The sequence below is a fragment of the Engraulis encrasicolus genome, chromosome 7 (genome assembly GCF_034702125.1).
Source record: "Engraulis encrasicolus isolate BLACKSEA-1 chromosome 7, IST_EnEncr_1.0, whole genome shotgun sequence".
In the NCBI taxonomy this organism is placed as follows: domain Eukaryota; kingdom Metazoa; phylum Chordata; class Actinopteri; order Clupeiformes; family Engraulidae; genus Engraulis; species Engraulis encrasicolus.
In genome coordinates, this window is record NC_085863.1 from 30,312,259 (window position 1) to 30,427,850 (window position 115,592).

Below are 115,592 nucleotides of genomic sequence, written 5' to 3' on the forward strand. Positions count from 1 at the left end.
TTTTCAGCTCAAAATACAATTTATGTCTTGCTGTAAAGTGCTACTACTTATTTTTTATAGTGTACCACCATTGCTACAGTGTTAGAGACCAGGTGTTTGTGTCCAGGTGACAGATGTCTTACTAATTGCTTCGTATAGGAAAACACACAAACACTTCCTCCTTCTCCTCCCCTTCCTCCTCCTCCTCCTCCTCCTCCTTTTCCTCCTCCTCCTCCTCCAGTATGAAGTCCTCTTGCGTTTCCTCCACTTAGTTTGCACCGTCAGGCTTCCCCCACTGATCACAGCGTCTCCTAATGACGAGTGAAGCAAGGGCCAAGATTAAAAGGCACAGCACACCACCCTGTGTCCGTGTCTTCCACCATGTCTTAGAAATTAAAACACATCAACACGGTTGGGGTTTCAATTTTTGTTATGTTTTTTTTCTCTCTCTCTCTTTGTTTCTTCTCTTGCTTTCATTCTTTCTTTCTTTCTTTCTTTCTTTCTTTCTTTCTTTCTTTCTTTCTTTCTTTCTCAGTCTCTCTTCCACTCTCGCTGCCTTACCTATTTCTCCCCGTACCCAGAGGCGATTCTTGGGTCAGGTGGGGACCCAAGCGAAAATGCAAAATAATGAACATTTGAACCAAAATCGCCACTACTGTGGTAAAGTGTGGGCTGTTATCCACTATCTGGGGGCTTGGGGGCCCTAAGTGGCTGCCTGCCTTGCCTGGTGGCAAGATGCGCCTCTGCCCGTACCCCCTATGCACCCCCACCTCTCTCTGCCTTACCTATTTCTCCCCCTACCCCATATACACCACATACACCTCTCTCTCTCTGTCCCTCGACCACTCTCCATCACTGCCTCTCTCTCTCTCTCTCTCTCTCTCTCTCTCTCTCTCTCTCCAGATTGCTGATATGACTTCATGGTTTCCTCAGGATCTTATTCTTCACTAACAACAACGGCACGGTCAAATGGCCCACAGCCAAAAACACTTTCCCCTTCGGGCGAAGAAAACTGGAGTCAAAACACTAAACAGGCTCGAAGTATGTAGTGTTTTGTGTACTCTGGATAAATGTTGAAAATATGTATTTCATATTTGTTGTTAAAGCGTTGTAAAAAATAGCAGTAATACTCTTATCTTATTTGGCTTTGGCCTATCTTGCTTTACACGACTCAAAAGCACCATAAAACTTGTGATTCTCCTGGAATCCTTGGGAATATCTGTTGTGTCAAAAATGGGAGAAGGGAACAGACCCTTCTCTGTATCTCACTCACCCCACCTCTGTCCATCTCTCCTCTCTCTCTCTCTCTCTCTCTCTCTCTCTCTCTCTCTCTCTCTCTCTCTCTCTCTCTCTCTCTCTCTCTCTCTCTCTCTCTCTCTCTCTCTCTCTCTCTCCACTCTACTCTCTCTACCTCTCTCTCTCTCTCTTTGCTTTGCTTGTTCTCTCTCTCTCTCTCTCTCTCTCTCTCTCTCTCTCTCTCTCTCTCTCTCTCTCTCTCTCTCTCTCTCTTAGCTGGCAGCCACCCCTGTTCTGTGCTGTTGGCAGGACTGACCCAAATAAGAGCAGCCACTCCAGCCATAGGGGGGCGTGGTGGACTGTATGGGGTGGGGTGGTGTTGTTGGTGATGGTGGTGGTGGGGAAAGAGAAATAACAGTGAAGTGGTCCATTGAACCAAGTGTGTCCGCTCTCCTAATTACGTAGTGTCCCATATCCTCTCCTTCATTTTTTCCTCTCATTTCCACCTCCTTTACCCCCTCCCCCTTACAATCCCCCCACCCCCAACAAACACACACACACACACACACACACACACACACACACACACACACACACACACACACACACACACACACACACACACACACACACACAAAAGCATGCACACACACACACACACACACACACACACACACACACACACACACACACACACACACACACACACACACACACACACACACACACACACACACACACAAAAGCATGCACAACCACACACACAAGCACACAGAGACACACAGAGACACACAGACACACACAGACACACACAGACACACACACACACACACACACACACACACACACACACACACACACACACACACACACACACACACACACACACACACACACACACACACACACACACACACACCACCTACACTACTACACACGTCTCAATCCCCTGCATCCCTCCCACCTCCTTACTTGAGGAGCCAGGGGCTTGGTGGGCTTGTGCTTGCAGGGGTTGGTTTTTTGGGGGATAAAACGGGCGCTTTGGGAGCCGGAGCCCCATACTGTGGACAGAGACGGAGATGGAGAAGGAGAAGGGGACGGGGAAGGTGGTGCTGCTCGTGCACGGACTTCTCCTCCTGCAGCTGACTAGACCCTCGCACCAAGGAGGTAAGGACCCCCATCAGCAGCATCAGCAGCATACAGGGCTCTAAATTAACTTTTTCATCACCAGCCAAAACGGCAAGTAGATGTTAATAGGCTAACATACACTAACTAATAGGTGAAAGTAGCTAGTAAGTTTTCTTTTCTACCGGCCAAACTGAATTTTCATCAGCATTTGGCCGGTTGGCAGGTGTTAATTTAGAGCCCCATCAGCATCAGGTTTACCTAACTGTACTGTATGTCCACCTCTCTCTCTCTTCCTCTGTCTCGTGCTTGTTGGAAACTATGGCAAATTGAGCATCATTGATTTTCTGGATGTCATCAATGTACCTGTCTCCAATTTTGGATGTGTATTTGGAGTTAAGGACCCATGTCCCATACAAACTCTTACATACAATCTCTCTATTTTTCCTTCTCTCTCTCTCTCTCTCCCTCTCTCTCTCTCTCTCTCTCTCTCTCTCTCTCTCTCTCTCTCTCTCTCTCTGTCTCTGGCATACTGGAAATACATGTTGGAAATATATTGGCATCATTGATTCTCTGTGTCATCAAGGTACCTGTCTTTAGTTTTGGATGTGTATTTGGAGTTAAGGACCCCCAGTGATGGGAATGGGTCTACCTGAATTGCATCAACTGCCACCTCAGCTTTGGTGTAAACTGTGGGTTTTTATTCACTACATGACACATTCTGTAGTGATTACATGGATTATCAGCACTGACATTGTTACTAATATGGATGGAGATAGTGAAGTTGTGTGTGCAGAGACTCAGCTTATCAGTGATGCATTCCAGACAGCAGAACGATCTAAATTTAAGGAGCCAAAGATAGTGCTGTGAGGAGAGTTGCTGTTTTTACTGCAGATACCATTGTTGGGGTGTTGTGTAATGGCTTTTTGGAAAGTCATTTTTGGAGAAATATTATGTTTTTGACAGTTGGGAAAACATTTTTTTTGCTTCTGAGCTGATCTGGTAATATGTCACAGCCTAGTTGCTTCAGGTAATTGGCATGATGTGGATACTTGATTCAAGCGGGAACACTGGAAGAAAATGAGGCACTTTGATGTTGTAGGCCTACCATTTGGATGTGGTAATGGTGTAACTCCTGACCAAACATAACTGTTCATAATTCTGACACTATGTGCCCATCCATAATTGGGGGTGGCTATATTTTATGTTTTTTTCTCTTTATATTTTCCATTAATTGTGTTAATTCATCACTCTTCCCATTTGGAGGCTACTGGGTCTTGATCTGGGAGTGTTTTACCTTGCAATACCCACTGTAAACCATGGTTTCTCATTGAGTGATGGCTATGTGGCAATTGAGTGGTTTCAAATTCGATTCTGATTTGTTCTTGGCTGAACCCTTGCTTAGCCTATAAGGCCAAATCAGGTGACATATGACTTAACCTGTTCAAATAAATGTGTAGTGTGACACAAAAGAAAGCCTCAACAGCTGTCCATGATTTCCATGTTCCATATTCACATTGTACCAAAGAGAAATTGGTGCAAAACGCCTCTTAACTTTTTGTAAATTCTGAATATTTTGAATATTTTTTCGCTGTAGTAATGTATTTGAAGGGTGTAGTTAAAAGAGATAACAGATTTAATTTATTTAATAGATACAATCACTTGACAATAGCCATTTGTTTCACACAAATATTATGTCACCGTCACGAACTTCACCTTCATCTTGAAAACGTGGCAATTGAACAAGTGTTTTTGTGGATGCGTTCCAGTGCAAAACAATCCATTAGCACGTACGTGATGTATCGCCTGATATGTCGCTTTATCACCTCTTTCATGTCGCGTCATGTTTGTAAACGTTGAGCTGCAAGGTCCTCTCTGCATCATCGGTTCTGGCACATGCAATCTAATTTTCCGAGAGTTCAAGCCAAGCGGAACCTCCCAAAACACCCCCCTGGGTGCACTCAAGGCCACTGACAGCTTTTTCCAGGTCCATAACGAAAATTATTTGGGAGGGCCCTCAATGTCATGCATGCGGTGTAATGAAAGCCCAAATTTGGGCCCAGTTTCTCCCTGGGCCTGAGATAACCAGCCCCTTTATCCATTCGCTTCTTGCTGGCTTCCCTGGGTCCACTGAGGAGATGAAGTGTTCACCAAATCCTTTCTGGGGCTTTTAACCAAAGGAGATAGTTTTGAGGCTTGAGTCATTGGTCGAGAGCAAAGGAGATAGTTTTGAGACTTGAATTATTAGTCGAGTGCAAAGAAGACAGTTTTGAGGCCTGAGCTATTAGTCAAGGGCACCAGAGACTGCTCACTGTTGTCAGAGAGACAAACAGCTCATTTTAGGGGGTCATCAGGGCTGCTCTTCAGTGGTTGCTTGGCGACTGTCCGATCAAAAATTGAATTGCTTGTACTGTACGTGTGACTCAGCCGCCTGCGAAGGCTGTGAAAACAGAGACGTAAACTTCAGAAGATTGTATTGCACGTGTCCCTGCCAAGGGAATCAGTAAATACTCTTGCTGAATTACGGTATCTCTCTCTCTCTCTTGGTTCATTCCAGCTACATCCATGACAACAGCCTTGTGTGTGTGTGTGTGTGTGTGTGTGTGTGTGTGTGTGTGTGTGTGTGTGTGTGTGTGTGTGTGTGTGTGTGTGTGTGTGTGTGTGTGTGTGTGTGTGTGTGTGTGTGTGTGTGTGTGTGTGTGTGTGTGTGTGTGTGTCGTTATGTCTGTTTTACCATTTATGACCTTTTTCCTGATTTCTTTATTTCTTCATTATCTTCAGGGGTCTACATTCCACCCGGAGCAGGAGGTGGACTAGGAGCTGGACTTGGGGCTGGGGGTCTCGGGGCTGGAGTTGGCCCTGGAGGGGGGACCGGTTTTGGCCCTGGAGGAGGAGTAGGAACTGGACTAGGTCCGGGAGGTGGAGTAGGGGGAGGGCTAAGGCCTGGTGTTGGGCCAGGAACTGGACCTGGTGAGTATTCATCCTTTTTTATTGTTCTTTCTTTCTTTCTTTCTTTCTTTCTTTCTTTCTTTCTTTCTTTCTTTCTTTCTTTCTTTCTTTCTTTCTTTCTTTCTGTCTTGCTATTGGATTATAAGACAAACTGAGAGGAGACAGGGGCTGCAATTTTTGACGTCTTGGGTACACCTTCCACGTCACATGTTGACTACGTATGTGGCCTTAACCTAAACCTATCCCTAAACCTTACCTCAATGACGTTATGCTGCCACAAGTGAGCGCCTTTGAGGAGGAAGTCACATGCTGACTCCAAAGGCATACCTCAAACGTCAAAAATTGCCATCTGGTTAAAGGTAGTCAGATATTGACTACTTGGGCTGAGACACTGTAGCGAAAGCAATAGGAAAGAGAGAGAGAGAGACAGGGGAGTATCAGGAAACGATGTCGGGTCAGAATCAAACCCAAGTCTCTGATGTAACAGTCAGTGGCCTAGCCATTTGGGCCACAGCCAGGGCAGAGTATTTCTCATTCAAATCGCTCTCTCTCGCTCCTCTGTCTCCCAGATAAAAGAGAAACTGCCATTCTGGCTGCCTTTATTTAAATGAAAAATGCATGTGAGCAATGTTCTGGCATCACATTGCCTCATTGCCTGCTTCCTTCTGATGTCCTTCTGCTGTAAATGTTCAACATCAACATTAAAATAACGTAATGGAATTGATACGTTTATGATGTTAACATCATACCCATTTATTTGCAGCCAAAGGATAATTTTAAATAAACGTAGCCTACAAAGGAGTGTATGACAACTGTGCACAACGAAGCACTAAATCATACAGTTGATCTTAATCTTCAGTAATATTTTTGAAGGTTTATCTCTTTTTTAAAGTATTATTGGAGCCGTCAGGCCTTTATTATTACAAGACAGTGGAGAACAGACAGGAAATGAATGGGAGAGAGCCCCCTTGAAGGTTTATCTCATTTCCATTTCAAGCCAGAGCTGCAACTGGCTATCAACCAGGCAAGGCAGGAGGCAAGTATCACACAGCTCTTGGTCCCATTAATCCTCAAGTTTTCCTTGTTTTGTTTCCAGGAGGTGTTGGCCCTGGTGGGGCTGGTCTCGGCCCAGGTGGAGTTGGCCCGGGAGGCTATGGCACTGGAGTCGGGCCTGGAGGGGTCGGACCTGGAGGAGTTGGAACCGGGTTTGGACCAGGAGGGGTCGGACCAGGGGGCGTTGGGCCTGGAGGAGTGGGCCCGGGAGGTGTCGGAACCGGGTTTGGACCAGGAGGGGTCGGACCAGGGGGAGTAGGTCCAGGGGGAGTTGGACCTGGAGGGGTCGGAACCGGGTTTGGACCAGGAGGGGTCGGACCAGGGGGCACTGGGCCTGGTGGAGTAGGCCCGGGAGGTGTCGGAACCGGACTTGGACCAGGAGGAGTCGGTCCAGGAGGCTATGGAACTGGAGTAGGCCCTGGTGGTGTGGGTCCAGGGGGTGCTGGAACAGGTAGGATTTCATATACAAATGGGGATCCAGTGAGGAGTCTGACACTTTGCCATGCATGTCAATAAAATTAGATGTTTTTTGGAGGAAAAACATTGTACAAATCACATGTTGTAAAATAGGATAGTCTTTACCAACAGTTTACTGTGCTATTTTACTTTCATTGCACATACACTAAACTTATAAAAGAATTAAGTACACAGCTGTAGGCAGTGATCTATCTATCGGAGCATACATTCAAATGGAAACAATACTTACCTAGCTACTCTGAATGCCAATTGCCTGTTTTGTTGTGTTTTAGGAACTGGCCGTAAGCCACCAAAAACAGGTAGGAGGTCTATTATAATCATCACAATGAATAATTTACCAGTACTCTGTCTTCATATTCTTGTTCCTCCTCATCCTTCTTCACTGTCTTCTTTTCTGATGAACAGTATAGTCTAATTTGCAATAAATCATTCTGACGGATGCTGTTGTTACTGATGTTGTTCTTATTGATGATGTTGTTATTGATGTTGCTGATATTGATGTTGTTGTGATTGTTGTTGATATTTATGTTGTTGTTATTGATGATGTTATTATCAGGTGGTGCATATGGTGGCTTTGGACCAGGCGGTGTAGGCACTGGTCTTGGAGCAGGTGGAGTCCGACCCGGAGGCGTTGGTCCAGGAGGAGTTGGTCCTGGTGGGGTGGGACCAGGCGGTGTCGGACCTGGAGGTTATGGACCCGGAGGCGCTGGTCCCGGTGGTTTTGGACCCAGTGGTGTTGGACCAGGAGGAGTTGGTCCAGGCGGTTTTGGACCAGCAGGAGTTGGTCCTGGAGGCGTTGGACCGGGTGGAGTAGGGCCCGGTGGTGTCGGACCAGGAGGTTATGGTCCCGGTGGAACTGGACCAGGTGGCTTCGGACCTGGAGGAGTGGGACCTGGTGGCGTCGGCCCAGGTGGTGTGGGGCCAGGTAAGAGATAACACTGACGTGTTTTAGAATCTTCCATTGTTATAGAACACATTATTTTTATAGAATATTCAAAAACCCACACTCTTAAAGGTTTTAAATGATACTCTACTCTACTCTTTATTTGATTGTAGGTGGTGTTGGACCAGGAGGAGTTGGACCGGGTGGTTATGGAACTGGAGTTGGGCCCGGTGGTGTTGGACCTGGCGGCATTGGACCTGGCGGAGTTAGACCAGGTAGGTCTAATAGTGTGAGGGAGTTGGTGGCCTAGTGGGTAGAGAGTTGGTCTTTCAATCTGGGTATTTCAGGTTTGAATCCCACCTGAAATCCACCTGACCTCTCCCTACACCTCCATCCATGGCTGAAGTTCCCATGAGCAATGCACCTAACACCACAATGCTGCAGGGACTGTAACCAATACCCTGGGAAAAAAACAACTATAAGTTACTTTGGAGAAAAGTGTCAGCTAAGTGTAATGTTATGTAATAAAAGTGAAAACAGATTCTGAAACAAGTGAGCGCGCCTCACCACAAGACATGATTCTTATGCACAGGTAAAATATAGAATAGAATAAAGAGGCGCTTCTCACTTCGAGAGTACAAAAGGCTCTCAAATGTTGAATATTCATAATCGTCTGTTGTTTTAAGTCTCCAATTTGTATGTCATTCACAGGTACAAAAGCCGGGAAGCCTTGGAAGACTGGTTTGTATTGCTTCTTAACTCTAGTCTTCTCACAGCATACAGTACATCAGCACACTTCTACAATATTTTTCATACAGTGTGTTTCCCACTCATACATAGATAATACTTAGGACTAGGAGATACAAAGACATGAATTTTCATATTCTAAAGTACTCATTCTGCTGCATGTCTTACAGGTGGATACGGAGGCCGTGGAGTAGGTCCAGGTGGAGCAGGTGCCGGACTGGGGGCGGGAGGACTTGGCCCTGGTGGTGTTGGACCCGGTGGAGTTGGCCCTGGTGGACCAGGAGGCTTCGGACCCGGTGGTGTTGGCCCTGGTGGACCAGGAGGCTTCGGACCTGGTGGTGTCGGACCTGGAGGATATGGACCTGGAGGAGGATACGGACCAGGAGGAGTTGGACCCGGTGGTGTCGGTCCTGGCGGTGTTGGACCAGGTGGAGCAGGCGGTTACGGACCTGGCGGCACTGGACCTGGTGGTGTCGGACCTGGAGGAGTCGGCCCCGGTGGTTTCGGACCTGGAGGCGTTAGACCAGGTGGGTGAGAAACATAAAGAAGAAAAATCCCTGAGAACATGGTGGTCATTTATAAATAAATAATGAGACGTAGCTTGTGAATGCAGACTTTTCTTCTTTAAGTTGATACCTTTTATCGCGCAAGTCTTTAATTTTTTCCCAGAAGTTGAGCGCTCCCTCTGACAAGGGTGAGAAACATGCTCATTACAGATGATTTGTTCATATAGTGAAGCTGGCAATACGATCGAGGTTTTGGATATTTGTGATTATTGCACAGAGGTAGAATATACGTGTGTGTTGAATATTTGCCAGTATTTATGCCATTTTTTATTTACTTTCACTTACAGGCGCAGGTGGAAAGCCCGGAAAGACAGGTGGGTTATCATTTGATACAATGATTATTCTAACAAAGTGAAACAGGTGTACAGTACACGTATATAGTAGAGTAAAATGTGTATTTGAAAAACTGCAAAAAGATACTGCCAGGAGTCTAATAATAAAAGCTACAAGCACAAATTCTTACACAGTTTCCATCAATCAACAATTAGTCCAACCATTTACTGTATTTTGCTTCAGCTGTTACTGTAAATGAACAAGGCTCTCCATTCCAGGAATGAATAGCCTCCTGTCTCTAGCAGTATCAATCCCATGCCATGCATACAGTGCTTAAATCACAAATAATCACAAGAGAATCGTGTTATGTATTGAGGAAGAAAGCCACACATGGTATTTTTTATGTAATTATCCATCAAGGGAAAAGCCCAGAAGAGCAATTGGGCTAAGACGACAGGGGTGAGATGACCTCTGGCGATAAGCATAAGTGCGGGCCGGGCCGGGCCGGGCCCCTCATTCGAGGCCTACAGTACGTACTGTATCTGGACAACACTGAATAATAGATTTCTCCGTCGTGGTGTGGTGCGTTGTGGCGTGGTGGTGTGTTTCCATCACCTCAGCGCAATAACAATGAGGTGACCTGTAGAGACAGAGCTGCGTAGGAAACCGCTGCCGTGTCTGTAGGGAACTGTAAATATTATCCCCCCTGCCAATCAGACACACACGCACACACGCACGCAACCACGCACACACACACACACACACACACACACACACACACACACACACACACACACACACCACACCACAACACCAGAGTCAATTTGCAAACTCAATGCCCCCCACCCCCAACACACACACACACACACAGAGCTACGTCATATCCCAGTTTCTTTTTCGTTATCGGCACACCATTATGTGTTCGCTGAGATAAGGCCCAAGGCATTAGGAGGAGGCCAGATAACACCACACACACACACACACACACACACACACACACACACACACACACACACACACACACACACACACACACACACACAGACAGACACACACACACAGACACACACACACACACACACACCCCGTAATGGTACCGGGGGGCCCGGGTCAGGACTCATTTCCCTCGGGGGCCTATTGGAAGAGGAAGTGTTTCACATGTGCCTCTCAATTGATGAATTAGCAGCAACGCTGGTGCGCTGACCGTTCTGGCCAGGCCTGGAACAAAGTCATCTGAAAGGCCGCCCCACCCAATACATAGTACAATGCGATGAGGACCCAATTCTGTGCCTCTGCCTCTGTCTGGGCCCAGGACAAGTGATCCCTTTGCCCATCCTCTGTCTGCTATCCTGCCAGGCAGGCAGGCATCCTCTTTTGTTGTGGATTAGCAGATAAAAACAATTTAGCAAAAGTAGGTCATCTGGCGAACAGGATTTGGCTGCGTGACAGAGTGATTGGTTTTATTACCGGTACATGGTTTTATTTATTATTATTTCTATTGCGGGAAAGCAGTGTAAGCTCACAGATACAGCAATAGATTACAGTTGGTGGTCAAATTAGTTAGTGAAATTTATCATAATCAATACTTATAAACATGTGTACAGCTATCGTTTGGTCCACTTTTTCCAACACATTTTGGCTAGAATGTGACAACCCATCTTATGCCAAAAAGTACACATTTGTTTTAATCATTTTATATCACACACCTTTTTTCAGCTGTGATTTTCCCCACAGTCTTCCTCTGAACTTAGTACAAGTCTCCATACCAACTGCCTGTCGTAAAAGGTCTTGGCACACTTTCAGAGGATGTAATTTGCGTACCTCTTTATGTGTCACCAAGGGATTACTAAAAACCAGTGACACGGAAAAGCTGGGAACGAACACGTCTATGCGGCTGTAAAAGCGCTGTGAAAAACTGCATTTCTTCACTACATGTTCATGGTTGACTGGCACTCACGGCTATAAAGCTAACAATGATTGCCTGCCTAGTCGCTGCATCAAAAATCAAAGAAATGGTTAATTACAACATGTGATACCATGCAACTGGGGAAAACACATCAGCAAATGCAGCTTGAACTTTTCCCCTTTAAGATACGAAATACACTCTATACTGTATGGAAAGGATATTAGTCAATAATATGTATTACCTAATGCTATGGTTTTTGTTTATTTACATGTCCCAAAGACCACATTATTTAGGCCTATGTGGTTTTGTTTACATGTCCAAAAGGCTTCTAGAGGAAATGGAAATCTTGTCTAACGTTACCATGGTGATACAGGCTATGGAGGCCGTGGAGGAGCACTGGGGACTGGAGGCCTGGGCACTGGACTAGGACCAGGTGGTGCTGGAGTTGGTCCTGGTGGAACTGGATTCGGACCTGGAGGTGCTGGAGTTGGTCCTGGTGGAACTGGCTTTGGACCAGGTGGTGCTGGAGTTGGTCCTGGTGGGTTTGGACCTGGAGGCGCTGGTACTGGACCTGGCGGAACTGGATATGGTCCAGGTGGTGCTGGAGTTGGACCAGGCGGAACTGGGTTCGGACCAGGAGGAGCAGGCACTGGACCAGGAGGTGCAGGTGTTGGTCCGGGTGGTGCAGGAGTTGGTCCAGGTGGAACAGGTTTTGGTCCTGGAGGCGTTTATCCTGGATATCCTGGAGGACGGAAACCACCAAAAACAGGTAATTAGCCTTTTTCGCAATGACATCAAACAAGCTCCATTTTGAAGCGAAGCAGGATAAAGGATTACCAGTCTCAATAGAAAAGTGGAAAAGTGGATCCATAGTGATGGTTATTGGGGTGTAAGTTTATGTCTATGCCACCAGATGCTACTTACTTAATACATTGAATTGAGGGTGTCTGGCGTTACATGAAAACGACCCATCTGCACCGTGTCTATCTAAAGACAAAGACACAAAATCTTCACTGAATCTTACAGAATCTCATTTTGCCAATGATGTATACACACACACCTAATGTTTACACACAATCCAAGTTAAGGCCCACATAACCCTTTTGTTTCATTCCACTTAGGCCGTGGAACAGCGCTTGGTGGAACAGGTTATGGACCAGGTGGCACCGGATATGGCCCGGGAGGAACTGGTTTCGGACCTGGTGGAACTGGATTCGGACCTGGAGGTGCTGGAGTTGGTCCTGGTGGAACTGGCTTTGGACCAGGTGGTGCTGGAGTTGGTCCTGGTGGGTTTGGACCTGGAGGCGCTGGTACTGGACCTGGCGGAACTGGATATGGTCCAGGTGGTGCTGGAGTTGGACCAGGCGGAACTGGGTTCGGACCAGGAGGAGCAGGCACAGGACCGGGAGGTGCAGGTGTTGGTCCGGGTGGTGCAGGAGTTGGTCCAGGTGGAACAGGCTTTGGCCCAGGAGGTGCTGGCACTGGACCTGGTGGAGCTGGAGTTGGGCCTGGAGGGGCAGGAGTTGGACCAGGTGGTGCAGGAGTTGGACCAGGTGGTGCAGGAGTTGGACCTGGTGGAACTGGGTTCGGGCCAGGAGGTGCTGGTACCGGACCTGGAGGTGCAGGCACTGGTCCAGGAGGAGCCGGTGTTGGACCAGGAGGAGGTACGTCAATTAACCAATTGTCTGACTTTAGAGTATGATACTACAATAGAATAAACGACACAATACTAGTGTGCGTGTAATTCAGTGGCTTACCAAATCATCAGCATTTGATGTGTCTGTAAATGTAGATGTTAATTCCTGGTTCTTTTTTTAGCACCCCTTCTTCCTCAGACTGGACAACCTGGTGGAACTGGTCCAGGTGGAAAGGCAGGCAAGGCAGGAAAAGCCAACAAGATTCCAGGTATAGGGCACTCAGATGTCATACTAAACATTGCAGCTGTTTGAGCAATACTGTAATACATAATTCACCCAATACACAAACTGGCGTTTTCAATAATTGAGAGGAAAGAATCATTGTATCAGTTAAAACCAATACATGGAAAAATCAGCTACATTATACACTATATTGGAGTTTATGCTGAATTATAAAAGTTTTCTTCATTTGATAATCTTTATTTTAAAAATGCTTAGCTTTGACTTCATCTTGCTTTGTCAGGCATTGGTCTTCCTGGACTGTATCAAGGTGGGCTAGTACCTGGACAAGGTAGGTGGAAAATGTTCAATACACCATTTGCTCATTGCATGCAATTTTCATTGGCTTGAAAATCCAAATCCGCAGCACTGAACCAAAGAATCGTATAGGATAGAAAGACACTTCAGGCTCGTTCTTTTGTGATGTCAGGTGATCCCCTCTTTAGGAGACCTTCGGTTAGGAGACCTTCGGAGTCTTGAGGTTGAGAAAAAAAGAGTTTCCTTAGCGCTGTAGATGGCGGTAGCACACTTCTTGTGCAAACACCACAAAAAGAGAAGAAGAAGAAGGAACAACGCCCCCTTAGGAGACCGAATTTCAGCACACTCCTTTGCATTGGATGGGCGGAGTTTGGGATATCTTTCTCTCCTATGCCATTTTTTGACTGAACTATGAAGTTGATCAAGTGTCACAGGTAATACATGTGGTGTATTTGTTTGTTTTTCTCAATGTAGGCTATGGTGGAAGAGGTGTGCTACCTGGCGTGGCCACTGGCTCTGGGGTTGGATCTCAGTCAGGTGAGTTTTACTTTCTCTTGGTTTCAGAATCAGATGTTCTCCTGAGTCTGTGGCCTCATAATGGGCGCCGTTCCACCAATGGAACGCTGTAATAGACACTAAAAAGTTAACTACCATAGCACTACTACACTACTATGACCTAACACAGGGCCTTTAGTAATGCACAACGACTTCCTCAGGCAAAACACAGAAACACGTCTATGTAATTTCCGTTTTATATCATTTTGGTCAGCACCCAAAAAATGTTTGGGTGAAGCCTGCTCCAACCTTTATGAACACATATTCCAAAAGACCTGGTTTTACCTGTCCAATTTGAACAAGTAAAACAAGGCCATTTGCAATATGTAAGTAAGTTTTATTTATATAGCACATTTTAAAGCAACGAGAACTGCCCAAAGTGCTGTACTGTGTCACACTAGAAGACCAGAATAAAAATAAAAGTAGGTATAAAAAATGTAGCACTGAATTGTAGCTTCTGAAACCAAGTTTCCCATCACTGTATCCATGTGATGCAGGTGGTTTTGTTTTCCTCTGCTTGGTTGTAAAACAAACACATGTGCCATGCCTCAGTGGAAGTGACAAATATCGATATACTCTTTCCCTCCAACAGGAGTTCTGGGCCAAGGCGGGGTTGGTCCCAATGGTGAGTTTGTTCACTTGATAGTGCAAAGGTACACTGTGCACGATTTTTAGTTGTTTATTTCCAGAATTCATGCTACTCATGTTACCTTTTTCATGAATACTTACCACCACCATCAAATTCTAAGTATTCATTATGACTGTAAAAATTGCACTTTTCATACATGAAAAGAGGGATCTTCTCCATGGTCCTCCATTTTGAATTTTCAGAGATAGCCCTTTTTAGCTGCAAAAATGACTGTACTTGGGCCATACTAGAAAATATTAGTTAGTTCCTTTGTAAACTTTCATGAAAAGACCAAATTTGGCAAAAGGCAGCCCAGTTTCAATGAGCAGCATAGTTGCAGTACCTTTTTTGACCATTTCCTGCACTGTGTACCTTTAAGGATAGACTGAATGGTCTGAACAAATTGGCATCACAACATGACACTTTTTCATGATTCTGACTTCCATTCCACAGCTGGCCGTGGAGGTTCTCAATATAATGGCGTGTTTCGTGGATTCCCTCTTATCTCACCCAAAACTGGAGGTAGGTAAACTCTTTAAATACGGCTAATGTTTATACTTGAAGAATGAAGTCATATACAAAATAATATATATGCTGTGTATTTTATATTTTACAGCGGGAGGGAAAAAATCTAAAGCTGGCAAAGCTGGCAAATATGGTGAGTTAGAATTACTATATTTCTTTTTGTGGTCAACATTTGCTTGTGCAAATTACTATATCCTTTGTTTGGACAAATCCACACAGCCTAAGAACAAGCCTTGCTATTGGTATAGGTGCAGGTGCTGGGACTGGGACTGGACCAGGTGGAGCTGGCGGGGCAGGCACTGGCACTAGTGCTGGCGCCGGTACAGGACTTGGGCCAGGCGGCATACCTCTCGCTAGCGGAGTTCCTGGACAAGGCGTCGTAGCAGGGGCCGGTGGACCAGGCGGAGTGGGACCAGGCGGAGTGGGACCAGGCGGAGTGGGACCAGGCGGAGTTGGCACCGGACCAGGTGGTGTCGGACCCGGTGGTGTTGGCCCTGGCGGTTATGGACCTGGCGGCACTGGACCAGGAGGTGTCGGCCCTGGTGGTGTTGGACCAGGAGGAGCAGGAGGAGGCCCAGGTGGAGTTGGTCCAGGAGGTTATGGACCTGGCGGCACTGGACCTGGAGGTGTCGGGCCTGGTGGCACTGGACCAGGAGGTGTCGGGCCTGGTGGCACTGGACCAGGAGGTGTCGGGCCTGGTGGTGTTGGCCCTGGAGGAGTTGGTCCTGGAGGTTATGGACCTGGCGGAACTGGACCTGGTGGCTACGGACCTGGTAGCTACGGACCTGGCGGAGTTGGACCAGGTGGTTATGGACCTGGTGGAGTAGGCCCTGGTGGAGTTGGACCAGGTGGTTATGGACCTGGTGGAACTGGGCCTGGTGGGGCTTACCCAGGAGGTAAGGGAGGAGAATGGTTTTAAGCCGCATAAAACTGTTTGCTAAATGCACAGAGAGGTTTGGGTACTGACATATTTACTGTTGTTGATGTGTTTTCCAGGATATTCGCCATCAGCAAAAGCTCGTAAATACGGTAAGATATTGCATGTAGTACCCTAATTTTGTCTATTTGAGCATCTCTGCAAGTTTGTCTACCAACTAGCTTCCAAACCACTACTCACATACTTGTGGGTGAACAGTTCAGTCAACTGACAATAATTGTTCAGTCCAAGCCATGAAACTAGTGTGCACAAATTTTTTTCATTTAATGATTTCAGTACATCCCTAGGCTCTCTTGTGGTGTATAATCCCAATATGTAAAGTACTACAACACACTGATTTCTTCTTACTGGCTACACTCGTGTCAGTGTTTAACTGCTTAGGTCATTTTGGGTAGCCTTCCAGGAAAAACAAAAGAAAAGGCCAAACCATATTTAGTATTTAGTTGAACAGTTTTGGGGGGGGGGGGGGAGAGAAAAAAAGATTGTATTTTGGATGATGCCAGCAGCAGTCTTAAATTAAATAAAAAGTCTGACTCAATGCTTTTGCTTGCAGCTGGGCTATTTTTTGTCCCAGTATATGGCTCATTATTTAAGATATTGTAGCTCTACTCTACATCAGTATAATCAGACAAGCTTGTCAAGTCCTCTCTTGTTCCTACTGTGTATTTGAAGGTTTACCAGGAGGTGCTGGAGCTGGACTAGGAGCAGGTGGCCTTGGACCTGGTGGGGCAGGAGTTGGTCCTGGTGGAACTGGCTTTGGACCAGGAGGTGCTGGTACCGGACCAGGCGGTAGAGGAGTCGGTCCAGGTGGGGCAGGAGTTGGGCCAGGTGGAACGGGATACGGACCAGGTGGAGCAGGCACTGGACCAGGAGGAACTGGCTTTGGACCAGGTGGTGCAGGAGTTGGTCCAGGTGGAACAGGCTTTGGACCAGGAGGTGCTGGAACCGGACCAGGTGGAACTGGCTATGGACCTGGTGGGGCAGGAGTTGGTCCTGGCGGAACTGGATTCGGACCAGGAGGTGCAGGCACTGGACCAGGAGGTGCCGGGGTTGGGCCAGGCGGAAGAGGAGTTGGGACGGGTGGGGCAGGTGTTGGACCTGGAGGCACTGGATTCGGCCCAGGAGGTGCTGGCACCGGACCAGGAGGAACTGGCTTTGGACCTGGTGGAGCAGGAGTTGGTCCTGGAGGTGGTTATGCCGGAGCCAAAGCTCGTAAATATGGTTAGTAAATAATAGTAATACTAATACAAATACTGATTAGTGTTAGAGTTAGAACTGTTTTGAGTTAGAACTGTTTCACATTATTGAAATGTTTTCCATAGGTCTGCCTGGAGGTGCCGGTGGTGCCCTGGGTGGTGGTGGCCTAAGGCCTGGAGGAGGATATGGGCCTGGTGGTGGAGTGGGACCGGGTGGCGTTGGTCCAGGTGGAGTCGGCACTGGCCCAGGAGGAGTCGGTCCCGGAGGATACGGACCTGGCAGAACTGGACCTGGTGGTTACGGGCCTGGTGGCGTCGGCCCTGGTGGCGTCGGCCCTGGTGGTGGTGTTGGACCCGGTGGTGTTGGACCCGGTGGTTACGGACCTGGTGGAGTCGGACCTGGTGGAACTGGCCCTGGAGGAGTTGGACCAGGTGGTTATGGACCTGGCGGAACCGGCCCTGGAGGAGTTGGACCAGGTGGATACGGACCAGGAGGTGTTGGACCAGGCGGTTATGGACCTGGTGGTGTCGGACCCGGTGGTGTCGGACCCGGTGGCCCTGGAGGTATGGTTTACATCTAATTCCCCTCACATGTTTAATGTATAATACCATACAACTGTGCTTGACCATGGATCACCACAGATCCTACCTATATATAGCTATATATTTTTTTATCGTTGAGAGGTAAAATTGCTTCTTTATCTTGCAGGCTACGCTGGTTCCAAGGCCCGTAAATATGGTAATTTGTCATAAAAAATATATTTCAATATAGTGTCCCTTTATCACCACTAGATACATGGACTATTTGTCTAATTCTGTCCCATTTATTATAGGTTTAGGAGGGCCTGGTTCTGGAGTTGCTGGAGGGCTAGGAGGATATGGACCTGGTGGCGTTGGACCTGGTGGAGCAGGAGTTGGGCCAGGCGGAGTTGGTCCGGGTGGAGTTGGCACAGGACCAGGTGGTTATGGACCAGGTGGTTATGGACCTGGCGGAACCGGTCCAGGAGGTGCTGGACCTGGTGGTGTCGGGCCCGGAGGAGCAGGACGAGGTCCAGGTGGAGTTGGTCCAGGAGGAGTCGGCACGGGACCAGGAGGTGTTGGACCTGGAGGATACGGACCTGGTGGTGGAGTAGGTCCGGGTGGCGTCGGACCTGGGGGTGTCGGGCCCGGAGGAGCGGGACGAGGTCCAGGAGGAGTTGGACCCGGAGGTTATGGACCTGGTGGAACTGGGCCTGGAGGGTACGGACCTGGTGGTGGAGTAGGTCCGGGTGGTGTCGGACCTGGAGGATATGGACCTGGAGGAGTTGGACCTGGTGGTGTTGGCCCTGGTGGTGTGGGACCTGGAGGTAAGAGTAAAATCTCTTTCACACACAGACATGTCTGTCTAAATCCCCTAAGGAGCTAAATTCTCTCCCAATGTTGTTAGGAGCAGCAAAACATATTACACAAAAAAAGATTTCAGTGTTTATTGAATGGAACGGATTTTGCAATGATCTTTTCATCACATTAGAGATATGTCAACTGGATTGAATGCGAAACAGATGTTTGATTTGGCAGTCAACATAATCTGTGACTTCAGTAGAGACTCAAGCAAACCATTACAGTAAAGCAGAATTCTCTGGTCACTTAGCTATAATTACTTCTGGGAGGTAGTGTTTCAAAAAATATTCAGCTTTGAAGGGAAAAAAGAACATTTGGTTGCCTTGAACTGTCCACTTTGCTTTCCCCACAGCATATCCTGGAGGAGCAAAAGCAATGAAATATGGTAGGTCTTTCCATTTTATGCTGTCACTGTTAGCATGTCTTATCATCTCCGTAAAAACAGAGAAACTCTAGAATTCAGAGGGAATGGTTGTTTTGATCATGAACATTACTGGAGAAAAACTCTACCATGCTATAGTAGTATATTAGAAATCACTACATTCTTGTCAAAAGAACTCAGCTGCAGGCAGCTGGACTTCTGTTTCCTAGTTGTTTGAAAGATGTTCTGTCTCTTCCACTGAGATACAGTACTTCATCACAGTTTATCAATATACTGTACATAAGTACAAGATTTTTTCCCCTTAGTCCCTGTTATGATAACCAAATGAGCTACTAAGCATTCACACAACTACACAATGTTGTGGAGATGTAAAGACGTTCTGCTTTTTATCCAAAATGCCTGTTAAGTTCCAGTCTGATGATTGGAGTCAGGATCTACAGTAGAGTTTCTCAACAGGGGCGGTACAGCCCCCCAGGGGACGTTGGGGGCACTAGGGGGCGTTCAGAAGGATACAGCTGAGAGCAGTGCTTAGTTGCCAATAGGTGGCATTAGTCCATTTAATTTTTAATACTAAGGTGCCATTGTCAGTCTTATGATGAGGTCAAGGGGGCATTTGGAGGCTTGTTATAAGACCATGGGGGTGTTTGTTCAAAAAAGGTTGAGAACCACTGACCTACACTATATGAAGGTGGATGTGGTCTGTATTTCACAACTCCTCTTCCTAGTCAGCAACATCAGGCCAGAACCATCAAAAGACCTGATGTGACCAAAGAACAATCCTTTTGAATGAAAAGTGAAACGTACTGTTCCCAACCTTCAAAAGAAGTCCAGCCACTAACAACTTAGCATGTTGACTTGACTTGACTTGTGTTGTGTGTACCATGCTACTGTAGGTCGCCCTGGCGGCGGTGGCGCTCCCGGATCAGGTGTGGGCGGTGCTCTCGGAGGGCTAGGATATGGAACTGGACCAGGAGGTGCTGGTACAGGACCTGGCGGAGCAGGCTACGGAACCGGAACTGGTGTCGGACCTGGTGGGGCAGGCTACGGAACCGGAACTGGTGTCGGACCTGGTGGGGCAGGCTACGGAACCGGGGTCAGACCAGGAGGATATGGAACTGGGCCTGGAGGCGTCGGTACCGGGCCAGGGGGAGCCGGGTACGGCACCGGAGTTGGACCTGGGGGAGTTGGTGCTGGACCCGGTGGAGCCGGGTATGGACCCGGAGGAGTTGGCACTGGACCGGGTGGAGCCGGGTATGGACCTGGTGTTGGCTACGGTCCTGGAAGATATGGAACAGGTGCTAATTTTACACTGTGTCTCAAACATATGAAATAGATTTTGCTGTCCAGAAATGTCACATGAATTCATGGCAAAAAAAATATTTTTTTTTCTTTTCTTTTTTTTTAACTTCATCTTGGTTTGTAGGCTACTCACCTGGATCAAAAGCTGCTAAATATGGTAAGACATGTTTACACTCTAGAGAACAATGCTGAACTAATTATTGTACAAATATACATACATACATTGCACATTGTTTTTGTATCATTAGCATTTGAATATAATTGAATTACCTATTTTATGTGCTTAAAGGTCTCGGGGCGGGTGCTGGGGGTGTCCTTGGCACAGGAGCTGGTGAGTTATGGTGGCTGAGGTCCCTATGGCAATGGATGTGTTTGAATGTGGTAAAGTGATTGATTGATTGATTGATTGATTGATTGATTGATTGATTGATTGATTGATTGATTGATTGATTGATTGATTGATTGATAGGAGCAGGCCCTGGCTATGGTCGTGGTATGGGCACAGTGTCTGGAGGCCCTGGAGCGGGAGTAGGTGGAGTGCCTGGTGGATACGGAGGAGGTTACGGTAAGTCCGCACAGGAATGATAGTGGGTAGAGTGAGTAGAGTGGGCTTCGGTTTCAATGTAGAGTATATAATTGTATTTCTATTTCATTTACTTATTTATTTATTTTATTTACTGTCATTTCATTTATTTTTCAAATGTACAGTATGCTGTCCATTCAAAATGTTATCTATTTATGAATATTTACTAAGTAATAAGCTAATATTCTATAAAAAAAGACAGGGCAGCATAAATTCCGGAAATAAATACTCTACTAAAATATGACATACTGTACATGTAACAGTATATAATTTGTTGATTAATGTGTGCCTGTGGTAGTATAGCTGTGTTTTGATTCCTATAGCCCCTTTGTCATGTGTCACGTGTGTCTTGCAGGATATGGCCCTGGTGGTAAAGCTGCTAAATACGGTAAGTCCTGAACTTCCTGAAGTTTGATATTTCCCATATATTTTAAGGGAAATGTTAGTGTATTGTTTTGTATAAGCTTTCTTACAAACCCATAGCTATGAATGTACAGTAAATGCAATGGCTGTGCATCTATACAATAAGTGATACGTGCAATGCATACACATAGTATCATTGCATGGATGATTGCATTGCATTGCATTGCATGGATCATTAAGTTGTGATTGCATCACTGATGAACATCCGTTTAGTCTTTTAAAAAAATCTCTGTCTTCAGGTCAACCAGGCGGGGGAACCGGTGTGGGTCCAGGTGGAGTAGGAGCTGGACCAGGAGGCGTTGCAGGAAATGGAACTGGGCCTGGGACAGGAGTAGGAGGTACGTTAGATACTGAACCTCAGTTTGGACTCGGACTTGTCTCAGACTTGACTAGTCCTGGTATTGGACTTGTCTTGAACTCTACTAAGGTGGACTTGACTACAGCGATGCCAATAAGGCAACAAATATAAACGTTACATGCTTCTACAGACCTTTCCCTGACAGGCTTTCCTCCACTGGATTCAGCATTCAACACATTCTGCCCTTCCACAAGCACAAATGTACTGTTTCTATGAAAAGGGTGTCTATGAAAGATTGAGAAAAAAAATATTCCGGGAAGCATACGGGTGATTCACGTCATGCCCTGAAAGGCCTACGCACTAGCGTGCCTGCTGTATTCCCTGATTTATGGAGAGTATTAGACCCAAGGTCTTCTGTGCACATAATTTTCAGGACGAACAACCTCCATTGCATTTGGATATGCATTTATTCTAGCTGCCTCTGCTTTTCAAGACAATATTTCCTCTGTAACTAAGAGTCGGATACGATATACGTAGCTTATACCTAGTGTTGCCTTACAAAGACACAAGTGCAGTACTTACACACTGGATGTGGCAAAAATTGTTTTAATGTCATACCAACATGTTGCTGGTACAGCAGCATTGAAGCTGTTACTTTCACAATGGTAAGAAACAAGAAATTCATAGGAGAAATTCAGAGGAGTTGAAGAGTAGTCTAAACAAACCAATAATTAGCATGTTGAGCTAAGGCAAAGTGATTATTAATGTTTTGAGCACAGTGAAAGCCAGCCAGACGCTGACTTGCTACTTACAGTTGTGAATGTTTCACTGCCAGGTGGACCAGGTGGAACTGGGGGACCCACTGGCATCGGGGGCACAGGTGAGTAACAGGAAGTGACCAGGAAGTCACAAACCAGGAGGTCACGAACCAGGAAGTCATGATCTAGGAAATGTCAGGCCCATTTCAATATGTAACCTCCTGTCCTAGTGCTTTTAGGCTTTTAGGCAAGGTGAGACGTCATTGATAATACAGTTCCATTCACAATATAAAATATCATCTGGGATGATGAATGGAGAAAAGTTTGCCAAACGTTGTTGTGCTTAAGCTGGCAGTGGAGAAACTTTGTTTTCTCCACGGAGGTGGGGCGTCAGCAAAGCGTGAGGATGGGAGGTGAGATAATGAGATGGACCCGTGATGTGGCTCTGAGACAGCAGCATACCTATGATATCAGAAGGGAAACGATTGCTCTTGTCATTTATTATGCAGTGAACGTAGATTGTTCATCTTTCTCACTAGTAAGTTATGGCTATGCAGTATTATAAAAAATAATTATAAAAAAACTTTCAAATTGTTTGTGAACTTTGAAAAAAAGACCTAAAAAAAGCCATAATTCATAAACACTCATGATTAGATAGCAAAAAAAAAAGGAATTAACCAACAAATTGAATTAGCGTACCTGTGCGCAGAGGCATCAATCCTGGGTTCAGAAAGTAAAAACCCATAAATTTGATATGATTTGAGTTACTCACTGAAGTCACCTGAGTTGGAAGGAAACTGGCAGCGTTTTTCACTTTCTGGATTGACTCCTGTGCTGTTTTGTGTGTCATCCCCATCAGCTGTACCAGGGGGCGCTGCAGGGACGCTTGGAGGATCTGGGGTTGCTGGCGGCAACGGGAGCACTGCTGTCACAGGCTCAACACCTGGAAACGGGACAGTGACTGTACTCCTCGGAGGTAACATATGGAAAAAAGGGAAATGCGTCCTGATAATAATTCGCCTTTTGCCCAGCTGAGTAGAGTAACTTTTGATTCCCAGGCGGAAAATAAGGAAATTATATTATTTTAAGTTTGCAAAAAATACATAGTGTTTCTTTAAAGATATTTAGCCCCTGGCCGCACATGCAAATAAGCTTCTGCTTTCCCCTGTAGGCCCTACCGGAACAGGTGGACCTGGTGACATCAGTAAGTCAATCCTCCACTCTGCAACATTTACATTCAGTTTTGGAGAAAGTTCAAAGGGTTTTCAAAATTCATGAAAAGATCTGTATTTGTGTTCAGGATTTAAGTATGTTGCATGAACCTATGCTGATGTGTTCTTTTCTGACTAAAGTTCTGCTTTTGTTTTTGAAATGCAGATGGAACCAGAACAGCCAAGGATGGTATGAATCATGTTTATACGTTTATCCCATTCCAAATTGCATTGGAAGGGCATTCCCCTTATTATCATATGGTACTGTATTTAATGTAGCGTTGCTCTGTGCTGATATTGCAGGGGACGGAGCTGGAGGCATAGAGGGCTCTGGTGGCTCACTGGGAGGAGGCCCAGGAGACGGTACAGCACATAATCACCTCTAATAATATGTTACTTAAGTTAAATAATGCTCTACTTAAATAGAATAACACCTTAATTAAGTGGAATAGTCCTTTACTCGTATTTTTATATTTGTCACAATCGTGTCATACTTTAAATATAGACAACAAATCACATTGGAGCCAATCACAATTTGTGTGTGTGTGTGCGTGTGTGCGTGCGTGTGTGTGTGTGTGTGTGTGTGTGTGTGTGTGTGTGTGTGTGTGTGTGTGTGTGTGTGTGTGTGTGTGTGTGTGTGTGTGTGTGTGTCTGTCTGTCTGTCCTTTGGGGGACCACTAAAAGTGTCCCCATAAATCTTAAAGTGTGGGTGTGCGTGCTTGTGCGTGTGTGTTCGAACACGCTCATGTCATGCTTGTGTCCATGTTTTACTGTAAGGTGTAACTGATGGAGATGGCGATGGCCTGGTGAAGGTCGGGGGGACTGGCATACCCATCATCGGCAGTGGCAGACCAGGTACGTACTTGGTCTCTCACTGAAATGTCTGGTACAATGAGACAGGACTACGACACATCCATAATGTCCTAATTATGCCGCTTTCACACCACAGGTTTGCACCGAGCAGCAAAATTATTGTAAAATAAAATGAAAGAGCTTTTAAACCATCTCTGGTAAATGGCTATATAGCAAACTGCAGTGTAAGCCAAAATATCTTCAATTGAAATTTTCTTTCATTATTAATATCATCTGTGCTTGGTCCAGAATCAAGCAGGCAAAGAGAGCACGTCTCTTTGGTCTTTTTAATGGCCTGCTAGGTTTACTGCACAGGCAAGTTTGACTGATGCTGTTGTCACAGCTATGACAGTTAACCATGTTAAGACTGGACTGAATGGACAGCTTGGTGCACACAGACAGCTTTTGGTGTGAAAGCGGCTTTATTTTTCACACACACAGAGACACAGACACAGACACAGACACACACACACACACACACACACACACACACACACACACACACACACACACACACACACACACACACACACACACACACACACACACACACACACACACACACACACACACACACACACACAGTGTACATCCCGCAGCATGGCACTCCATCACCTGCTGCACCCTGTAAGCATCCCTCTATAAGCATCACCCTATAAGCACCCCTCTATAAGCATCACCCTATAAGCACCCCTCTATAAGCATCACCCTATAAGCACCCCTCTATACAGTAAGGATCACTCTGTAAGCTCTCGTCTGTAAGCATCACCGTGTAAGCACCCCTCTATAAGCATCATCTTGTAAGCAGTAGTAGTAGGGCCAATTATGGGCCAATTATGTTTGCAATACAAACACTGGCACCAGACATAAGACACAGCCAGGTATACATGTAACAGACAGCAACAAACGAGAAAAAAATCACAGAACATTTCTACTCACACTAGCACATACTACACACCAAGGCTGGGTGACTTGGTCACTTGTGGGTGGCTGGGTCACTTCACCTCGTTCAATGCTTTAATGGCTTGAGGGATTATTCACCACTCTTCTCTGTTGCTCTACAGACCAGGAAGCACCCTCCCTCACAGGAACTCAGACTCCAGGTGCGGATCATTAAGTGTGGCTTAGAAAAGAGTAGGAAAAAATACAGAGCTCTGAAAATGACGTGTGACTTAAAAACCAGAGGAGTATCACAAGAACATGGTTAAATGATAATCCTGGTTTGGTTAAAATTACAGGAAGTGGTAAACGCCATAATAGATAGCCCACAGGTGTCACTTAGTTAAGAAAATGAGGACTCCAGGCTCTTCTATTAGGTGATTTAGCACTTACTACTGAGCAAGTTTCTTGGAATACTCCCCTGAAGGGTTTCTGGTGTGCATCTGAAACATCCTATTTTGCATGCCAATGAGAAAGTTTGAGGTGTGCACAAGGAACTTTCAGGTGGACACGGGAAACCCTTCAGGTCTGGGGATTTTTAGTCACATGTCATTTTAAAGACTCTGTAGGAAAAATATTTAAAATTAATTATTATTATTATTATTACTACTACTAGTAGTAGTAGTAGTAGGAGTAGTACAGTAGTATTAGTATTACAATGGTGAGAGTAGTAATGCTTTGCCAGTGGCTACAGTATATTACATATATTCAAGTTACATCTTTGAAGATGGCGAATCTATTGCTTTTGAGTGACTATACATCTCTGAGGATTATAATGTATCTATACATATGAATTTTGCATTGTGTCTCACCATCCTATCCTCTTGTTTTCACATAGATACACATTGTATTTCACATTATAGATTGATGTTATAGATATCAATGTGTTGTGTCTCTCAGCAGGAGATTTTGCTATCATTGTGACTGACTTTACACCCGCCACCACCAGTAAGACCCACTGCAGTGTCCTGCTCTCACTTAGGTGGAGCTGCCGTTGTAATCAGAGTGCGATTTGCAGAGGGGGATGGAGAGACTTCTTTTATGATAGAATAAGATTATGATAGTGTTTTAATGTAATTCCATTGATCAAAATCTTTAAAAAATAATATTATCCCCCCTTCTGGTTTTGATGTCTCTTCTTCCTACGTATACACAATTATTATATCGGTTTAATGTAATGTAGTCCAGTGGTTCCCAACCTTTTTCTTCAGGGACCCATGTTTTTACTATTGTAAGGTTTGGAGACCCAACCGTGCGAGTGCCCGCACTAGAGGGAGTCACAAGATCCCCTCTGTTTCCTGTGAAAACTCATTTTGGTTAGTTTATTCCTCAATTCGTCTTTGGTCAAATATAGAACAAATGTTTAGGCCTAATGTAGCACTTATATTTTGTTGCTTCTATGTATATATTAGATAAATGCTTTGTCATTTATTCAATATGGGCTATACATATTTAATATGAAATCCCTTAAAATCAAGACCCTCTGTGGATCTTTGAAGACCCATAAGTTGGGTCCCGGCCCATAGGTTGAGAACCACTGATGTAGTCCATTCATGGTATTTAAAAGCCTAAAGATATTCCCCCTCTGGTTTCTGGACAAATCGCACCCTGGTTATAATTCATGTCTGTGCCCTGCATGTCCACCATCACATACTAACATGCTTAACACATGAATATATATTGTACATAACACTTCATTGTACTGTTATTATAGTCAATGCCTTGTATCATTTTGGAGAAATGCTCTTGTTTTGTTTGTATGTGATGCAAGTGTTAAATATCTGTTGTAGAAATGTTTCTTTGTCTGCCATTGTGTAACCCTGATGTGTTTACCTTGAAAACCCACTCAACCATAAAGGAGGAACAATTAAATAACACACTAAATGTGTTATAAACTAACATATAAAACTATGTAACAGATATGCTGAACTGACTGTATATTCTTTATAGCAAGTAATGTGAGTATACATGTACAGTATGCATCTGTTTGACGTAGATATTCTTCAGAAATTCTATGAAGTAAAAGTGGAAGTGCTGTACTATTACAGTTTATACCACGGCAGTTTGGAATCTCCCATTGTGACGCGCTAAATTGGGTGTTGATAAACCGTCTATAGATGCACACCTATGAAGTAGTCCCACTATTAGGTCACTTTTCTGACCGCATAACTCTAGTGTATCAATGCGTCAAGGCGCGCACGTTCATAAATTACCGGTATTCCTACAAACAAAAAAGTTTCAAGCATTACGCGCTGAATTGACACATGTCGCATCGAAATTCTATGACGTAAAAGTGGAAGTGCTTTACTATTACAGTGTATTTACCTTGTTAATTACAGTGGAATGACTGTGATCATAAAGTACTTGTGTTGCAATTACATCAGTGAGAGTCTTCTACTTTGACTTTATAAACCTATGATATTCTGTACATCGTTGTTGCTTTTGTGATCCACTGACTTTGTGTTATTGCATCTCCCTCTGTACCAGGCTCAGGACTACTAGTGCCAGGTGTGTATGGCTCAGCACATTGCCTTTACATTGTATTACATTACATTGCATTACATTTAGCAGACGCTTTTATAGTGACTTACAAAGAAGACATTCGTGCTAGTGCAGAGGTTATGATGTGCAGTAGTTTTCACCAAAGTAGCTGCAGACACACCCCTGCTTGCTAAGGTTAGGTCAAAGGTCAGGACAAAATGTCATACAGTAAATGACAGTAACGGTACTAGATGTCTGCACACTAATCTCTAGACACATCAGGTTTATTAAAACAAGCAATGCCTTCTTATGACCATTTGTGTGTATATATAATGCCCATGTTTGTTAGCTTTAGAACTGGTCGTCTTAAGTTTGAAATACAGTAAAAAAAGAAACACTTCTATTTCTGTCATGAGGACACGTTTTTTTTCTGATAATGGTCTAAAGACAAATGTTTGCAATTTCAGGTGGAACAGGAGTGCCGAGTCCAGGCGGTGAGTGTTTTCTTCCTTGTTCATCTGTTTGTGTCAGGTGTTAGATGAGTTAATTTATTTCCCTCATAACCTCCAGGCTCCTTCTCAGTGTTGGTGCTTGTTGTTGTTTGTTTGTTTGTTTGTTTGTTTGTTTGTTTGTTTGTTTGTTTGTTTGTTCAACTTTGTCATGGCATGCAGATGAAATGTCATTCGTTTTAGTTTAGAAAAATGAAGATAGTATGATTAGGATATGAGGTAGTGTGATTAGGATATGAGGTGGTATGATTGGGATATGAGGTAGTATGATTAGGATATGAGGTGGGATGATTGGGATATGAGGTAGTATGATTAGGATATGGGGTGGTATGATTAGGATATGAGTGTTTTTACATCCCTGTTGTTGTGATGATGAAGCTGAGTTCCTTCTCTCCTGTGTGCTCAATAGCTGACGGTGGTCCTGGAGCGCCCTCTGGAGGTAAGCACACTCACCTCCATGAATGTCTTGGTTTACTAATCTGTACCGTACATCGTTCATCCATGCACTCCAATACCAACTGGTTGTTCTGCTGTTCCCCCTACAGGTGGCGGTGGTGAGTAGAGTTGAATGTTATTTACAGCATACAATTCAGTGAGAGTACTGTAAGAACAGCTCACAGCTAAAGACAAGACCATAACAATTTGTGTAGAATGAGCAAAGTTGTAGCCAACTGCACTTTTTGCTGGAATTTGAAGGCTTTACATTTTTAATCCAGCAAGCCCCCAAAATAGTCCAGTGCTCTTCCTTTGACTGACATGATCTGGATAAATGAGACACAGACAGAGGTCACAGACAGAGGTCACAGACAGATGTCATATGTCACTCCAATATGTCACAAAATCAGATGGCCATTACATTATGCCCAGGGCCAGCTTAGGGCCCCTTGGCAACATGTTGCTATAGGCCCCCACGGAAGGCAAATTTCGTCACAAAATTACATAGACTGCATCATAATTCCAACCCGAGAGATTCAAAACTTTACCTGACACGGCTGACTAAGTTATCAGTACCACGTATTGTTTATTACATTGATGTTTTTCCCCTTTGGTCATCCGGGGGCCCCCTGGCAAGTGGGGGCCCCGAGGCTGCAGCCATATATAGCCTGTGCGTTAATCCGGAGTATATCCACTATGTGGCGTAAACTGCTATAACCATTCAAATCTGTGGTTTCTCCACCAGGCACTGGTTTGGGGATTGGGCTGGGTTTCGGTGCCGGCACTGGCCTCGGTGTCGGCACTGGTTTTGGAATTGGGATTGGCATTGGTTCTGGCAGCGGCTCTGGGAAAGGAGTGGGCATTGGGATTGGTGTTGGGGTCGGGTCTGGCAAGTCCACCAATCCCAACGCAGCGGCGGGAGCAGGTACAGGAATGTGGCTCCTCCTCCTCTGGAGACAACCCTGCACGAACGTGGTCATGAGCCTAATGCAAAAACAAGCCAAAGACGACAACAACAACAACAACAAAACAAAACAAAAATAGACTACAATATGCTTGCTGGCAGTACGGTTGCAGACTAATGGAAGACACTAATGAACTTGGACAGTGCAAAGATCTCACCACTCACCATTTCCCTTTCGTTTCATAAAAAAACTATTTTCAAGTGTGTTCAAGTGCAAAAACTAAAGCATTAACACTATATAAGCACAAAAACTACTTTGAACTGGTCCATACAACTAAATACGGAAATACTGAAAGTCTATTAAGTATACAATGCAACTTAAATCAATTCCAAGACCAATTCCAAGAGCTTTGGAGCATAAACACTAAAAGCAGACATGAGAAGTGCCGGTGTCCATTTAAGCACTTTTACTGGTACAGTTGTGGTTTAACTTAAACCACATGTGTATTAGCTGTGGTCTCGCTTAAATGCTTGCGCAGAAAACCAGGGACGGCACCCTTGAGACTGTGGGAAGGCTGCACACTTAAAAATAACATCGTCAGTCACTACACAGTTTAAAAAACAGTGCTAATTCAACAGATACAGTAGAGAGTCAATTTAACATCTTCTAGAGTGTATTTGGTCCCAGAGTAATATCTAAGAGTTGCTCTCCCCAACGACCCTGGGAGGCTGTACAGCCCCATAGAATAACTTTCCCAGTGCTCTAACAAAATTTCAAGGAACAAGTTATTTACAGAACCATTTTATGCTGATATGCATACACGTACCATATCCCGTATCCCTACAGAATAAATTCTAATGTGAGGAACCTTTGCATGACTCACAGACATCTCCCTTTCAGTGGGAACCATCCAGAGATTAAAAACAACTATGTGCACACTTTCATGTTTAATGCATTCAGAATGGCTCTCGCCAAGGGAGCTTTTGAGACCATGTCAATGTTAACATTGTAACTGTGAGGAGGCCTACAATTGTATGCATTCATGCGGTCTAAAATTCCCTTCTGCATGCCAGCACAAAATATTCCAGTTCGGTTTCAATATGATGCAATAGAATAATACAGCCCAAAGGCACATGTTCATACTTGCCTCTTCTTTTTATTAAGCTATAATATACCTTCAAATAAGACCTAGAAAGACTCAAATCAACATGTGTAGGTAAAGGTGACTAATGAGTGTTATATTCAACACCTGCAAGACCTCATTTAACCTCTCAGAGTTGAAATGGAATGAAGTGGAATGGAATGCACCATTTATGAGTGCTTTGAATGCAATTAACCAACAACAACTAGCTTTGGACTAACAGTGCCCATGAGGAGTGGAGAACAGCGAGCTGGCAGTGGGTCTGGAATGAAGCCCACAACATGCCTGATGCAGGACTTGGCTAACTGACCTTACCCCCTCAAAACCAGCCTCAGCTTGCAGGTCCAAGGGATGAATAACTGCTTCTACTGGGTCCCTACAACTAACCTACAACAACAACAACAACAACAAAAACATTATTACACAAAACCTTGCATCTTTTTTACTAGGTACAGGTATAGGCATCGGTGTTGGTATTGGGGTTGGTGTTGGTGGTGGTGGAGGTGGAGGTGATGGTGGAAAAGGCCATGAACCAGAAACATCAGGTGAAGCCATCAATAACTTGTGGACAGACCAATCTAATCCAAACAAAAAAAGGCTTTATGTGCTGGATTTAATTGTAGAAAATGACTGTTGTTTTTCTGTTTGTTCTGACTCACAGTGAATGGAACTCTGCCAGGAGCGAGACCACTGGGGCCCCCAGGTATGGTACAGTTCAAGTGCTGATGACTTGGAAATTAGTCTTGCTCATTATTACTGGAACATAATACAGCTGGTTGGCTGGCATAGGCACACACAGTGCAAGAGAGTAAAGTTGTACAAAAGCCAATAATTGAATTCCACAATCTAATTCAACTCAGGTTATTGCTGATGTGTTTCGCAATGCCACAGAGACATTATAATTAGTTACAGTCTGTTTTTTTTGCCATTGTCAGCAGGCTGTAAAAAATATAGATAATTGTTTTGGAAACTGCTTCGGAAAACACTGACTCACAAGTATACGCTGAAAAATTAAAATACTAATTCAATAGAAACTCTGTGACAAAGTTATACCAAATTTTAAAAGTGTTTTTTGGCTTTATTGAGCCCGGCAGTGGCGATGGTGGCAAATAGTAGTGGGAGAGAGAAAGGAGGTAGGCTAGGGAAATGCCGCACTCTCAAATTCAATTCTTATGGGTATTGAATGGTGTAGCATGACAATCACATTTCAGCGTCTTACCAGTCTTGGGAAATGACCACAGGCCTGATTAAAATTCATACCTGTGTCGTCCATGGGCCACCTGTTCATGACCTGTGCCCCATTTATACCAATAATGTCTAGACCAATAAGGTCTTCCTGTGCCTGTTGTGGTCTAGATATTATTACATTACATTACATAACACTTATCTGATGCCTTTTATACAAGGCGACAAACAGATATTACGCCGTATTGGTTATAGTCCCTGGAGCAATGTGGGGTTAGGTGCCTTGCTTACGGGCACTTCAGTCATGGATGGAGGTGTAGGGAGGGGTAACGGTGAGGTCCGAACCTGAAATCTGATCTTAAGACCAACTTCCTAACCATTAGGCCACGACTGCCTATACCAATAATGTTATAGTCTTCCCAGTGGGGGAATATTTGTATAAAAGGTCCGAGAGCAAAATAGTGATAAGGCCCCCCCATATGGCCTACTAAAGTCACAACAAGACCCCCACCACCAATATGGGTGGGCCCTGGGCTCTGGGGTAAATGCCCTGCTCACCTTTCTCTATAGCTCAGCCCCTGACTCTTCCTGTGCTTGTTGTGGTGTAGGAACTGGTGGAGGTATGGTGGCTGGAAGAGGGGACACCCCAGGCACCCTGGACGAGGTACCCGGTGGCACTGGAGGAGGTCCCGGAGGAGTAGGCACTGGGCCAGGAGGTGTTGGACCAGGTGGTGTTGGACCAGGTGGTATCGGCTCCAGCACTGGTGCTACCACCACAGGAACAGGAAATGGAACAGCACCCGGAACTGTACCAGGAACCGGTGCTGGTGGAACCGGAACTGGAACTGGCACTGGCACTGGAGGTCCGGGCGGAACCACAGGAGTGACTGCTGGAACTGGCCTTGTACCCGGAGGACCAAGAGGAGTCGGCACTGGGAAACCTAGCAAATGTACAGCACCAACAACTTGTGACTTCTGCTATCTACTAATATCCTCTACTTGCCCTTGCTCATTTTTGTCCATGTAGTCAAGTCAAGTCAAGTCAAGTAGGTTTTATTGTCAATTTCTTTACATGCACTGGTCATACAAAGAATTTGAAATTACATTTCTTGCTTTCCCATACAGACATAGACTAATCTAGGTAAGGACATAGACAGTATAGACATAGACAGTACTTATACATGGACTTAAGACAGTATGGACATAGACAGTGCTCATACAGACATTTGTTGACATGTAGTTCCATTACTAATGTAATACTGCCAATATAGACATTTGTAATAAATAATCACAATTGTACATAATTTTACTACTTTCATATACATTTTAAGCACACTGAGTGACGATTGCTTATGATTATGCTCTATTCTATATTAGCACTTTTGACTGATTGGTTGATTGATTGATTGATTGTTTTATTAGTTGGTTGGTTGGTTGATTGATTGATTGATTGATTGATTGATTGATTGATTGATTGATTGATTGATTGATTGATTGATTGATTGATCCTGTGTCTAGCCTATGGAGCCGGTGGTGCCCTGGGAGTTGGAGGAGTACCTGGAGGCGGTATGTAGTTTTATTCTGTTCTAATTGGGCACTGCAAGTCACTGAACATTTTTTGATTGAACACTGTTAATCAATTACAAGGTTCACATTGGGTCAAGATATAATCCTGCTAAAATGAAACTGAGCTGCCAATGTCTTTTCCCTGTGTTCCTAATTAAAGAAAATAACAAATAGTTTGAAATGGTATGGACAAGAGAAGGCAAAGTAGTTACAAGAATTCCTTTAACTTGACTGAACTGTAATTAAATAGTAAATGGACTGCACACTGCACAGTCTAGTAATGCTGACCACTCTGTATATATGCATCACTTTTGTACTGTACAATACAATATATCTGACCTATATCTGAATATTGGCGATTAGGTTGAACTCTGCTCATCCAAATGTCTGACTTGGGAGCAGGACAGCCAAATAACCAGATTTCCAAAGGGAAAAAAGGCAGTTTCAACCAGGATTTTTATGATCCCACTTTTTACTGTAAATCTTAATCCTGGTTTAATCCTGGTTGAAGCAGACTCTTTTCTTTTTATCTCTTAGTACTGCCAGCAGTGACTCATTTAAATTTGCTCAACGTCAATTTATCTGCTTAGTAGAAATAAAATTTTATAAGGGATGAATAATAATGTTCACCTTTCTATCCTCTAGGTGTGCGTTATCCGACTGGCACAGGCTATGGGAAACCAGGCAAAAGTAAGCTGCATCCCTACTATGACCACATACATACAGTACAAGTTTTACCACACATAGCACATAGTAGTTAGCATGTGCAGGGACTAAAAATGTATACCCACAACGTTGAACCCTCTTGATAAACAAGGTCGGTCATCACCATTTTGGTAACAGCAGACTTTTGACTGTTGGAGGTGTAGGTGATGTGTGCTGAGGTTTTAAATGCGGCGCTTTTTTCCAAAAACGCTATATATTATTTTCTCTCTCTTAATATTGTTGAAATCATTGTTTCAATGTATTTAAATGTTTTTGTAGCGTTTTAGCAAAGACCTCCTTAAATGTTGTTGATGCAGGCTATGGAGCTGCAGCTGGAGGTCTAGGTGGCCCAGGTGGCTACGGACCAGGTGGCGGTTACGGTGTTGGACCGGGAGGATACGGAACTGGGCCTGGAGGCTATGGTACCGGACCTGGTGGTGTTGGACCTGGCGGTGTTGGACCAGGAGGTTACGGACCCGGCGGCACTGGACCCGGTGGTTATGGTACCGGACCTGGGGGAGCTGGACCCGGTGGTTATGGTACCGGACCCGGTGGTGCTGGACCTGGTGGCTATGGAACTGGTGCAGGTGGCATAGGTCCTGGTGGGGTTGGACCAGGTCAGTGTTTAAACACGATATTTACACTCATGTCAGCCATCTGAACAATACATCCCTTCCACATTAACTCTTGCATTTTTGCGTTTTTGCATTCCACATTGCAACTTGCATTCATTGCTTTTAATTCATGCAATGAAGTTTAGAAGTTTGGACTACTGTACTATGAATATCTTTAGATTACCAGTACTGGTCATTTTCAACCATAACAAAGCACCTTCCAAACTACTAGCACTAGGGGTGTAAATCACAGCCTCCATGACGATACGAGTCGATATCGATTTCCTAAGGCAGCGATTCGATTAATTAAGAATACCCCATGATACGATTAAGAATACCCCATGATACGATACGATTCGATTCGATCGGCAGCTGTAGGATTATTTACACCCCTAACTAGCAGCCTAAAAAACAATATCCCTGCCGGACGCACTGCAGGTGGTGTTGGACCAGGTGGAGTCAGGCCTGGAGGTGTCGGGCCTGGTGGCGTGGGACCTGGTGGCGTAGGACCAGGTGGTGCGGGAGTTGGTCCAGGTGGAGTTGGCACTGGCCCAGGTGGTGCTGGGTATGGAACCGGCCCGGGCGGCTATGGAACTGGACCTGGTGGATATGGAGCTGGAACTGGGGGTAAGAATTGTCGTGCTACTTCAGAGATAATTAATAGTTTTGCTAATTGTGTTAGTGTTTCCTGTTGCTACTGGATTGATTCTTGATTCAAGAAGAATTGACTAAGACTCTGTAATCTTTCTCTGTATTCCTCTCCAGGTCTAGGATATGGTCCAGGATTCAGGAAGCCACCTAAAAGTATGCCACTAATTATTTCCTTTTTTCAGTTTCCCAGAAAAATAAATGTTTAGACCACCAATGTGTACAATTGAAACCCACCTCACAGATTGCTCTTACCTGCAGGTTATGGTGGTCCCGGTGGCTATGGCGGTGCTCTGGGTGGAGTGGGCGGTGGACCTGGAGGAGCCGGAGGAACAGGCCGTGGGCCCGGTGGGGCTGGGACTGGACCTGGTGGTTACGGAACCGGACCGGGAGGTGCAGGTACCGGACCTGGAGGCTACGGAACTGGCCCAGGAGGTGCAGGAACTGGACCTGGCGGCTATGGCACTGGACCTGGTGGTGCTGGTACTGGACCTGGGGGCTATGGAACTGGACCCGGTGGTTACGGCACTGGCCCTGGTGGTGCCGGTACTGGACCTGGCGGCTATGGAACTGGCCCAGGAGGTGCAGGAACCGGACCTGGCGGCTATGGCACTGGCCCAGGAGGTGCAGGAACCGGACCTGGCGGCTATGGCACTGGACCTGGTGGTGCTGGTACTGGACCTGGAGGTTATGGTACCGGACCTGGCGGCTATGGAACTGGTCCCGGAGGTGCTGGAACCGGACCTGCCGGCTATGGGACTGGACCTGGCGGCTACGGAACTGGTCCAGGAGGTGTCGGACCTGGAGGTACATCTCATCTTGAATTGATGTTTTGAACGTCTAATTGTTCTTTGTTGTTTATCTTCTAAAATAACTTGTCAAATTTCCATTTTAGGATATAGACCTGGTGGAAAATCTAAAAGTAAAAGTAAGTAGAAGTGTCATCAGAACACCCCATAGTAAATAAATAACTCGTACAATTATCGGCTGGAAATATGCAACAATGAGATTCCATACGTAATGCTGCCTGTCTGGTCCATTGCAGAGTACGGTGGTCTTGCAGTAGTTCCAGGCGGAGTTATAACAGGCCCAGATGGAGTTGGAGCTGGACTTGGACTGGGTGCAGGCCAAGGAGGTATTGGAGGAGGTCTTGGAACAGGCCCAGGGGGCGTCGGAACAGGCCAAGGGGGCATCGGAACAGGCCAAGGGGGCGTCGGAACAGGCCGAGGGGGCATTGGAGGAGGCCCAGGCGGACTGGGTGGTGGCCTGGGTGGTGTTGGTCCAGGTGGAGTAGGAACGGGTCCAGGAGGAGTTGGAGCAGGTCCAGGAGGAGTTGGGGGAGGCCTCGGGGGAGTAGGAGGAGGACCAGGAGGAATTGGAGGAGGTGGGCCGGGTGGAGGTGGACCTGGTGGGGTCGGAGGAGTCGGGCCGGGTGGTGTCGGACCAGGAGGTGTAGGAGGTGGTGGTGGAGGTGCGTACATTTTTGTTTTAGTGTCCTAAATTCATGGCCAAGCCTCTTGTTCTTTGTGCTCTTATTTGGGGCTGAAAGTCTCTATTTGGACATGTTAACATGGTTTTCACCGGTAGATTCAACATATTCGGAAATCAGTTTAGTATGTGTCAAATTTCCTAGAACTGTGTTACTATGTCATGTTTTATTAATTCTCAGTGTTCGTTGTAATGCAGTGGACATCCTTCATAAAATCTGTATTCCCCTTATAGGACTCAGGTATCCAGGAGTGGGAGCGGGTGCTAGCAAGCCTGGCAAATCAGGTGCTGATTTTAATTCACCCTCGGATATGTTGCAAGCAGATGTGGATGTAGAACAGGATCAGAAAGTAAATACTACCATTAATACTACTATCCTCCTTCCAACTCTCGCACCTCGCCGCATTCCTGATTCCTGATTCCGAGTTCACCCCTTCTAAAGTGCATTCTGCTTTGAAGGCTTAAATCTGATTCTTGATTCTTGATTCTGATTCTAATTCCAATGGCTGACTCCGTCCACTGAGAGGGACCTCTGCTATACTTTCTGAGCCTGTGATATCCACCACACTTTTTTGCTTTTGGCTTTTGTCTAAAAAGAAAAGGATAGTCGTGCACTTTGTGTTTGTAGGTCAGAGGAGGGATGAGTCTTTGTCTACTTTTCTTTTTTTGTACGTCTTTTGCCTACCGACGACAATGTTGAGTTGGACAGTTTTGACATGTCTTCTTATTTTTGTACTTGTATGTGATTTGCAATTTGCAGGATATGGAGCTGGTGCCCTTGGAGGTCAAGGTTATCAACCAGGTGACAACAATACTTGACTTTTTACTTTCTTACCATACCATTTGCATTTCATAACTTGTTGGGGCAGATGGGATCATCAAGTAACAGATTATGACATAGTCATTACAATTTCTTGGTTAAAAAAACAAAACAAAAAAAACAAGCTTATAATGGAGGCCCTTCATGTCATACTGTGTTCTTGTCAACAGTCTTTGTGTGTCTGCTAATATGCAGCTGGCATAGCTGCTACGTATGTCCACCATTAGCTTAAAATATTTTGAGTTTGTGTGCGTCAAATATTTTATACTCTTTTTTCAGTGTTCTGTTTCTACTGCAGTAACTTCTGTATTGTTGTGGATCATATGTACAGAAGTTTGTCCGTGCCGACAATGTCTTTATTAACTGCAATGCCAACTGTATCCACAGGAGGAGGAGGAGGAGGTCCTGGATATGGAGGATATCAGCCCTTCCCAGGTAATGGAAACCTAACTGAGATTTGATTTGATTTGGATTTTTTCAGATGTAATAGGAGAGAAATCAACAGCCTTTAGGACAAAATACACATTAAAGACCTGGGGCCTCATATACTAAGACTTCTGTACTGAAACTGCGGATGTGAAAATCTCCAAAAATACAAATGCACCAAAAAAAATCAGATGTATCTATCTATGCATACATTGGTTTTCACACACATTCTTATGGTAACTTTGATTTAATTTGATTTCAAATGCAATGTGCACTTTTTAACATTCAGTCTTTAACAAGTCAATCTGATCAAGTACATCTGCAGTTTACGTGAGTTTTTTTTTTTTTCGTAAGAAAGCTTTGTTCATGAGGCCCCTGCCCTTGAATTCCACACATATGAAGTACTTCATTTATTACAGAGGAAATATTTCAGATTCATAATGTTTGAATATGTGTTTAGGTTATCCTGGAGCTGGAGGAGGAACCGGAGCCTCTGGCGGAGCAGGGACGGGCCCGGGGGGACAAGCCCCTCTCACTCCTCAGCAATGTAAGATACACACACACACACACACACACACACACACACACACACACACACACACACACACACACACACACACACACACACACACACACACGTGTGCATGCACATGTGCATTGTTGCCTAACTATCCTTGAGTCACCTTTAGATTTGGTTAAGCTTTGGTTAAAAAACATCTGCCAAATGTAATGTAATGTAATTTATGAGGACATTTCAGTGGTCCCCACAAGGACAGTTAAACAACACACACACACACACACACACACACACACACACACACACACACACACACACACACACACACACACACACACACACACACACACACACACACACACATTATTATGTGTGTCATGTGTATCATGTATTAATTTGAGTCTTGTGATATGTTCCTAGCTAAAGCAGCCAAATATGCCGCCAAATCCGCCAAGTATGCAAGAATCCAAGGCCTTCTTGCAAGTGGTGGATATAGAGGTATGTTTCCCTTGACGCCCTCTGTCTCAATGATAATGAATGTATACATTTGGCTATACATAGAGTGAATAGTAGAATGTAAAAGGGTAAATTGTTTGATGCTATTTCAGTCCAAAGCCGAATTTTCTGTAGATGGTGTGCTTGCTCAGCAGTATACAGTACCGTATATTCCAAAGGCGGAAATGAAGATGTAAATCTTCTTAAACTACATCAACCTCATCGACCTTTGCCCACCCACACATGTATAATTCATAGGTGGTCAACAGAGATTTGAAATTACTGACAGTAAACAACTCGCAAACCATGTGGTGTGAAGCTGGCAACAACAACAACAACAACAACAAACAGCAAGAAATATGTCTGTCCTCTTTCTCCCTTCAGGAGGTAGTCTGCGGAGGAGGAGGAGGAAGTGAGGGCTTCGCGGAGGGAAATGACCTCATAAACAAGCTGGTGCTACTGCGCGATCGAGAATGTACTTCCTACAGCTCAGCCCCCGAGATCCCAGTCATGTGCAAAACGTCTGTTCTGTTGTTGAACTTTTTATTATTCTTTGTGTTTATGTTGTGAAGCTTCCTCTTCTTCTTTTTTTTTACTAGAACCAGCCTAATGATATAATATTTAACAATTGCAAAGTACACACTGACCCTTTCAGCCACTCAAATACTGTCGACGTGGCCCTTTTAAAATGCTGGTTGGTTGGTTAACACAATGTTTGTTTGTGCTTTTTGTGTAAAGATTTATGCTGTTGACGTCTGCTTACAAAGTAATGTACTTTCAAAACTCCTTAATTGCTGCCCACTTGACTGTTTTTGGTGTGTATTGGGTGGATTCTGCTCAAAGTACTGCAGAGTTGTGAATAACGTGTTTTTTTAAAAGCGAAATCTATATTGACAAACACTGAGATCAACTGCCTGTCATCGTCTAATGCAAGTCTGCCAGTTATTGTTTTTATATGAAACCTGAGCACGAAACAGTCCTGTGTTAGTGCCTTGTGTTGATTTTAATTTTCTCTCTGATTATAGCTTTCTTTCTAGCTTGATTTGTTAAACATTTCATTTCCAAACTCACATGTCAGGACGTATGTATGTCGTCACGGGACTTGTGGCTGCTATTCAGGGAACCTCTGCTTTTTTTACGACCAGAGGTCAATATAACAGCAACAGCATCTGCCGGGCTGAGTGACAAAGTGACAAATCTTTTGGGATACCTCAGAGATTCGAACGCTCCTGAGCTACATTTTTTACAGTGGCACTGTGTCAGCGTCAGGGAGCGTATAAGTGCTTATTATCTCCTCGATCTTTAACTTTTTAAAGCTAAATCTAAATCTAAGCTAAAGATAATCCTCTGTGTGCGTTTGTAATGCAACTAAACAAGAAAACTTCATGACATTCCTATATTCATACAAATGACATGCCTACTAGTTTTTCACCTTTTTTTAAAAAAAAGAAAAAAAAGACATCCACATTTTCTAATTGTTTATTTTAAATTATGAGATCCGATAATCATGTGTTTTTTTGTTCAATGTGTGTTTTCTGTGTATCTTCATTGAACACTTCATGAGGTTTTTTTTACATGATGACTGAGAATAGAAATGATGTGATCTTTTGTGATCTTTTACGCCAAAATACTAATGACAATACGAGTGTAGATGTGACCCAAATTTAGAGGGTATTGAGTATTGCTCGTCGTTATAAACAGGTTTTTGCCTGTTTAATGTTTACTCTTGCCGTATTCACTGGCTAGTTAATGATATTCTAGACAAATATCAATGCTTGTCTCTCAGAAGTGTGTTTGTTTGGTTTCTATGGGGATTGATGCGCTGTTTTGTGATGCATAACTGTGTGCCTGTGTGCAGACACCCCTGCCATGTTAACTAACATCATTACACAACAATACAAGTTGACAGAAACCTTGTGGATGTGTCGTGCTTTATTTTCACTCATGAGGTCGCTTCACTTCTGCATTCACTTCTACATTCAAATAAACTGTTACACTGACAAGATAAGACCCCACCCTGTACCCTGTCATGTCACTCCAACATGCATGCTCTCTCTCTCTCTCTCTCTCTCTCTCTCTCTCTCTCTCTCTCTCTCTCTCTCTCTCTCTCTCTCTCTCTCTCTCTCTCTCTGTAATTCCACACTGACTGACAGATGGTATTTCCCTGGATATGAAAGTGACAACAGCAGACAAGGGAAAGTAAATGTGCCAGATAAAAACATTTCCACAAAAAAAACAGAAGTTATTTCAGATTACACGAGCAAGTACCAAATCCTGAACCCTCTGCACAACTTGATCACATGAGCACCCCCTCAACTTTGTAGACCCCTACTTTATACTAGCAGCCATTAGTAACTGATTCCCTCTCCCCACGCAGAGAATACGTGTGCGCATGCACACACACACACACACACACACACACACACACACACACACACTTTACGACGCCCCATAGACACAAGTAGCACACTCAGCATGGCTGCAGAGTTGTCCCTTTTTAGGGACGATGGTGAAACTGATACCCCGTGTCACCCACTAGCCTGGCTGGGAGAGCCTACCAGACACACTGGGGAGACGCTTGCAGGGCCGGCGCTAGGCATAGGCAGACAAGTCGGTCGCCTAGGGCGCCAGCTTTGCCGCATTTTTGTGAGGCACCCGACAGTCCCAAAGAATTAGAATGAAAAGGAAATGAAACAAACGGAACTTTGACAATGATTATTCATTTGCATCCAGTAGGTCTACAGTCTGTATGTATCAGCTGTGCTCAAACAGATGTACAAGTACAACACTGTGGTTATAAATGCCAACTTCTGAATGCACAAAAAGGAAAGGAGGTGTTTGCCAAGGGCACTAGATTGACTAGAGCCGGCCCTTGACGCATGTACTCTAGACACCAAGATCCAGCCATATACTTTACCTGTAGCTTTCACACTTCAACTCAGCACATTTCTGCAAGCTTGCATCACTTCCTCATCAAGAACCTATAGCTCAAACTGCACTGACCACAGAACAACAAGTTTCAGTAGTGTTGCAAGGGTCCATGCCAGAGACTGCACATTGCAATACCATTATGAAATGCACGTACTGTATTTGCTAGCATACAAAGCTGTACATTTTAAATGTGTATAGCATATAGTGTATTACATGAAGAGTTCAGATGCAAAACCCCCTAAGTGCCTTTTCAGAAAATAATCTTAATTAATTTTTATTAAATACAAAGCTATCAAAATTGCATATTTTTTTATTTTATTTATATAATATAGCTATTTATATGTATTATCAAGTACATGAACCTAAACCAAACCAACAACTGGATTCTCTAAAAATATAGAGCTCTTCAGAAATGGAGTTAAGGGGTTTTGCATCTGAACTCTTCACATACAGCGATGCAAACAACACAGTGTTATTCTGAGTCAGCCCAGTACACCAGAGGAGTTTCAGACTACAGGAAAATGTTAAGACACAAAAAAGATTTTTGTAAACAAAATGAAATGGACCATTGTTTATACAATTAAACTGATGTGCCTGCCTGTGGATTTCAGTTATAGGCAAGTGACGTTCAGAGCAGGAAAAGGGAGTTCACACGTTTTGGGTGTGACCCCATGGGTGGCGGTGTGGTTTTACCAAAACCCTGGCTTCTCACCGAAGTCTTTCCTTTTTGTTTTGCATACCTTTTGCAAACTGCCTCTACAGAAATAAGAATATATGACGCGTATGTTCCAAACAAATACATACATTATAACTTTCAGTGCACCTTGCAGATAGGCTATAGCCAAACTGTTAAACAAAATAAATTTAAAAAAAATCCTCCTATTTATACTTTCAGCATTTGAAGATAGGGCTATTTAGGATTTGGCCATAAAATCTCAAGGTCGAAGGGGAAGCAGCCTTGGCTGTCATGGGCATGGGAATAAATAACACACACAGAGAGAGAGAGAGAGAGATAGAGAGAGAGAGAGAGAGAGAGAGAGAGAGAGAGAGAGAGAGAGAAGCAATACAGTGCGTGCGTGCGTGCGTGTGCGTGTGCGTCTGCGTGTCACTCACAGACACCCCCACACTCCACTCCACACCATATATCCTGTCCACGGGCCAAGGCAATAATAACCTGTACAGCGCTACAGTTTATGATTTAAGCTGTGCTGGTGGGTGTGCGTGTGCAGTGCAGGCTCTGAGAGGTACCAGCAGCAGGTGGGAGGGGTAGGGAGGTAACCTAATCCCTTGGTGGCACATGCTGTGAGCCAACCCAGGCGGCATTCTGGGCATTAGTAAGGTCAGTGCGTTTGCGTTTACAGGACAGGAGGGGAATTGAAGTTACTGGGTCATCAAACACCCGCGCTTGTTGTGTTGCCGGCTCCTTCGCCCACCTACTCTCTCTCTCTCTCTCTCTCTCTCTCTCTCTCTCTCTCTCTCTCTCTCTCTCTCTCTCTCTCTCTCTCTCTCTCTCTCTCTCTCTCTCTCTCTCTCTCTCTCTCTCTCTCTCTCGTTCTGACGTGCGGTTGAGTGAACACTAAGCACAGGAAGCACCGACAGAGAAAGGGGGCCAAGGACTAGCTGAAACTTAGTTGCTTTTTTATCTGAACGTGCATGTGCGCATGGCTGTGCGCGCCTCAGTGTAGTGTCACCGCGAGAGGAGGACTGTTATTAACGGCGGGCGCACTAAACGGCGTGTTTTGCGGGAAACCGACTGTGGCACATGTGGGACATTTAAAGTCACCGGGAGCTGCGCTACTCACTACCAGCTGATCTTTTCCCCTGTGATCTGACTAGACTCCTCGCATCGGATGAAGACCGCTGACGTTATCCAGTCCTCTTCGGCCGAGAGCTCCCCAATGTCCCGACGGGATCAGCGCTACAGGCGAGGTTTAAAGGGACGGTAAGTTTCGCAGCTCTAAGCAGTTTTCCATATGGGAATGACACAGACCAGCCTACTGTTCAGCTTTGAACGGAGAGATTAAGAAAGTGCTGTATTCCCTTTAAGTCGACTCTGTAAGCCGAAATTGTAAAGAATTGAAAGTTGGTGATGAACATGAACCTGCTCATTGTCGTGTGTGTGTGTGTGTGTGTGTGTGCGTGCGTGCGTGCCTGCGTGTGTGTGTGTGTGTGTGTGTGTGTGTGTGTGTGTGTGTGTGTGTGTGTGTGTTTACAAATGTATTCCAGGTGTCAGGAATTGTGAAACACCATTCACACACACAAACACAGACACGCACGCACGCACGAACGCGCACACACACACACAAACACACACACACACACACACACACACACACACACACACACACACACACACACTGATGCAAGTCCGTGTTTTATTATAAAAATGTGTTGTGAAATCAGTCCTCAGTCTGTATAACATCTGTTGTGGGTATACACACTCATCTAGCCTGCCCCTCCTCTACTTTCCTCCCAACATAGTTTGTGCGAGTGAAAACAGATTGCATAACTTCTCACAAAGGACGTCTCCCTAAAAACAGAACCCAACAAAGGATGTCTCCCCAAAAACAAAACAGCGCTGTACTTCGGCGTGGATGAAAAGCGAGGATGAAAAGCTTCTCTCTGTGAGCTATTGTGGATGAGATGCTGGTCAGTGTGTGGACTCTGAATGTTTTTGAAAGGAAATCCCTTTGACTGCTGGGAAACAGGCTGGGTTGGGGAAAGGGGTGGGGGTTTGGGTTGGGGTGTGCAGCAGGCTAGTTGGGCTTTTTGGGTGTGTTCACAATTTAACATAAATGGCTGAAACTCCCTGGCTCGCTTGATCACTCTTTTGTTCTAGCACAGAGCTCAGCTCACCCCACTTCCTTTCAGTTTCGTTGTTACCCGGGGAGAAGTTGAGAGAAAAAAAATAGGCTGCGGTCATTCGGAGAAATTAACGTAATGTAATGTAGTAATAGAACATTGAAAATGGCAGACGTTGGCGTGTGATGATGGGGCTGTCCAGGGAAGCAGACGAGGGGGGGGAACAAAGGGGTCAGTGTTGTCCCTGTCCCAGGGAGAGAGAGGGCCCAGAATTTAGTTCTTATTACATTATATGTATTGGGTGGGGTCGGTGGGGGTCTTTCAGATGACGTTGCCCCTGGCCCAGCCAGAGATGTCAACAGTCCCGGGGTTGTCTAATGCAAAGCACAGTGAAGACTCTATGAAGACTAAATGAACGGGGAAGAGAGAAGAAATCTCTAAGCTTTTGTTTGGGGCTTGCTGTGCTAAGTCTTATAAGGGGCAGATAAGCAGTAAGGGAATGTTTGCTGATGCTATTTAAGAAACACAGATGGAGAACACATGGGCTTACATCCTGTCCAGATGCAGACCGAGACTGTCTCGTGTAAACAAAGAGAGAGAAGACACCTGAAATAGTTGTTATTGTTCTACGCGGAAGCGTGATGGTGTAATACTGTTTTTACTCGGATGGGAATATTGTGAGGTGTGTCTTCTTCTCATGGTAGGGTATAGCCTCTTTGTGCAGACGAGAGGTCCATTCACTGCTTGCAGAAAAAAACTCAACTACATCTTAACAACATTGCTGTGACAGAACTGAGAGCCCTAAGTGACAGAGCCTTAAATGAATGACATTACAAGTTTGTTCACAACTAGGTCATAACTGTGGCTCTGTGAAAAGAGGTTAATGGGCGTAGAAACAAAATTGACTCAGACAACTTGAATTTAGGCCTACTTTTCGAGTGGTGGTGAAACATCAAGACAATTGAGTAATGGGGAACGGAGGCAACTTCATGCATATGTAAAGGCACAACATAGCCAATAAAATGTTGTACATTCATAGCATGGCCTGTTTCCTCATTCTTCATTTATTCTCTCATCTTGACAGCAATCACAATACTGTGTTTGACTAGCTTATCCACAATAACCAGTAACCTCGAACAAAACATCAAAGTTTTAGGGAAGGACAAAAAGTGAAAACTGAGAACACAATCATTGTCAATGGGAACATGCAGGCAGAACTGACTAATCCAAACCAAAAAACCACAGCGTCGTCACTGTGGCCTGAGATCTGATATCAGGATAATTGATTGGAATACCGTAGGGAAGGAGTTGTGCAACAGCCAGGTGTAGTCTCACAGGTATGCATGTACGCACGTGGTGACCAGGTGTTGTATGTCGTAGCATCAGGTACGAGCGCACTTCTGTGGGCGTGTGTCACAGTTGGTCGTCAGTGTTTGATGACGTGCTTGCACTGCGCTGTGCCATAGTGAAGGCAGGGTTGATGTTGTTACTTCTGCATGGGAAAGACATCTGGAATGCGGTTCTAGAAGCCTGCGCCCCAGGGGTTCATTCCATTCTATTCCATTCTATTCTACTCCGTTGGTTTCGTTCCGTTCCCGCGGTCACGTGCCCACAGAGCTCCATGACAACACTTGATCTTGATCAGAGCAGGCATGTGGGCCAGTCTGAACAGAACTCCCTCAGTTTAATTCGTTGACACAAGTGTGTCAGCCCAACTGTTGTGCTTGTGCTGAGTATTATGCTTGTGTACCAAATGTGCCAGTGGTCCAGCGTTAATGAGGCGGTGGACACAGGGAATTGGGTTGAAAATACTGTAAGCCGATTGGTCTGGCACTGGTACATGTACCGCTGTGTTGTTAGGGTAGCACAGGACAGGCAGTTGAATGTCACCTGATGTCTCCAAGAAACGGGAACCAAAAGTGAGCTAGAGGGCTGACTTACAAGCCATTGTGGGTTTGATCAAAAAGATCTGCAACCGATGGTTGCATGACAGTTACAAATTCTATCTAGGCCTATCTTATCTGAGAGGCGAGAGAGAGAGTCATGCCGCATCCCTGCATCACTCTGAGTCCGCAGGGATGCAATTTTGCCCTGGTTGTTTACAAGTCAAGGCATTTGTACAACTGAAACTGACCCGACTACAACCCATGACCTGCTCCCTGTCCCCTACACTCAACACAACACGTGACATCTGGATATACTGTATATCGTCCTGTTCCCTGTGCCCTACACACAATACATCTAGATGTAGGCCTATTCGTTCTGCTATGAGCTCAGCACAAGTTCGAGCTCAGTTATTTGCAATTCATTTTTGACAGTATTTTTGGGGCTTTTCAGCCTTTATTATCAGACAGGATAGTGAAGGACAGACAGGAAGTGAGTTAGGGGAAGGGGAAGGGCTGGCAAAGGACCCGGACCGGGAATCGAACCTGGGTCGGCCGCATGGTAAACGAGTGCCCTACCGATAGGCCACGGTAGGGCCAGTTAGGCTATTTGCAATTCAGATGATTTATGTTCGTCCTCACTTTCAATGCCCTTGCACCCCTGTTGTACCCAGCAGGTCTCATTCACCTAAACATGCTGACAGATACAGGCAGACATAGCAACCATGCACACCGATAGGAGCTGACTCCCATGGTCTCTACCATAACTAACAGAAGAGGTGGCCAAAGTAAAAGTACATGTAAATTAATGGCATGCAATATTACATAGCTGTTACACCATTTACTCTATTGTAATGAGGTAGATAGACTGTGTTGTCACTGAAAAACACTAAAACACCTAACTAGATCCCACCACAAACTTGATCCAACCAGCGCAGAGTCAGCTGATCGCAAGACAAGTAGACAGGACTACTTCCTCAGATAAGTTACCTGTTTTCCTTTTTTAACTTTTACTTTTGACATCTCTGCTCAACACTAGTGCTGTAATCACAGGAAGTGTCAGAAGATAAAAGTCACAAAGTTGATCTAAATAGTTGTTGCCTCTTAGTGCAGATGGGGTCGCCGGCGGGCCTATTCACTATTTCCTGAAAATACTTAACTCAACTCATAACAACATTGCTATGACAGTACGGAGAGCCTTAAGTAACAGATTAAGACATAGCCATTACAATTTTGGTGATAGCAAGATTATAACATAGGCTCTGCACTAAGGGGTTAAATCAGCTGGTCATAATCAAAATTCAAACCATATATTGATCATGTGAAGTGTCCTGCGTTCGAAATAACATTGGGAGGGAAGGCTGTGTTTTTCACTTTCTGAACCTGAGGTTGACACTCTGGTCAACGGCAGTGCTGTAATCAGAGGAGCTGTCAGAAGGTTAAACAATCCTGTCACAAAGTTGATCCAAATAGCTTTGTGTTAGAGTAATTATTTATAGTAGATCATAGGCCTAGTTTTCACTTTCTGAACCTGGGATTGACACCTCTCCTAATAACAGTATGTTATAAAGTCGTAATGTTTTACTACAGGGGCTGTGTATAATGTCGTGGTAGTGTAATGTAGTATTTCTCAACGACTATTGCAGGAGAATGTAAGCATTATGGGACTACGGGCTAAGTAGAAACCCAGTGGGCCTATGGAATGTCACTCATTACACCCCACAGCTGAGACAGGAAGGTCTGACTGTGGCCGCGGTCATGTGGTAATAGTGGTACCAGCGTTAAGCGATGATGGATGTATGTACAAGTGAATACCAATGTTAAACAACATCGTTCTCACCATCAGAAATTAGTTTAAATGGTGGTTTCTGATATAGTTACTGACAAAAGCTGTCTGACATGGTATTTACCACACACTTCAGAAGTGCTTATAGGCCTACTCCAACACTTTACGTAGACTAGGGCTTAGCAATTAATATAAAAACTATTTTTAATTGGCAAACTCGTAATCAGTAGTGATGACTTTTTAATTGACCATGACTAGTCATTGTTACTACTACTGTTATAACTATTTGTTTTGAAAACTTGTCCTTTGTCCTTCAAATTCAGTGCATTCCATTCTTCATGTGCTACAAAAAGTACACTATAATATATTACAATGTGATTCTGCCCATTCCACTTCATGAAAGGAATTTTTGATTTAAACATACTGTAGGCCTATTGCGCAGTGCTAATTGCAATGTAAATTGACGTCGATATTTTAAAAAGATGTTGTGTTCAAAGTTTTCTGCCATATCTTTAAGCTGTGCATGTGGGGCTCCAGGAAGTCTATTTGTACTAATGGCATGTCATTAGTTTCCACCACAGAGACAAACAGGAAGGCCTGTGTGTGACTGTGGAAATGTGGTAATCTTGGTGCCATTGACTGTGTTGGTTTGCTGGTGCAATGATAAACTAATAGAGAAAGACCACACTCTCGTGGCTATTCTCTTTGAACTGAAAAGTTTTAAACTGAAAAGTTTAAAGCACGACGTACAGGTTCTGCCTGAAGCCGTCCTAACACTGATGACTTTTATCGGATGGCGCAACCAGCTACAGAGTTTGAGCACCAATGTAATCATTCTCACCATCATCTGATATAGTTGCTGAGAAAAGCTGTCTGGTATTGCACTGCACTGCACTGCACTGATAAACTTAGCCATAAGTAGCTACTTAGATAAACATCTTTTTCATTCTCAGCCATGACTTCAAATAGCTAAGTTGTATGAGAACGATATGAATCATAATCTCACCAGACGTCGGGCTCCGATAGTGTTTTCAGTCATTGGACGATCTCCTCAGTGTGCAGGTGTCTGTTACATCAGTTACATCAGGAAGCCAGGTGGCATGGCACAGCGCTCTTTGATGTGGTGACATACAGCAGTTGCATGCGATTTCACCAGCCCAGGGCTTGCAATATAACCTGCATAAGGACTCTAGAAAGAAATATTATTAAAATATAGATTTATAATATATTTGTTAGAGATTAAAAGTTCAGAATAGATGGTACTATAGGGTCATACACTGACAATAGCAAAGGCCTGGCAGAAGAAGGTTTTTTTTGAGAGAGCAGAGCAAAGCAGATGCTATGGTGTGCAGCCTTCATCAGTTTTCTCTGTGCTCAGTGATGAAAATTGAAGGCATTTAAATGCAGATAATATGCCAGTGGAGTTTAGCGTGTCCTTGCGCAGTATCTGCTGCACTGTGAAAATGTTATCCTTGGTAGTTGTTTTTTGTTGCCAGTACACCAAGAGTAACATGTGGGATTTGTAGAGTTTTGGATTTTGCCTGTAGCCAGAAACTGCCAAGAGAAACTTTGGTGTATTTGTGTGTTATCAGTGGCACACTTTCATAATTGGAGAAACTCTGTAGAGATATTTTGCCAAATCTTTCCAGGCTGTAAAAACTCAATTGTTTTTAATGCTTACAGACTACTACATCAACATGATGTCTGGGGACACTATTATTTTTTGGACTACTGGGTGGACAATTTAATTTCAGTAACATACTTGCGAACTGTATCTTCACTTGTTATTTTGCCAACATTTAGCAGGTTACAGATCAAATGCTTATATTGGGATCTTTCAGTTGTTTCCACATAGTCTGCAAAGGTCTGACCACATCACTTCAGGCCTTTGTACAGACTGTATAGACAGACTGTAAGACTGTACTGTGGACTTTATTATGGAGTCAGACCTTGATTGTTATTCCCATTATTATTCAGTTTTGTCTCTGTAGTCGCCTCTTTGTGTAGATAGGCCTGCAGGCCGGCCCTTTCACTCATTGCTGAAAAGGCTCAACTATATCATAACAACATTGATATGACATTACAGAGAGCCAATTGAGTAACAGATTGGGACTTGGTCATTAACATTTTGCTGACAATAAGGTTATAACATAGGCTCTGTGCAAAGGGGTTCATTAATTACCACGACTGCCAATACATTTTGTCTGATGCACTGGAATGATCTGTGTCAGGCAAATCATAGGAGTTTTACAACCTATACAAAACTCCCCTATCCAACAACACCTTCTAAATCACCAACATGAGTCATCTCTACTTTTATTTTAAAAATCAGGTCACAGATCAAATTCCTATAGTGCAATCCTTCAGCTGTTTCCACACTGTCTGTACAGCTTCAAAAGTTCATGTCTGATCATATCTCTTCAGGTCTCCTCACAGTCTTCACGGGAAGACTGCAATGTGAGCTTTATTATGGGGAGGTCTTAATTGTTATTACCCATTACTAACCAGTTATATATCTTTCATTACCATTAATGTCAATCAGTTCTGTCAGAAGCACTGAGATATCAGTGTGAATAGGGGTGTAAATCACAGCCTCCATAACGATACGATTCGATATGATTCGATTTGATTTTTCCCAATTTCTTTTCCACTTCTATTATGCTATGGAGCTAGGGCATTGGACAGGCCAGGGGCCAACGATTCGATGGTATTCGATCCTCAAGAATGCCCCACGATACAGTACAATTCAATCGTCGGCCGTAGGATCAATGCATCGATACATATCAATTATTATTTACATCCCCAAGTGTGAGTAAAGCAAATCGTTCGAGTTCTACAACCTGCAAGACTCCACTATCCAAAAAACCTGTCAAAATCACACAAGTCACTGAGGTAATTTGCTTACTTGCTTTCGTATGTAATTTCATTGCCACTAACCTTCAGGCTATATAAACACAGTTTTGCACTGCAATGACACATCCAGCTGTTTCACCAAAAGTTGATATTTGAGACACTGAGAGCGGAGTGGGGGCGGATGCATTTGCGGAAGATTTTGGAGAGTGTATTTTACAGTGTGTAATTTTCATTGGCCACATCCTCAAAGCACTCGTCAACATGGTGAAGATTTCCTTTCATAAACATTAAAGATGTGACTCCACTCTCGTCGGTCTCTGGTGGCATGGCCGTTTATGCTTTCTATGGGAAATATTGTATTGCAAACCAATAACACAGTGCCTGAAGGCAGAAACAAAACCCTTTTTCTCAAAACAGCTGAGGTCCTCAAGGGTATGATGTGGCCGGCCCACCACGTCTGTGTGATGTTGTTAGTTAAAGATTGGAAAACACGAGATCCACCCCAATCGCCCGGCCAATTAAATCATGTGATCTGTGCTTTGCTTCATGACCTTTTCGCTGGTGGCGTCTTCTTGCCTTAAGTGAACTCATGGTCTCTATGGAGGGAGCCTACAGTGGGCGTTAAATAATGAAGTCAGTCAGGATGACACACAATCACTTCTTCCTGAGTGTAATTCCATGTGTGATGGAAGTACAACATTGTATATTTTGTCGATTGTCTAGTGTGTATATGTTGTCTCTAACTTGGAGATTTTGTTTTGTCTTCGCCATGGTGACCTTCTCCATACAGAGTAACCATATTAAAACTTTTGTGGAGACTATTGTGTTTTTTCAACGAGTTTCACAAATAAAATGGTATTGTTACGGTATTCAATTGAATTACGCTGAAGGTCTCTGGGGCTTAATGGTACCCAGATTTATCAATCCCAATTAATTCCACCCAGCTGCAGCATGTAATGAGCACTCGGGACAGGTAAGATAATCCTCCCCAATGAAATCAACTGTGTTGGAAGAGTTAGCCGAAGTTTTACATCAGGTTTTATACATCTGATTGACTATGCATTAACAGATTGAGGTTTTACGTATTTTTGGTGCGAGCCCATGTCACCATGATAATTCTACTATCTAATAATGATCTTCTGTGACCCCTTGACTCTCTTCACCTCTTGCTGCAGATGCTGTGAATGTGGCTCCATCCTGACGCACTGGTACTATGAGAAGGAAGGGCGTCTCTACTGCAAGAGGGACTACTGGACCTGCTTCGGGGACACTTGTCACGGCTGCTCGGAAACCATCATTGGCCTCATCATGGTGAGTTTCTAGACAGGTTGCATCACCACAGTTGCCTCACCACAGCTTTGCATCATGTGTTACTGACTAGGTCAACAAATGGTTCCCAAAATGAGGATCGGGACCTCTAGTCTAGAGTCTAGAGGGGTTTTGCGGAGGTAGGCCTAGTGCAAAGGGGTTGCAAGGGACTTTGCATAAAAACAGGATGTTAACGTTTTCACATAATTCCATTAATTGGTTAATAGTAACAGTTTTCAATTGTACGGATAATACATGTATTTACTTCTATTGTGAATTTCAATTTCAACGGTCAAAATGGACAAACAAGTAATGTTTGAATATGCTTATTGAATATGGGGGATGGGGTCTCGAAAAGGGCTATAAGCGGCTCTCATCAGAAGAGGTTTGGTAACCACTGCCATAGGTTTACATGGTAACCACTGCCATAGTTTGACCCCATGCTGACCTTGTCTATGTAAGTCACTAGCAGTCCCTCCTCTTACTGTAAGTCTGGTGCCTGAAAGCAACGTAAGAAGGTTTGAAGTTTATTCTACGGATTTCCTTTCAGGGAGAGGAACATGTGGTTAAGATGATTATTTAATAAGACCGTGTTTTAAGAATGTGTTAATTGTCGTCTTGAGTTGAAAGAGGATTAAAGAAACATGTATAGGTTAGCACGTCTCACGATTCATGTTTCATATTGACAAAGGAGGTCACTTAGGGCTACTTACTGTAAGCTTAAAGCCAATCTTCTTACCTTTTTTTTCACTGTGCCAAAGGCTCACTAAAAGATTGAGATGGTTTATGTAATATGAGGCATAGAAAGTAGAAATCTATCATTGCCTGTGGTTCAGTTTCTTAACACTGAAGAGGTGGGAAATCCTATGTGCGCACTTTTGGAAACAAGAACATGGAGACCTATATACTTTTACTACTGTTGAATTTGTCTCCCAATGGACAGTAATTAATAGTCCTATATGCGTAGTAGTGTGTGGCTTTTATTCATTCAGGGCATAGCCTACAGAGTGAGGACATGCCAACAACACAACCCACTTCAAGGCTAAAAAAGACAGACTGTTGTTTTGGTGCTCATCAAGGTTGTGGAGAGGTCTGTGCATGTGTGGTCAGTCTGCTGGCATTGAAGGAGATTTCTTACCACAGAGCAGGAGGGGGGAATGGCCTTGTTTTCAACCAAGCTCTTACATTTTGAAACAGACACAAAAGGCAGAAACAAAGGCTAACTATGTGAATAATTAATCTTCTGTTGGCGCTCAACAGCATTCTCACCACATGTTCTATTTTACCCAGCATGCCTATATGTGTGACAATAAAATATCCTTGAATCCTTGCTCTTCACAGGGCATCTTCATGTGAATGAGGGGAGGTTTTCTTTCTTAAATAACAGGCAACTAATGACAGACAACTAATCGTAAACTACCCTAAATTGAAAAGCACTGTGCATGACATAGTTTATTTCATATTCCTACACTGCCAAACATGCCCCCATATTCTACTTCCCTTCATACAGGAAATTCCTCACTCTTTCAAACACTCCGTTTCCTTCCACTCCCATCACTGTAGTCAAAACAGCATAGTTTCATTGTGTGACGTCATTGTACACCCTTATTGTTTCGTGGCTGACCTCTTCCCTGCACCCCTCCGTGCTCTCTGTACAGGTGGCGGGAGAACAGAAATACCACCCAGAGTGCTTTTCCTGCCAGCGCTGTGGAAACTTCATCGGAGATGGAGATTCGTTCACCCTCGTGTCACGCTCCAAGCTGTATTGGTTAGTCAAATATTTTCCACAGTATATGCATCACAGGAACATTCACATGGTATGCATAGGTGTGGTTTCAGGGGTTGTAGGAATGTGTGTTTTTACAAATGTAGGAAGATGTTGCTCACAATAACCCCAAAGAGGACTGTTGCATAAACTACATGTGGGCATAACTTTTTTCCAAATGTATGGAAAATGTTATCTAATTTGCTCAATAATTCACCACAGGCATTATTTATTTATCTCATCTATATTCTTTATCCTCTAACCATGTCACTTTGACTGCTGTAGAACAAACAGTAGGCCACAAGGCTACACACTGATACACAACACCTGCAGTGTGTCACTAAAATGCAAACACTAGTTTTACACAGGTTTTTACGGCAATCTACCTGTGATTTACAGGCTCTTTCGCACAGCTGTGGTCAATTCATGACTAAATCGTGGCACACTGGCTGTGTGTTCTCACATCCCTGAGCCTCCATGATGTTTCCTTTTTTCTCACGCACCCATGCACATGTGAGAGCTGGCTGCAGCCGGCTTAGGCAATTGGGTAATGAGGGTGGCAGCAATCAGTGAGTCAGCTTTATTGAGGTCTGCAGTTGCCTGTAAGCTCTTGCCAAGTACTACGCATACTGGGGAGATGGTGAGCATCTGTGGCTCTGATGTAAATGGTGTCAAGATGAAAAAGGCCTTGATGCACAGTAAATGTGGTGGTGTTAATTCAACACTCAGAGAGTTCATTTACGTCCAAATGATGTCAAATTAACTCTCTGAGTGTTAAATGAGCACTGCAGAATTTACTGTGTGAAGTCGAATGAAGCTGAAACGTTGGTTGAACGAACTAATGCATTTAAGTTCTGTGTGTGCGACGACGACAACCTGTTTTTATATGTGGTATCCAGCACATTGGTTGTGGCTTCCAGCACATTGGTAGAAGACAGTTGACACTCTATCTGAATAGGCACATTAAAGGGACATTGGTGGCCACAGCTGAGATCTTATATTACATTACAGTTGGCAGATGCTCTCATCCAAAGCGACTTATATATCTGAGTGTGTATGAAAGCGAAATGTCCTCTGTGCCCTTGTTCTTCATAGTTTGGGTCACAGGAGAGGACTTACTGCAGCTCAATGCACAAAGGAAAATCACCAAAGTAACTCATATGTGGGAAGACATGTTAAGGTGCTGGTATGCTTGCTGCGAGCTGTAAATTACGCGCGTCACCGCGAGCAACCGACAGCACATGCTTGCTTCAAAGGCAGTTGACCAAGACGCAAAATACTGGCGGTATCATCCGGGGGCAGAGAGCACGCAGCATTGGGATGCGTAAATTGGGAACACAGATGGAAAGGAAAGAATATTGCTACTACCCCTGTATGTGCATGCTCATTTTTCAAAGTGCAACAAGGAAGTATGATCACAAATGTTTGAAATTTCGGACAAACTCAATGAGACGCTCTTAAAAGTTGCTGCCATTGTCGTTTTCATAGAGAAGTGCTAATGGACTAACGATCAGTGTCAAAAATGATGGAAATGAGGATGAAAAATGATGAAAGATGGCATTGGAGTTGCTGATTGGCTCCTTCTCCTTCTCGCTCTAATCTGACTTTGAGTCTTTCATCCAGCCCATGGTAGTCTGGAGCTGTGTGCAGTAACCAGCCGGAGTTTGACTTCAGTCATTCCAGCTGGAATCAGCAAAAATTGGGAAAAGTTCCCACTCAACCCCCTCAGATTTGTCTAAAAAAATCTATAGGGGTCGAGTGGGAACCACTTGTGCTGATTTCAGCAGGAAAGACTCTCAGTGGACTTTGACCCTTTTGACTCTGACCTGATTCTGAACATTTGACAGGTTTAAGATACTATTGTCCTCAATGAAAAGGGGAACAATTCCTGGCAAAATTCAGCGGTTGTGCAAAATCCTCAGCTGATCAATATTACACAAAAAGTTGGGCAAACATTCCAGTACATTCCGGCACATTAGCACTTTGCTGCAAGCTCTTGTAGTTTGCACAGCTGTAGAGTAGTGTGTGTTCCCGCTGGCTTTATTTCCACTTTTCAGTAATAGCTCTCTTGTCTCTCTACTGATGGGATTTGCTATTAAAGTGGGTCATGTTCTCTTTGGGGGTATCATTGGAACAAATCAGCAACTTCATTTTTGTAATCGTATCATAATTCCCTCTGCGTCTGAGCCCTGAGCTGTTTGAAATGCACTAAATTGTTTGTTCCCGATGAGTCGGAGGGGGGTGAAAACTCACGGTTGAGGCTGAACGGAAATGATGATGATGATGAGGAGGAGGAGGATGATGAGGATGGTGGTGCAGCTGCTTCATTCTTTTGTGGAAATGGGTCAGATGATATCACGTAAAAATAAATTAAGCATCAACATAATGTAATTTTTCTTCATCATTTTTCTCAAATCATATCACATGTGTCTATAATAATTATGACTTAATTAAGTAGCTATCTGTTGTTCACTGCTCACCACATGAACATCTATAGCAAAACACCAGGAAAAACTAACCTTCAATAGGAAATAAATACATTTTGTTTCCTTCATGTTCTCAGATATATGATCAGGGAAGCTGATCATATGGGTCAGTTATCCCAGGCCCAGGGAGAGAGGGGGCCCCATAATTTGGTTCTCATTACATTGTATGTATTAGGCGAAGGGGCCCTATCAGATGACGTTCTCCTAGGCCCAGCCAAAGCAGTCAACGGCCATGTTCAGGGTCATATTATTATTTACATGTGTCATATCTACAAATATACTGTATATGCTGTAGCCTATATAAGGGGTAGCTGTGGTCTAGTGGTTAGGAAGGTGCCTTTAGATTAGATGGTTCCAGGTTTGAATCCCACCCTTACCTCTCCCTACACCTCCACCCAAGGCCAAAGTTTCCTTGAGCAAGGCACCTAAGCCCACATAGCTCCAGGGACTGTAAACCAATACCCTGTAAAGGAATAACTGTGAGTGACGTGATTTGATGTCATAATGTAAAATATTTGTTGTTTTCAGTGGGCACTGCTATGCCACCACTACTGAGCAGCGTGCCAACATGGAGAGCCCGATGGAGGCCCATACGGTGACCCTGGTCTCCTTCCCTCCCTCCGCTAACGGCTGCAGAAGCCTCTCTCTCCACATGGACCAGGATGGAGACTGTGAAAGAAACCACATCTTTAGAATATCAGAGTAAGTGTGCGAAGTGCGTTCCGCCATACAAAGGCAAAGTGCAGTAACTACTCCAACATTGAAACTGGGAAAGATGCATTAAAAGGCTTGGTGGTACAAAGTAGGTTGGATATTGCAGTTACTGATGTGATATGCCAATATCTCTAAAACGGGACACATTTGGACAATAAGGCTTTGTCAGAAAATAAAGGAGGTGTAAAGAAGACCATTTTCAGTCTTAACTCAAGTCTGACAAAATATGTAGTTACTGCACTTTGCCTATGTAGGGCAGCATAATCCACAACTGGCTTGTTATGTCTTCCTTGACATGTAGCCTACCACACAAACAAAACGCCTCTTTCTATTGCGTGATCTCCCTCTAGAGGCGCAGTGGAGAACATCACATTTTCAGGCTGAAGGCTTTTAAATACAAATACTGTATCTTGTTAACACACACAGGACAATTCAACCAGCCTGACGGGTCTACTCGAGTTTGTGATGTAGGCATATAATAAAGTACGAAAGTGTATGAAAGTACACTGTTGGCTATGAAAACACTTAGTGATAATGATGCGCAATCGCTTCATCAATTATTTAGCGATCAAACTTAGTATGGTAATCATTGTTGTTCCTGTAGGATGGACGTGACCCATGCCAGTGTGGATGTAAGGTCTCTGGTCCATGTAGGGGATAAGGTTCTGGAGATCAATGGAACTCCCATTCAGAACATCTCACTGGAAAAGGTATGATATGCCATGTTGTCTTCACTGTGCGTACGTGTATGTGTGCGTGTTAACTATTTCTTATGAAAGCGTTTCATTGTATTAGATTAACAAATAACAGTGATTCATGCTACTGAATCATCAGCTTTTACTGAAATGCAAATAAACTTGCATTCATCAATAATGTGACTGCAGGTCTTTCTCTTTCTCATAAAATAATAATAAAAGACAATACACTAACACTTAATTGGTACAGCGTGTCTTAGTGTATCTACATGTATCAGCATGTAGTATTATGTATTTACGTAAGCCTTACTCTAACCCAGGGGTGTCAAACTCATTTTGGTCCGGGGGCCGCATACAACCCATGTGGACCTCAAGCGGGCCGCATTAGTAACATCATCGCAAAAAAAAAAGACGTAAAGCAGAGGATTAGTGTTCAGTACTATCACGTTTTAAGTGTGTTGAATATGTAGAAAGCAATGCAATACTGATAATCCTATGCAAAATTTCATTGACTTCATTCATTCATTGCCAACCGTCAATGAATTAAATACGGGACAGTTCATTTAGGCGGGGGGTCTGGGGGTTTTCCCCCATAAAATGTTGTATTTCTTAGATGTAATTTCCTGCATTTTCACGCATTTTAACATCCCGTTTCCAGTTTCAGCTTAATAGGAACCAATACAAATACAATTATATGTATTATTTAATTATAACCAATACCAAAACAATACGAATAAGAAGTATTAACATTTGATCTCTATATATGAGGTCTATATATGAGCTTTATCAAATGCCTGTCAGAGTACAAATTCACCATTTATAGTGTGATGTGCACTTTACTACATACAGTAGGCCTATATACAGTATAGGGACCATTGGTTTAATGCCATGCAGGTCTCGATTTTGCCCCAAGTGGCGTAGGCTAGTTGCGCATTTCGGTTATTTCATTTGAAAAAAAAAGTTTTTAAAAAAATTAACAAAGTCTCTAATATGATGCCATTTTCTATGCCTACTCAACACTCCTACCCATCCACCCATCCTCCCCATTCAATTAGATTGACCTGGTGATCCACGACACTGAGCGTCTGCTGCAGCTGACGGTGGAGCACGACCCCCACTACAGCAGCCCCCCCAGCCCCCAGAGCAGCCCCCTCAGCAGCCCCCTCAGCAGCGCCCCCTCCACCCCCATCTCAGCTGAGGAGTTCGACATCCCCACCTGCCTCTCAGAGCCGCCCCAGAAGAAGAGCCCACGCACACGCAGCATCCTGTAAGTCACAGTAATCCTGGAGATATGCTTGCTGCAGGAAACGCGTGCATGCGTGAGTGCGCTCACTGCCATGTGAATGTTATGTCTTTTCTTTGTTTTGTGAAGTCTATCAACTGTTCTTTGTATCTGTGTTAATCTCTTGTGCTTTTCTATGTTTCCTCTGTGCCCAGGCGGAGCTGTAGCACAGACAAGATGCCGTGTTCAAACTACTCCATGGCACTGATCTCCCAGAGGAGGGAGATAAACCGCTCTCAGTCCGTACGGGAGGACGCGGCAAACGGTGGGCACCGCATCTTCCGGCCCTCAGACCTCATCCCTGGAGAGGTGCTGGGTAAAGGCTGCTTCGGCCAAGCTATTAAGGTAGGTTAGATTTGGTTACACCTGTAGCTGATCTGAGTTTCAGTCATCAGATGCTCAAGATGCCTTAGATGCTGTTCACATGTATAGGGATATTTTTGAAAATGAAAAAATATTTTTGAAAATCGGTTTCGGACTCTCATTTAGATATCTCCTTTTACTGTTTTTTTCTGGTTTTAAAAATATATCTGAGCTGCCCCTGATATGTTTAATTACCCTTGTGGCTGGGATGATGTTAAGTGACATCTTCATCTCCCAATTTTTAGTTCAACCAAATAATTTTCATCAGTATTTTGTGGATTTGTTATTGATGTTCTTGGTTTGTCTGTTCCAGGTTACCCACCAACAGACGGGGGAAGTCATGGTACTGAAAGAACTGATACGTTTTGATGAGGAAACACACAAAATGTTCTTAAAAGAGGTCAGTCCCTTCTTACAAGGAAGAATATAAGATAGTACAGAGGTTGATTTTAAGCGGAATGGATGCAATCGATCCATAGCCCTGTTATTCGAGTTAATCAAGCACTGATGACAGGAAAGAAATAAAGAAAAAATTAGAAAATCTAATGCAAAGTAGACAGAATAGCGAGTAGCCTCACATTAACTAAAAATGGCACAGAAACCAACTTTCAGTTTCATTTCCCTTTGCCCAATTTAGTGTGTGTTAACCACTGGGCCATTTTCTGGTGAAACTATTTTTTGCTCTCGTCCCAACAGAATTATTTTACCTCAAGCAACAGGGCTATGGGTGGATTTACACTAACATTCTTCTTAAAAGGGTGAATCTGTGTTTATGTGTGTTGCATTAGTCTGTGAAAACGTAATTGTGGTATCTTTTGCATTCACAGGTAAAAGTGATGCGCTGTCTAGATCACCCCAACGTCCTTAAATTCATCGGCATTTTGTACAAGGACAAACATCTCAATCTAATATCTGAATTCGTCACCGGGGGCACGTTAAGAGAGACAATTGAGAAAATGGTAAGACACTTTTCCTGTGCTATCCTGAGTTAATGTTCTGGTCCCAGGTCGTTGTCAAGTGAGCCATTTTGAATTGTGATTGACATTGCCATGTCTTCTCCCTTCCTTGCTGTTATCCTTTACCCAGTTCGTCATTGTTATGTCTTAATCCTTTTCTTAGTTCTTATGCTTTTATTTTTGTGAAACATTTTGAACTGCAAATGTACTGTATATGAAATGTACTATAGAAATGTGCCTTTCCTTGTTGACATGTTTAAAATGAAAACCTCATAATTCACCTCCTCTTGCAGGACAGCGATCATCCTTGGAGGCTAAGAGTGAGCTATGCCAAGGACATCGCATCAGGAATGGTAAGCCCTCCATCCCTTCTCTCAGACTGGTGCATGTAGAATAGTATTGGATTTGTACAGTGGTTCTCAACCTTTTTCGAGGTACCGCCCGCTTGACCTCATCATAAGCCTGCCAATGACCCCTTGGTCTCATTATAAGCCTGACAACACCCCCTTAGTATTAGAAAACAAAATAGACTAATGCCTGGCAAATAAGCCCCCCCCCCACACACGCACAGCTTTATTCATCTCAACGTCCCCCCTAGGGCCCCCCAACGCCCCTCGGGGGCTGTCCAGCACAGTTGAGAAACACTATTTTAGTAGAACTCAGTGTTCTAATATACACTCAATAGTAGAACTGCATCCTTTACTATGCTCTATCAGTTCAAATATCAGAGTTTTACATTTGTGACAAAAGTGACATTTTAATGTCCTCATCTCATTGTCTCCTCTCCTTCTTCCCAAAGGCATACCTCCATTCAATGAATATCATCCACCGTGATCTCAACTCCTACAATTGTCTAGTGAGAGAGGTCAGTGAGATTACACACACACACACATTCACTCACTCACTCACTCACTCACTCACTCACTCACTCACTCACTCACTCACTCACTCACTCACTCACACAAACACACACACACACACACACACACACACACACACACACACACACACACACACACACACACACACACACACACACACACACACACCCACACACACACACACACAATCTCTCTCTCTCTCTCTCTCTCTCTCTCTCTCTCTCTCTCTCTCTCTCTCTCTCTCAGACACACACACACACACACACACACACACACACACACACACACACACACACACACACACACACACACACACACACACACACACACACACACACACACACACACACACACACTTTAACTGTTTCAAACAGATCTACACTATGTACACTATGCCCTTGTAAATAAAATAAGAAACTTTATGTGTGCTGCTCCACAACAGAACCAGAGTGTGGTGGTGGCTGATTTCGGCCTCTCCCGGTGGATCAACCGGACGGAGGCCCAGCTTCGGCACACCCCCAATGGGAAGATCGGACAGCGGACGCCCCCCGACCGCCGCAGGAAGTACACTGTGGTGGGGAACCCATACTGGATGGCACCAGAGATGATCCACGGTACGTTCAAAGCAGAGAGGAAGAACAAGGAAATGGCCGTTTGAATTCAAAGATTGAAGAATAGCAATCAAGAGTAGGCATTCTAAGCTTTGCCAATGCAAATACTTTTGTCCAGGGGGACTGAAATCATTTTTGCACCCTTCTGAGTAAGGCTCCTTTTAGTAAAGAATCATGTTTGTTTGAGTTTGCCACTGTATGCAAGTCCCTCCTGTCAACAGACTATGTTGCTAATAATTCAACCATCAAAGCCTCTCGCAGCTGTGGCCTAGTGGTGATTGTGGTGGTCTTAAGATCAGAGGGTCGCAGGTTCGAATCCCACCCTTACTTCTCCCTGCACCACGATTCATGGCTGAAGTGCTCTTGAGCAATGCACCTAAGCCCATACTGCTCCGAAGACTGTAACCAATTCCTGCAAATAACTGTAAATCGCTTTGGATAAAAGTGTCAGCTACACATCATGTAATGTAATGCAATGTAATGTAATCTTGAACAGATTTGTCACCATTCTCCTGTCTCTGCTTTTTGTGTAGGCGAGAGATACGACGAGCGAGTGGACATCTTCTCCTTTGGGATCATGCTGTGTGAGGTGAGCTAATTCAATGTAACGGAAGTGGGTCAGTTGCTTTATGGGAGTTCTGTGTTCATTAAGATGCTCAAATCCATTTAATCCGTTGTAAAAGCATAACCATAAATGTCGATTCTTCTGAAGGACTTCATACTTGAAAATATGTTTTACTTATTGTAAATGCTTCTCACAAATGTACATAGTGGGTCATACACGATTACATACTGTGTGCACTGTCTCCTGCCTAGTGCCTAATTCATGGTCCAGAAAATGAAAGGATGTCCTGCATTAGACTGCAAATCTAGCTTATTCACCCTATTATCCATGGTTACAAGGGCGGCGCCATTCAGGGATGAGCATTTTTTGCACAGCCCCCTTGAAATCATGGTCCTCTAATGCCTCTTTCCCACTGCCGGTTTTCTGGTAGGCCTACAGCTCCACAGAGCGTGGCTCGGCCGCCACTTGTTGCTTTTCGAATAGACACGAGCTGTAGGCCTACCAGAAAACCGGCAGTGGAAAAGAGGCATAACAAAATGCTGAAATTACGACAGGATTGTCGGCCCACCGGGGAAATGCCCTCTATGCCACCTTACCACTCTAGGCCTTGCGCCATTACTATTTGGGTAGCAGTTGCTAGTGCTTCATGTACATCAGGCTATTGGCAGCCTCACAGGAAATAGTAGAGTGGAAATCCTGTGAGAACAAGGTCAGTAGGCATGCCAATAAGGTGGATAGGAGGTAGCCCCTTAATGCCACCAGTGAAATGCTGTAATAGTCACTGAAAAACCATTACTACCATTGTACCACACCATTATGATAGTACACAGGGCCTTTAGTAATACATTACTACTTGGTCATTGCCATTTAGGTAACAGCCAATTTATAACTAGGGCTATGTCTATGCCTTAATTTCCCCCCGGGGATCAATAAAGTTACTCTATTATGTCTTACTGGATAAAGTTAAGCTATACCTGATTGCCATTCCTTCTTCGATGACAGATAATAGGCCGGGTGGATGCGGACCCGGATTTCCTTCCTCGTACTATGGAGTATGGACTGGACGTTGCTGGCTTTCTGAAACAATTCTGCCCGGAGGACTGCCCGCCTCCATTCTTCCCCATGGCTACTCTATGTTGTGACCTGGATGCAGAGAAAAGGTTAGACTTCTCAATAATGTGATCAGAAAGATGTTTTTGTTTTGCTTGTCATAGCCTTCCTTGTTAATAAATTCACAAATATACAGTGCCCTCCATAATTATTGGCACCCCTGGTTGAGATGTGTTTTTTAGCTTCCAATTATTTTATTTTTTTTCTAAATAATATGGGACCTTAATGGAAAAAAGAGAAAAATCCAACCTTCAATACAAGTGCATTTATTCAGTGGGGAAAAAATCCCACATAAAGAAATAATTATTTGACATCAAATAATGTGTGTCACAATTATTAGCACCCCTGGTGTTAATATTTTGTACAACCCTCTTTTGCCAACAAAACAGCACCTAATCTTCTCCTATAATGTTTCACAAGATGGGAAAAGACAGAAAGAGGGATCTTCAGCCATTCCTCTTTGCAGAATCTCTCTAAATCATCCAGAGACCTGGGTCCTCTCCTCTGTACTCTCCTCTTCAGCTCACCCCACAGGTTCTCAATGGGGTTGAGGTCAGGGGACTGAGATGGCCATGGGAGGAGCTTGATTTTGTGTCTGGTGAACCATTTCTGTGTAGATTTGGCCATATGTTTAGGGTCATTGTCTTGCTGAAAGACCCAGTGACGACCCAGCTTCAGCTTTCGGGCAGAGGGCAACAGATTTTGATTTAAAATGTCCTGGTATTTCAAAGCATTCATGATGCCATGCACCCTAACAAGGTTCCCAGGGCCTTTGGAAGCGAAACAGCCCCACAGCATCACTGACCCACCCCCATACTTCACAGTGGGTATGAGGTGCTTTTCAGCATGCTCATCTTTCGTGGTACGCCAGACCCACTTAGAGTGTTTGTTGCCAAAAAGCTCAATCTTGGTCTCATCTGACCAAAGCACACGGTCCCAGTTGAAGCCCCAATACCGCTTGGCGAACTCCAGACGCTTGCGTTTATGATTGTGAGTGAGGAAAGGTTTTCTCCGTGCATGCCTCCCAAACAGCTTGTTGGCGTGTAGACAGCGCCTGATGGTTGATTTGGAGACTTTGTGACCCCAGGATGCTACCATTTGTTGTAATTCTGTAACAGTGAGCTTTGGAGATCTTTTGATTTCTCTTACCATCCTCCTCACTGTGCGTGGTGGCAAAATAAACTTGGGTCCTCGTCCAGGCTTGTTTACCACTGTTCCAGTTGTTTTGAACTTCTTAATTATTCCTCTCACAGTGGATATGGGCAGCTGCAGTTGAGTGGCAATCTTCTTGTAGCCTCTGCCTGACCTGTGAAGGTCGACGCACATCTGCCTCACTTGTATGCTGTGTTCCTTTGTCTTTCCCATGTTTAAGAGTGGATAAGAGAAATGGCCTCGGTGTCACGTCATATTTATACCCCAGGGAAACAGGAAGTGATGAATTACTAATTAAATGTTCCTACATACTCTGGTAAACTTGGTAAACTACTGTAGAAATGACAGAAATGCTTCAATTATATTTATTTCCTGGGAATTGTTAAGGGTGCCAATAATTGTGGAACAGGTGATTTAATGAAAAATAATTATTTTTTAGTCAGGGATTTTTTTATTTTCTTACAATTCATTTGAGTTGAAGGCTACATTTTCCTACAATTTTCAGTGTGACAGTATTCTTCTGCAATAAACACTGAATTTATTTTAAGGCTTTTAACACATCTCAACCAGGGGTGCCAATAATTATGGAGGGCACTGTAGGTAAAATATCTTGTAAGTAAGTATTTGGATGATGCTCAGCATTATTATGACTTACATTTAGTGTGTGGGTCATTGGTGTTTTTATTAGTAGAAGTCAGGTGGTGCAACCATATCTAATGCCACCATTAGATAAAAGATTAAAATTCAAATGTATTCATTCCATGTAAATTAAGCGTGTTGTACAAATAATTAATGTACCTCCTTCATACAGTGGCGGCATTAGCTGTGGTTGCACCACCCTGACCACTGACTTCTATAGAAGTCTGTGACCCTGACTTCTGCTCCTAAAAACATTGATGTCCCATATACAAAATGTAAGAGTTGCAGATGTTGAGATAATCATCCAAATAGTCCCTCTATCAATGACCCCGTGTCTCTCTTGTTATGTGTCCCCAAAGGCCTGTTTTTACCACCCTGGAGGGCTGGCTGGAGAACCTGATGTTGACCATGGACATGGGCATCCCTCTCATGTCAGAGGTGGACACCATGCAGAAGGAATTCTGGAACACTCAGAAGCTGTGAATGTGAAAATCTTTGGTTTTGTTTTCATGCGTTCTGCACTTTATGTAAATTATGTTGATAGAAAATAAACGTTTTGTATCAAAATACTTTGCACATGGTTGATTTGCATGGGGAACTGAGCAGTGTACTATATTTCGCTTACCATGTCTTAAAACACCAAGAATACCAAAAACCTTCAACTGATGTGGCTCACAAATGGTGTTTAGGATGTCAACAGGCTGCAACTTCTACACCAATTACCAATGAGGGTAGCCTACAATGTGTCACAGATTCTCACTGCATATGTGAAGGGGAATCCAGTTAACTGCTGAATGGGCAGTGTTCACATCCCAGGTTAAGGTGCAGGACAAAGACTGATTCAAGTTTTAGAGAGGAGTCTGCACAGTTGAAATCCATTTTTTGAGTTTTAGTGTATGGCAGAACCAAGTTTCAACCACTGAGACCTAAGACTAAGGCTTTTGCTAGTTCTGCCATGGAATAGATCACAAAAACGGATTTCAAGTGTGCAGACTCCTCACTCTCAAACCAAACTATGCGTTAGTAATGGCCTACGTCAGTGGTTCTTAACCTTTTTTCTTAGCGCACCCCCTTACCTGTACCGAAGACAAGTCGCACACCCCCAACACAAACTTCTACATGTGTATATGCACTAAGAAATGATAAATGAGTGATTAATTATAATGATTCTTCCTTCAGACATGAATCAATACCCGAATGACTTTAAATGGGAACCAAAGCTTGTTTAATTTGGACATAATTTAGCCTAATTATAATGTTTGCAAGTATAATTTTGGTCACAACTTCTACACTAACAAAATTCTGTGCACTCCCTGGAATCTCTGGCGCACCCCCAGGGGGTGCCCGCACCCCAGGTTAAGAACCACTGGCCTACGTCACCCTAGTTTAGTTCTATGAACTTGACTGCCCTCTAGTGGCCATTCATGCTGCCAACACATGAATGCCAGCTCAGTGTGCGGTCCTTACAAAATGTTAACCACATTAAGTACTTTGTAGACATTTGAATAGCTTCAAAACCCAGTTCAAGTCATTAAAATAGACTGTCTTTATATATTTGTTTCAGTAATTAATCTATTTGTGAATGGAAATCCTGAGCTGGCTTTTCTGTCCTTGGTACTACTTCTGTCTTCAGTAGGCTCCACTATGAAGGAGCTCAGTGTCTATGGAGTTCTTGGAGACAACTTTGCTTTGAACTAGCAGGACAACCGAAGGAGAAAACTACTTAATGTTGATGTGATATTTAAAATGACTTTTGATCCACAGTTGAAAAAAAATGATTCACACAAAAAACTGCATTTGACTGAATGTTGTTTGAGTTTAATTGGAGTATGCAGAGTCAGGCGAGATGGAGAATGCTCTTTTGGGAAAGAGAATGCAGAGACAGACACGAGAGAGAGAGAGAGAGAGAGAGAGAGAGAGAGAGAGAGAGAGAGAGAGAGAGAGAGAGAGAGAGAGAGAGAGAGAGAGAGAGAGAGAGCGAGCAGTAACATTGGTCCAGGGCAGAGTAAAAAGGACGTTCATATCACTGACTCAGACCAGCTGAGTTCGACAAACCAATACACTGACGAGCAAAAAAAACAGGAAAACAGATCCATCCCAACACCTCAAAAGTGCATCATTGAATAAGATAGGGTACAAAAAGACAGGAGGGGAGAAGGGGAGGAAAAAAAACAGGAGTATAAGCCAGACAGCAGTAAATTGAAAAGGGGGAGGGGAATGGGGAAGGGAGAAAAGAGAAAAATGTGCACCAGGATGTTTTGTGTTCTTTTAATACCAGGTTGGAATGTGACAAGTGAGCGTATTCATGGAACACTGCAATACAGTGTTCCAAAGGTTTGTATGTCACCAAATGACAGAACACCCAGTTGTCATGCTGAAGCCCTAAGCAGCAGATGCAGCAGGTTTCTTAGTAAACTACAACCCACCTCCACACGCCATGGGGGATACTTCAAGTGCAGTTTTGGCAGAGAAACGAACACAAATCATACTCCTCTTAATGCTCAAGTACAAATAAAAAGATCAAAAGGCGTTAAAAAGGGTGAAAAAAGAGGTACATTTCTGTCTCCGCTCTAGTCAAACTGTGGTCCAGGTAAGAGGTTTGTCGCCATTTTACTTAGGGCAGATCTACTGATCCTAGTGACCACATTAGGGGTCCAGGGCGTATTTTTTCAGCAGTTTATTTCCAAAATGAATGCTGCCCGTTCAGAAATGCGAATTTTCTGGTGTTTTGCAGCAATCAATGCAGGTTTGGTAATTCAAAATGGCGAAAAATGTAGATTTCCATAAAGAACACTTGATGGAAATTGATGGTGGTAGTGAATATCCATGAAACACACTGCATTTGTGAATCGGCAACATAAATTCTGGAAATAAACTGCAAAATAAATTACACACTGAAGCTTCAAAACACATGCATGTCAGGGGGTGTTCAACCAGCATTCCTCAACATTGCCTGTACTTTTTCAACAAAAATACAGATAAAAACAAAACAAAAACAGTAGAGGTGCTATAGGAAAGCACCATACAAAACAAATTAATTATGTCTCAGATTGTCAGTTATATGGAGTGACATCGACCTACCAGCAACAACGCAAACGGTTGCTGGAGAGACATCCCCTTTTTTGCATCAAATAAAGATACAGATACGAGAACTTCTTATATCCTGTTGCAACTCCTATTAGTGAACATATTTGAGCTCCTTACGGTAGGTATTTGGTCTTCTGCAGGCCTGGGCAAGTGTGAACGTATTGGTAGCTCTCAAACCAAAAAGGCAGTTTCTCTTTAGGGTCATCACGAATGAAACTAGTGCCAACAACACTTCCAATAAAAAAACAAAAACAAAATAAAAAACACAAGTTGTGTTTCAAATGTGCTTCAAGACAAGGCGATATAACAGGCTCTTGCTACACCACAAGGTATTATTCGATATACTACATGTGACCAGCTACAGTACACTGATGTCCCCGTGCGTCCTGTATGGCAACTTGACGTCAGCATGGTGAAGGTGGTACAGCATGATGGTCAGGGGCCTATACTACAAAGCTGGTTCAGGTTAAGGCTAAGTTAAGAGTAAATCATCTAATAGAAGGGCCTGGAGTCATCCCTTTCCTAAGAAAAGCCCTTGTATTAGATGATTTACCTCTTAACTTAACCTTAACTTATCCCGAACCAGCTTTGTAGTATAGGCCCCTGGTGGCCTGTGTTAACACTGGGATGACGTGCGTGCCTTTAGTCCAAGCATTTGCCTGCTCATAACTCCTCGTATGTTATCAAAATAAAGTTTCCACTTTTGAATAACCTGTTGGAGATTTTTTTTCATCTTGTAACGGATACTTATACAGTCACAGGTTTTTTTTTTAATAAAAATAATAAAAATAGACAAAAAATATTAATAATAACAAAAACAAGGGAAGTGCATAACAGTAGCATAGTCGTACTAGGTTAAGGTCAGTAGAATCGTATACATATATATTTATATCCCAAGTCCAACTATCGACAGGGTGTGTGTGCGTGCGTGTGTGTATGTGTGTTGTTGTTGTGCAGCTGAAGCCAAAGGATGCTGATTGTGTTCTCTCCAAGAGCCTGTTAGTCAGTTACAGCCACTAGTCCGCCTACACGGCCGATGCTCCCATACTGTATTCCACAACAGCTGCTGTTGCTGTTGCTGCACTCTCTCCAAACAAAAATATAAAAGAAGATTTGGGTAGGAGGGAGGGGGGGGGAGAAAAAAAGCAGTCTCCTATTCTGTCTTTGACAGGGTGTGGGTGGTATTATTTGTCACAGACGCACACAGTTCTCTCATCCCTCAGTGTCCGTCTGTCTCTCAAGTCTCTCTCCGTTCAAGTGAGTGACTGTCTTGTTTCTCTGGAGAGTTTGCAGACTTCATAACTTCCCATGCACAAAGTTCACTGGAAAGCTCACCACCCCCACTCACTCACTCAAGAGTACGTTGGGGTGTCATTAACCCACCCCGAGTGCCCAGGGAGGGAGCAAGGTGAGCAAAGGGAGGGAGGGAGGGAAGGAGGACCAGTCTGTGTCTTTGTGCTGCGTGTCCACATATCCCACGTTTCTCTAGTCCGGCATGTCGATGCAGAGCTTGGGCGGCGGCACAAAGTACTTGCCGGGACTCTGGGTGATGACCACGCCGGTCTTCTTGCGGAACATGGGCGCGATCTTGGGCGGCTCGTGCGAGGGCATCTCCTCCGACACCTCCGAGTCCTCGTGGTGCAGGTCGTACGAGATGTTGCCGTACTCGCGCAGGAACGGGAACAGCTCCAGCAGGAACTGGCAGAAGTCTTTACGGATGCCGAACCACCCTGAATAGAGAATGGACATCAAATAGACACATGGAATAATCATTATAGCGCAAATAGCCAGGTATGCAAAACACAATCACCATTTCCCAATGTCAAGTGTTCTAGCCTTGGTAGTGCGTGAAATGCCCAGTGATTGGATACTCTTTGGTGAACTCACAGGCGTTTCACTAGGCATTTCACACACTACCACCAAAGCTAGAACAATTGATATTAGGAAATGGTGACTGCAGTGCAAAACACAGCAACTCCAGCAGGAACTGACAGAGGTCCTTACAGATCCCAAACCACCCTACATTACAAAACAAAAAGGAATTAGACATGGAAGTATTTGCAGATGCCAAACCACCCACCCTGAATAAAGCATGGACATCAAATAGACACATGGAATAATCATTATAGCGCAAATAGCCAGGTATGCAAAACACAATCATCATTTCCCAATGTCAAGTGTTCTAGCCTTGGTAGTGCGTGAAATGCCCAGTGATTGGATACTCTTTGGTGAACGATTATGAATTTGTATAAAATAATTCTGAAGTGAACAGTGAGTTAAATAATCCAACCATTGACATGGTACCTATGGCTCTACTGTGGACCATGTCAGTCATAAACTGGTTCTGGTTTTACAGGGTTTGCATGCGATGTAGGCAGTTGATGACCTCATTTTACTTGTTCACACATATCTCTTTTCACATATTTGTGGCCGGTTTAAAAACATTTGAAGTAGTAAAAAATCATGCTGCGTGTAAATGAAAATGAAAAGGCATTCATAATAACATCCAAATACGTGGACACAGGGCCAAAATGAATCCACTAAATACGACAGTGGCAGAGACTCAATCAATACATAAATGCATACCTGCATAAAAACAAAAACTAAGCTCAAAAAGTCTTTATTTTATGTAGCCGAAAGCATGTCAAATGACAAAACAACTCCCAAAGACAGACACACTCAGCAGAGCCAGCCGAATCCAGCGCTCAATAGAGTGGGGTAGGAGAGCTGAGCTCACAGACACAGGGTTCAACTCATTATCCAACCTTGTGTCCTCTCCTTGTGCTGGTGACCTCATGATGCAAGGCAGGAGGTCATTGATGATAGACATTTTATTCAACATCTCGCAAAAGCACAATTCAAAGGTCTTTTTCTCATTTGCTATCGGGATGTTGAATGGAGATAAGTCCCGCAAAAGTTGTTGCGCTAGGCTGACAATGTGGAAAATTGATTTACCCAAGCACAAGGCGAGGACGGGAGGTTGGAGGTTGAAAGGGAGACACATTGAGCTGAGCCAGCCCAGTGCAGCGCTCAATAGACTGTAGTGTCAGAGCTGAGCTCATTACTTACAGTGGTTGCCTCCTTTCTGGCCAAAGGTGGTGGCCATTAACGTAACCAGGGACACCCAGAGAGGCACGAACACCGGCACATAGTTGGAGTTGTAGTGGCCGTCCAGCTTGTGCACCAACAGAATCTGATGGAACAAAACAAGTGATCAACACGCAGATCATTGCATCACACCCGCACAAATTTTGTCTGTAAGTAACATCGAAAATACTACGCAGACATATCAGTCTTTGGAAACAAAACAAAAAAACTCTCTGCAACAAATCAAGAAACTAGCAAACTTTGTACAAAAAAGTGTACACTTACAATTTGTGATTTAACATAAAATGCAGCAGAGGCTTTACTTTCTAAAGCAGAGGTTCCCAAACTGGGGATCGGGATCACTAGGCGGGTTACGAAGGTGCTGAATGGGGGTCGCGGACAAAAGGGACACTACATAAAAACGGGAAATCCACAGGTGAACAGCTAACAGCTAACATAATTCCATAATTTGGTTAGTAACAGTATTCACTTAGGAGGATAATAGATGCATTTGCCGATTTCTAGCAATGCTAGCGAACAAACTATTGATGTAAAATATAGCGATATTAATGACAAATAAATGTCCAAAAGGAGGTCCCCACTGAGAAAGTTTAGGATTAGGAACCACTATTCTAAAGCAAGGATTCAAAGGCCTAGGAAGAACTGTTATTACAGCCTTATAATCAAAATGTTTCCGGATTTTTCCCAATATGTTTCTCAGTATTAGATGAGCTTAGGATAGGTATGAGAATGCTATCTGTAATAACACTTTTGTTTAGTCAAGCCAATCCTGGCTTCAGATGGTAGAAACTCTGCACCACTTGATCGAGCCATACTCTGGACAAGCTCATACTATTGCAGTTTGTTACTAGTGCTACTAGTGTACAGTCGGCACATTCAGCCTGACAGAGAACCATGCCAGTGCCCAGTCCAGCACATAATCTCGAACCGACTGACGTGTTGACACCGAAAATCAGAGCGTTTGGGAACAGGAAAGTTGAATTGCGTTGCGAAACGAAAAATCCTTTTTTCTTCCTCTTTGCAAACCGTGACGACAATGTAGACATCAGCAGGTTCATTCAGATACACAGAGTCATATAAAGATAAAGAACGGAAACTGCTATGGACGTGTGTGGTTCACAAGTAAGCACTTCGATTCGGGACACAAATGGTGCGGGAATGGGCACCAGCACCATTCTAGTCCGCCTGACAACAGCACGTGAGCATGATGATGCTCGGCCTGTTAGAGCAGCAATGTACCTCGAAGGTGAGGAGGGGCACCACGATGGTCATCCAGCTGATCGCCATGGTGATGTGCGTGCGGCGTTGCTCGGCGATGACGTCCATGGAGCGCAGGAACAGCACCGACCACACGATGTAGTAGAGCACCACCAGGCACAGGAAGGACATCAGGATCCACAGCGGCACACACACCACCTGCGGAGGGGAGGGGAGGGGAGGGGAGAGGAGGGTAGTAGAGTAGTAGAGTTTAGGTTAGGTGAAGACTGTGCACATCCCAGGAAATGGTGCAGGACTAAAGGCTGACAAAAGTATTTGGAGTGAGGAGTGTGCACTTAAAATCCTTTTTTCTTTGATTTTTCATTCATGAGGTTGGTCATCAACAGCACCACAGCACCTCCAAATGAGCAAGACTAATCATTATTCCACGAAAAGGATTTGATTCTAACTCACTTCTGTCACTGTACATACTGTAGGACATTGACCCCCATATCCACCCAACCCACCAGCCCACACACACACACACACACACACACACACACACCTCTGAGTGCTGGTTTCCAAAACAATACAGCAAGCGAGACACCTGACTTGCGTGTCACTGTACATCGATTTCTTCTTCTACACAATCAAAAAAAAAACCTCTGGGAGGGTGTTGGTTTCCATAGCAATAACACTAATAAGTTACCAGCCAGGGCCAGCTGATGATCTTTCTTGTCTAGTCTGAGACACTGGACTATACCATTCACCACAATGCAACTGACAGGAACTCTCTCTTGTGTCACTGTATGTAGGACATTGATTTCTTTTTTTAATCACAACTAAAAAAAAAAAACTCTGGGTGTTGGTTTCCATAGCAATAGAACTAATATTGATTTACCAGTCAGGGTCATCCGATGACCTCATCCAGTCTGAGACGTGAACTATACCATTCACCACAATTCAACTGACAGGAACTCTCTCACTTGTGTCAATGTATGTAGGATTTTTTGTTTTACAACTAAAAAAGAACTCTGGGTGTTGGGTTTCCATAGCAATAGAACTAATAATGGCTTACCAGCCAAGGCCAGCTGATGATCTTGTCCAGCCGGAGGGCGATGAAGATGAACTGCAGGATGTTGACGGAGCACAGGATCTCCAGCTGGGGACAAGCAATAAAAACAGAAGACACCAGTGACTCCAGCGCAGGGATGAGTCAGATAGAAGGCTGTGCACACACTACACTAGCGCAGATATTCAAAGAGAGACAGACAGAGAGACAGAGACAGAGACAGAGAGAGAGAGAGAGAGAGAGAGAGAGAGAGAGAGAGAGAGAGAGAGAGAGAGAGAAAGAAAGAGGGAGAGAGAGAAAGAGAGAAAGAGAGAGAGAGAAAGAAAGAGAGAGAGAGAGAGCAGCAGAGAAAGAAAGAGCGAGAGAGAGAAAGAAAGAAAGAAAGAAAGAAAGAAAATAAGAAAGAAAGAAAGAAAGAAAGAAAGAAAGAAAGAAAGAAAGAAAGAAAGAAAGAAAGAGAGAGAGAGAGAGAGAGAGAGATGTTGTGTGATGTTATGTGATCTCTAGCTGGACAAACCAACTGCTTGTACTTCTGATCAGCATTTCCAGCTGCTGACAACCAATAACAATAATTTAAAATAAATACATAAAACAGCAACTCCAGTGCATAGATGAGTCACCTATTGCCATAAACTGATTAGTCATTCCAAGAGTTTGTAAATAGACAGTAAACAAACAGCTTCGCATGTTACACCAACCCCCTAAGCTGTTCGAAATCCTGCACAAAGCCACAGCCTCTCATGGCTTACTGCACACAGAAGACTAGCACAGAAATTGAAAGAGACAAAGAGGCCCCTGCCGTGGCCATCCGGTGGGGCACTCGCCCGTCATGCGGCTGACCTGGGTTCGATTCTCGGCCCGGGTCCTTTGCCGACCCCTCCCCGTCTCTCTACCCATTCGCTTCCTGTCTGCCTCTCACACTGTCCTATCAAAATGAGGTCGAAAAAGACCGATACACCTGCCCCTCGTACTTCCATTGTGTGTGTGTGTGTGTGTGTGTATGTGTGTGTAGATGGTCTGGATTTGCATCAACACAGACCTTTGACATGCATTTCACACACAGAATCTAATGCAACTGATCAGCTAACAGACGGAGTGTTTGCATTTTGATGTCGACTCTGGACTACAATTGCAGTGTGCCAGCCGGGCAGGCATACAGCCAACCTATCTGCATGTAATGACAAGATATTGGAGATTGGGGAAGAACAGATCCAATCCTTTTACGTCAGGAGAAAACATTCTTGGCAAAACCAGAGGGCAAAACCAAGTCCTCTGTACGAAATAAAGAATAGCACAAGTGGCAGGTTTGCCCAACTACCTCAATAGTAGCACAGAGTGACTGTGAATTGGGTCACTCTGGGTGCCCTAAAATTGGTCCCTACTCAACTTCCCACACAACCTGCATTACATAACTGTTCAATACTTGATCAATACGCAACACAACAGGACCCAGGGTTATAGATTGTCCAGGCCATCCCAGCAGTGACTCAAATCCCCTTTATCAGCACATCCACTGGAGATGACTGCTGCTAACTAACTGGTCATACACACACTGAAACAAGATTACAGTGGGTTGCACTGAAACAATGAAACGTTTATTCTTCCATTGCGTGCATAGAAATACTGTGATGTAAGACATGCAGCAAAATAGCTTAGTTGGTCTGACTCTGGACTGCTGTGCAGTCAGTCTAACTGTACTTCGTCTAGATGGAGAGAGGGTGTAAAATGCCTACTGGTGACTGATTCTGAAGTGGGGGGGTCAGTTGCAGAGTTGCATTGATCACAATCACATAATGCAGATATACAGTGAAATATAACACAAATGTAGTCTGCCTGTACTGTACAGTTGGTCTTCATGTATTTTGCATTTTGTGTGTGTGTACATATGAACTTAATTACAGGCTCTGGGCCCAATAGGCAGACACACAACATAGTATACATAAAATATACTTTAATTTAATGTAAAATATAGTGTGTGTGTGTGTGTGTGTGTGTGTGTGTGTGTGTGTGTGTGTGTGTGTGTGTGTGTGTGTGTGTGTGTGTGTGTGTGTGTGTGTGTGTGTGTGTGTGTGTGCGCGCGCGTGTGTGTGTGTGTGTGTGAGGTGCAGAGCTTGCTGTACACTTTCTTTTTGGGGGGTGGGGTAGGGTGAGGTGTTGCATGCATCGTCACTCACCTCGAGGGAGCGGTCGTGCCTGAAGCCCCAGACGCAGGCGGCCACGGAGACGGGCGACACGAAGAACAGCGGCATGAAGACCAGCAGCCAGAAGTGGCTGCCGCGCTCCAGACGCGCGCACACCAGCACCTCAAACGTCAGCAGAAGCAGGTGGATGCCCACAGCAATCAGCATCGCCTTGAACTCCACACACGTCTCGCCCTCAGCTCTGCGGAGTGTAAAGCAATGGGACATTGGGGACGATCATCAACTTTACCATGTGGTGTTGCATTCAATGGGGGGTATTCCAAGATGGGAGGTGGTTCAGTAGGAGCAAATCGGGTTATGTCAACCTGGGGGGTATATTACAAAGCTAGGTCAGTAGTAAACAATGTTAATTTAACCTTGAGGTAGAGGCACTGACCTGCATATCATTGGGTAGAGGTAAGTTAAATCATCTAATAGAAGAGCCTAATGTCCACATTTTCTTAACTAAATTATTTGTTGTAAATAAATTTTGTAAATTAAATTTGTAAATTATTAATGATGCCTGCCAGTATAATTAGCAGGTTTACCACTTCCTATAGGTTAACTAAGCCTGATTTATCACATAACCATGTTCTTAGTATACTCCCCTGGATGTAGAGGTAAATCAGATAAGTCGTTCTCTCAGCCAAATCACACCTGCATCATGTAATGTTTCTGCAAGTTTACTACCTTTATTTTGAGTAGGTTAAATTAGCCAGACTCATCACTTAACCATGTTCTTGGAATACCCCCTTAAACACATCATGCAATCAATGTAGGTAGTATTTCTACAGGGTAGATCAAACTGGCTTGGTTTACCTGTCAAAACATAATGGAGTATGTTGCTCAAAATACCACACACATTTAAGGATTATGGCATGGTGTCAGCTGCTTACGAACATTACATTATCTAACCCAAGTGCCCCTCTATTAGCCATCATGGTAGATTATGTAAACAGCGTGCATTCATACAATAGATGTGAGTGAGTGTGCTTGTTTGGACAAACCTGTACTGTGGATTGTGGGCCCAGACCCCGGTGCCAACCGAGGCTCCGATGATGACCATGAGTTTCCACAGCCATATCGGCGCAAACACTGCCCAGTAGCTCCATTCAATAATGCCATCGAGGCGCAGTGACAACAGCACCGAAAACAGCAACAGGCATGCATAGATGAGGAATTTACTGGGGAGATGAGAGAAAAGACAGGATTAACCTACAGACAGGCATGTCACTGACAATGATAGAATCAGACACATTATTGACAATTCCTTTTGACAGTTTGAGAAGTCTAAACTTAATGATCCATGCATGCAGTAGCTACGTCGTTTGACAACCAGCAATATGACTAGTCGAAAAGCTAAGATAGCTTACATCTGACATCATTATCCATTCACCATAGTGCTAGGTCCTACAAGGCAGGGCCAGTTTATAACTTCGTCTATTGACAAAACTGCCCAATGGTGTAGTGAGATACTTACAGTTGTGTAGTATACTCAGGAATGACAACAAAACAGTAATGGCTAAACAAAAATATGCAGGAATGTGCTGCCTATTTGATTCAGCCAACATTAACTGATAGGTAGGGTTGGGAATGTAGTCTATCGACAGACTCTTTCCTAGTTAACGAACAAAACAAACGCAACGAGGATACATGCCATGTCATGAATGTCACTGTTTGGTTCCAAAAGGTGTAAGATGTACACTATTTACAGTGGCTTCACCCAAAAGAAAAGCTGTTTTCGACTACTTAATGCCAGCTCGACTGAAAAACTATGCTAGTAGCTATCCAGCTAATACCCCCTGATCAACGGAGAAAGAATGTGTGGTTGCTAATGAGCTAACCCTAGCTGTCGGTTACTTTTCACCGTTGATGAAGCTCAACGCAAAAGATGCCATCAAGACAGGTAACAAAACACACAGTGTACTATTATGTATTTGTTTTCAGCTAACTTCAATATAGGTTGCTTAAAACTAGCCGACAACAGTAATGTTGACAATGTAGCTACTTAGCATTGTTGACATGAGCTAGTGCTACAGAACTGAAATAATATTACCTGGGGTTGAAATCTTGGAAGAACCCCCTGAGATTCATGATTGAGCGTTTTATCAAACCATTTCAAATGTTGTTTCTTTGCTTCTCTCGGTTGAATGTCCTCTTAACCTATCGGTAAGCTAGACAGCTAAGGTTAGCGAGAATGCAACTGTCCCATAAACACTCGCGTTCTCAGTTGGTTATTTTTACTGCCTGTACGGCCTCCGTTCAACTGCACTCCAGAACTAGACTAGTTGGGCAGGCAGCCTTGCCTTCTTTCGCAGACAGTGACGTAGGTAAACAGCAGAGATTAGTGATATGTTCAAATACTTTATTGAGAAATATTGATATTACAATGGACAATACAAATATGACTTCATTATGAAATAAGCAAGGAAAACATACATATCAATTGACAGCACAAAGATGACTGGTCAGTCTACTCTATAGAAACATTTAATCAGTCTTGCATGAAATGTAAAAAAGGTCTCTGTTCAGTTTGCTGTAGGCCTACTTGTTTTATTAATTTTATACAAAGCTGAGTGTGCACTTTGCAGTCTTTGTACAAGTGAGCCACAGCTTTGGATGAAATGTAAATCGGTGTATCATGAAAGAATGATCATCATTACATCATCATCAGTCATTATCATTCTCAATCTCAATCTCAATTTTAAAAAAAATAGTTATTTGGTAATTATAACACCCACGCATAATGATAATAAACCATTATTGCACATCAGCATTTAAATACATGTGTTCATTACATGCAAGCATTGTCAGTGGGCCCAAGTTTGTAAATCAATAGTGTTATTTTATATTTTAAGCCTTTTGTTACATGTATTGCAAACCTATACCAAAAATTAATGGCGAGGTGGACACATAATTGACAAATTGACATTTTGATGAATAAATTCCATACACAATGTATTACTACTGACACAACAATTGTGAATTACTTGGGTTGATCCTCTTACATTGACTGTACACTTCAGCTGGCATTAATCTCTAGCTAATTCAGCTGCCGTGCTGTGTCTGCCAAAAGACTCACATCGAGACACAATGAAAAAAAGGAATATACTAAACAATTTGAACAGGATGCAACATAAACACATGAGAAAAGAATACTGAATAGGTTCTGAATGCACTGAATGCAAGTACATGGTTCCAAACAGTAAGGAAGGTAAATGGATGCAGTAGAGATAATGGCAGAAATCATTCTAGTTCCTCCTCCCATCCTTTCCTCCAGCCTCTGACCTTCTGAATTATATTTTTGCAAGACATTAAATAAAAAGTTGATCATCGATGATGTGCCTCACGCCACAATCCGCCGAGTCAAGGAAGGAGGAACCTGGGGGTGCATTTCTCTAAAGCATAGTTGTTAGCCAGTTACCAACTTTGGTAGTTGCCAATGGGAAATTGCATCGCAACCAACAAAGTAGCTAACGTACGAACAAAACTTGTCGACTTGATGTCCAACTTGGAAAAATAAAGAACTTTAACTTTACTTCAGACATGCCTCGGACCCGCTCTCTGCTCTTTACAAAGTAGCTAACGTATTAGCAACTATGGTTTCGAGAAATGGACCCCAGAATTTTGTGCACCTATCAAGTTAACATGTTGCTCTAACACGGTGATGGACAAACGGGAATCAGAAGTTGTAATCCAGTGCCACATATTCCAAACGGCCTGGTTTTACCCCTCCAATTGTCCTACTTGGCCAGGTAAAACCAGGTGGTCATTTGGAATATGAGACACAGGATTGTATTTTTGCTATCAGTTTACGTATCAACACAACGTGTAGATGAAACCATAGTTGCTAACTACATTAGCTACTTTGTTGTTTGCAATGCAATTTCCCATTGGCAACTACCGAAGTGGCTAACAACTATGCTTTCGAGAAACGCACCCCTGGCGTGGTTGGATCAGCGCACCAGCTCCAGCTGGTTGGAGGCGAAGGGCAGCACCCCACTGACGTAGTAGGCTATGCCGAGGGAGAGCAGTGCGATGACCAGCAGCAGCAGCAGCACCCTCCAGAAGCCCAGGTCCTCCACAAACTCCTGCCACGTGGTGCGGAAGCTGGACAGCACGCCCTCACTGTCATGCAGGTGGGGGTTGAGCAATGAGTGGCTCTCCATGGCACTGGTGAAGGAAGGAGAGGAGACAAATGTCAGAACAGCCGTGGCCTAGTAGTTAGAGAGTTGGTCTTTCAATCTAGGGGTTGTCGGTTCCCCCCTGACCTCTCCCTACATCTCCAACCATGGCTGAAGTGCCCTTGAGTAAGGCACCTAACCCCACATGGCTCCAGGGAATGTAACCAACACCCTGAAAATAGTTGTAAGTTGCTTTGAATGAAAAATGAAAGCATCAGGGTCAAAGACGTGCAAAATGGCATTGTCATTCAGTGTAACAGATGCCTTCTGCTGACTGTAACTGAAAAAAAATAAACATGACTCTTTTTATTTATTTCTTGTTACAGGGAATTCATGAAATCCTCGGCTGTCATCCATTCACTTGAAACAATTTAAAAATCATGTTTTTTTGCAGTTACAGTCGGCGGAAGGTGTCCGTAACACTGAATGACAAAGACGTCTTTGACCCATCAGCTAAGTGCAATGTAATGTAATGTAACTATGTAGGGCTGTAACGATATTGTATCGAACCAGCGACCATGGAGTGGCTCTCCATGGCACTGGTGATGAGGGAAGGAAGGAGAGGATACAAATGTCAGAACTAGGGCTGTAACGATTCTGTGTGCATTCCAATATGCAGACTCCCGTCCTCCACTTGTGCTTGTGGCCTCGCATTTTGCTGACGACCCGCCTTCGTGGAGAAAACAATTAAGTTTCCCCGCTGTCAGCCTAGCCACAAAAACATTAGAATTGTGCTGTTGCAATATATTGGAATAATTTTCTGTCGTCAGTGACTTCATCATGAGGTCACAAGCAGGCAAGTGAGCAAGGGAGGACTGGAGTCTGCATATTCGAATGCACCCATTGTATAGAACCAGCAAGCAGCAAATGGCTTTCCATAACGCTAGTGATAGGGGAAGGAAGGAGAGGAGACAAATGTCAGAACTATGGTAGGGCTGTAACGATATTGTATTGAACTAAGACATCATGATTCGTAGAGTCAGCATCACAGTGCATCGTGATACTCCCTTTCAAAGATCTGTTACCCTTCAGTCCAGAAAAAAACACATATGATGTGATAGTGCTTCAAAATCAACTTTTTTTTATTATTATTAGCCACTTCTAACCTATTCTACCTATAAACTATCATAGCTTTATTTCTAATTCAATTTTATAATGTTGGGAAATGTGATAAAAGCACGTTCATTAGTTGAATAAGCTACAGTACATTTAAAAAAGCAAGGCGTGTATCGAACCGTGGCGGGTTAAACATCACAGAATAATATAACCACATAGATACATACACTCACTGACTATATAGATGTTGCTTCCGTCTTCTCAGAATGTGTCAGTATTTTGGAATGGTACACCCTATATATATGTCATGATACTATATTTATGCCACCACCCGACCTCATTTCAGTTCAGGAACCTGTCTCTAGCCAGACCTGTGAAATGACTGCAAGGCTTGACTGATAACCAATCACTACTGATATGCTGTAGTTCACAATGGAACCAATTATCAATGGGAATACCCTTAGCTAATCTACTGGGTATTTTTAGATCATAATAAATAGGCCTACATGATTTGGGACATCCGGGGTAGCTGGTTGTGGGGAAGCTTTTTCTTGTCATAATTGAAACCAAGGTCGTCCTGCGTAGTCTGTTACTTGGGGAGAGAACTCACAGTCTCACAATCTTGTAGCAACACTCTAGCCTGGGAAATACCATGCTGCTTTGCACAATCGTTCCGATGTGAAACACAGCATGGCTCCTGCAGTGGCCAGAGGTAGGGGGCCTATCATGGAGCAGAGAACGTTGATGTGAACTATTAAACAAACGGAAGCTTGTAGGTTGTTTGAATACAACTGACATGTGCCACTTAGCTAAGGCACATGTGAACACTGTGGACACTTTACACTTTATATTTTTGGTGTGTGTGTGTGTGTGTGTGTGTGTGTGTGTGTGTGTGTGTGTGTGCGTGTGTGTGAGAGAGAGAGATGCCTTGGCAATAAGTATGCAACAGTGAGCTATATATGATTATTTTATGTGTAAATATGTGTGTTATGTCTTGTGGACAATGTCTTTATGTCTTTATTTATGTGTGTATGCTACTTGACACCTTAATTTCCCCCTGGGATCAATAAACGATACTCTACTCTACTCTCTCTACTCTACATGACTGGCTTCCGGTTACATACGCCACATGATACATTCGTCATGCCCAATAAATAGCCATGGACAATCAAAACCACACCTCCCAAATTTAGTAGATGGTCCCTAGACCTTTTTTTCTCAAAAGGTCTGGCGATAGCAGGGCAAGCGACTCTGGCATAGGAGCACAGGTGGGAACCCACTGAGCCAAAGGTCCAGGCCGATAGCTCAGTTGCTATCACATCTGTTTGAGGCTTTGGGAAGGAGGCTTACATACACTGTACCGTTGAGCTCTGCATTACAATGGCTTTACTTCTCATTCTTGGTTGAGAATTCGAGCCCCAAGTAGCGGACTGCACAAAATGGCCTTGGTTACTATTGTTTCACTGTATCTCTCCTTCTCTTACATATATATACATACAGTATACATATATACTGTATTTAAGTATATAAATATATACAGAGACTGTATATATTGGGCTTTTACACCTCTATCATTGATATAGGATAGCGAGAGAGACAGGAAACGAGTGGGGAGACAGATATAGGGAAGGACCAGGAAACGACCTCGGGCCGGAATCGAACCAGGGTCCCCGGCATAATGGCACACTAGCCCACCCCACCACACACACACACACACACACACGACGGAGGTGTTCCTGCACCTGTTCGTTCCCCTCAGGGATCGAACCTGCGACCTCGTCAACTACAACGGTCCGGCAATGGGAGACACAGTACGATACCGCTGGACCAAGAGACCAGTCTCCCAGTCCAACGGCATCGACACTGTATGAGGCTTTGGGAGGGAGGTTTACTAACGTTCCACATCAACTCTGCTAGTTAGCCTCCGTTACACTAGCCCAGTGGTTCCCAACCTTCTTTGTCTCATGTACCCCCAGAGCCTTTTTGTTGTGTACGAGTACCCCCTAACCTGTGTTTTAAATCACTTTTTCTATTCCAGTGTGACTATGCTCCATGCATTTGTTAAAATTACATTTTTCCAAGTACCCCCTTCAGTGTGCTCGCGTACCCCTAGTGGTACACGTACCCCTGGTTGGGAACCACTGCACTAGCCCACTGAGCCATGTCGCCCCCTTACCTTTCGTTCTCGGCGAGGTGCATCTTCTCGAGGCTGGAGTGGGAGCTCCTGTTGAAGCCCTTCACCTCCTGCTCCTCCAGCCCCTCCAGGAGACGCAGCGCATCCTTGTTCACGCCTCGCCTCTTCGCCAGGACGAGAGGCGTCGCTCCATTGTGATTACTGCAGATGCCAACAGAGATGCACTGGAGTTAAGTAAAATTTCAGTGGTAATAGTAATACTGCAATGTAAAACGAGCCACAAACGGACAGCTTGCCAAAGGTAAGTCCCAGCTTCAGAGAGTGAAAACCCTAACACTGGATCTCAAATGGTGCACACTTGTGCACTTCAGTGTTCATGTTTCAGTGCACATGGCGTATTACGCACTAAAATATAGTGCCCGAAGTGTACAAGTGCGCCATCTGAGACACAGAATTTATTAGTTACTGTCAGTGTCCAGTGCCATATTGAGGCAGTCGGTTCATATGCAAAATAGGGAGGCGGAGCACTCGGAGGGTCACAGGCAGCCTCAAAATGAATGGCAGTGAACGAGAAGCCACCGTATTGAAGGATAAAACTCGCTGTTTTGAACTTGTAATCGTCCGGGGAAACTTCCTTCAAAGTTCACAGCCTGCCTCGTGAATTCAGGGAAATGACAAAAAAGTGGGACAAGCATACGTACATCCAGATGACCACGAGCACTTATAGAATCCACAGTCCCCCCCCTATCAGGTCAGTGTGACAGCTGTCAAGACGCTCTCGGAGAAGTTCTATTACGAGAGGTTCCACTCGTCAGGTACTGCACTGTAGGGGCGCCAACGGAGGACTGCAGACTACATTCAGAATGAATAGGCTGCGCTCCCGTCTCGACAGCGCCCCTAACTGCAGGCATGGGTTAAATAGCGAGAAGGCTGTAAATAGTGTACCCTCTGAATGCCCCGCTCACTGGGTGCGTTCTGACAGCTGTCAAACTGAGCTGATAGGGGGGGACTGTGGATTCTACAAGTGCTCGTGGTCATCTGGATGTACGTATGTTTATCCCACTTTTTTGTCATTTCCCTGAATTCACCAGGCAGGCTGTGAACTTTTAAGGAAGTTTCTCCGGACGATTATTAGTTGAAAACAGTGAGTTTTATCCTTCAATACGCGGGCTCCTCGTTCACTGCCATTCATTTTGAGGCTGCCTGTGACCCTCCGAGTGCTCCGCCTCCCTATTTTCCATATGAACCGACTGCCTCAATATTCCAAATGACCAGTCAGTCACCTAGTTGAATTGGGCAGGTAAAAGTGGAGGTGGATTGTAGTAAACCAATGAATCAAGGTTGCCCATCACTGCCCTAAATCGTACTTGCCTTGTGAAATCAACACAGGTGATCACTAATTACAACAGCTGGCAATAATTGGCTGATCTATTGCTTCTACTTCATGATTGGAGTGCTCATTAATAATCAACAAGGTTATAAAATGATGATGCCTGGCTCCCATTTCTACTCTCTGAAGCCAGTAGCCTACTGTCTAGTCTACACCACCGCAGCTGGCCACCTTAAACGGCAAGGGATTTTGTGTCTTACCAGGCTGATATGCGGGAGGTTTATCAAAAGCAAAACGTACTCACCAAATGTCAATCTTCAGTCCATTTGAGACCAGAAACTGGATTGTGTCGACATGACCGCACATGTGCAGGGCAGTGTTTCCGTGCACGTCTGTAGCCAAAAGATCTGCCCCGAATTTGTGCATGAGACGGCATACTTCTACGTTTCCCCTCGCAGCTCCGAGATGCATGCCCGTGCGCCCGCGGCAGTCCCGGGTGTTTGGGTCAAAGCCACATTCTAGCAGGCGCTTGCAGTAGCCCAGGTCGCCGTCAATGCAGGCCTGAAGTAAAGGCACTGTCTGCGGGGAGTCGTTGATGAACACATAGGACATCACTGACGGTCCGTTGTGGTCCTCAGGGTATCTAGATGGACAGAATAAAACAACAGAAGAAGGAATCTGTTTTTAAAACGCAGTTATTATGTAAAATAAATGACGTAGGTAGTTCCAATGTAAACATTGCAGCAAACAAGGTTCTTGCACTGACACAAGTCAGGACATTTAGCTGTAAAGTATTTATGATCTGTAAAAATAATCTTGTGGCCAAATTAAACAAAGCCAGCATTCTACTACAGCATAGAACTAAACAAAATGAAGGCTTTATTAGAGCAGCTTCACTGGCAACAATCAGCTCATTGGTAGAGTAAAATGCTAGCGGCAGCTGCGTATTCTATGACAAAGCTAAGTTATCATTTAACTGCAACTATCAAAACTCACAATAAGACACTAATCTTGACCAAAAGATGCCTTCTTTTAATACTCCACCTGGTTCTTCGTCCAAAAACGGAACTTAAATGACACTGTCGGGACAATATTTTAGCTTGGAGATGTTCGGTTTCTCACGTACAAGGAGCTTCCGCCAATACAAGGACCAGAATGCCATGCACTATTTTCCATCCTCGCGAAACAGATGCTTATGGGTAAGGTAGTTTGATATCTCCACTCGCCCTCTGTTGCTCAACCATTGGACTACATTGCCCAGAAAGTAACGCGTTGTATTTGTATCGTTGTGACTTTAAACGCCGATGACAGCCCAGTATGGAGGCAGGTAAGATTTTTAAAAGGAAAAATAAGACTAAATTCGATCAGATAGTAACATTTCGTTGGTCTTTAGAGGGGCAAGTAGGGTTGGAAATCCTATCTCCGCCCAAGAGTGCAGCTATCTCTACCCATTTCCAGGATATTTCCTGTAGCATTGATTTCGTAACAGAGTCTCAAGTTTTCTCATTGTTCCCTGGGTGGCCTGTCATCTTTAATCATTGCCCGGCATAAGCAACTACCAGAGTCTTTCAAATATACGTGTTGTAAACAAAGATATTTATCTCATTCTGGAAATGTGTTCCTTTCGAGCTATGTGTCGCCTTTTACGTGGACAGATGTTGTGCCACTTCTGTAGGCTACTGGCCCATATACAGAATGCACGTTCCTGTGTGCTGTGCATCGGTACTCTAAGAAAAGAAGAGGCATAGACTAGAGCTATGTCAAAGGGAAATGTAAGAACTTATGGGTCTGACTTTCCAGTTCAGTCTTTTGTCCCGATGTCGCTGCCATTCCTGAAATGTTGCTCAGTGTTTCCAGCCGTCTGCTAGCGTTTGCCCATGAATCCACTGACGCGCGACGCGCATACATTAATAGAAAGATAACAGGGAAGTTTGATTTTCTCTTTTCTTTTACAATGGCTGATCGAAATGCCCACATAGTTGGACTATGATATGAACGGCATGACATGAGTTAGCCTACTGGAATTCAGGGGTTGGCCTACCTCTTGCCTGGGCTAGCCGTGGGTATTGTGCCTGTGGTGTGTAGTTTTCCAGACAGAATCTAATCTAGCAACATTAATGTTTTTACGCCCCCTTTTAATAGGCCTACATGGCGTGGCAACTCCCCTCATTCTTCACATCTGTTTATTCTGATAATTGCGTTGTTTCACTGGTATGACGTGTTGAAGTTAATTGCATGTGTCTTTTCATTACCCTCTCTTGCTGCAGTTCTAGCCAAATATGAAAACCAGATCAGCGCGTTTTCAGACTATTTGGAAGAACTGCCAGACTCCGATGACCCACTGTGGATGCTTGGAAAATGTTACAATGTTAGAACAGGTGCAACTTTACAAGTGTTCTATTTTCTCAAAATTAGCTCTGTCTTTAACCGCTGCAACCCTTAACACACACACACACACACACACACACACACACACACACACACACACACACACACACACACACACACACACACACACACACACACAGTGATGCATGCCATTTTAATTATATTGTTATAATCTAGGTTCTGTATGTGTTGAGTGACGCTTTGTCACCTTGTATGTGTTGGTTTTTCTCAAGATAAATCGGAGCTGCTGTCAGACGTGCGTTCCAGACTGTGGTTCACATACAGAAAGAAGTTTTCCCCCATAGGTGAGTCTCTGGAATTGGTGATGTGTGTCTTTGTACTACGTATTACAGCTGCTCACACAGCTCTGAGGTGACCTGACAGTGGGATGAGGAATATTTAAGGTCTGCTGCTGTTCTTACTTGCTTGATCACTTTTTCACCTCATCCCATTTTGTGCAGAGAGGTGTGGATTGGCTTACTGAAAATGCCAGTCCTGAGTTCAGAAAGTGGAAGCCGTGCCACACGTTTGCTTTCACACTAGTGACTTTCCGGAGAAGCTAATCTGCCTGTTTTGAATGCATATTATGAACATCAGATTGACTAGTTGGACAAATTTGGTGGCAGGGTGTTTTATGTCTTGATCCCGGGACTGACACTCTTGGTACAGACCGCTGATGAATAGCACTACTGTATTTAGACATGTCTGGAGGTCTTAACAACGTCCTCATTGATGACCCGTGTGTGTGTGTGTGTGTGTGTGTGTGTGTGTGTGTGTGTGTGTGTGTGTGTGTGTGTGTGTGTGTGTGTGTGTCTGTGTCTGTGTCTGTGTCTGTGTGTGTTGTGTGTATGCCCCAGGTGGTACGGGCCCCTCGTCCGATGCAGGCTGGGGATGCATGCTGCGCTGTGGGCAGATGATCCTGGGGCAGGCCCTGCTGTGCAGGCACCTGGGAAGAGGTGAGTCTGGAGCGGAGACCAGACTAGACTACCCTTATATCACATCTACTGTATTAATATCCTTATATTGCATCTACTGTAGACTAACCTTGTATTATCTACTGAGCACATCACTGCAGGGCTTGACATGAATCATTGCACTCACCAGCCACTTTGAATAGTGGTTTTCCGGGTCACTAGCCGTTCACCTATACTACTAGCCACAAATCTGATATTGTTTTTTTTTTAAAATCATGATACATCTAACTAACCTCTGAAGATGAGATACTAAAGCAAGAAGATGAGTGCATAGCTTTGTACATGGGAATAAATCTAACAAATAGGAATTGAGTCACTGACCTCTTTCTTGAACTTGAATACAAACAATTAATGCACAAGGGGCAAACAACAGAATATAATGCTACTCTGACATGTCATACCAATGAATTAGTTACCTGCTAAATAGGCTAGTGACAAATAAATTATTACTAGCGACAGCCAAGTTTTACCAGCTTTTGGCCGATTAGCAGGTGCCAGTGTCAAGCCCTGCATCACTGTGCCCTCAATAGCTACAGTAGTAGAAAGTATGGCCATAGTTTATGGTGTGGATGGTGGGAACATGTCGGTACTACTCGTACTACTTTTGAGATAAACTTTTTTATTTTTTCCACCATATATTGGGTTCTTTTGAACCATGAACTATTCTGTTAAGTCTGCAAAAGGGACCTTTCTTTGGACTTTTTAAATACGTTTTCCTACATTGTCCCCTATTTTCGGCTGTACAGGTGATATTAAATATCTATTATACATATATACCTATAAGAACTAAGGTTTCGCCTCAAGTTAAACCGTTGAAATGTAAATATACTTACATTATATGTATAGCAGTATTTTTGCATGTCTATAGCTTCATTTTTGATATTTGTTATATTATTGAATATTTGACTCATGAAAATGTATTTGTATTTGTGCTGTCCAGAATGGCGCTGGTCATTGGACGGAGAGCAGCCGGCGGACTACCACAGAATTCTGCACTGTTTTTTAGATAGGAAAGATAGTTGCTACTCCATTCACCAAATGGGTAAGTGGAAGACACAAAGATTTATCTGATCATAGTCCCTCAACAATATTAATATGACTGTTTGGAAAACATTTAAAGACATTTCACATTTTCTATGATTTCTGTTTGTTTGTTTTGTTTGTTTTTGCAATGTTGAAAAAACTTAATGGCACAAATATCATATAAGCACAGTGATTATGTCCACATTCTCAGTACTGAAAAATGCGCCTGTCTATTGGTTGAGCTAACTTTTTCACTGCCCCCCACAGCTCAGATGGGGGTTGGCGAAGGGAAATCGGTTGGAGAGTGGTACGGCCCAAACACTGTGGCCCAAGTGCTCAGGTAAGTCATTTCCTCTATAACATACAAGTTTGAAGGGTCACACTTTCATGCATTTGTTCTATTGATTTATTGGAACATGTCTAGCAAACAACCTCCTTGCGACACTATACCATTCCCATGCGTTTGTATAGTAAGCTATGGAGATATGATATTGATGACTTGGTACACACACAAAAAACATTTACTGTGTGGTCTTTCGTTGTAAGTTCGATGTCTTTTGACTCACACCCGAAGACATCCTTACCCTTGATTGGCCATGCCTGTTGTTAATAACAACTTGATTTCTATTGCTTTCATCTGTACTAGTATTCTAGAGCAGAGCAAACCTCATGTACTGTACTGGTAGATTCCAGCCTTACGTAGTTTGTTCTGCTGTACTTTTTCTTCCAACTTGCCACGGACCCTCTAGCGCCTTCTCGCGGACCCCTAGGGGTCCCCGGCCCTCACTTTTCAAAAGGGTATAGGATAATAATATTGTACTGTATTATTACTCTAGCACAGCTCCTTGCAGATGGAGATGGACGTTGTACTTACTGTTGTCTCCATAGGAAACTCGCCCTGTTTGATGAGTGGAATTCTCTGGCAGTCTACGTAACCATGGACAACACCGTAGTGATCGAGGACATAAGTGAGTCAGAGTTCTTCTATCCTGGGGTGCATTCCCATATGCAGACTCCCGTCCTCCACTTGTGCTTGTGGCCTCACGTTTTGCTGACGCCCCCGTGGAAAACAGTAAAGTTTCCCCGCTATCAGCCTAGCCACAACAACTTCTGGGGGACTGTTCTTCACCATACCGATGGCAAACGAGAGAATTACATTAGAATTGTGCTTTTGCAAGATAGTGAATTAATTTTTCTGTCGTTAGTGATGTCATCACAAGGTCACAAGTAGGCAAGCGAGCATGGGAAGACGGGAGTCCGCATATTGGAATCCACCCATTGTCTCTCCACCCCTGCTCATACTAGTTTCAAACAGTGTGACTGGACCTTCATGATTGTTGAACACTAATTTCAGACAGAAGGTGTAAACTGTTGAAGTTAAAGACAATTATATCTGATTTTACACACAATTGGTGATGTTTGTTGATGACATGTACTGTACAGTACATGTGGCCATGCCTTGTGTCATGTGCCATGTGGCACGGGATTTGATTTCAATAAATTCATCTTCCTTCCAATGTTATCATCTCTCCTTCAGAGAAACAGTGTCTGCAGGCGGATCGCGATATCCGTCCGGCTGCGGGTCGGCCCTCTGCGTCGGGAGAGTCCTCGGATCAGGGTTGTTCCTCCAGGCCCCCAGCCTTTCCCTCCCTCTCCCCAGGCTTCCCCTCCCTGGCGTCCTTCCGCTCCTTCCCCTTCTCCCTCTCCCCCCTCTCCCACCGCCAGCCCCACCCACAGACACAGCCTCAGCCTCAGCCACAGCCACAGCCACCCCCTCCCCCTCCCCCGCGCTGGAAACCCCTGCTGCTCGTCATCCCCCTGCGGATGGGCATCAACAGCATCAACCCTGTCTACATCCAGGCCCTCAAGGTACTGTAGACTAGCCTGATTATCATCGACTTTCGAATCTCTTCGAGACTTGGTCTGACCAAGAGCATAACAATTAGCATTTCTCAAATGGCATGGTTGACCCAATTCCCTTGGTTTGCTACTGGTTGTTTGCTTCCCGACAAAGTGGGAGGAGTTCCCAATTTTTCTGGAGCTCAGAAAAGATATTTGTGTATTGCTCCTGGTCTGACTAGAAGCAACGCTGAAGGTGTTGCGTCACTAGGAGTGGGCGGCCTGGCAAACTGTAGACAACTCTAGAGCAGAGTACTGTAGAGTAGAGCACTGGTTGTACCACCTGACATCTGAACGCAAAAAACGTCATTAAACCTATACAGCTCTGAGATTAAGTCATTGTTTCGAAGTTGGTTTTCCTGCTGTGTAGTATTGTACTGATGTGTCTTCATCGTCTTTCACAGGAGTGTTTCAAGATGCCTCAGTCATGTGGTGTCCTGGGGGGGAAGCCCAACCTAGCCTACTACTTCATTGGATTCATAGGTGAGCAGCATGGCCTAACATCTATCTATCTATCTATCTATCTATCTATCTATCTATCTATCTATCTATCTATCTATCTATCTATCTATCTATCTATCTATCTATCTATCTATCTTTGATAAAGATGGGATAATTTCATGACCTACTGTAGATTTTTTCCTGTTGAACTATAGCTGTTAATGGAGTAAAATTGCCCATACATAACTATGATGGTAGAGAGACTTATGGTTCACAAATATTCTCAATTTTCTTTTGCTAGGAGATGAGCTCGTTTACTTGGATCCCCACAATACCCAATCAGCTGTAGAATCTGAATCAGGCACTTTGGTAGACGACTCGAGCTACCACTGTCAAAGGACCCCACACAGAATGAAGATCACCAGCTTGGATCCCTCTGTGGCTTTGGTAAGCACTCTTGTGTTTTTTTTAAATGCTCTGATTTTTAGACTTGGGATGCAAGTCAAACCAAACATACCCCAAACTCGCCTACCCAATGCAGAGGAGTGTTCTCAAGTTCGGCCTCCTAAGAGATCGTTGACCACTCCTTCTGACCTCAAATGGTGTCAGAAGTGAGATGGCTACCGTGAGGCCATCGGAGACATGCCCATTGTGTGTGAGCCGTAATTCCATGTCAGGGACCCCCAGGATTGGTGACCCCGGTGCGAGGGACCCAAGTGATGGGTGAAGCATAGATGATGGTGCACACTGAATGGGAGAAGGATGATGGGCAGCTGCGTGAGGGACACGATTAGAGTGTGAAGCACAAGGGTGCCCAGTGTGATGTAGGTACCATCACTAGGGTTGTGGGTGTGTTCTGACTCGTACCATTGAGCCTGGCTCTTTGGTATAGCGGTCAGAGCCTCAGTTTACCACCCCAGAAGGTCTGGGTTCAAGGCCTGGCTGGGCAACTCTACTCCCCTTTGCTACAAATGGTGTCAATGTTCAATGTTGTTAATTGTCATTATGATTATGTCTTACTTAAAGTAAGGCAAGGTGAAGTAAGGTGGGGAAGGTGAAATGCACACAAGGATATAACAAGGTGGGGGAAATGATGGAAAATGTGTTTACAAATGAATACCATGATTGTTTATGAACTCACTGAAGCCTGAATGAACACAATAAAGTATGAAAAAAGGGTGTCAGAAGAGGGATGACTACCGCCAATTGTAGCGAAGGGCAGTCGAGTTGCCCAGCCGGGACTCTATTCAGTCTTCATGTGGTAGACATGTATCAGTAGTAACATGATGACTGCAGGATTCAAGGTACAGTACTAATACAGCAATGGTTGCCACATCACATTTCTCTCTACTGTACAAGGATAATACTGTGAAATATTTATTTCAAATGGATATCTGTACTTTTTTCATTTTAAGGGTTTTTTCTGTAAGAGTGAAGCGGACTTCGATAGCTGGTGTAATTTGGTCCAACAGGTATGTGAATAATTATAATATTTCATCTATTGCTGTTACTAAATTAAGTACTGCAAAGCCTGAGTCTGCATATGTAACCCTGTTGTGACAAAACTTTGTTTATCTTTGTATAGTGCAAAAATACAGTATGTTGCAGTTTGACACCAAAATAGCATAGGGCATTTTAAGTGTTTGTTACCAAAAAGAGAGAAGGGAAGCAGCCATTAAAAGATTTAAAAAAGCAACTCTGGCTGAGGCAGACTTTAATAAAGGCATTTTAACTTTAGTAAGGAGTGCCTCAAAAGTTGTTTATCATCTTTTCAAAAGTGTTTACTTGTTTGTTTTTAGGAGATCCTGAAGAAGAGGAATCTGCGCATGTTTGAGCTGGTGGAGAAACACCCCTCCCATTGGCCTCCCTTTGTCCCGCCCACCAAACCTGAGGTGCAGACCACCGGTGCAGGTAAATAGTAGTTTATTTCCAGAACATGCTGCCCATTCACAAATGTTACCGTTTTCAGTAATACTTACCACCACCATCAAATTCTGAGTATTCATTATGACTGGGAAAATTGCATTTTTCATACATGAAAAGGGGGATCTTCTACTAGTAAATATTAGTTCATTATTTACTAAATATTCATGAAAAGATCAAATTTGGCAGTAGATAGTTGGCAGTAGCATAGTTGCAATACCTACTCTGGCCACATCCTACACAGTGCACCTTTAAGCGGTTTGAGTGCTCGAAGGAGTGGAAATGTGCTATATAAATACAGTCCATTTACCATAGGATGCTTTTGCACTGTAAATGTTGTGAGCAATCAAAATGCAAGTGTAATGTGCGGAGACAGGAGCATTTGGAGAGTTTGACATCCCTGGGTTAAAGATAAACCTCTAGGCCCTGCCGTAGCCAAACGGTAGGGCACTCGTCTACCACACGGCTGACCCGGGTTCGATTCCCGGCCCAGGGCCTTTGCCGGCCCTTCCCAGTCTCTCTCTCCCCACTCGCTTCCTGTCACCATCTTCACTGTCCTGTCATAAATAAGAGACCAAAAAAAGACCAAAAAAATTATTGTATAAAGATGAACCTGTAAACCTACTCTTGTCACTGGTCTTCTAAATCAACAGAGTTCATTGAGTCCCCAGATCAGCTGTCGGAGGAGGAGTTTGAGATCCTCAACGTGTGACGTGTGACATGTGATGGCGTGGCTGTCCCCCGTCTACCTGATGACCTGAAGGAGCGTCTGTGGAACACCCTGATGCCACCTTTCGATGCCCCATTGCCCCCACCCCCCATTGCCCCCCCCCCCCAAATGCCCTCTCTCTCTAATGCCACCCTCCGATGCCCACCCAAATACCCCCTCTCTCTGGTTCCACCCTTCAATAGCCCCCATATACCCTCTCTCTAATGCCACCCTCCGATGCCTACCCAAATACCTTCTCACTCTGATGCCACCCTCTGATACCCACCCAAATACCCCCTCTCTCTGGTTCCACCCTCCAATACCCCCTCGAATACCCTCTCTCTCTGATGCCACCCTCCGATGCCCCCCCAAATGCCGTCTCTCTCTGATGACACCCTCCAGTGCCCCCCAAATACCCTCTCTCTCTGATACCACCCTCCAATGCCCCCCCCCCCATACCCTCTCTCTGGTGCCACCCTCTAACGCCCTTTAATACTCCCTGTCTGGTGGTCCCTCCAAATATCTTCTCTTCCTCCCCAAATACCCTGTTCCTGGTACTCCCCTTCAGAGAGACCCCCCCCCAAAAGTACCCTTGGAGCAGCATCATTCACCTTCCCAGCACCTCCTCACTCTCACCTTCTCTCTGCCATTGCCCCCCCCAAATTCCCCTTGCCTGGTGCCACCCTCCAAAGCTCCCCAAATTTCCTCTCCTGCCCCCTTAAACACGCCTTCTCTGCCCCCTAAATACCCTCTCTGTGCCCAATGCCCCTGAAGATTCATCCTCCAACCCCCCTTGACCCCCCCCCCCCCCACCCCCTGCAGTTCCACTGCGCTCCTTACTGTGCTCTACAAGTGCCTAAGATCAACACCACCATCAAGCACAACGCTGTGACCATTACGCAAAAAATACCCACATAATAATAAATTCATACTGTAAACACACACACACGCACGCACACACACACACAAATCAAAAAGTAAAGACGGCATCAACAAAAGACAATATCCAAAGTGTGGATTGATTGGACGGTGGATAGAGGAGGAGATATGACGATACTGAATGATGTAAATTATTATATATGTGGAACATACACACACCGTGTATAGGGTATGTACAGCTTGCGCAATTTTGTTTGTTTGTTTGTTTGTTTGTTTGTTTGTTTGTTTTGCTGTTGTATACAATGTATGCAGGGGGGAAAAACCTAAGGATCTACAGTATCCTTATTCCCTTTTTTCATATTATCTTGCTCTCTACGAGGTCTGTGTTTTAAAAAAGACTTTTATTGCGTTTCCCTTAACCTTTTTTTTAATGATCAAAAAGACAATTGCAAACTGTTCAGTTGCATGAACTATTGTTGTATTGTATTGTACAAACCTGTGTGACATGGATTCACACAAACCAGCTACCCTCCTTCTCAGGGGAGGGAGAAGAGGACCTAGGTGAGGATTCCCTCGCAAGGACCGTTCCTTACAGAGAAACTTATCACCGTGACACACACACACACATGCGCACACACACACACACACACACACACACACACACACACACACACACACACACACACGCACACACACACCTCCTGTCGGGAGATGGCATGTATGCAGCCCTTTGTTTTTTCCTCAGTATTACAAAAATGCATTTTTACACACACACGCACACACGCACACACACACACACACCAACAACACCAACAGCAAACTGTATAGTGACAAAGTGCCTCAGTCTTTGATATTTGTGCTCCTTGAATGGTTTGGGTTTGCTCCTTGCCCCTTAGTTACTGGATGGGTAACATAGTGCACACCTCAAGTCTCATGTACATATGTCTGACAATAAAGATATTTAAATCTCCCTCACTGCATTGCCGCCCAGCGTTTTGTTTCTGTCTTTCAGTTGGCCTAACATTGACTGATTATTGTCTCGTATGTTTCCTCCACCTCCAATAGGTTTTACAGTTGCACAGCTTGTTGATCACAGATTGTTGATTGTTGTGCATGCGTGCGTGCGTGTGTGTATGTATGTATGTATGTATGTGTGTGTGTGTATCCTTATCAGTGAGGTGTAATATTACTGGGAGATTGAGTTCCATTCCACAACATTGTGGAAACATCTGGTCATTACAGTTTCTAGCACTAGAGGGCAGTAAACAGCACTCGGGGGGCCAGGGCAATGGGTGCGTCATGATGATCAAAAGCCTGCTTCAGCCTGCCTAAAGGGTCTGGATTTAAATCTGTTGCTTGTTTTAGGGTGTCAAATGATGTGCTTTCTCTGTCAATGAAATGTTTTGATCCCCTTATGGTCAGTTCATTTTAATTTGTGGGGGAGGTTTTAGCCATCTATAGCTGTTGGTGGTAGGATTGGGGATATAGTGGAGGATTATCCAGCTGTATGTAAACAGTGTTTGCCCATCTCTGAAATCCACCTTTCAACAGAGTTAATCCAAATACATTGTATTATCAATTCAGTGTACCTAAATGTTAATAAAAAAAACTGTATGTACCAAACACAATTTCTAACATGACATTGTTTCATCTACATGGTCCGTAGAGACCTTGAACATGCTTTGCAATTATGTGTGTCATGATGGCAACATTGCTGAGTTGCTTTTGGCTTTGCTTGGGCACACTCTCTGGTGCTGCATGAATACTTACCTCCACCATCAAATTCTAAGCATTCATTATGGCAGGGAAAATTGCACTTTCCACACATGTTAAAGGTGTACTGTGTAGGATTGTGGTCAGACTAGTATGTATTTATATGCTGCTCATTGAAACTGCTGCCTATTGCCAAATTGGATCTTTTCATTAATATTTTGTAAATAACTAAGTAACTAACTAAAAAGTAACGTTTCTGAATAGACAGAATGCATTCTGGAAACTACTAAAAATATTACACAGTTCGCCTTTAAGGATTCCCCAATGGTAACTGAAGGTATTAAAGAATTTTGGCTCTTTTGGGTTCTCTCTGGGGAACCTTCAAACATTGGGGTTCTTCCAAGAACCAATGTGAGGGCCAAAACATACCAAGGCGGAACGGAACGGTCGCAGGACGGACGCGGTCTTTCTGCTTAGTTTTGGCCGGCGTGCTTTTATTTGCCTTGCACACTGACAGCGTCGGCGTGCGCGGCCAGTCCTGTTCAAAACCCTCCCCACAGCTAAAGCTAGCGTGCTACTTTGCCATTCATTTGAATGAGACACCGCCGGTTGCCGGCGTGAAAAATACGCTGGAGTTCTATTTTCCAAAAGCAGCGCGGCGCGGAGCCGGCTCCCGCGCCGCTGACGCCCGACTACCGCCGGTTGGTGTGTAAGGACAGATAGGGTTCAATGTATTTTCACCGACGCCGGTAAAAAACGCGGCCGTTCCGCGACGCTTTACCGCCTTGGTGTGTAAGGCCGGAGATCCATTATAGCGTTACGTTATCGCAGCTCGACGTACTGGATGTCCCAGTGTCGACGCACTGCTACTACAGCTCGCGTGGCCCGGGAGTTATATACAGGAAGTATATCAATCTACATTTCTAGCCGTTTTTATCCATATAGCAAACCAACTGCCCCTAAATTACAGTTCAAAATGCTCTTACCGAACTCGGCACATGTGTTTTTTTCACACACAGCTTGGCCTCGTGTTGTTATGCTTATGGTCGAAATCGAGCATTTGAACCCAGGCATCATAAGCACATGCAACATACATGCTTGTAGTCTATATTTTGTACATCCAAAAGTTCGACAGATGTCAAAAATCTACTTTTACCGAGGGAAATGCACCTTCGTGATGACCACAGGTATCATGGGACATCTTCATGTAATCAACAGTCATTGGGTAACGCAGTCCGTCAGCCGCTGCTAATTTGCATAACTTTCAGGAGAGCTCAACTTTTTGACGTGCCACCGGAGCCACGCTCGCCGTGCCGGAATCCCAACATGCATTGCGAGTCCGGTAACGACGATATGCCGCATTTCATTGAAAATGAATTGAATGCGTTGGTACGGCTTGCGTAAAACTGACTAGTGGATGGGCACCGTTAGACCCCTGACAGACGTAGGTTTCTCAGAGAACTTTTAGGGGTTCCGACAGTCGACCGTGACAACCTGAGGGTTCCTTGGGGAACTTTCAATTTTCACAATGATCAAACTTTGCCATGGATATGAAGTGGCCCACACAGTGTCTGATTTATGTAGATATATTGCTGGGTGGTATATTACAGCTGATTGTACAACAATTAGCTGCTACGCCCCTGATCGGAGGGATATGAATTATCGGAGGGGACAACAGCCATGACTCTGGGATCAAGGATACCTTGGCACTTTTTTATTGCAATAGCTCTATTACAAGCAACTCAATCTGATAAATATACACCAAAATAAAATATAAAAATGTTGAACAGACAAAGTCCACACACGCCTCGTCCTTTACACAGAAGAGAGAGAGAGAGAGTAAGGTTATGTGTGGCCTTATGGTTAACAAAGAGAAGGGATATCAAAATTACAATATATACATCAGGAAGACCAACGGCGTAAATAATGATAGATCTAATCATTATCCCTTTTTCTGTTTCTCCTGCATCACAACCAGGATTGTAACGCACAATACAAAAGAATGGCAGGGTGTGACAGAATATGAGCATTTTAACAACTCACTCTCTCACTGGCTCTCTCTTTCTCTTATACATACACACTCACACTTACACATTCAGCACACTTGCGCGCACACACACACATACACGCACACACACACACCACTCACAGGCACACACCATTTTCAGCAAATTTTTAGCTCAATTCAGTATTGACTTGTTGCGCCCACAGCTGAGCAAAAGGTACAAAACACAAGCTTGTTTACTTTCCAGGCTGTGATCATCATTGTATGTGGGTAATTCCAAAGAAGATATACTACTGTTTTTTTTCTTTCTCAATTTCACATTGTTACTTACATTTAAAGCAATTCAATATCGTGACACAATAGCATGACACAAAAAAGCTAGCAAAGGAAATGGGGCAGCCATGAACAAACTATCATTTCAAGTCATGGGAAGGGGGGAATTCACTTACAGGAGATTTTTGTCACATTTGTCCTCTGAACAGGCGGACTACTAAATGTACAGCTAACACACATCTCACAACACAGCTTTCCAACACAACCCTTACCCAACATTTCTTTATGTAAAGCTTCCAGGTACAGGCAATTAGGGACCATTTAACAACCGCTTTCGGTAAGAAATATCCTGTCCCAAAAATGGGGGCTAACAAAAAAAACTAAAAAATATCAAAATAAATCAATCAATCAATCCATAAATAAATAAATAAATAAATAAATAAATAAATAAATAAATAAGGTAAACTAGTCAAGAATTATCATAGTTTTCTATGTACATATCCAGTTGTCTCTCCCATTGTACAGTAGCAGTAGTAGTAGTAGTAGTAGTAGTAGTAGTAGTAGTAGTCGTAGTTGCACAGCAGTCTACAGCAGCCCTGTGAGGTGTTAGGCCCGAACGTGGGCCGGGTGTGGTGTGGGCGGGCTCGTCCATGTCGTTAGGCAAAACAATAAAGGATTAAGCACCAGAGATCAGGGGAGTATTCCAAGAACCTGTCTAAGCAGTAAACCAGGCGATGCTAACCATGACAGAGGGAAATCATCTAACAGGAGTCCTTGAGTGCATTCCAATATGCACACTCCCGTCCTCCACTTGTGCTTGTTGTGGCCTTGCCCCGCCTCCTGGCCCTGGACAAAACAATAAAGTTCCCCAACTGTCATCCTAGTCACAACAAATTTTGGAGGACTGTTTTCCATTCACCATCCCAATTGCAAATGAGAAAATGACATTAGAATTGTAATTTTGCAAGATATCGAATTAATTTTCCGTCTTCAGTGACATCATGAGGTCACAAGCAGGCAAGGGAGGACGGAAGTCCGCAGATTGGAATCCACCCCAAATGTTCTTAACTGAATGCCACATGTGGGCTATCTATTAGTAGGGTTCCCACTTCCTGTTGTTTTAACGGAGCCAGGGGTGCATCCCAATATGTGACCTTGCCTCCTCCACTTGCCTCCTCCACTTGCCTCTCGTCATGATGACATCACTGACAACAGCATTATATTTCAATATCTTGCAAAAGCTCAATTGTAGAGTCCTTTTCTCGTTTGCAATTGTTATGGTGAATGAAAACAGTCCCTCAAAAGTTGTTGTGGCTAGGCTGACAGCTGGGAAACTTTATCGTTTTCTCCACGGAGGAGGGGCCAGGAGGCGGGGCGAGGAGACAAGCACAAGTGGAGGAGGCAAGGTCGCATATTGGGATGCACCCGATGTGTTCTTGGAATAACTCCCCCAGGGAGGTCATACTGCATGGGACTCCTGCATGAGGGCGGGGGTCACTGAGGTGTACCAGCTGAGCATGTGACCCCCTTCACCAGCTACAGTACCCTGTGCTACATAAATCAAATCACTCTTTAGATCTTTTTTTTTTCTTCACTGGCAAAAAAAGGCTATCGCTGCTTTCACAGTGTGTCAACAACTACACCACCAGGTAGGAGCTGGGGTTATATTAAAAAAATAACGAATAAAGTACCTCATACCTCGTTGAGTGTACTGTTTTTTTGTCCGACGGACGGCATACGATGCAAGTGATGCCAACGCTGTTTTTGTAAACATTATGCAAAGGAATATGCACTCTGTGATATGTGAGGACATTGGAGTCCCTATAGCAGCAGCCATTTCTGAATCATATATTGAGTCGAGATAGATCGGTCGACGGTCGGCACTGAACTCTGTCTTCCCCACCGACAGACAGACGCACAGTAGAGTGAAACTCGGCACGGCAGCCCTCGCCTTCTCCACAGCCTGCCTGTCTACTGCACTAAATATGGCACCCACCCGGATGAGCGGAGGCTCCTAGGTCATGATGCAATTTAGTGAAAGACTCTCTTTCTAATTCTGATGGGGTAAACCAGATCCATAATGGCAAATTGGAATGCACAATGTCTTGTCGTCTTGTGTGGACAAAACATTTCGGGAACTTGTGTGTTCTCAAGATTGTTGTGAAGACTGAACTTTTTTGATGAGTAGTAACTGCGGTATACTTCAACTACAAAAAGGTTGGCGCACAGGTCATTTGCACTGACTGACATACTGTAGGAAGGGCAGGAGGAGTTCTCACCCAGGTGGTACAGAGAGAGTGTAAAAGAGAGTGAGAGAGAGGGTTTAGCTGGTGCCCACTCCCATCTGGTCTGGTATGGTCTGATATGACCAACCCAACAGGAATGAGTCTGATATTTCAGCACAGAAGTTGTCCAAATGGTACTCAGAGCAAACTCTTTTAGAGACACGCTAAGGCTAAAACCTTTGAAGTAAACAAAACCAACATCATAAGTTAATTAAGTCATTATATGAACAGTAGGTACAAATGACAACTAGTGTTTTCCAAAAATAAATAAATAAAAGCCAAAGCAAAAAGAAAAACAGTAGTTCACAATTAAAATAGTATATACCCTTATGCACATTCTGCAATGTCAGTCATTGCTCCTTGGAAAAATATACATTTATATAAATTAAAAGTCAATATAAATAAAGGCGGGGGAGGGGAAGGTGGGCTAAGAGGAGAAGGAGGAAGAAGAGGAGGAGGAGGAGGAGGATAAAGAGGAAAGGATGATTGGCATTGTGACTCAAGCAGCTCTTCAAAGGTCAAAGGTTAAAGTCTGGCGGTCACGTGTAGCGCGCGGCGCGGCGTGAGGCTGGCCTTGGCGAGGCCTGAGGGTGTGTAAGTGCAGATGTGCGGATGAAGACCGTACCGAAGTGAGGCGTGACAGGAGCCGTTGCCATGCTAACAGAGCGTGGCGCTGGCAATGCAGAGTGGTTGTAAACAAACTGCAACTCAAGAATAAATCCAAACAACTCTGGTTGGTGTTTCTTCTTCTTCTTTTCTCTCCAAACAATAAATAATAACCATATAAAAGATCAAGAAAAATCCCAAAGAACGTAAAACCAGTCACTGAGGCAGTTATGTTTAAATGATGCAGAACAAAAGTGGTTGTGCAATTATTATTGGAGTGGGAGTGGTAGGTGTTCTTGGAGGTCAGATGTTTGCTCCTTCAGAAATCTGTTCATGATCCAGCCCCTTTCTTCAGAAGAAGGGTGTACTTTACTCAATCTGGAGAGAGAGAGAGCGAGAGAGAGAGGTTTATTTTTTTTGTTATGAACTGGATGTTGCACACAGAATATTTTAAGAGACAGAAAAAGGTGTATATGAGGTTATGTTTCATTTATAATTTGCTAAGACTTAAAACTGTTCAGGTATTCCTCAAGAAAGAGTCAGTATTTTATTCATTTCAGGAGATATCTGGGTTTCTTTTAGAGTGCAGGGGGATCTTGAGGAGTCTCCAGTTGGTATTTCCTGCTTCTTCTGACAAAAATACAGACACAAAGCTCTCCAAAAGAATATATGAACATTCAAACCTCTGTTTTACCCATTTCCTAACTAGATACTTGCTCGTCTGACATCCGTGTTTTTCTTTCCATTTCATCCAGGTGTGTTTTGCAATGTACAGTGTATGGCAAATCTGGCTCTGACATCCTGTTTGTCCATACGGTACATTAGATCACAGGTACACACAGATCTGTTCCATTTATGCATCAATAGTGAAAAAGGGTAAAATATTTTTAAGTCGCCTTGGTTATAAAGCATCTGCCGAATGCAATATAATGTAATGTAGTGTAAAATATTGAATTCACTCAGGGAAGCAATTTCGCATACCTAATGTGGGCTAGAAGTCGTCTTCTTTATTCTCGTTCATGTTAACTCTGTATCATAGCCCCAGTGATCATAGGCCCAGTGAAGTAGAATTAAATATCACAAAGCATCTGAAGTCTGCAAAAAATACTGTTTACTCCACGAGTAAATCAATGAATTGTTACAGTGATAGGTACTCCATCGTTGACCCTCAAGTGAAGGTCCACTAAACATGGCAAGGAGATCAGACAGACTGCATTTCCACATCATGGATCAGATAGGCTTGTGAGCACAACTCAATTAGACTTTGTTATGCATGCTTTTCATATGAGCAAAGTTGTTATGAATGTAATTGTGGAAGCACAGACACATGAGGATGTTTTTCATTTTACTAACTGGCTTCGAGTTCAGGTGCAGAAATACATCAGAAGGAATATGTGATTTATCCTCTGGTGGAATCCAAAAGGGCATGTTATGTGGGATTTTAACCCCGGCCTCACCATGTTGACTTCATGTAATGTCAGTAAGTCATTGTCTAAAATCATTGTGGCCTTTACCCAGAAACAAGATGATTAACTTCAGCAAGACTCAGCAAGTGTCTCAGCAAAACAGCTACGCTGGACGTCACCACAAGCCAATAGCAAAGTTGGAGAATAGCTTTCCCAATCTGTTCCACATGTCCAAGACGGTTGTAGTTTTTTTGTGAGGCAGATTGTTTAACTCAGCAGCTCAACTCAGCAGCTCAAACATACCGAACCTCTACATTATACATTTGGTACATCACTGTAACTTGTCCTGTCTTACACTTTGATGTCAGTTTGTAAATGTCCTGTGTAGGTCCATGCCCTTTCATAGCATCAAGAGAGAAACGTAATTCAATTTCCTTGTATGACCTGTGCATATGAATAAACTGACAATAAAAGCTGACTTGACTTGATCATACTGAGAAAGCATATTAAGCCTTGAAAATTATTTATCTTGTGCAATGGCAGCTTAAACATGGGATTCTACACAGATAAGAATTCAGGGTCATAGTTCACAATCATTACGTTACGGTTGCCTTTATCTGACCCACAGGAGGATACTGATATGCAGATCCAAAAAACAACAACTGTGCATTTCAGTCTCAAGAAAATGAAAGCCTGTAGCAAGCAGTGAGAGGGGGCAGCTGTGGTCTAATGGTTTAGGATCAGAGATTTGGCTCAAGAAGATGTTTTAAGATCAGAGGGTTGAAGGTTCAAATCTCACTCTGACTGCTCCCTTCACCTCCATCCATGGCTGAAGTGCCCTGGAGCAAAGCACCTGACGACATTGCTCCAGGGACTGTAACCAATAACCAGTAAATAACTAAGTCGCTTTGAATGAAAGTGTCAGCTAAGTGAAATGTAATGTAATGTCAAGCAGTATGCAGAGACCCATCTATAACTTCTGAGAGTCTATTACTGCACTTTTACTGACATCTGCCCTGAGAGGTACACGGAAGTTTGAACCTTTTGTATGAACAGTTGTGCATATTTGTAGAGTTTTGTTCCGATACACAGTACATTTTATGTGATGTGAATGTAGCAAAAATGTCATGTCATGTCATGACCTGTTTCATCATCACATTTACAAACACTCTATGGACACAAACACATGGAGAATATCTTTACTTTCTAGCTTTTTCCTCTCTGAGGATGACAACCAGCAGACATATAACCAAGCAGTCTTTTTTCAACCTTAGCTAAGCTCTCCTGTCTTTAAAACCTTTAATGCCTCAAGATATAAGACTTCATCAGTGTCAAATGTTATTTTAACCTCCACCTATATTCTCTCAGCAGGGCAGAGGTGATATCGGGCCCTTTGAGGGGTGCAGATTAAATGCACTGGCTAAGTTGAACTTTATAATAACCTAGCTTCAATAACTTCATTCACAAAAAGTGCATAACGTTGCATAAGACTAGCAGGTTACTTAATTTTGATGGAGAATGTTTAAAAACTTAGCATCAATTAAGACTACTGGTCTCTGGCATGAACCAGGAACTGGCGTAAGTGACATACGGTCTCAACAGAGATTCTAGGAGTATTCTACAGTCTCTCTGGTATCAACATGTTCTCACAGTTTTCTGTGAAATGAGCACAGACCATTGTGACAAAAGCTGTGGCAGTTTCACATATTTTACTTTCTCTATATTTCCACAGCTCTATATTTCCACAGTCTTGTGTTCCAACTTGTGTTCTCTCAAGTTTTTTCTCATTTCAAAGTTTTTTTTCATGATGACAGTTTGGAGTTAAGGATTGTTTTGGTGTGAACATAGCTTATACTACTAGCATTGTTTCGTTTAGTACAATAATTTAGTAGCCCATCAACCAAGTGGAAAAGGTACAGCATGTCTCAAAACATTTCTTTACTGACAGATTAAGGGTTAGGGATTATTTTGGTCAGGGCACATCTTATATTGCTATAGCATTCTTTTGTTTAGTATAAGAAATTTGGTAACAACCAACTACAAAAGGTTGGCTATTCCACCACCGGTTTGTCAGTTTCCTAATGATAGACTTAACATAGTGCCATGGGGAAAAAAATAGGAAGCACGTCCGTGAGTCTATCATGGAAAACACTTCCATTACCCCAACATGAAATTTAGCCAAAATCTGTGGAACTGTCATGGATTTCGTGTCCTAAGGGTCCATCTTCATTTCACAGAGTTCTGTGAGATCAGGCTGACAGTATCCTACAATAGCAGCATGTTAGCAGTGGTATTTCACTACTGTTACGAGTTGGATGAGATTTGTTCCACCTGAGTCACTGCTGTTCTCAAAGTCAAATCATTCAACTGGCGACAATGGGACAACAAGTGTCATTCAGCAGCTAAACATACCTCAAATAACAACAAAACACACATTACAATGTATGCCTAAAGCAACCGAAATAGCCTGGAGAAATGGAGGGAAAAAAACTATTTACAATAAACATAACCCACAGGTGATTGTGCAGTTTCCCACTTCCCATTGTGCAGCTTTGCATTTCCTGTTTACAAATGCTCAACTGTGAGGAATTATCTCAGCTGAGGCTTGCATTTTTCTTTTGCCTTTAAATAGTGTAATTCTTTATTTCTTCTTTATTAGTTTACTTTCAATAATACCTGACTTAAGTTCAGCAATAGCAATACCTCATGTATGTTGCAAAATCTCTTGATAATCCATTCATCCCAAATTCACATTAAAAGTGTACACACACACCACAAAATACAGTGGCCAAACAAAACTTAACTTAGCTCTAAGGGTAACTTAGAGTAGGTAGTTTTTTTTTCTTTCTTTTTTTTACAAAAAATAAAAAAAATAGATTTCTCTTTTCCAAACCAAAATTATTTGCATTTGCAAAATGACCAAAATAAGAAATAGAAAAAAAACAAAAAAAAAACAACATAATTCTACTCTTTTCTACTTTTTTTGCGCCTTCTCTTGCTGAAGGCAGGGAAACAGAGACATAACCAACCTTTTGAGGCAGTGGCGGAGGATCCTCCCGAGACGGTATAGTCCATGCTGGCATAGACCTCGTCCTCACTACTGTGGGCTTGCTCGGGGCAGGGGCACGGAGAGGGCATCCCACCACTACCACCACCACCGTCCCCCGTCACATCCCGCAGGTCGAAAGCGCCAAAGTTGAGGTAGCTGGTTGATGACGTGGGCTGTCCCCGTCCCCCTGTGCCCCCAACACCAGAGCACGGGCCTGCCAGCACGGTGGCGGCAGGCACAGGCATGGGGCGCGACGACGGCGACAGGAGATCATCCGCAGGTGACCTGTCGCACGTCACAGAGTTCGGCCACCTCTTGCTGCTGCCACCGCCACCAACACCGCCACCGCCACCGACACCATCCGGTGGACTGCAGCTGGCCAAGGCCTTCATGGTGCAGACGGCCCGGCCCGAGCTGGTGCTGCTGGAGGAGTAGGTGTCGGAGCTGTGCCGCCGCCGCCCCGGCCCCTGGCCCTGGCCCGTCTGGAGGTCCTCCTGCACGGGCCGCTCACCTGTGCACAGGTGCTGGTAGATGCCCACCGAGGGGCTCTTGGCCAGCCGGTAGCCCTGCTGCGCGAAGGCCTTCTCCACGTCCAGGTGATCGGGCACCTGGCCCACCTGGCCCTGGCCCTGCAGGTAGGCACTCATGGAGGGGGGCCGGGCGTAGTTGGGCGGGTTCCAGGGCGCCACCAGGGAGTGGCGCGGCGGGCGTCCCTTGAACAGGAGGGCGTCCATGGCGTCCAGGCCCAGCCCCTCGTAGTCCTGTCCCAGGGGAGCACAGTGAGGCTCGCAGGAAGCCGGCGGCGGGAAGGCAGCGGTCACAGTAGTAGGCGGCGGTGGCGGTGACGTTGGGGACGATGACACCAGAGGACACCCGAGACGGTCCCCGAAGTCCATGTGGACGTACTCGCCCGGGCTGGGAGGGGACTCGGGGTCGTCGTCGTCGTCGTAGTCGTCGTCGTCCACGGGGGTCTGGGCGGCCGAGGCGTCCCCGGGCCCCGGCGGCGGGCCCATCTTGTCCCGCAGGGGCGTCTTGTAGGAGCGCGGCAGGGAGAAGTAGGAGCCGTGCGACTTGGGGGTGTCGGGCGTCGCTGGCGGCGGGGGCGCGTGAGGGGGATTGTGAGGGTGCGGAGGGGGCGACTGAGCGTAGAGCTCGGTGGCGTGGCTGAACGACATGTCCATGTAGTCGGCGAACTCCGGCGGCGTCCGGGGGGGTGCGTGAGAGGAGGAGGAGGGGCTGGGGAGCGCTGATGAGGGAGGGTGGTGGTGGTGGTGATGGCGGTTGTGGTGAGGGGGGGTATCGCCGCCCGGCTGCATCATCATGTAGGTGTCGGGCATCTGCGGCGGGGATGGCCTGCTGGTGGGTACGCACGGTTGCAGGTCCAGGGTGGAGGGGTGGAGCATCCTGGGTAGCATGGGGATGTAATCCGTGTTTTGGGAGGACCCGGACCCCGAGCCGGCGCTCGAACCCGGGCTAAAGGACATGGGCATGTATCCGTCGTCCTCGTAGAGCTTTCTCCGCACGTCCGAGGTGAACTGGAAGGCGGGCTTGGGCGTGTGGTGGAGCTGGAGCTGGGGGTGGTGGCTCACCTCCACGTAGGGCTTGTACTCGCTGGTGGTCTTCTGGTAGCAGCCACTACCTGAGGAGGCGGACGGGTGGGGGTGCGGGTGGGGATGGGGTTGGTGCTTGGAGGACTCCACAGGACTGGCCTCGTCTAGCGAGGAGGAGGAGGTCTGAGTGCCCTTCTGGTGCACGAAGCCCGCGCCCAGCGACGCCTTGGCCTTGGAGGCCAGCGAGAGCTTGAGGAATGCCCGCTCCATGTAGCTGCTCTCCTCCTCGAAGGTCTTGGTCCTGCTGGGTTCGTGGGCACCGCCGTGCAGGTCATGGTGGTGTTGGTGTTGCGGCTGTTGTTGAAGGGGGTGGTGTGGGTGCTGGTACTGGGGGTGGGGGTGATGCGGGTGGGGGTAGTGGAGATGGTACCGGTCCATGGCCATGTACTCCATCAGCCGGTAGTCGTCGATGCGTTCCCGGTCTCGGTCCCGGTCACGTTCCCGCACGGGCGGCGTTCCACACAGCGACTCGGGCGTGCTGCTGCGCGCGCGGAAGTAGCGGAAGTCGCCGCCGCAGGGTGGGGCGGGGCTGGAGCAGAACTCGTCGGCCGAGTTGAAGCCGCCGTCGCTGGGCGAGCCGCAGAGGGAGGAGCTGGACGGCCGCGTGTGCGTGTCGGAGGCGGAGCCGTGGCCGCTGCTGCTCGACACGCTGATGGGGCTGCTGGCCGACAGGAAATGAGAGGAAGGCTGTGAGATGGAGCGCACCGGCGCGCCATGGTGGTGGTGGTGATGGCTGCCGCTGCCGTGGTGATGGTGGTGGTGATGATGATGATGGGTGGAGGATGAGGAGGAGCCTGGGGAGGTGGGGAGGCAGCACATGCCCATTCCACCACCACCGCCACCACCGCCGCCACTGCTGCTGCTGCCGCCGCTCTCCTCGCGACACAGGTTCAGGCAGGGGGTGTTGAGGTGCACCAGGGAGCCCGTGCCCGAGCTGAGGGGCCTGCCCGTGGTGCCGTCGCCCTCGCTGGACGTCCGGAAGCGGTCGCTGGCCCCTCGGCCCTTGCACTTCGGCGGCGTGCCCGACATGGAGTCGACGCGGGCGCAGCGTCGCAGGCCCGTCTGGCGGGGCGGCAAGTTGCCCAGGTGGCGGCGCGTGGTGATGAAGGGGATCTGGTTGGAGCCGGACGACTGGCTCTTGCTGCGCGGCCGGAACTCGGGGAAGGCCTTGAGGGCGCGCATGGTCTCCAGGATGGTCTCGTGCATGTTCTGGGCCACCACCGAGTCCTCCACCTGGACCCAGATCTCGCCGGGCCCGATGGACGAGGAGCGGCCCACCTCGATGAAGAAGAAGCTCTCGGAGTGGCCGCAGCGCCGGATGTTCATCAGGGGCAGGTTCACCGAGGCCATGTCTGAGTTCAGCTTCACCAGGTGAATTGTCTTGGCAGAAAGGCACAGACGGTACACCCCCATCAGGTTCTTGGTCTGCCCCAGGCCCTTGGGCTTGACGTTCACCTGCCACACTTCCTTGAAGATGGTGCCCGGCGAGATGGTTCCGTAGCCGTCGTCCAGCTCGTCGGGGTCCAGCTGGCCCTTCTTGCCCTCCGTCATCCAGCTGTTGAACGCCTGGTACCACTCCTCTTGATCCTGCTCGTTCTCAGCTGCCATGGCAAAGTACTCATCTTTAGTGTAGAGGGCAATGAGGTATTTGTTCTTAGCATCAGCCCTCTTGTTGACAGTGAAACACTGAGAGAGATAGATGACCCTTTTCGGAGGGCACATAACACTGGCAGTGGAGGCAGAGGCAGATTTCAGAGCGTTGCGGAATTTCTTCTCACTGTCGTAATACTCCAGGCGACTGGGGCCTAAGTGACTTGGCCCCCTCAGCACGAAAAACCTTTTATGACCGTGCCTCTGCTTTCTCAAGTATCCACACTTCCATACGTCTTTGTCCATAGCGGTAGAGCACGCAGCCGCGGAGGCAAAAGCAGCGGCGGCTGTTGCCTCAGCCGACAGAACCCGACAAAATGCAGAGTCATGTACCTTGTACTGAAGCGACGACAAGGACTTTTTCATCACGGCATCTTGAGCGGCCTCGTCGGGGAAAGGGTGCTGGGCTTTGAAATGATGCGGTGGCGGCGGATGTTGCCTCCTCGACTGGGGACCTTGATGAGTGGAGGCCGTCAAGTGCAGTGGGAAGCGGGAGCTACTGATGCTCACCGAGGATAATGACGGAGGCTCCGCGGCAGATTCGCCGTTTGTCGTAGTAGACGCTGTTTTTACAGTAACACCGCGCGACTGGGCTTCCAAAGTCAACATATCGCCGCTTCTTCTTCGACAATTTAGCAAATCTTCCATGGGACAATGCAATGAAAGGTCACTTTACCTTGGTTACGCTGATGCACTGCCCATTCTTATTAATGGGTTTGCAGCGCAAGTTAAAACAAGTCCTTCAATTTATCCTCCATATCTTCTCAGATTCTGTTCACGGACGCGTTCAGCAAGGGTTGCACAACAATATACGCCATTTCTGCATGCAATGCTATTCCAATTGCCATTTTCAATCTTTATTTCCCCTTCACTCATGGTGGCTACACATCACTACAAACCAGCGAAAACATCACGTGACCCGAGCGTCAGCCCCCAATTCAAGATTGGCGACATTGTCCAATTTGCACAGACTGACAATACCACAAACCAATCAGATTTGGCACACTGCCATCTAAAGCGGTAGGATTGGTGTTTGTTTTGTGTCCAGACGGTATGAAGGAGGACCGAAAAGGGAGGAATATGATGAAATGTAGCAGAGAAAGGTGATGGATAGTCGTAGAAACCAACCACTAAAAAGAATACCGTATATTTCATAGCTTTTCTTATGAGCTCATTGGGTGAATACTCTACCTTGTACCGCTTTGGGTATTTATGATGTTCAGCATGAGTCAAGGTGGATTTTTGTAGTCTATTCAATAAGCCGTGCAACCCTTACGAATATGTAATGTCACAATATCTTTGTATCCAGTTCATTTTACGCACAGGCAGACGCAAACGACACTCGCATCTCCCCTCGTCAATAGTTCACATTGAACAGACTGCATCGCTCAATGAGACAGTTAAGTGCGTAAATTTACCAGTCCTGTTCAATATTCGATTTTGTCGAGAGGACAATGTAGGGATATACGAGCAGGTGTTCGCCCTGAGGCATCAGGGAAAGACAGTCAGCTCTGCTGTTGCTCATCCTTCAGCTGTTTACATCTCAAGCTGAATAGACTGGTCTCCCTCTCCCTTATAGGCCCCAGTCAAGGCTATTGTGGCATTGGAAGAAAATAGATTTGGCTGGTAACCAACACCTCGCCCACCCAAAAAAATAACCAAAACGTTTTCATCCATTTCAAATGAACATCCATGTGTCGTTTAAACCCACTATGACCAGAAAGTCGACGAGACATGCAGAGCAGTGTTAATCTGACGAAAGATGGGGAGTGGGATTTTTAAATCTGGTTAGAAATGACACCCCCCCCTCTCCTTCGTTAATTGCTTCTATGTATTTATACTCGATATGCCTTGGATTATCCATAACTGTCGCTCGGAGGTCGCCATCTGCCGCTGCCTTTAACAGCCTACAACTGCATTTCCTCGACGTTCTCTCGTCTCGTGCGCTTTCGAGCGCGCACTTAGATCATCACTGAAAAGTCAGGCGGTCAGCAGCATTATCTTTCCCGCCCATGCCATAAATCCATGTGATGGATTTGTAATGGACGCCGAATGACTCAACAAGTCAAAGTATTTACGTTGGTTTTATATGGCGCCAGTTATTTCATGCAAGCGTGCCTTGGCCCGGTTGAATATTTTAGAAAACCTTGCAATACACAGCCTAAACAATTTGAAAATACGAGCAGTAGGCCTATGCTACTTAAAACATTTATAATTTGTCAAATTACTTTTCCCTGCTTCATTAGCTACTCATGCATGACAATAAATAGCCTACATGTTACAATGTACATGGTCAAGTCTTATTTTAGTCTTTGGATGAAACAATGTCACAGGAAATATTATCTGGATACATACATACATACATACATACATACATACATACAGCTCCAGGCCACTTTATTAGAATAGCATGAAAAAGTTGATTTATTTCCATAATTCCATCAATAATGTTAAACTGTCATGGATTGTAGATGCATGGCCCAGTTGTTTAACTATTCCAATCATTCAAGTTTTTCTTTTTACATAATTTGGCCTTCCAGCTCAAAAAACCCATGAATTGGGGAATTCGCATAATTAGAATTTTGTAATAAAATCACAATTTTCTTCATGAAAATTCGTTTCACATCAGTGCACATCAAATCAGTTGAAATTTGGTACTTTCTACATGCAATATTCAATACTTGGTTAGGACTCTCTCTGTCTTAATAACGGCCATGATGCGTTTAACATTGAAGTCAATGGCAGAAACAGTGCATGGGAGTAATGGAAGGCCAGATATCCTTGATGCTTTGCCATCAGCTGTTCTTGTTTGTTGACCTGGTGTCCCACACTTCACTCTTCAATATACCCGTAGATACCCATGCTACGTTTTGGTGTTAACTCACCAGTTTAATTCTAACTCACCAGAAATAAAACCCCATTCATTTTCAATGGGGTTTCATTTCTGGTGATTTAGAATTAAACTGGTGAGTTAGCGACAAAACGTGGCATGGAAATCTACAGGGTATATTGAAGAGTGAAGTGTGGGACACCAGGTCAGCTATACAAAAACAGCTGACGGCAAAGCATCAAGGATATCTGGCCTTCCATTACTCCCATGCACTGTTTCTGCCATTGACTTCAATGTTAAACGCATCATGGCCGTTATTATTAATAATATTAAGACAGAGAGAGTCCTAACCAAGTATTGAACATTGCATGTTGTGTAGAAAGTACCAAATTTCAACTGATTTGATGTGCACTGATGTGAAACAAATTTTGATGAAGAAAATTGTGATTTTATTACAATATTCTAATGATGCGAATTCCCCAATTCATGTTTTTTTTTAGCTGGAAGACCAAAATGTGTAAAAAATAAACAATTTAATGATTGGAATAGTTAAAAAACTGGGCCATGAATCTATAACCCATGACAGTTTAACATTATTGATGGAATTATGGAAATAAATCAACTTTTTCATGCTATTCTAATAAAGTGGCCTGGAGCTGTATAAATACATTGTAGGTTGTAGTCCTACATGTGGAACCTGTTGGTTCTGCTCTGACTCAACTGTTTTACATTCTAGTCCCCAGAACCTGGATGTCCGTGCAATTTGACCAGAACACCTCACCACATTTTCTTACTTTGAATTTATTTAGGGATTTTATATAAGGTCTCAATCAGTACACTAAAAAGAATCAAACATAGAGCACTAATATAATAACAATTACCACTTTGTTGCGCATCACAAATATCTACAAAATATACATTATGTCACAACAGTCATTATGCACCATAGTTGACTATATCTTTTCAGCAGCTAGTGTACGTTAAGCTCAGTTAGAGAAAAGAAATGAGAACAAGATGAATACATGACGCTCTTGTCAGTGTTACAGGTGATATTTGCTCATGACAGGGCACAACTGTGCTATTGTGTTTTGTGTGGGGCCAAGCAGATCTTGCCTGGCTCTTGCCCGACCTGAAGTTCCGCTCAGCTTTGTGAGCTCCACTACTAGGTCTGGGAGCATGTAGCAGGACTCCATTTCTCCAGTCTGAAAATAATTGGAGCATGTATTGCTTCAATATCAACAAATTCCTTCAAAAACGTTTTCTGTCTATCTCTAAAGCGTCAATATTGTCTACAATACGTCCTGTGACTCCTCAATGTGAGCTGCCAGTGATATTGAAGCAATAAATGCTCCGATTATTTTTTGACTGGAGAAATGGAATCCATCTACATGCTCCCAGACCGACGTGTGTTTGGAGCGGCACCAGGGAGCTCCAGAGCTTATAAAGACACAGAGGTCTGGTAGAAACCAGGCTAAAGCAGATCGCCCTTGCATTTCAAGGTGGAACACACTCAATTCAATTGAATCAATCAGACACTTCAATTCAACGCAACAATCACAGTCAGTTCTACATGGCGTGGTACATTCTACTCATTTGACTCAAAGGTGCACTGTGTAATATTCTTAATACTTTATTTCCAGAATTCATAGTTGCAATACCTACTCTGGCCACCATCCTACACAGTGACCCTTTAAGTGGTATAACATTGTATGTTTTTTTCCCCTAAGGCATATGCTCTTTTTTAAACGCCACATGTATTATTTATATTCTCCAGAGTCCAATTTATACCAAGAGATGCCCTTCTCTAATACGGCTGATCATCAATGTGTGTGCTACAAGCACAGAAGTACAGTTGGCCTCTATTACATCATGCGCAGCGCTGCTGGGGCCTGCTTTTGGTCACCAGTGGTTCTAAGACATGAGACATCATGTTTCATCTTTTGTTGGTATACAATGTAGTTTGAGCTGTGTGTGTGTGTGTGTGTGTGTGTGTGTGTGTGTGTGTGTGTGTGTGTGTGTGTGTGTGTGTGTGTGTGTGTGTGTGTGCGTGTGTGTGTGTGTGTGTGCGTGTGTGTATGTGCAGGGGCGCTGCCAGAAATGTTGGGCCCATGAAAGATTTTAAATTTGCCTGTCAGTGCTTGGGCCCTTAGAATGTGTAACACCTTTCCCCCCCTGGGGGCACCCATGTGTATGTTAGTGTGTGTGTGTGTGTGTGTGTGTGTGTGTGTGTGTGTGTGTGTGTGTGTGTGTGTGTGTGTGTGTGTGTGTGTGTGTGTGTGTGTGTTTTCTTCTACATGTGTGTGTGACAGTCATCATGATTGTGACCATTTCCAGGTCCTTCAAGCATACATTAAACTAACTTATTGTCCTCAGTCCTCAATCCAAGCCATGAGAACTAGCCTTGTGATGAGGCCAGCTGTGACTGGAGGCTGTGGTTTGTGTGTAGTCCTCGAAGGTGTGTAGCCCCCCCCCCCCACCACCAAAAAAAAGTAGTCTAGTGTTTCTCAATGGGGGCTTTATAGCCCCTCAG

General features: G+C 44.4%; 7 protein-coding genes across 13 annotated transcripts; 4 read left to right on the plus strand and 3 right to left on the minus strand.

Annotated features, from left to right (window-relative positions):
- Positions 1 to 2,289: 2,289 nt before the first annotated feature.
- On the plus strand, positions 2,290 to 28,901 carry LOC134452708 (fibroin heavy chain-like). Of its 5 annotated transcripts, none has more exons than XM_063203237.1 (41): positions 2,290 to 2,382; positions 5,122 to 5,310; positions 6,386 to 6,793; positions 7,092 to 7,118; positions 7,376 to 7,744; positions 7,876 to 7,977; positions 8,414 to 8,443; positions 8,620 to 8,976; positions 9,303 to 9,329; positions 11,568 to 11,963; positions 12,316 to 12,858; positions 13,013 to 13,099; positions 13,355 to 13,402; positions 13,843 to 13,905; positions 14,516 to 14,548; positions 15,005 to 15,073; positions 15,168 to 15,209; positions 15,325 to 15,972; positions 16,073 to 16,105; positions 16,686 to 17,234; positions 17,336 to 17,773; positions 17,919 to 17,948; positions 18,043 to 18,228; positions 18,265 to 18,555; positions 18,942 to 18,974; positions 19,865 to 20,266; positions 20,395 to 20,427; positions 20,560 to 20,601; positions 20,740 to 20,835; positions 21,209 to 21,241; positions 21,516 to 21,614; positions 22,410 to 22,454; positions 23,192 to 23,308; positions 23,504 to 23,536; positions 23,710 to 23,733; positions 23,847 to 23,906; positions 24,321 to 24,398; positions 27,822 to 27,842; positions 28,283 to 28,309; positions 28,734 to 28,763; positions 28,870 to 28,901. In XM_063203237.1, exons 1-41 carry the CDS (start codon positions 2,295 to 2,297, stop codon positions 28,884 to 28,886), a joined length of 6,243 nt encoding a protein of 2,080 aa, XP_063059307.1. In that variant the 5' UTR covers positions 2,290 to 2,294; the 3' UTR covers positions 28,887 to 28,901. The 5 variants fall into 5 exon arrangements, with proteins under 5 accessions (XP_063059307.1, XP_063059306.1, XP_063059303.1 ...); XM_063203236.1 differs by having other exon boundaries at positions 17,336 to 17,686; positions 17,717 to 17,773; positions 18,043 to 18,555; XM_063203233.1 differs by having other exon boundaries at positions 18,043 to 18,555.
- Positions 28,902 to 29,080: 179 nt separating this feature from the next.
- LOC134451805 (spidroin-2-like) lies at positions 29,081 to 41,181 on the plus strand. Its single transcript, XM_063202204.1, has 17 exons — positions 29,081 to 29,123; positions 29,505 to 29,684; positions 32,599 to 32,940; positions 33,509 to 33,556; positions 34,202 to 34,246; positions 34,579 to 34,878; positions 35,314 to 35,502; positions 35,641 to 35,679; positions 35,785 to 36,330; positions 36,419 to 36,451; positions 36,569 to 36,994; positions 37,246 to 37,361; positions 37,772 to 37,813; positions 38,219 to 38,266; positions 38,718 to 38,804; positions 39,195 to 39,272; positions 39,654 to 41,181. Exons 1-17 carry the CDS (start codon positions 29,081 to 29,083, stop codon positions 39,837 to 39,839), a joined length of 2,748 nt encoding a protein of 915 aa, XP_063058274.1. The 3' UTR covers positions 39,840 to 41,181.
- A 2,264-nt stretch (positions 41,182 to 43,445) lies between these two features.
- LOC134452710 (LIM domain kinase 1-like) lies at positions 43,446 to 66,647 on the plus strand. 2 transcript variants are annotated; one of them, XM_063203239.1, is made up of 16 exons: positions 43,446 to 43,539; positions 44,037 to 44,142; positions 52,700 to 52,835; positions 54,491 to 54,600; positions 57,612 to 57,785; positions 58,402 to 58,507; positions 59,548 to 59,759; positions 59,930 to 60,119; positions 60,451 to 60,537; positions 60,965 to 61,096; positions 61,387 to 61,446; positions 61,893 to 61,958; positions 62,417 to 62,588; positions 63,119 to 63,174; positions 64,153 to 64,310; positions 66,411 to 66,647. In XM_063203239.1, the coding sequence occupies exons 2-16, from the start codon at positions 44,051 to 44,053 to the stop codon at positions 66,532 to 66,534; spliced, it is 1,875 nt and encodes a 624-aa protein (XP_063059309.1). In that variant the 5' UTR covers positions 43,446 to 43,539; positions 44,037 to 44,050; the 3' UTR covers positions 66,535 to 66,647. The 2 variants fall into 2 exon arrangements, with proteins under 2 accessions (XP_063059309.1, XP_063059308.1); XM_063203238.1 differs by lacking the exon at positions 43,446 to 43,539 and having other exon boundaries at positions 43,555 to 44,142; positions 66,411 to 66,646.
- A 1,196-nt stretch (positions 66,648 to 67,843) lies between these two features.
- On the minus strand, positions 67,844 to 78,956 carry tmem185 (transmembrane protein 185). Its single transcript, XM_063203240.1, has 7 exons — positions 78,752 to 78,956; positions 77,703 to 77,879; positions 76,690 to 76,897; positions 74,522 to 74,605; positions 73,486 to 73,662; positions 72,208 to 72,331; positions 67,844 to 70,868 (listed from the first exon to the last, which is right to left on the minus strand). The coding sequence occupies exons 1-7, from the start codon at positions 78,787 to 78,789 to the stop codon at positions 70,624 to 70,626; spliced, it is 1,053 nt and encodes a 350-aa protein (XP_063059310.1). The 5' UTR covers positions 78,790 to 78,956; the 3' UTR covers positions 67,844 to 70,623.
- An 83-nt stretch (positions 78,957 to 79,039) lies between these two features.
- Positions 79,040 to 86,537, minus strand: ankrd46a (ankyrin repeat domain 46a). Of its 2 annotated transcripts, none has more exons than XM_063203243.1 (4): positions 86,444 to 86,537; positions 85,704 to 86,042; positions 84,112 to 84,270; positions 79,040 to 80,868 (listed from the first exon to the last, which is right to left on the minus strand). In XM_063203243.1, exons 2-4 carry the CDS (start codon positions 86,009 to 86,011, stop codon positions 80,652 to 80,654), a joined length of 684 nt encoding a protein of 227 aa, XP_063059313.1. In that variant the 5' UTR covers positions 86,012 to 86,042; positions 86,444 to 86,537; the 3' UTR covers positions 79,040 to 80,651. The 2 variants fall into 2 exon arrangements, with proteins under 2 accessions (XP_063059313.1, XP_063059312.1); XM_063203242.1 differs by having other exon boundaries at positions 86,396 to 86,531.
- Positions 86,538 to 86,687: 150 nt separating this feature from the next.
- Positions 86,688 to 94,896, plus strand: atg4a (autophagy related 4A, cysteine peptidase). Its single transcript, XM_063202463.1, has 13 exons — positions 86,688 to 86,726; positions 87,667 to 87,777; positions 88,021 to 88,092; positions 88,645 to 88,743; positions 89,702 to 89,803; positions 90,052 to 90,124; positions 90,673 to 90,752; positions 91,322 to 91,653; positions 92,088 to 92,166; positions 92,426 to 92,571; positions 93,540 to 93,596; positions 93,924 to 94,035; positions 94,701 to 94,896. Exons 1-13 carry the CDS (start codon positions 86,717 to 86,719, stop codon positions 94,757 to 94,759), a joined length of 1,332 nt encoding a protein of 443 aa, XP_063058533.1. The 5' UTR covers positions 86,688 to 86,716; the 3' UTR covers positions 94,760 to 94,896.
- Positions 94,897 to 103,606: 8,710 nt separating this feature from the next.
- On the minus strand, positions 103,607 to 111,086 carry irs4a (insulin receptor substrate 4a). The gene has a single exon (XM_063202205.1). The coding sequence runs from the start codon at positions 110,878 to 110,880 to the stop codon at positions 106,888 to 106,890; it is 3,993 nt and encodes a 1,330-aa protein (XP_063058275.1). The 5' UTR covers positions 110,881 to 111,086; the 3' UTR covers positions 103,607 to 106,887.
- Positions 111,087 to 115,592: the final 4,506 nt, after the last annotated feature.

Coding starts and splice junctions, on each gene's coding strand:
- LOC134452708 (XM_063203233.1), top strand. CDS start 2,295: ATGGAGAAGGAGAAGGGGACGGGGAAGGTGGTGCTGCTCGTGCACGGA. Junction 9,330..11,567: donor TGGAAAGCCCGGAAAGACAG/GTGGGTTATCAT, acceptor ATGGTGATACAG/GCTATGGAGGCCGTGGAGGA. Junction 13,403..13,842: donor TGGGCTAGTACCTGGACAAG/GTAGGTGGAAAA, acceptor TTCTCAATGTAG/GCTATGGTGGAAGAGGTGTG.
- LOC134451805 (XM_063202204.1), top strand. CDS start 29,081: ATGATCTGGATAAATGAGACACAGACAGAGGTCACAGACAGAG. Junction 34,879..35,313: donor TCCTGGTGGGGTTGGACCAG/GTCAGTGTTTAA, acceptor GACGCACTGCAG/GTGGTGTTGGACCAGGTGGA. Junction 37,814..38,218: donor AGGTCAAGGTTATCAACCAG/GTGACAACAATA, acceptor CTGTATCCACAG/GAGGAGGAGGAGGAGGTCCT.
- LOC134452710 (XM_063203239.1), top strand. CDS start 44,051: ATGAAGACCGCTGACGTTATCCAGTCCTCTTCGGCCGAGAGCTCCCCA. Junction 57,786..58,401: donor CACATCTTTAGAATATCAGA/GTAAGTGTGCGA, acceptor TTGTTCCTGTAG/GATGGACGTGACCCATGCCA. Junction 62,589..63,118: donor GGCACCAGAGATGATCCACG/GTACGTTCAAAG, acceptor CTTTTTGTGTAG/GCGAGAGATACGACGAGCGA.
- tmem185 (XM_063203240.1), bottom strand. CDS start 78,789: ATGAATCTCAGGGGGTTCTTCCAAGATTTCAACCCCAG. Junction 76,898..77,702: donor GCCCACAATCCACAGTACAG/GTTTGTCCAAAC, acceptor TACACTCCGCAG/AGCTGAGGGCGAGACGTGTG. Junction 70,869..72,207: donor CCAGAAAGGAGGCAACCACT/GTAAGTAATGAG, acceptor TTCTCTATTCAG/GGTGGTTCGGCATCCGTAAA.
- ankrd46a (XM_063203243.1), bottom strand. CDS start 86,011: ATGTCCTATGTGTTCATCAACGACTCCCCGCAGACAGTGCCTTTACTT. Junction 84,271..85,703: donor GGACTGAAGATTGACATTTG/GTGAGTACGTTT, acceptor TGGCATCTGCAG/TAATCACAATGGAGCGACGC. Junction 80,869..84,111: donor CACCTCGCCGAGAACGAAAG/GTAAGGGGGCGA, acceptor TTCCTTCACCAG/TGCCATGGAGAGCCACTCAT.
- atg4a (XM_063202463.1), top strand. Junction 87,778..88,020: donor ATGTTACAATGTTAGAACAG/GTGCAACTTTAC, acceptor GTTTTTCTCAAG/ATAAATCGGAGCTGCTGTCA. Junction 88,093..88,644: donor AAAGAAGTTTTCCCCCATAG/GTGAGTCTCTGG, acceptor TGTATGCCCCAG/GTGGTACGGGCCCCTCGTCC.
- irs4a (XM_063202205.1), bottom strand. CDS start 110,880: ATGGAAGATTTGCTAAATTGTCGAAGAAGAAGCGGCGATATGTTGACT.